The 128,185-nt window shown below is 39.3% G+C and overlaps 1 protein-coding gene across 2 annotated transcripts; it reads left to right on the top strand.

The window, feature by feature from the left end:
• Positions 1-66,651: 66,651 nt before the first annotated feature.
• EDA2R (ectodysplasin A2 receptor) lies at positions 66,652-120,769 on the top strand. Of its 2 annotated transcripts, XM_029240981.1 has the most exons (8): positions 66,656-66,742; positions 113,011-113,189; positions 113,743-113,828; positions 115,472-115,636; positions 116,224-116,225; positions 118,218-118,272; positions 118,445-118,837; positions 120,442-120,575. In XM_029240981.1, the coding sequence occupies exons 1-7, from the start codon at positions 66,656-66,658 to the stop codon at positions 118,834-118,836; spliced, it is 966 nt and encodes a 321-aa protein (XP_029096814.1). In that variant the 3' UTR covers position 118,837; positions 120,442-120,575. The 2 variants fall into 2 exon arrangements, with proteins under 2 accessions (XP_029096815.1, XP_029096814.1); XM_029240982.1 differs by lacking the exons at positions 113,011-113,189; positions 113,743-113,828; positions 116,224-116,225; positions 118,218-118,272 and having other exon boundaries at positions 66,652-66,742; positions 115,472-115,545; positions 118,451-118,837; positions 120,442-120,769.
• The last annotated feature ends 7,416 nt before the right edge of the window (positions 120,770-128,185 follow it).

Below are 128,185 nucleotides of genomic sequence, written 5' to 3'. Positions count from 1 at the left end.
ATATATATATATATATATATATATATATATATATATATATATATATATTCTTTCCCAGAATCTTTCCCTTTATTTTTTTAAACATCTTTATTGGAGTATAATTGCTTTACAATGGTGTGTTAGTTTCTGCTTTATAACAAAGTGAATCAGCTACACACATACATATATCCCTATATCCCCTCCCTCTTGCATCTCCCTTCCACCCTCCCTCTCCCACCCCTCTAGGTGGTCACAAAGCAGTGAGTGGATCTCCCTGTGCTATGTGGCTGCTTCCCACTAGCTATTTATTTTACATTTCCAGAATGTTTCCCTCATAATTTACTACAAATATTGAGTATACTTCCATGTGATACAGTAGGTCCTTGTCAATTATCTACTTTATATATAATAGTGTGTATATGTTAATCCAAAGCTCCTAATTTATCCTTCACCCCATGCATTTCCCCCTTGGTAGCCATGTTCCTTTTCTATGTCTGTGGGTCTATTTCTGTTTCCTACATATGTTCATTTGTATTATTTTTTTAGATTTCACATATAAGTGGTATCATATGATATTTGTCTTTGTCTGGCTTACTTCACTTAATATGATAATCTCTAGGTCTATTCATGGTGCTTCAAATGGCATTATTTCATTCTTTTTTATGGCTGAGTAGTATCCCATTGTATGTGTATACCTCATCTTCTTTATCCATTCATTTGTCGATGGACACTTAGGTTGTTTCCATGTCTTGGCTATTGTAAATAGTGCTGCTATGAACATTGGGGTGCATGTATCTTCTTGAATTATAGTTTTCTCCAGATGTATGCTCAGGAGTGGTATTGCAGGATCATATGGTAACTCTATTTTTAGTTTATAAAGGAACATCTATACTGTTCTACATAGGGGCTGTATCAATTTACATTCCCATCAACGGTGTAGGAGGGTTCCTTATTCTCCACATCCTCTCCCACATTTATTATTGGTAGAATTTTTGATCATGGCCATTCTGACTGATGTAAAGTGATACTGCATTGTAGTTTTGATTTACACTTCACTAATAATTAGCACTGTTGAGCATTTATTCATGTGCCCATTGGCAATCTGTACATCTTATTTAGGGAAATGTCTATTTAGATCTTCTTTTGATTGTGTTGTTTGGGTTTTTTTTGCTATTGAGCTGTATGAGCTGTTTATATATTTTGGAAGTTAATCCCTTGTCAGTCTCATTGTTTGCAAATACTTTCTCGCATTCTGTAGGTTGTCTTTTTGTTTTGTGTATGGTTTCCTTTGTAATGCAAAATCTTTTAAATTTAATTAGGTCCCATTTGTTTATTTTTGTTTTTATTTCCATCATTCTCAGTGATGGATTCAAAAAGATAGTGCTGTGATTTATGTCAAAGAGGATTCTGCCTATATGCTCCTCTAGGAATTTTATAGTATCTGGTCTTACATTTAGTTATTTAATCCAATTTGAGTTTTTGTGTATGGTCTTATAGAATGTTCTAATCTCATTCTTTTACATGTAGCTGTACAGTTATCCCAGCACCATTTATTGAAGAGACAGTCCTTTCTCCATTATATATTCTTGCCTCCTTTGTCATAGATTAATTGACCATTTGTGCATGGGTTTATTTCTGGGCTTTCTATCCTGTTCCATTGATCTGTATATCTGTTTTTGTACAGTACCATACTGTCTTGATTACTGTCAGGAAACGTGATTCCTCCAGCTCCATTCTTCTTTCTCAAGATTGCTTTGGCTATTTGCATTGTTCTCTGTTTCCGTACAATTTTAAAAAGTTTTGTTCCAGTTCTGCAAAAAATGCCATTGGAAATTTGATAGGAATTGCATTGAATCTGTAGGTTGCCGTGGGTAGATTGTTATTATGACAATATTGATTCTTCCAATATAAGAACACGATATATCTTTCCATCTCTTTGGGTCATCTTTGATTTCTTTCCTCAGTGTTATAGGTTTTTTTAGTATAGGTATTTTTTCTCCTTAGGTAGGTTTACTCCTAGGTAATTTATTCTTTTTAAAGTAAGGGTAAATGGGATTGTTTCCTTAATTTCTCTTTGTTATCCTTCATTGTTCCTGTGTATTAATTTTGTATCCTGAAACTTTACCCAATTCATTGATGAGCTCTAGTAGTTTTCTGGTTGCATCTTTGGGATTTTCTCTGTGTAGTGTCATGTCATCTGCAAATAGTGACAGTTTTACTTCTTCTTTTCCAACATAGATTCATTTTATTTCTTTTTCTTCTGTGATTGCTGTGGCTAATACCACCAAAACTATGTTGAATAAAAGTGGTGAGTGTGGGAATCCCTGTCTTGTTCCTGATCTTAGGGGAAATGTTTTCAGCTTTTCACCATTGAGTATGATGTTAGCTGTTTGTCATATATGGCCTTTATTATGTTGAGGCAGGTTTCGTCTGTGCCCACTTTCTGGAGAGTTTTTATCAAAAATGGATATTGAATTTTATCAAAAGATTTTTCTGCATCTATTGAGATGATCATATGGTTTTTATTCTTCAGTTTGTTAATGTGGTGGATTGCACTGTTTCATTTGTGGATATTGAAAAATCCTTGCATCCCCGGGATAAATCCCACTTGATCATGGAGTATAATCTTTTTAATGTATTGTTGGATTTGGTTAGCTAGTATTTTGTTGAGAATTTTTGTACTTATGTTCATCAGTGATACTGGCCTGTGGTTTTATTTTTCTGTGTTTTTCTGGTTTTGGTATCAGGGTGATGTTAGCCTCAGAAAAAGAATTCTGAAGTGTCCCTGCCTTTGTCAATTTTTGGAATAGTTACAGAAGCATAGGTGTTAATTCCTTTCCAAATGTTTGGTAGAATTCGCCTGTAAAGCCATCTGGTCCTGCACTTGTGTTTGTTGTGAGTTTTTAAATCATGGATTCAATTTCAGTACTTGTAATTGTTCTTTTCATATTTTCTCTTTCTTCCTGGTTCAGTTTTGGGCGATTGTACCTTTCTAAGAATTTGTCCATTTCTTCTAGGTTGTCCATTTTATTGGGATATATTTTTTCATAGTAGTCTCTTACGATGCTTTATATTTCTGTAGTGTCAGTTGTAACTTCTCCTTTTTCCTTTCTTTTTTTTTTTTTACATCTTTATTGGAGCATAATTGCTTTACAATGGTGTGTTAGTTTCTGCTTTATAACAAAGTGAATCAGTTATACATATGTTCCCATATCTCTTCCCTCTTGCTTTTCTGATTTTATTGATTGGGGCCCTCTCCTTTTATTCTGGATGAGTCTGGATAAAGTTTTATTAATTTTGCTTATCCTTTCAAAGAACCAGAACTTAGCTTCATTGACCTTTTCTATATTTCAGTTTTAGTCTCTTTCATTTATTTCTGCTCTGATCTTTACAATTTATTTCCTTGTACTAGCTTTGGGTTTTGTTTGTTCTGCTTCCCCTTGTTGCTTTAGGTGTAAGGTTGGGTTGTTTATTGGGATTTTTCTTGCTTCCTGAGGTAGGCTTTTATTGCTATAAACTTCCCTTTTAGAACTGCTTTTGCTACATCCTATAGGTTTTGGTTCAATATGTTTCATTTTCATTTGTCTCTAGGTAATTTTTTATTTCCTCTTTGATTTCTGCAGTGATCCATTGGGGTTTTTTTTAGTAGCATTTGTTTAGTCTCCATGTGTTTATGTTGTTTTGTAGTTTTTTCCTTGTAGTTGATTTCTCATCTTCTAGTGTGGTTGGAAAACAAGCTTGATATAATTTCATTTTTCTTAAATTTACCAAGGCTTGCTTTGTAGACAGTATGTGACCTATCCTGCAGAATGTTCAATGTGCATGTGAAAAGAATGTGTATTGTGATGCTTTTGCATAGAATGCTCTATAAATATCAATTAGGTCCATCTGGTATAATGTGTCATTTAAGACCTGTGTTTCCTTATTGATTCTCTGACTGGACGATCTGTCCTTTGATGTAAGTGGGGTGTTCAAGTCCACCACTATTATCGTATTACTGTCAATTTCTCCTTTTATGTCTGTTAACATTTGTTTTTATATTGATCTGCTCCTATGTTGGGTGCATATAAATTTATAATTGTTTTATATATATATATTTCTTTGATTGATTTCTTGATCACTATGTAGTATTCTTCTTTGTCTCTTGTAACAGTCTTTATTTTAAAGTCTATTTTTTCTGATATGAGTATTGCTACTCTAGCTTTCTGATGATTTTCATTTGCATGGAGTACCTTTTTCCATCCGCTCACTTTCAGTCTGTACATGTCTCTAGATCTGCAGTAAGTCCCTAGTAGACACCATATATAAGGATCTTGTTTTTGTATCCATTCAGCCAGTCTATGCCTTTTGGTTGGAGCATTTATTCTGTTTACATTTAAGGTCATTATAAATATGTATGTTCTTACTTGTTAATTCTTTTGGATTTGTTTCTGTAGGTCTTTTGTTTCCTTTCCTTTTTTGTTCTCTTCTCTTGTGATTCGATGACTATCTTTAGTGTTGTGTTTAGGTTCATTTTGTGTGTGTGTGTGTTTGTATCTATTATAGTTTTTTTATGGTTTTCATGACGTTTTGGTTTAGCAGTCATATATATATATATACATATATATATATATATATGATTGTTTTAAATTTCTGATTTCTTAATTTCAAATGCACTTAAAATATGTTGCATTTGTACTCTCCTCCTCACAAGATTACTGGTTTTGATATATTTTACATCTGATTGTTTTGTGTGTCTCTTAACTGCCTATTGTGGATACAACTGATATTACTACTTTTGTCTTTTAACCTCCCTAATCATTTTGTGTGTGGATGATTTCCTACATTTAGTGTATGTTTGCCTTTACTGGTGAGCTTTCCCATTTTGTAATCTTGTTTCCAATTGTGGCCTTTTCTTTTCCACCTAGGGAAGATCCTTTAGCATTTGTTGTAAAGGTGATTTGGTGATGCTGAATTATTTTAGCTTTTGCTTTTCTGTAAAGCTTTTGACTTGTCCACTGAATCTGAATAAGAGCCTTGTTGGGTAGTGTATTCTTGGTTTTAGGTTTATCCCTTTCATCACTTTAAATATTTCATGCCATGCTCTTTTGACCTGCAGAGTTTCTGCTAAAAAATCAGCTGACAGCCTTATGGGAGTTCCCTTGTGTGTTATTTGTTGCTTTTCCCTTGTTGCTTTTAACATTTTCTCTTTATCTTTTGTCAATTTGATTATTATGTATCTTGGTATGTCCCTCCTTGCATTAATCCTCTATGTATGTTTCTGCACTTCCTGTACTTTGGTGACTGTTTCCTTTTCCATGTTAGGTAACTTTTCAGCTATTATCTCTTCAGATATTTTCTCAGGCCATTTCTCTCTATTTTCTCTTTCTGGGACTGCTATATTGTAAATATTAGTGTGTTGGATGTTGCCCCAGAGGTCTTTTAAACTGCCTTCACTTCGTTTCTTTTCTTTTCTTATTATTCTGTTCTGCAGCAGTGATTTCCACTACTCTGTCTTCCAGCTCATATATTCTTTCTTCTGCTATTGATTACTTCTAGTATATTTTCATTTCAGTTATTGTATTCTTCAATTTTGTTTAGTGGTTGTTTATATTTTCTAACTTTTTGTTAAAAACTTCTTGTAACTTCTTACTCTGTGAATCTGTTCTTTTCCTGAGTTCTTGGACCATCTTTATGATCATTACTCTGAACTCTTTCTCAGATAGATTGTCTATCTCCACTTCACTTAGTTGTTCTGGGGTTTTACCTTGCTCCTTGGTGTAGAACATATTCCTCTGCATCTCATTTTGTCTAAATTTCTGTGTTTGCAGACTCAGTTCCTCAAGTTTTGGGATTGTAAGTTTCTTGCTTCTGTTGTCTGCCTTATGGAGGGTGAGGTTGGCCTAGAGGCTTGTGCAGGCTTCCTGCTCAGAGAGGCTGGTGCCTTCCTACTGGTGGATGGAGCTGTGTCTTGGTCCTCTGGTGGGCAGGGTCATGTCTAGGGGCATATCTAGAGCCCTCTGTGGGTCAGTAAGTCTTTAGGCAGCTGATGGCTGGGGCTGTGTCCCCATCCAGTTAGTTGTTTGGCCCAAGGTGTTCCAGCACTGGAAGCTACAGGCTGTTAGGTGGGGCCAGGTCTTGGCACTAATGATCCACAATGTCAGCCACCAGCAGCAGCAACAGCAATGTTCATGCATTCCCAATTATGTATGCCTCCAGTGTCTATGTCCCCAGGGTGATACACAGCTGCCCCCTGCCTCACTCCAGGATACACTCCAAGACCAGCAGGTAGGTCTGGCCCAGACTCCTATGAAGTTACTGCTTTTTCCCTGGGCCCTGCTGCATGTGAGATTTTGTGTGCACTCTTTAAGAGTGGAATCTATTTTTCCCCCAGTCTTGTGGAGCACCTGCCATTAAGCCCCACTGGCCTTCAAAGCAAATTGCTCTGATGGCTCCTCTTTCTGATGCCCGACCCCCAGGCTAGGAAGTCTGCCATGAGACTCAGAATTTTCACTCCTGTGGGAGGCTTTCTGCAATATAATTATTCTCCAGTTTATGGGTTGCCCACTCAGGTGTCACAGGATTTGATTGCATCAAAAGTGCACCCCTCCTACCATCTCGTTGTGGTTTGTCTTTGGATGTAGAATATAATTTTTGGTAGGTTCCAGTCTTTTTAATAAATGGTTGTTCAGCACTTAGTTGTGATTTTGGTGTGCTCATGAGAGGAGGGGAGCACAGGGTCCTTCTACTCTGCCATCTTGTCTCTTTCCCCACTGTAAGTTTTAATGAGTCTTCATTCCTTCATCAAAGGCAACAGTAAACAAAATTGATACTCCTCAGTGCTCATGACAGTTCCTCAAGTACCTGAAGCTAGCAATCACTTTGTTTCTTATCTCACTTGCCTCTCAATTCTTCACTTCTACAGACTGAATATTACCATTTACTATAGTGATTCCTATTAGGCCATGAATTCAGGTCCCTTCCCCAATTGGGATTTTCATCTTGTAATATACTTTAATTTTTCAATAGAAATATGAAGGTATGGCATTCCATATCTGATGCAATACCCTAATTAGGAAGATAAGGGAAGTTGGGGATGCTTTGGATATATTATTACTAAGCATTGATATTGATTTCTCTTTCTAACATGTTAATTAAGACAGGTGGGTATTACTGTTATCCAAGAGCTCTAGATTGGAGTAAGCACACGGCTGATATAAGGGAATGATGCAGGCAGCAGGGAAACACATCTAATGGGAACAGAGTAGTGAGGGGCTACTATCTGAATGCAGTCAAGTTATTTTTCAGGTGATGAAAATGGGCAACTTCAAAGCCTGTGATGAATTTATCCTCATTACTGGAGGTAATTAAGAAGAGGCTGGATTAATTTGGTGGGATGATGTAGATGGGATTCCAGCATCAGATGGCAAGTGGTATTAGATGGACTTAAAGTTTGCTTCCAGCTTTAACGTTCTGACTTCATGGTTCTAACTATCATTTGCCATTTTAGTACCCCTTCTTTTTCTTCTACTAACTCCCATTGTAAGAAGAACCATATCAGTCAACTTCTGATTATCTGGGTGTTCTCATTTCTTTGACTCCTGCTACTGCCTGACCCCAGTTAGTCAGTGGGCACAGCTTCTAAATCAGTGTGTGCTGAGCCTCTGGGAAATCTGATAAGCACATTAAATTTTAATATTTTCAGGAAGGGTCAAGTAGGACGTGGAGTTCATATCTCTCCACAAATGCATCAAGAATACATCTACAAATGGAATAATTTTCACAGAGCACCAGCTGAACACTAGCAGAAGATCTCAGACACCTAAAAGGCCAAGAAAGATCTTCATGTAACTGGGTAGGATGAAAGAAAGAAGAAGGGAAAAGGAAGAGGAGAGGAAGCAGGATGGGACCTACACCCCTGGGGGGGGGGGAAGCTGAAAGACAGGAGAGGTTCCCGCATCTGGGAAAGACCCCTCACCAGTGGAGAGATCAGTTAGGACAAAAGGGGAGCTTTGGGGTCTATTGGAGGAGAGCACAGCAACTGGTCTGTGGCAGGCAGAACAGACTGAGACCTACAGAGATGGTCTGTGCCAGAGCCCTGTGTTCCCCAGACTGAGACATGTGTCTGCTGGTGCAGACGGGGAATGTGGGGTTTGGAGAGCAAACCCAGGGAGAGGACTGCTGTTGGCTGTGAGGAGACAGCCTGATGGGATGGGAGTGAGGAAATCCACAACCAGGAATGTTTGTAGAGAAAACATGGACTGCCATAGAAGTGAAGCGCCATTGTTGAGTGACACACAAGGGGTGGGGGTGCCATTGCAGCCTCTCTCCCCACACAATGGCCCCTGCCTCCCTGGGCACTAGGAAGGGCTACCGCTGGGGCTGGCTCTCATTCCTATGGCCACCAGCTCCCCTGTGCACCCAGTCCCCACCAGGGCCAGCTCTCTTGCACACATGGATGCTGGCTCCCCTGCATGACCCATCCCCACCAGGACTCCCACGACCTTGGTGGCCACTGCCTTCTCCTCTGCATCCTGTCCCTGCTGCAGTGGGCACTCTCATGACCCTGGCCACCACTCCCTCTGCCCCTCCTCCTCACAGGGCAGACTCATGTGCTCTGGGGTAGCCACAGGAACAGACCCCTGTGTATGGCCCACATGCAGAGGTGGGGTTGAAACAACAGCTTAGCTCCAGGGGCCGTGCAAATAAGGAAAAAAAGCTGAAATCTCTCCTCGCAGCTGCTCAAATGGGGAATTGGCACCACCACCACCAGCTTTGTAAACTCAGCACCTACAGAATATCTGAATGGATAACGAGTGCTCCTTCAGCCAAGATGAGTCTAGCTTTATCAGCTGTAGAAATTGTGAGCACGTATGTGCACATGTTGGGAAAGGACAGAGTCTGAGCTGCCCCCAGAGCACCCATAGTGGGTCCAGATCCATGATTACTGCAGTCCCGGGACTTGACGTCAGTGGATCTACACTGGTGGCCTGGTAAAAACAATGTCTAAGAAACGCCAGGGCTAGTTGCTGGCATACTCACAGTTAAGGTGGGGCCGAGAGCAGTGCCAACAACAGTGTAGTCTGAGAACTCACACGATGAGTGAAAGGTGACACAACACAGCACAACCATAGGTGAACAGCTCTAAAGGAGGAATACTCAGTGACTTCCCTCCCAGTGGGAGTGCCCCAATCCTGCCTATCTCACACCACAGATAAGAAACACAGCTGAAAAACAGATCTGGGGACTTCTACTCCCACAACTAGGGAGCAGATCACAACTCTCACAGAGAGATGACAGCCACAGAGCAAAGGGGAGGTCCTGCTCAATATCCAGTACAGGCTCTGGTTACCACAACACCAGTCACAACTACTATCAAGGGGATAACAGGCAGCACACACTGTGGAAAGAGATGACAGACATCTATACTAAAAACAGCCTTTTCACCAAAAAACATTAAACCCACACAAGCTACCCAGGGACATTCCCACATAAAAATAGCCCTCCAAGGGCATCGAGAAAAGGGAACCCTCCTACACTGTTGGTGGGAATATAAATTGGTATAGCCACTATTGAGAACAGTATGGAGATTCCTTAAAAAACTAAAAATAGAGCTACAGTATGATCCAGCAATCCCACTGCTGGGCATATATCTAGTAATTTGAAAGGATACATGCACCACAATGTTCATAGCAGCACTATTTACCATAGCCAAGACATGGAAGCAACCTAAATGTCCATTGAAAGAGAAATGGATAAAGAATATGTGGTATGGAGACCTTCAAGATGGCAGAGGAGTAAGACCTGGAGATCACCTTCCTCCCCACAAATACATCAGAAATACATCTACATGTAGAACAACTCCTACATAACACCTACTGAACACTGGCAGAAGACCTCAGATTTCCCAAAAGGCAAAAAACTGCCCACATACCTGGGTAGGACAAAAGAAAAAAGAAAAACCAGAGACAAAAGAATAGGGACAGGACCTGCACCTCTGGGAAGAAGCAGTGAAGGAGGAAAAGTTTCCACACACTAGGAAACCCCTTCACTGGCAGAGACTGGGGGTCACGGTGGGGAAGCTTTGGATCCACAGAGGAGAGATCAGCAAAAGTGTTGCAGAGGGTAAACTGGAGAGATTCCCACACAGAAGATTGCTGCAGACCAGAACTGAACAGCCTGAGAGGCTTATATACTCACCCGCCAGTATAGGTGGGGGCTGGGAGCTGAGGTTCTGGCTTTGGAGTTCAGATCCAAGGGAGAGGACTGGAGTTGGCTGTGTGAACACAGCCTGAAGGGGGCTAGTGCACCACAGGTATCTGGGGGGAGTCCAGGATAAAGCCTGGAACTGCCTAAGAGGAAAGAGGACATTTTTGGGGGGTGCGCAAGGAGAGAGGATTCAGAGCACTGCCTAAATGAGCTAAAGAGATGGGCAAAAGCTGCGGCTATCAGCGTGCACACCAGAGAAGGGCCTGAAATGCTAACACTGTTGCTGTAGCCACCAAGAAGCCTGTGTGGAAGCAGGTCACTATCCCACCTCTCCTCCATGGAGCCAGTGCAGCCCACCACTGCCAGGGTCCCGTGATACATGGAAAAATCCCCTGGGAGAACACACGGCACACCTCAGGCTGTTGAAACATCATGCGGTCCTCTACCGCAGTAGCCTCACATCACATTCTGTACCCGTCCATCCCCGCAGCCTTAGTGAGACAGAGCCGCCTAATCAGCTGTTACTTTAACCCTGTCCTGTCTGAGCAAAAACAGACACCCTCAGGTGACCTGCACACAGAGATGGGGCAAAACCGAAGACTGAACCCCAGGAGCTGTGCGAACAGAGAAGAGAAAGGGAAATTTCTCCCAGCAGCCTCAGGATCAGTGGATTAAATCTCCCAATCAACTTTAGGTACACAGCATCTCTGGAATACATGAAGAGACAATGAATCATCCCAAAATTTAGGCAGCTGACTCTGTGTGACTTTGTCTGTGTAGCTTGGCTTTTACCATTTGTCCTAGAGTGCTGTCTGTCCATTTGTTTGTTTTTTCGTATGGTTTTTAGTGCTTATTATCATTGGTGGATTGGGTTTTTTTGCTTTGTTTGTTCTCTTCTTTCTTTCTGTTCTTTTTATAAATTACTTTTTAATTTTATTATTTTTAATTATTTTTTAATATCTTTATTTTATTTTATTGTTTTCTTTCTCTCTTTCTCCCTTTTCTTCTGAGCTGTATGGCTGACAGGGTCTGGTGCTCCAGCTGGGTGTCAGGCGTGTGTCTCTGAGATGGGAGGTCCAAGTTCAGGACATTGGTCAACCAGAGGCCTCCTGGCTCCATGTAATATCAAACAGTGAAAGCTCTTCCAGAGATCACCATCTCAACACAAAGACCCAGCTCCACTCAACGATGAGCAAGCTACAGGGCTGGACACTGTATGCCAAACAACTAGCAAGACAGGAACACAAACCCACCCATTAGCAGAGAGGCTGCCTAAAATCATAATAAGGTCACAGACACCACAAAAAACACCACTGGATGCAGTCCTACCCACCAAAAAGAAAAGATCCAGCCTCATCCACCAGAACACAGGAACCAGTCCCCTCCACCAGGAAGCCTATAAAACCCACTGAACCAACCTTGGGCACTTGGGACAGACACCGAAAACAATGGGAACTACCAACTTGCAGCATGTGAAAAGGAGACCCCAAACACAGTAAGTTCAGCAAAATGATTCGACAGAGAAACACACAGCAGATGAAGGACCAAGGTAAAAACCCATCAGAAAAACAAATGAAGAGGAAATATGCAGTCTACCTGAAAAAGGATTCAGAGTAGGTATAGGAAAGATGATCCAAAATCGTGCATATAGAAAGAAGAAAATACAAGAAACTTTTAACAAGGACATAGAATAACTAAAGAGCAAACAATGATGAACAACACAATAGATGAAATTAAGACTTCTCTAGAAGGAATCAACTGCAGAATAACTGAGGCAGAAGAATGGATAAGTGACCTGGAAGATAAAATAGTGAAAATAACAACTGCACAGCAGAATAAAGAAAATACAATGAAAGAAATGAGGACAGTCTCAGAGACCTCTGGGACAACATTAAACACAACAACATTCAAATGATAAGGGTCCCAGAAGAAGAAGAAAAGGAAAGGGACTGAGAAAATATTAGAAGAGATTATATTTGAAAAATTTCCTAATATGGGAAAGGAAATAGTCAATCAAGTCCAGGAAGCATAGAGAGTTGCATATAGGATAAATCGAAGGAGAAACACGCCAAGACAAATATTAATCAAACTATCAAATATTACATACAAAGAAAAAATATTAAAAGCAGCAAGGGAAAAGCAACAAACAACATAAAAGGGAATCCCCATAAGGTTAACAGCAGATATTTCGGCAGAAACTCTGCAAGCAAGAAGGGAGTGGCAGGACATATTTAAAGTGATGAAAGGGAAAAACCTACAACCAAGACTACTCTACCCAACAAGGATCTCATTCAGATTCGACGGAGAAATTAAAAACTTTACAGACAAGACAAAAGCTAAAGGAATTCAGCACCACTAAACCAGCTTTACAACAAATTCTAAAGGAAATTCTCTAGGCAGGAAACACAAGAGAAAGAAAAGACCTACAGTAACAAACCCAAAACAATTAAGAAAATGGGAATAGGAACATATGTATCAATAACTACCTTAAGTGTAAGTGGATTAAATGCTCCCACCAAAAGACATAGACTGGCTGAATTGGTACAAAACCAAGACCCATATATATGCTGTATCCAAGAGACCCACTTCAGACATAGAGACACATACAGACAGAAAGTGTGGGGATGGAAAAAATATTCCATGCAAATGGAAATCAAAAGAAAGCTGGAGTAGCAATTCTCCTGACAAAATAGAATTTAAAATAAAGACTATTAGAGGAGACAAAGAAGGACACTACATAATGATCAAGGGATCAATCCAAGAAGAAGATAGAAAAATGGTAAAAATTTATGGACCCAACATAGGACCACCACAATACATGAGGCAAATGCTAGCAGCCATAAAAGGGAAATTTGACAGGAACACAATCATAGTAGGGTACTTTAACACATCACTTTCACCAATGGACATATCATCCAAAATGAAAATAAATAAGGAAACACAAGCTTTTAATGATACCTTAAACAAGATGGACTTAAATGATATTTATAGGACACTCCATCCAAAAACAGCAGAATACACTTTCTTCCCAATTGCTCATGGAACATTCTCCAGGATAGATCATATCTTGGGACACAAAACAATCCTTGGTACATTTAAGAAATTTGAACTCTTATCAAGTACCTTTTCTGACCACAACGCTATGAGACTAGATATCAGTTACAGGAAAAATATGTAAAAAACACAAACACATAGAGGCTAAACATTACACTACTCAATAACCAACAGATCACTGAAGAAATCAAAGAGGAAATCAAAAAATACCTAGAAAAGAATGACAATGAAAACACGACTGCCGAAAACCTATGGGATGCAGAAGAGCAGTTCTAAGAGGGAAGTTTATAGCAACACAATCCTACCTCAAGAAACATCTCAAATAATCAACTTAACCTTACACTTAAAGCAATTAGAGAATAAACAACAAAAAATCCCAAGGTTAGCAGACTGAAAGAAATCATAAAGATCCGATTAGAAATAAATGAAAAAGAAATGAAGGAAACCATAGCAAAGATCAATAAAATTAAAGGCTGGTTCTTTGAGAAGGTAAACGAAATTGATAAACCATTAGCCAGACTCATCAAGAATAAAAGGGAGAAGACTCAAATCAATAGAATTAGAAATGAAAAAGAAGTAACAACTGACACTGGAGAAATACAAGGCATCATGAGAGATTACTACAAGCAACTCTATGCCAATAAAATGGACAACCTGGAAGAAATGGACACATTCTTAGAAAAGCATAACCTTCCAAGAATGAACCAGGAAGAAATAGAAAATATGAACAGACCAATCACAAGCACTGAAATTGAAACCCTGATTAAAAATATTCCAACAAACAAAAGCCCACGTGGCCTCAAAGGCAAATTCTATCAAACATTTAGAGAAGAGCTAACACCTATCCTTCTCATACATTTCCAAAATATAGCAGAGGGAGGAACACTCCCAAACTCATTCTAGGAAGCTACCATCACCCTCCGACCAAAACCAGAAAACGATGACCCAAAGAGAGAAAACTAGAAGCCAATATCACTGATGAACATAGATGAAAAATTACTCAACAAATACTTGCAAACAGAATCCAGCAGCACATTAAAGGGATCATACACCATGAACAGGTGGATTTTTTCCCAGGAATGCAAGGTTTCTTCAATATACGCAAATCAAACAATGTGATACACCATATTAACAAATTGAAGGACAAAAACCATATGATTATCTTAATAGATGCAGAAAAAGCTTTCCAAAAAACTCAACACCGATTTATGTTAAAAAACCCTCCAGAAAGTAGGCAGAGAGGGAACTTACCTCAACATAATAAGGGCCATATATGACAAACCTACAGCCAACATTGTTCTCAAAGGCAAAAAACTGAAAACATTTCCACTATGATCAGGAACAAGACAAGGTTGTCCACTCTCACCACTATTATTCAACATAGTTTTGGAAGTTTTAGCCACAGTAATCAGAGAAGAAAAAGAAATAAAGGGAATCCATTTCACAATAGAAGAATTAAAACTGTCACTGTTTGCAGAAAACATGACACTATATATAGAGAATCCTAAAGACGCTACCAGAAAACTACTACAGATAATCAATGAATTTGGTAGAGTAGAAGGATACAAAACTAATGCACAGAAATCTCTTGCATTCCTATACACTAATGTGGTGAAAAATCTGAGAGAGAAATTAAGGAAGCACTCCTATTTACCACTGCAACAAAAAAAATAAAATACCTGGTAATAAACCAACCCAAGGAGACAAAATGTCTGTATACAGAAAACTTTAAGTCACTGATGAAAGAAATTAAAGATGACACAAACAGATGGAGAGATGTACCATGTTCTTGGATTGGAAGATTCAACATTGTGAAAATGACTCTACTACCCAAAGCAATCTACAGATTCAATTCAATCCCTATCAAACTACCTAAGATATTTTTCTGAGAAATAGAACACAAAATATCAAAATTTGTATGGAAACACAAAAGACCCCAAATTGCCAAAGCAATCTTGAGAAAGAAAAATGGAGCAGGAGGAATCAAGGTCCCAGACTTCAGACGATACTACAAAGCTACAGTTATCAAGAGAGTATGGTACTGGCACAAAAACATAAATATAGATCAATGGAACACGATAGAAAGCCCAGCGATAAACCCATGCACATATGGTCAACTTATTTTTGATAAAGCAGGCAAGAGTATACAATGGAGAAAAGACAGCCTCTTCAATAAGTGGTGCAGGGAAAACTGGACAGCTACATGTAAAAGAATGAAATTAAACATTCCCTAACACCATACACAAAAATAAACTAAAGATGGATTAAAGATCTTAATGTAGGGCCAGACACTATGAAATTCTTAGAGGAAAACACATCCAGAACACTCTATGACATAAATCACAGCAAGATACTTTTTCACCCACCTTCTAGAGAAATGGAAATATAAACAAAAGCAAACAAATAGGACTTAATGAAACTTAAAATCTTTTGCACAGCAAAGGAAACCATAAACAAGATGAAAAGACAATCCTCAGAATGGGAGAAAATTTTTGCAAATTAAGCAACTGACAAAGGATTAATATCCAAAATTTGTAAGTAGCTCATACAGCTCAATATCAGAAAAACAAATAACCCAATCCAAAACTGGGCAAATGACCCTAAATAGATATTTCTCCAAAGAAGATATACAGATTGCCAACAAACAGATGAAAGAATGCTCAACATCACTAATCATTAGAGAAATGCAAATCAAAACTACAGTATGGTATCCCCTCACACGAGTCAGAATGGCCATCATCAAAATATCTACAAAGAGTAAATTCTGGAGAGGGTGTGGAGAAAAGGGTACCCTCTTGCACTGTTGGTGGGAATGTAAATTGATAGAGCCACTATGGAGAACAGTATGGAGGTTCCTTAAAAAACTACAAATAAAACTACCATAAGACCCACCGATCCCACTACTGGGCATATATCCTGAGAAAACCATAGTTCACAAAGAGTCATGTACCACAGTGTTCATTGCAGCTCTATTTACAATAGCCAGGACATGGAAGCAAATAAGTTTCCATCAACAGATGAATGGATAAAGAATATATGGTGCATATATACAGTGGAATATTACTCAGCCATAAAAGAAACAAAATTGAGTTTTTTGTAGTGAGGTGAATGGACCTAGAGTCTGTCATACAGAGTGAAGTAAGTCACAAAGAGGAAACATATCGTAAGCTAGCACATATATATGGAATCAAAAAATAAAAAATAAGAAGGTTCTGAAGAACCTATGGGCAAGACAGGGATAAAGACGGAGACGTAAAGAATGGAGTTGAGGACATGGTGAGGGAGAAGTGTAAGCTGGGACAAAGTGTGCGAGTGGCATGGACATATATACACTACTAAACGTAAAATAGATAGCTATTGGGAAGCAGCCACATAGCATTGGAAGATCAGCTCGGTGCTTGTGTCCACCAGAGGGTTGGGATAGGGAGTGTGGGAGAGAGTTGCAAGAGGGAGGAGATATGGGGATATATGTATATGTATAGCTGATTCACTTTGTTATAAATCAGAAACTAACACACCATTTTAAAGCAATTATACTCCAAAAAGGATGTTTAAAAAAAAAGAGAATATGTGCTTCATGTATCCAGTGGAATATTAATCATCCATATAAAAGAACAAAATAATGCCATTTACAGTGACATAGGTGGACCTAGAGATTGTCATACTGAGTATAGTAAGTCAGACAGAGAAAGACAAATGTCATTTGATATCGCTTATATGTGGAATCTTAAATAATTGTACAAATGAACCTATTTACAAAACAGAAATACAGTCACAGGTGTAGAAAACGAACTTATGGTTACCAATGAGGAAGGAAGGGAGAGAGAAACTGGGAGATTGGGATTGACATATACACATTACTATATATAAGATAGATAACTAATAAAAACCTACTGTACAGCACAGGGGACACTATTCAATAGTTTGTAATGACATATGGGAATAGAATCTTAAAAAATTGTGTATATGTATAACTGATTCACTTTGCAGTGCAGCAGAAACAAATATTACATTGTAAATCAAGTATATGCCTATAAAAAATAAATTTAAAAAATAGCCCTCCAAGAGAGTCTGAGGGTCTGGCATTCGGAGGAAGCACCCTCAAAGAATTTAACCTTGAAGGTCAGTGGGGCTTGAGTGCAGGAATTCCACAGGGCTGGGGTAAACAGACACTCCACTCCTGGAGGATGCACACAAGTTTTCACATGCACTGGGACCCAACAGAAAGCGGTACCTCCAAAGGAACCTGGCCTACACCTACCTACGTGTCCTGGAGGGTATCCTGGGGAGGCGAAAGTCTATTATAACTCTCTGTGGAGGCAAGGACACTGGTAGCAAAAGCACCAGGGAATATTGATCAGAGTGAGCTCTCCCAGAGGTCCACATTTTGACCCTGACACCCAGCCCCACCCAACAACCTGTTAAAATGTACTTTACCATAAGAGGTGTTTAGAAAGTGAACATATTCAGAGCAGTATCTATTTCTTAGAAAAACATGGCATACCTCACAACCTAGCTCAGTGCCTGACTTGTGATAAGGACTCTGTGAATATTTGTTGAATTACTAGTTAGAGTTTGCTGATAGGCTTACAGGAGTCTTAATCAAGTTGTAATAAATTTATCCTGTATGTCCAGAAAGGGAAATGTTCTAATAAGTTATATGAAATATTTAAGCATTTAAATGCTAAACTTTATTTTAATATTTTTAATGAGAACCATTGCAAACTTCCTTGCTTTAGTGTATTGAAATATGTGATGTAATTTGATTTTTCTTAATAAACTGGGGGCCATCTCTAAGAATACACATTATTGTGAATTGCCTGAGACAGAGCCAAAGATGTATATATAATTGTGTATGTGTCACAGGACCTATCAAGATAATGAGTCTAAAGTAAATAGCTTGTTTCCTTTTTAATATTTTGCTTTCTTCTTTAAAAGTGGAATGACAAAGGTGTGGTTAAGTACACTCCAGGACAAGGTAATATGATTGCTTTTTTTGAAACATAATGAGTAAATCAAAAGCCAAACCAGTTGCCTACAAAGTATAAAAAAAATAAGTAAAATAAAATTTAAAAAAAAAACTATGATGGCTAGTGAAGATGTTTTGCAGGCATCTTAATTGTAACTAAAAAAATTCAGGTGCCACTGGATAGCATGTAAAAGAAAAAGAATTGATGGTGAAAGAGTAATAGTGGCAAAATTCTAACAAGCAAAATAATTCCACACAAATATCAGATGCAAAGTAGTATAATGAAAAAAACACTAAATTGGAAGTCAAAAGTGTTCCATTTTTATCACAGCTCAACTGCTTGGCTATGTAATTCTTGATTAGTCCCATGCTCCTCTCTGAATGCCAGTTTCCTCATCTGTAAAATGAAGTTTAAAATGCCTACCCCATAAGAGTAGAGTAATTAATGAAAGTGCTTTTGTAAATGCAAAGTGCTTTACAAATTAGAAATAGTATTATAGTAATGTATCATTAGTGCCCTTTCAGGAAGTATTCCTGATGCTATCTGTTATTTTAGTATCAGTAACACAAGACACCATATCTGTCTCATTGTCATCATTAAAGCTACACTTCACTCACACCTGCATTAAGTTGACTGATGAAATGTGAAGGAGCAGTATCCCTCACCACCTCAAGAAATTATGCAGGTGTATGTTTGGGTCTTCTGGTCTCCAAATTCATCTTCATAAAAAAAAAAAGATATGTCTGCAAACAGAGCTGAAATGTTCCCCAAGCCCCCTGTTTTGATGAAAGTCTGGGGCTTTTTGCCTGTCTACTTCACTCCAATATAATAACCTTTTATCAGTTCAGAAATATCCTCTGGTCTAACTCCACCCTAAATAATTTTGACATAGAACTACAAGAATTCAAAACCGAATGCAAAACGAACAAGTGTTTACAAGGAAAGATAACATTAAGATGCAACCACTGTACCACCTGGTGTCCACAATACCCTTCCTTTACTAATTAAAATTAATCTTTTAATTAGCAAGAATTGGAAATTTTGTAAACTTATCTCTGTAATACAAGTAACTAAAAAATACCATTTGAGGGCTTCCCTGGTGGCACAGTGGTTAAAAATGCACTGGCCAATGCAGGGGTCACAGGTTCAAGCCCTAGTCTGGGAAGATCCCACATGCCACACAGCAACTAAGCCCATGTGCCACTACTACTGAGCCTGCACTATAGAGACCGTGAGCCACAGCTACTGAGCCTGTGTGCCACAACTACTGAAGCCCTCACGCCTAGAGCCTGTGCTCTGCAACAAGAGAAGCCACTGCAATGAGAAGCCTGCATACCACAATGAAGAGTAGCCCCCACTCACCAAAACTAGAAAAAGCCTGCTTGCAGCAACAAAGACCCAGTGCAGGCAAAAATAAAATAAATTAAATTAATTAATTAATTAAAAATACCAGTTGAATCCATTTTAACACTGCCAGTGTCTAGAAAAGAATGAACACTTTGGTAAGTTTGCAACTCTGGTTTGCCTTGTATGGGATTCTCCCTCCAGATGGGGATAGTCCTGCAAGACTCCTTGCTTGATGACAGTGGTAAATGAAGGAAATATAAGAGCTAAGATCTGAAGGATGAAGTAAAGAAGTGGACTTGGGAGGAAAGACACTTCAGGCTGATAGATCAGTATATGCAAAGGAAAATTTGCAGCGGAGGGTATTCTCAACAATAAGGTTCCTAGAGGAGAGTGGTGGAATATGAAGTTGAAGTAGAAAGGGACAAAGGCTTAAGTGTCTCATGCATTACACTAAGGATTTTGTATTTTATCTTTATACTAATGGGGAGTCACTGAAGAGTTTTGAGTGATTAATATGCTAAAGACATCACTCTGGATGGTGTGTAGAGATTGGGTTGGAGGGAACTGACAGCAGAGGCAGAGAAAAAAGGTAAGAGGCTGGTGCAGTAGCCCAGGCAAGAGCTGTCAATGGCCTATATTAATAAAGTGGCCAGAGGGATAGTAAAACTGACCAGATTTGCCAACAGTTCATAAATGGGGAAAATTCCCAAGTTTATGATTTCAGTTCTATGTCATTTAGCAAGGTCCACCAGTTTCATGCACATCATCTCTAACTGTGCTTCATATAACTTCACTAAGATAATGGAATGAGCAACATAAATCAGGAGGTGGCACATTAATCACTTGAATATTTCAGATCATTTCTCCATTAAACACACATCAGGCTTTTTTTTTCACTCAGCATAATTTTATCAAAGTTGTTTGTGTATCGTTAGTTCATTACTTAAAGAACAAACAGAGATGAACAATAAAATAACTGAAATGAAAAATACACTGGAAGGAATAAATAGCAAAATAAATTAAGCAGAAAAAACAAATAAGTGAGCTGGAAGACAGAGTGTTGGAAATCACTGCCACAGAATAGAATTAAAAAAAAAAGAATCTATAAAAATGAGGACAGCCTCAGAGAACTCTGAGACAATGTTTAATGTTCCAACATTCACATTATAAGGGTCCCAGAAGGAGAAGCGAAAGAGAAAGGGCCTGAGAAAATATTTGATGAGATTACAGAGAAAAACTTTCCTAACATGGGAAAGGAAACATTCACTCAAGTCCAGGAAGCATGGAGAGTCCCATATAGGATAACACAAGGAGGAGCACACCGAGACACATATTAATCAAACTTACAAAAATTAAAGCCAAAGAGAAAACATTAATAGCAAAAAGGGAAAAGCAGCAAATAACATAAAGATCAGAGGAGAAATAAATGAAATAGAGATAAAGAAGACAATAGCAAAGATCAATGACACTAAAAGCTGGTTCTTTGAAATGATAAGCAAAATTGATAAATCATTAGCCAGACTCATAAAGAAAGGGAGAGGACTCAATTCAATAAAATTAGAAATGAAAAGGAGAAGTTACAATGGATGCCACAAACATACAAAGGATCTTAAAAGACTACTACAAGCAACTATACCTAATAAAATGGAAAACCTAGGAGAAATGGACAAATTCTTAGAAAATGCAATCTCCCAAGAATGAACCAGGAAGAAATAGAAAATATGAACAGACAAATCACAAGTACTAAATTTGAAACTATGATTTAAAAACTTCCAAAACAAAAGTCCAGGATCAGATGGCTTCACAGGTCAATTATATCAAACATTTAGTGAAGAGTTAACATCTACCCTTCTGAAAATCTTCCAAAATTTACAGAGGGGCGGATACTCCCAAGCTTATTATATGAGACCACCCTCACTCTAATACCAAACCAGACAAAGATATCACACACACAAAAAAGAAAATTACAGGCAAATATCACTGATGAACATCGATGCAAATATCCTCAACAAAATACTAGCAAACTTAACCCAACAACACATTAAAAGGATCATACACCATGATCAAGTGTGATTTATCCCAGGGATACAAGGAGTCTTCAATATATGCAAATCAATCAGTGTGATACACCACATCAACAAATTGAAGAATAAAAACCATATGATCATCTCAATAGATGCTGAAAAACTTTTGACAAACTTCAGTACCCATTTATGATAAAAACTCTCCAGAAAGTGAGCATAGAGGAAACATACCTCAACATAATAAAAGCCATATATGTCAAACCCACAGCAAACATTCTGAATGGTAAAAAAGTGAAAGCATTTCCTCTAAGATCAGGAATAAGACAAGGATGTCCACTCTCGCCACTATTATTCCACAATGTTTTGGAAGATCTAGCCACGATCACCAGAGAAGAAAAAGAAGTAAAAGGAATCCGAGTGGGAAAGAAGTAAGGAACTTCCCGGATAGTCTATTGGTTAAGAATCTGCCTTCCAATGCAGGGGACGTGGGTTTGATCCCTGGTCGGGCAACTAAGATCCCACATGCCACAGGGCAACTAAACACATGCACTGCAACTAATGAGCCCATGTGCCACAACTAGAGAGCACAAATGCTGCAACTACTGAGCTCACGTGCTCTAGGGCCACAACTCTAGCATGCCACAACTAGAGAGAAGCCCGTGCACCATAAAGAAGAGCCTGCACACTGCAACAAAATGTCCCAAGTGACAAACCTAAGACCCAACACAGCCAAATAAATAAATAAATATTTTAAAGAAAGGAAAAGAAAGAAGCAAAACTGTCACTATTTGCAGATGACATGATAGTATACATAGAAAACCCTACAATTCCTAGCAGAAAATGATTAGAGCTCATCAATGAATTTGGTAGTTTCAGGATACAAAATTAATACACAAAAACCTATTGCATTCTGATACACCAACAACAAAAGAGAAATTCAGAAAACAACCGCATTTACCACTGCATCAAACAGAATAAAATACCTAGTAATAAACCTACCTAAGGAGGCAAAAGACCTGTACTCAGAAAACCATAAGATACTGATGAACAAAATCAAAGATGACAGAAACAGATGTAGAGATATACCATGTTCTTGGATTGGAAGAATCAATATTGTCAAAATGACTATATACCCAAAGCAGTCTACAGACTCAATCCAATCCCTATCAAATTACCAATAGCATTTTTCACAGAATTAGGACAAAAAACTTTACAATTTGTATGGAAACACAAAAGCCAAAGCAATCTTGTGAAACAAAAATGGACCTGGATCTACACGTAGAACAATTCCCACAGAACACCCACTGAACACTGGCAGAAGACTTCAGACCTCCCAAAAGGCAAGAAACTCCCCAAGAACCTGGATAGGGCAAAAGCAAAAAGGAAAAACAGAGACAAAAGAATAGGGACGGGACCTGCACCAGTGGGAGGGAGCTGTGAAGGAGGAAAGCTTTCCACACACTAGGAAGCCCCTTCACAGGTGGAGATGGCAGGTGGCGGAGGGGAGAAGCTTTGGAGCTGCAGAGGAGAGCACAGCCACAGGGGTGCAGAGGGCAAAGCGGAGAGATTCCCGCACAGAGGATTTGTGCAGACCAGCACTCACCACACGGAGAGGATTGTCTGCTCACCTGACACGGGGTGCGGGGGCTGGGAGCTGAGGCTCAGACTTCAGTCGGATCGCAGGGAGAGGACTGGCGGCGTGAACACAGCCTGAAGATGTTAGTGCAACACGGCTAGCCGGGAGGGAGTCTGGGAAAATCTCTGGACCTGCCGAAGAGGCAAGACTTTTTCTTCCATCTGTTTCCTGATGCGCAAGGAAAGGGAATTAAGAGCACTGCTTAAAGGAGCTCCAGAGATGTGCGTGAACCACGGCTAACAGTGCGAACCACAGAGACAGGTCTGAGACACTAAGGCCGCTGCTGCTGCCAACAAGAAGCCTCTGTGCGAGCACAGTTCACTCTCCACACCTCCCTTCCGGGGAGCCTGTACAGCCCCCCACTGCCAGGGTCCCGGGATCCAGGAACAACTTCCCTGGGAGAACGCATAGCACGACTCAGGCTGGTGTAACGTCACGCCAGCCTCTGCCACCACAGGCTTGCCCCACGCACCATGCCCCTCCCTCGCCCCCTGCCTGAGTGAGCCAGAGCCCCAAAATCAGCTGCTTCTTTAACCCCATCCTGTCTGAGTGAAGAACAGACGCCCTCAGGTCACCTACACACAGAGGCGGGGCCAAATCCAAAGCTGAAACACGGGAGCTGTGCAAACGAAGAAGAGAAAGGGAAATCTCTCCCAGCAGACTCAGGAGCAGCAGATTAAATCTCCACAGTCACCTTAATGTACACGGCATCAGTGGAATACCTGAATAGACAACAAATCATCCAAAATTGAGGAGGTGGACTTTGAGAGCAAGATTTATTATTTTTTCCCCTTTTCCTATTTTTGTGAGTGTGTATGTGTATGCTTCTGTGTGAGATTTTGTTTGTATAGCTTTGTTTTCACCATTTCTCCTAGGGTTCTGTCAGTCCTTTTTTTTAGTTTAAAAATATTTTTTTCTTAATAATTATTTTTTATTTTAATAACTTTAGTTTATTTAACTTTATTTTATTTTATCCTCTTTCTTTCTTTCTTTCTACTTTTTCTCCCTTTTATTCTGAGCCGTGTGGATGAAAGACTCTTGGTGCTGCAGCCAGGACTCAGTGCTGTGCCTCTGAGGTGGGAGAGCCAACTTCAGGACACTGGTCCACAAGAGACCTCAAAGGTCCACGTAATATAAAATGGTGAAAATCTCCCAGAGATCTCCATCTCAACACCAGCACTAAGCTTCACTCAACAACCAGCAAGCTACAGTGCTGGACACCCTATGCCAAAAAACAAGTAAGAGAGGAACACAAATCCACCCATTAGCAGAGAGGCTGCCAAAAATCATAATAAGTCCACAGACACCCCAAAACACACCACCAGATGTGGACCTGCCCACCAGAAAGACAAGATCCAGCCTCATCCACCAGAACACAGGACTAGTCCCCTCCACCAGGAAACTTAAACAACCCACTGAACCAACTTTAGCCACTGGGGACAGACACCAAAAACAACGGGAACTACGAACCTGCAGCCAGCAAAAAGGTGACCTCAAACACAGTAAGATAAGCAAAATGAGAAGACAGAAAAGCACACAGCAGATGAAGCAGCAAGATAAAAACCCACCAGACCTAATAAATGAAGAGGAAATAGGCAGTCTACTGAAAAAGAAATCAGAATAATTATAGTAAAGATGATCCAAAATCTTGGAAATAGAATAGACAAAATGCAAGAAACATTTAACAAGGACCTAGAAGAACTAAAGGTGAAACAAGCAACAATGAACAACATAATAAATGAAATTAAAAATACTCCAGATGGGATCAATAGCAGCATAACTGAGAGAGAAGAACGGATAAGTGACCAGGAAGATAAAATAGTGGAAAAAACTACTGCAGAATAGAATAAAGAAAAAAGAATGAAAAGAACTGAGGACAGTCTCAGAGACCTCTGTGACAACATTAAATGCACCAACATTCGAATTATATGGGTTGCAAAAGAAGAAGAGAAAAAAGAAAGGGACTAACAAAATATTTGAAGAGATTATAGTTGAAAACTTCCCTAATATGGGAAAGGAAATAGTTAATCAAGTCCAGGAAGCACAGAGAGTCCCATACAGGATAAACCAAGGAGAAACACGCCAAGACATGTATTATTCAAACTGTCAAAAATTAAATACAAAGAAAACATATTAAAAGCAGCAAGGGAAAAACAACAAATAACACACAAGGGAATCCCCATAAGGTTAACAGCTGAACTTTCAGCAGAAAATATGCAAGCCAGAAGGAGCTGGCCAGACATATTTAAAGTGATGAAAGAGAAAATCCTACAACCAAGATTACTCTACCCAGCAAGGATCTCATTCAGATTTGATGGAGAAAATAAAAACTTTACAGACAACCAGAAGCTCAGAGAGTTCAGCACCACAGAACCAGCTTTACAACAAATGCTAAAGGAAATTCTCTAGGCAAGAAACACAAGAGTAGGAAAAGACCTACAATAACAAACACAAAGCAAGTAAGAAAATGGGAATAGGAACATTCATACCAATAATTACCTCAAATGCAAATGGAATAAATGCTCCCACCAAAAGACACAGACTGGCTGAATGGATACAAAAACAAGAGCCATATATATGCTGTCTACAAGAGAACCACTTCAGACCTAGGCACACAAAGAGACTGAAAGTGAGGGGATGGAAAAAGATATTCCATGCAAATGGAAACCAAAGGAAAGCTGCAGTAGCAATTCTCATATCAGACAAATATACTTTAAAATAAAGACTATTACAAGCGACAAAGAAGGACACTACATACTCATTAAGGAATCGATCCAAGAAGAAGATATAACAATTGTAAATATTTATGCACCCAACATAGGAACACCTCAATACATAAGGCAAATACTAACAGACATAAAATGGTTTATCGACAGTAAAACATTCATAGTAGGGGACTTTAACACCCCACTTTCACCAATGGACAGATCATCCTAAATGAAAATAAATAAGGAAACACAAGCTTTAAATGATACATTAAACAAGATGGACTTAATTGAAATTTATAGGACATTCCATCCAAACACAACAGAATACACATTTTTCTCAAGTAATCATGGAATATTATCCAGGATAGATCGTATCTTGGGTCACAAATCAAGCCTTGGTAAATTCAAGAAAATTGAAATTGTATGTGATATCTTTTCCGACCACAATGCTATGAGACTAGATATCAATTACAGGGAAATATCTGTAAAAAATACAAACACATGGAGGCTACACAATACACTACCTAATAACGAAGTGATCACTGAAGAAATCAAAGAGGAAATCCAAAAATACCTAGAAACAAATGACAATAGAGACACAACGTCCCAAAACCTATGGGTTTCAGCAAAAGCAGTTCTAAGAGGGAAGTTTATAGCAATACAACCCTACCTTAAGAAACAGGAAACATCTCGAATAAACAACCTAACCTTGCACCTAAAGCAATTAGAGAAAGAAGAACAAAAAACAACCCCAAAGTTAGCAGAAGAAAAGAAATCATAATGATCAGATCAGAAATAAATGAAAAAAAAATAAGGACGAGGGGAAGATGGCGGAAGAGTAAGATGCGGAGATCACCTTCCTCCCCACAGATACACCAGAAATACAGCTACACGTGGAACAACTCCTACAGAACACCTACCGAACGCTGGCAGAAGACCTCAGACTTCCCAAAAGGCAAGAAACTCCCCATGTACCTGGGTAGGGCAAAACAGAAAAGAAAAGACAGAGACAAAAGGATAGGGACGGGACCTGCACCAGTGGGAGGGAGCCGTGAAGGAGGAAAAGTTTCCACACACTAGGAAGCCCCTTCGCGGGCAGAGACTGGGGGTGGTGGAGAGGGAAAGCTTCAGAGCCGCAGATGAGAGAGCAGCCACCAGATGTGCGGAGGGCAAAGCAGAGAGATTCCTGCACAGACGATTGGTGCCGACCAGCACTCACCATCCCAAGAGGCTTGTCTGCTCACCCGCTGGGGTGGGCGGGGCTGGGAGCTGAGGCTCAGGCTTCCATCAGAGCACCAGGAGAGGACTGGGATTGGCGGCGTGAACACAGCCTGTAGGGGCTTAGTGCACCTCGGCTAGCCGGGAGGGAGTCCGGGAAAATGTCTGGACCTGCGGAAGAGGCAAGAAACATTTTCTTCCCTCTTTGTTTCCTGGTGTGAAAGGAGAGGGGATTAAGAGCTCTGATTAAAGGAGCTCCAGAGACGGGCGAGAGCCGCGGCTCAAACTGTGGACCCCAGACACGGGCAGGAGATGCTAAGACTGCTGCTCCTGCCACCAAGAAGCCTGTGTGCGAGCACAGATCACTATCCACACACACCTTCCGGAAGCCTGTGCAGCCTGCCACTGCCAGGGTCCCGGGATCCAGGGACAACTTCCCCGGGAGAACACACGGCACGCCTCAGGCTGGTACAACATCATGCTGGACTCTGCTGCCCCCGGCCCCCCCCGCACTCCGTGCCCCTCCCACACCCCGGCCTCAGTGAGCCAGAGTCCCCGAAGCAGCTGCTTCTTTAACCCCGTCCTGTCTGAGCAAAGAACAGATGCCCTCCGGCGACCTACACACAGAGGAGGGGCCAAATCCAAAGCAGAGCCCTGGGAGCTGTGAGAACAAAGAAGAGAAAGGGAAATATCCCCCAGCAGCCTCAGAAGCAGCGGATTAAAACTCCACAGTCAACTTGATGTACCCTGCATCTGTGGAATTCATGAATAGAGAACAAATCATCCCAAATTGAGGAGGTGGACTTTGAGAGCAAGATTTATGATTTTATCCCCTTTTCCACTTCTTGTGATTGTGTATGTGTATGCTTCTGTGTGAGATTTTGTCTGTATAGCTTTGCTTCCACCATGTCCTAGGGTTCTATCCGTCCATTTATATTTCTTTAATTCTTTTTTCTTAATAATTATTTTCTATTTTAATAACTTTATTATATTTTATCTTACTTTAATTTATTTTACTTTACCTTCTTCCTTTCTCTTTTTCCTTCCTTCACTCCTTCCTTCCTTCCTTCCTCCCTCCATCCCTCCCTCCATCCCTCCCTCCCTCCATTCTTCCTTTCTTTCTTTCTACTTCTACTAATTCCTTCTTTCTAATTTTTCTCCCATTTATTCTGAGCCGTGTGGATGAAAGGCTCTTGGTGCTGCAGCCAGGAGTCAGTGCTGTGCCTCTGAGGTGGGAGAGCCAACTTCCGGACACAGGTCCAAAAGAGACCTCTCAGCTACACATAATATCAAAGGTCAAATATCTCCCAGAGATCTCCATCTCAACACCAGCCACCAGCTTCACTCAACGACCAGCAAGCTACAGTTCTGGACACCCTATGCCAAACAACTAGCAAGACAGGAACACAACCTCACCCATTAGAAGACAGGCTGCCTAAAATCATAATAAATACACAGACACCTGAAAACACACCACCAGACGTGGACCTGCCCACCAGAAAGACAAGATCCAGCCTCATCCACCAGAACACAGGCACTAGTCCCCTCCACCAGGAAGCCTACACAACACACTGAACCAACTTTAGTCAATGGGGACAGACACCAAAAACAATGGGAACTAAGAACCTGCAGCCTGCAAATAGGAGATGCCAAACACAGTAAGATAAGCAAAATAAGAAGACAGAAAATCACACTGCAGAAGAAGGAGCAAGATAAAAACCAACCAGACCTAACAACTGAAGAGGGAAGAGGCAGTCTACCAGAAAAAGAATTCAGAATAATGATAGTAAAGATGATCCAAAATCATGGAAAAAGAACAGACAAAATGCAAGAAACATTTAACAGGGACCTAGAAGAACTAAAGGTGAAACAAGCAACAATGAACAACACAATAAATGAAATGAAAAATACTCTAGATGGGATCAATAGCAGAATAACTGAGGCAGAAGAACAGATAAGTGACCTGGAAGGTAAAATAGTGGAAAAAACTACTGCAGAGCAGAATAAAGAAAAAAGAATGAAAAGAACTGAGGACAGTCTCAGAGACTTCTGGGACAGCAGTAAATGCACCAACATTCGAATTATAGGGATTCCAGAAGAAAAAGAAAGGGACTGAGAAAATATTTGAAGAGATTATAGTTGAAAACTTCCCTAATATGGGAAAGGAAATAGTTAATCAAGTCCAGGAAGCACAGAGTCCCATACAAGATAAATCCAAGCAGAAATACATGAAGACACATGTTAATCAAACTGTAAAAAATTAAATACAAACAAAACACGTTAAAAGCAGCAAGGAAAATAACAACAAATAACACACAAGGGAACCTCCATAAGGTTAACAGTTGATCTTTCAGCAGAAACTCTGCAAGGCAGAAGGGACTGGCAGGACATATTTAAAGTGATCAAGGAGAAAAACCTGCAACCAAGATTACTCTACCCAGCAAGGATCTCATTCAGATTTGATGGAGGAATTAAAACCTTTACAGACAAGCAAAAGCTGAGAGAGTTCAGCGCCACCAAACCGGCTTCACAACAAATGCTAAAGGAACTTCTCTAGGCAAGAAACACAAGAGAAGGAAAAGAACTACAATAACGAACCCAAAACAATTTAGAAAATGGGAATAGGAACATACATATCGATAATTATCTTAAATGTAAATGGACTAAATGCTCCCACCAAAAGACACAGATTGGCTGAATGGATACAAAAAGAAGACCCATAGATATACTGTCTACAAGAGACCCACATAAGACCTAGAGTCACATACAGACTGAAGGTAAGGGAATGGAAAAGGATATTTCATGCAAATGGAAACCAAAAGAGTAGCAATTCTCATATCAGACAAAATAAACTTTAAAATAAAGACTATTAGAATAGAAAAAGAAGGACACTACATAATGATCAAGGGATCGATCCAAGAAGAAAATATAACAATTGTAAACATTTATGCACCCAACATAGGAGCACCTCAATACATAAGGGAAATACTAACAGCCATAAAAGGGGAAATCGACAGTAACACATTCATAGTAGGGGACTTTAACACCCCACTTTCACCAATGGACAGATCATCCAAAATGAAAATAAATAAGGAAACAAGCTTTAAATGATACATTAAGCAAGATGGACTTAATTGATATTTATAGGACACTCCATCCAAAAACAACAGAATACACATTTTTCTTAAGTGCTCATGGAACATTCTCCAGTATAGATCATATCACGTGTCACAAATCAAGTCTTGGTAAATTTAAGAATATTGAAATGTAACAAGTATCTTTTCTGACCACAATGCTATGAGACTAGATATCAATTACAGGAAAATGTCTGTGAAAAATACAAACACATGGAGGCTAAACTATACACTACTTAATAACGAAGTGATCACTGAAGAAATCAAAGAGGAAATCAAAAGATACCTAGAAACAAATGACAATGGAGACACGACAACCCACAACCTATGGAATGCAGCAAAATCAGTTCTAAGAGGGAAGTTTATAGCAATACAATCCTACCTTAAGAAACAGGACACATCTTGAATAAACAACCTAACCTTGCACCTAAAGCAATTAGAGAAAGAAGAACAAAAAAACCCCAAAGCTAGCAGAAGGAAAGAGATCATAATGATCAGATCAGAAATAAATGAAACAGAAATGAAGGAAACAATAGCAAAGATCAATAAAACTAAAAGATGCTTCTTTGAGAAGATAAACAAAATTGATAACCATTAGCCAGACTCATCAAGAAAAAAAGGGAGAAGACTCAAGTCAATATCATTAGAAATGAAAAAGGAGAAGTAACAACTGACACTGCAGAAATACAAAACATCATGAGAGATTACTACAAGCAACTCTATGCTAATAAAATGGACAACCTGGAAGAAATGGACAAATTCTTAGAATTGCACAACCTGCCAAGACTGACTCAGGAAGATATAGGAAATATGAACAGACCAGTCACCAGCACTGAATTTGAAACTTTGATTAAAAATCTTCCAACAAACAAAAGCCCAGGACCGCATGGCTTCACAGGTGAATTCTGTCAAACATTTAGAGAAGAGCTAACACCTATCCTCTCAAACTCTTCCAGAATATAGCAGAGGGAGGAACACTCTCAAACTCATTCTATGAGGCCACCAACACCTTGATACCAAAACCAGACAAGGATGTCACAAAGAAAGAAAACTGCTGGCCAATATCACTGATGAACATAGATGCAAAAATCCTCAAGTAAATACCAGCAAACAGAATCCAACAGCACATTAAAAGGAACATACACCATGATCAAGTGGGGTTTATTCCAGGAATGCAAGGATTCTTCAATATATGCAAACCAATCAATGTGATAAAACATATTAGCAAATTGAAGGAGAAAAACCGTATGATCATCTCAATAGATGCAGAGAAAGCTTTCGACAAAATTCAACACCCATTTATGATAAAAAAAAAAAAACCCTGCAGATAGTAGGCATAGATTGAACTTTCCTCAACATAATAAAGGCCATATGCGACAAACCCACAGCCAGCATCGTCCTCAATGGTGAAAAACTGAAAGCATTTCCACTAAGATCAGGAACAAGACAAGGTTGCCCACTCTCACCACTATTATTCTTTTTTATTTCTTTTGCTGCTTCTTTGAATTTATTTTTGAAATTTATTTTTATTGAAGTATAGTTGAATTACAATGTTGTGTTAATTACTGCTGTACAGCAAAGTGACTCATTTATTCATATATATACATTCTTGGGCTTCCCTGGTGGTGCAGTGGTTGAGAGTCTGCCTGCCGATGCAGGGGACACGGGTTCGTGCCCCGGTCCGGGAGGATCCCACATGCCGCGGAGCGGCTGGGCCCGTGGGCCATCGCCACTGGGCCTGCGCGTCCGGAGCCTGTGCTCCGCAACGGGAGAGGCCACAACAGTGAGAGGCCCGCATACAGCAAAAAAAAAAAAAACTTATATATACATTCTTTTTCATATGCTTTTCCATTATGGCTTATCTCAGGATATTGAATATAGTTCCCTGTGGTATACAGTAGGATCTTGCTGTTTATCCATTCTGTATATACCAGTTCACATCTGCTAATCCCAAACTCCCACTCCAACCCTCTCCCACCTTTCTGTCCCCCTGCCAACCGCCACTTCTTGGGTGACGGAAGCAAAAGCAGGGTACTGCTCATGCCCCCTGCACACAGCACCAGCAAGGGGGTGGGCACACCACCTAAGCCACCCCTCCAGCCCGACCCATGGATCCCCCCCTACCCTCACCCCACTTAAGGGCCCAGCTTGCTCCCCTCTCCCCCGACCTCGGGGAGCCAGAAAGAGCACCTGTTACTTGTTTTCACTCCCTTGTGCTGCATCATGAGTCCCAATAAAGCCTTGCCTGAATTTCTCATCTGGCCTCTTATTAATTTCTATCGATTAAAGAGTCCAAGAACCCAGGTTGGTAACAAACAACAGCAGCTTGAACAAAATGGAAGTTCATTTCTCATGTAAAAGTCTAAACAGGCTGCTGGTACTCTGTGGGTGGCAGCAGCAAGTGTGCCGCATCTGGTCGTTATGGAGGTACTCTGGGGCTCCTGTTTGTTGTTCAGTCGGCATATGTTTGCATTGTGGGTGGTGGCGAGGCTGGACAATGTGCCCAGCACCAACTTCAATTTCAACAGACAGTTAAAGGCAGGAGCTGCAGGAACTGAAGAACTTGAGTGACAGTTGCCAGTCATGGTGGAGCCTGATGAGGGTTCTGGTCTTACACACAATCACAGGGGCCTAGATTCCTTCCACTCCTCACTAGAGGCTCAGGGGCAGGCATTCAGCTCTCTTAGTAGTATGGTCCCTCGTGAAATATTTCCTTAGTGAACGATAGGCATTTCAGATTCTGATCATCTATCTATTTAATGAGTTTGGAATGTTTTGCAAGCCAAATGTCTGTCTAGAAGTTAGCTTTCTGGGGGCAATTATACAAAAGAGCCCTGAGTGGGCAGATGTGGCTCCCCTGCCTAGTCTGAACAAAGGGAAAAGGACTGGACAAGCCTCAAGACACCCCTCCCCCAACCCAAATTGCTTCCAGACATGGCCTTTGTTTCTTTGTTTGTTTGTTTTGTTTTTTTTAACATCTTTATTGGGGTATAATTGCTTTACAATGGTGTGTTAGTTTCTGCTTTATAACAAAGAGAATTAGTTATACATATACATATGTTCCCATATCTCTTCCCTCTTGCATCTCCCTCCCTCCCAACCTCCCTATCCCACCCCTCCAGGCGGTCACAAAACACCAAGCTGATCTCCCGGTGCTATGCAGCTGCTTCCCACTAGCTATCTACCTTACGTAGTGTATATATGGTAGTGTATATATGTCCATGCCTCTCTCGCTTTGTCACAGCTCACCATTCCCCCTCCCCATATCCTCAAGTCCGTTCTCTAGTAGGTCTGTGTCTTTATTCCTGTCTTACCCCTAGGTTCTTCATGACATTATTTTTCTTAAATTCCATATATATGTATTAGCATACGGTATTTCTCTTTCTCTTTCTGACTTACTTCACTCTGTATGACAGACTCTAGGTCTATCCACCTCATTACAAATACCTCAATTTCGTTTCTTTTTATGGCTGAGTAATATTCCATTGTATATATGTGCCACATCTTCTTTATCCATCCATCCAATGATGGACACTTAGGTGGTTTCCATCTCCATGCTATTGTAAATAGAGCTGCAATGAACATTTTGCTACATGACTCTTTTTGAATTTTGGTTTTCTCAGGGTATATGACCAGTAGTGGGATTGCTGGGTAATATGGTAGTTCTATTTGTAGTTTTTAAGGAACCTCCATACTGTTCTCCATAGTGGCTGTACCAATTCACATTCCCACCAGCAGTGAAAGAGTGTTCCCTTTTCTCCACACCCCCTCCAGCTTTTATTATTTCTAGATTTTTTGATGATGGCCATTCTGACTGGTGTGAGATGATATCTCATTGTAGTTTTGATTTGCATTTCTCTAATGATTAATCATGTTGAGCATTCTTTCATGTGTTTGTTGGCAGTCTGTATATCTTCTTTGGAGAAATGTTTATTTAGGTCTTCTGCCAATTTTTGGATTGGGTTGTTTGTTTGTTTGTTTTTGGGTTTGTGGGCCTCTCACTGTTATGGACTCAACCGTTCCAGTGCACAGGCTCCGGACACGCAGGCTCAGCGGCCATGGCTCATGGGCCCAGCCACTCCGCAGCATGTGGGATCTTAACTGACTGGGGCATGAACCTGTGTCCCCTGCATCGGCAGGCGGACTCTCAAACACTGCGCCACCAGGGAAGCCCTGTTTTTTTGTTATTGAGCTCCATGAGCTGCTTGTAAATTTTGGAAATTAATCCTCTGTCAGTTACTTCATTTGCAAATATTTTCTCCCATTCTGAGGGTTTTCTTTTGGTCTTGTTTATGGTTTCCTTTGCTGTGCAAAAGCTTTGAAGTTTCATTAGGTCCCATTTGTTTATTTTCCTTTTTATTTCCATTTCTCTAGGACGTGGGTCAAAAAGGATCTTGATGTGATTTAGGTCATAGGGTGTTCTGCCTATGTTTTCCTCTAAGATTTTGAGAGTTTCTGGCCTTACATTTAGGTCTTTAATCCATTTTGAGCTTATTTTTGTGTATGCTGTTAGGGAGTGATCTAATCTCATACTTTTACATGTACCTGTCCAGTTTTCCCAGCACCACTTATTGAAGACACTGTCCTTCCTCCACTGTACATTCCTGCCACCTGTATCAAAGATAAGGTGACCATATGTGCGTGGGTTTATCTCTGGGCTTTCTATCCTGTTCCATTGATCTGTATTTCTGTTTTTGTGCCAGTACCATACTGTCTTGATTACTGTAGCTTTGTAGTATAGTCTGAAGTCAGGGAGCCTGATTCCTCCAGCTCCATTTTTCGTTCTCAAGATTGCTTTGGCTATACGGGGTCTTTTGTGTTTCCATACAAATTGTGAAATTTTTTGTTCTAGTTCTGTGAAAAATGCCAGTGGTATTTTGATAGGGATGGCATTGAATCTGTAGATTGCTTTCGGTAGTAGAATCATTTTCACAATGTTGATTCCTCCAATCCAAGAACATGGTATATGTCTCCAACTATTTGTATCATCTTTAATTTCTTTCATCAGTATCATAATTTTGTGCATACAGGTCCTTTGTCTCCTTAGGTAGGTTTATTCCTAGATATTTTATTCTTTTTGTTGCAATGGAAAATGGGAGTGTTTTCTTGATTTCCATTTCAGATTTTTCATCATTAGTGTATAGGAATGCCAGAGATTTCTGTGCATTAATTTTGTATCCTGCTACTTTATCAAATTCACTGATTCGCTCTAGTAGTTTTCTCGTACCATCTTTGGGTGGGTTTCTCTATGTATAGTATCATGTCATCTGCAAACAGTGACAGCTTTACTACTTCTTCTCCGATTTGGATTCCTTTTATTTCTTTTTCTTCTCTGATTGCTATGGCTAAAACTTCCAAAACTATGTTGAATAAGAGTGGTAACAGTGGGCAACCTTGTCTTGTTCCTGATCTTACTGGAAATGTTTTCAGTTTTTCACCATTGAGGACGATGTGGGCTGTGGGTTTTTCATATATGGCCTTTATTATGTTGAGGAAAGTTCCCTCTATGCCTACTTTCTGCAGGGTTTTTATCATAAATGGGGGTTAAATTTTATCAAAAGCTTTCTCTGAATATATTGAGATGATCATATGGTTTTTCTCCTTCAATTTGTTAATATGGTGTATCACGTTGATTGATTTGCGTATATTGAAGAATCCTTGCATTCCTGGAATAAACCCCACTTGATCATGGTGTATGATCCTTTTAATGTGCTGTTGAATTCTGTTTGCTAGTATTTACTTGAGGATTTTTGCATCTATGTTCATCAGTGATATTGGCCAGCAGTTTTCTTTCTTTGTGACATCCTTGTCTGGTTTTGGTATCAAGGTGATGGTGGCCTCGTAGAATGAGTTTGGGAGTGTTCCTTCCTCTGCTATATTTTGGAAGAGTTTGAGAAGACAGGTGTTAGCTCTTCTCTAAATGTTTGATAGAATTTGCCTGTGAAGCCATCTGGTCTTGGGCTTTTGCTTGTTGGAAGATTTTTAATCACAGTTTCAATTTCAGTGCTTGTGATTGGTCTGTTCATATTTTCTATTTCTTCCTGATTAAGTCTTGGCAGGTTGTGCATTTCTAAGAATTTGTCCATTTCTTCCAGATTGCCCATTTTATTGACATAGAGTTGCTTGTAGTAATCTCTCATGATCTTTTTTATTTCTGCAGTGTCAGTTGTTACTTCTCCTTTTTCCTTTCTAACTCTATTGATTTGGGTCTTCTCCCTTCTTTTCTTGATGAGTCTGGCTAATGGTTTATCTATTTTGTTTATCTTCTCAAAGAATCAGCTTTTGGTTTTATTTATCTTTGCTATCGTTTCTTTCATTTCTTTTTCATTTATTTCTGATCTGATTTTTATGATTTCTTTCCTTCTGCTAGCTTTGGGGTTTTTTTGTTCTTCTTTCGCTAATTGCTTGAGGTGCAAGGTTAGGTTGTTTATTCGAGATGTTTCCTGTTTCTTAAGGTGGGCTTGTATTGCTATAAACTTCCCTCTTAGAACTGCTTTTGCTGCATCCCATAGGTTTTGGGTCGTCAGGTCTCCATTGTCATTTGTTTCTAGGTATTTTTTAATTTCCTCTTTGATTTCTTCAGTGATCACTTCATTATTAAGTAGTGTATTGTTTAGCCTCCATGTGTTTGTATTTTTTACAGATCTTTTCCTGTAATTAATATCTAGTTTCATGGCGTTGTGTTCAGAAAAGATACTTGATACAATTTCAATTTTCTTAAATTTACCAAGGCTTGATTTGTGACCCAAGATATGATCTATCCTGAAGAATGTTCCATGAGCACTTGAGAAAAATGTGTATTCTGTTGTTTTTGGATGGAGTGTCCTACAATATCAATTAAGTCCATCTTGTTTAATGTATCATTTAAAGCTTCTGTTTCCTTATTTATTTTCATTTTGGATGATCTGTCCATTGGTGAAAGTGGGGTGTTAAAGTCCCCTACTATGAATGTGTTACTGTCGATTTCCCCTTTTATGGCTGTTAGTTTTTGCCTTATGTATTGAGGTGCTCCTATGTTGGGTGCATAAATATTTACAATTGTTATATCTTCTTCTTGGACCAATCCCTTGATCATTATGTAGTGTCCCTCTTTGTCTCTTCTAATAGTCTTTATTTTAAAGTCTATTTTGTCTGATATGAGAATTGCTACTCCAGCTTTCTTCTGGTTTCCATTTGCATGGAATATCTTTTTCCATCCCCTTACTTTCAGTCTGTATGTGTCTCTAGGTCTGAAGTGGGTCTCTTCTAGACAGCATATATAAGGGTCTTCTTTTGGTATCCATTCAGCCAATCTGTGTCTTTTGGTGGGAGCATTTAGTCCATTTACATTTAAGAGAATTACCGATATGTATGTTCCTATTCCCATTTTCTAAATTGTTTTGGGTTCGTAATTGTAGTTCTTTTCCTTCCCTTGTGTTTCTTACCTAGAGAAGTTCCTTTAGCATTTGCTGTAAAGCTGGTTTGGTGGTGCTGAACTCTCTCAGCTTTTGCTTGTCTGTAAAGGTTTTAATTTCTCCATCAAATCTGAATGAGATCCTTGATGGGTAGAGTAGTCTTGGTTGCAGGTTCTTCTCCTTCATCACTTTAAATATGTCCTGCCAGTCCCTTCTGGCTTGCAGAGTTTCTGCTGAGAGATCAGCTGTTAACCTTATGGGGATTCCCTTGTGTGTTATTTGTTGTTTTTCCCTTGCTGATTTTAATGTTTTCTTTGTATTTAATTTTTGACAGTTTGATTAATATGTGTCTTGGCACATTTCTCCTTGGATTTTTGCTGTATGGGACTCTCTGTGCTTCCTGGACTTGATTAACTATTTCCTTTTCCATGTTAGGGAAGTTTTCAACTATAATCTCTTCAAATATTTTCTCAGTCCCTTTCTTTTTCTCTTTTTCTTCTGGAAGCCCTATAATTCGAATGTTGGTGTGTTTAATGTTGTCCCAGAGGTCTCTGAGACTGTCCTCAGTTCTTTTCATTTTTTTTTTATTCTGCTCTGCAGTAGTTATTTCCACTATTTTATCTTACAGGTCACTTATCTGTTCTTCTGCCTCAGTTATTCTGCTATTGATCCCATCTAAAGTATTTTTCCTTTCATTTATTGTGTTGTTCATCACTACTTGTTTCCTCTTTAGTTCTTCTAGGTCCTTGTTAAATGTTTCCCGCATTTTGTCTATTCTATTTCCAAGATATTGGATCGTCTTTACCATCATTATTCTGAATTCTTTTTCAGGTAGACTGCCTATTTCCTCTTCATTTGTTAGGTCTGGTGCGTTTTTATCTTGTTCCTTCATCTGCTGTGTGTATTTCTGTCTTCTGATTTTGCTTATCTTGCTGTGCTTGGGGTCTCCTTTTCACAGCCTGTGGGTTCGTAATTCCCGTTGCTTTTGGTGTCTGTCCCCAGTGGCTAAGGTTGGTTCAGTGGGTTGTGTAGGCTTCCTGGTGGAGGGGACTAGTGCCTGTGTTCTGGTGGATGAGGCTGGTTCTTGTCTTTCTGGTGGGCAGGTTCACGTCTGGTGGTGTGTTTTGGGTTGTCTGTGGACTTATTATGATTTTAGGCAGCCTCTCTGCTAATGGATGGTGTTGTGTTCCTCTTTTGCTAGTTGTTTGGCATAGGGTGTCCAACACTGTAGCTTGCTGGTCACTGACTGAAGCTGGGTGTTCACGTTGAGTTGGAGATCTCTGGGAGATTTTCGCCATTTGATATTATGTGGAGCTGGGAGCTCTCTTGTGGACCAGTGTCCTGAAGTTGTCTCTCCCACCTTAGAGGCACAACACTGACTCCTGGCTTCAGAACCAAGAGCCTTCCATCCACATGGCTCAGAGTAAATGGGAGAAAAAGTAGAGAGAAAGAATTAGTAGAAATAGGGAGAATGAAAGAAAGTAAGAAAAAAAAGAAAGAAAGAAAGAAAGAAAGAAAGGAAGAAAGGAAGGAAGGAAGAAGAAAAGAAGGAAAGAAGGAAAGAAAAAGGAAAGGAGGGAAGAAGGGAGGGAGGGATGTTGGGAGGAAGAAAGGAAGGAAGGGAGGAGGGAAGGAAGGAAGAAAGAAAGAAAGAAAGAAAGAAAGAAAGGAAGAAAGAAAGAAGATAAAGTAAAATAAAATAAAGTAAAATATAATAGTTATTAAATTCAAAAATAATTATTAAGAAAAAAATTAAAAAAAAAACGGACAGATAGAACCTTAGGACAAATGGTGGAAGCAAAGCTATACAGACAAAATCTCATACGGAAGCATACACATACATGCTCATAAAAGGAGGAAACGGGGAAAAAATCATAAATCTTGCTCTCAAAATCCACCTCCTCAATTTGGGATGCTTCGTTGTCTATTCATGTATTCCACAGATGCAGGGTACATCAAGTTGATTGTAGAGCTTTAATACAATGCTTCTGAGGCTGCTGCGAGAGATTTCCCTTTCTCTTCTTTGTTCTCACAGCTCTCAGGGACTCAGCTTTGGATTTGGCCCCGCCTCTGCATGTAGGTTGCCGGAGGACTCTGTTTTTTGCTCAGACAGGGCGGGGTTAAAGAAGCCGCTGATACAGGGGATCTGGCTCACTCAGGCCAGGTGGCAGGAGGGCCATGGAGTGTGTAGCGAGCCTGCGGTGACAGAGGCCACTGTAACGTTGCACCAGCCTGAGGCTCGCCGTGCATTCTCCTGGGGAAGTTGTCCCTGGATCACGGGAATCTGACCTTGGCGGGCTGCACAGCTCCCCATAATGGTGGTGTGGATAGTGACCTGTGCTTGCACACAGGCTTCTTGGTGGTGGCAGCAGCAGCTTTAGTGTCTCCTGCCCGTCTCTGGGGTCCGTGCTTTTAGGCGCAGCTCGCACCCGTCTCTGGAGCTCCTTTAAACAGTGCTGTTGGGCACTTCCCTGGTGGTTCAGTGGTTAAGAATCTGCCTGCCAACGCAGGGGACATGGGTTCAAGCCCTGGCCTGGGAAGATCCCACATGCCGCGGAGCAACTAAGCCTGTGCGCCACAACTACTGAGCTTGTGTGCCCCACAACTACTGAAGCCCGTGCGCCTAGAGCCTGTGCTCCACAAAGAAGAGTAGCCCTTGCTCGTGCAACTAGAGAAAGCCCGCGTGCAGCAATGAAGACCCAACACAGCCAAAATAAATAAATAAAAAAATAAAAGTTAAAAAAAAAAAAAAAACAATGCTCTTAATCCCCTCTCCTCACACACCAGGAAACAAAGAGGGAAGAAAAAGTCTCTTGCCTTTTCGGCACCTCCAGACCTTTTCCTGGACTCCCTCCCAGCTAGCCGTGGTGCACTAACCCCTTCAGGCTGTGTTCACACCTCCAAGCCCAGTCCTCTCCCTGGGATCCAACCAAAGCCCGAGACTCAGCTTGCAGCCCCGCTGGCCCCAGTGGGTGAACAGACAAGCCTCTTGGGCTGGTGAGTGCTGGTTGGCACCGATTCTCTGTGCGGGAATCTCTCCACTTTGCCCTCGGCACCCCTGTTCCTTCGGTCTCCTCTGCGGCTCCAAAGATCCCCACCTCCGCCACCTGCAGTCTCCACCTGTGAAGGGGCTTCCTAGTGTGTGGAAACCTTTCCTCCTTCACAGCTCCCTCCCACTGGTGCAGGTGCCGTCCCTATTCTTTTGTCTCTGTTTTATCTTTTTTTTTTTTTGCCCTACCCAGGTACGTGGGGGAGTTTCTTACGTTTTGGGAGGTCTGAGTTCTTCTGCCAGCGTTCAGTAGGTGTTCTGTAGGAGTTGTTCCACGTGTAGATGTATTTCTGGTGTACCTGTGGGGAGGAAGATGATCTCTGTGTCTTACTCTTGCACCATCTTCCCCTCCTCCCTCACCACTATTATTCAACATAGTTTTGGAAGTTTTAGCCACAGCAATCAGAGAAGAAAAGGAAATAAAATGAATCCAAGTCGGAAAAGAAGTAAAGCTGTCACTGTTTGCAGATGACATGATACTATATATGGAGAATCCTAAAGAGGCTACCTAAAAACTACTAGAGCTAATCAATGAATTGGTAAAGTAGCAGAATACAAAATTAATGCGCAGAAATCTCTGGCATTCCTATACACTAATGATGAAAAATCTGAAAATGAAACAAAGAAAATACTCCCGTTTACCACTGCAACATAAAGAATAAAATATCTAGGAATAAACCTACCTAAGGAGACAAAAGACCTGTATGCAGAAAGTTATAAGACACTGATGAGAGAAATTAAAGATGATATAAATAGATGGGAGATATGCCATTTTCTTGGATTGGAAGAATCAACATTGTGAAAATGACTCTACTACCCAAAGCGATCTACAGATTTAAAGGAATCCCTATCAAATTACCACTGGCATTTTTCACAGAACCAGAACAAACAATTTCACAATTTGTATGGAAACACAAAAGACCCTGAATATCCAAAGCAATCTTGAGAATGAAAAATGGAGCTGGAGGAATAGAGCTCCGTGAGTTCAGTCTATACTACAAAGCTACAGTAATCAAGACAGTATGGTCCTGGCACAAAAACAGAACAATAGCCCAATGGAACAGGATAGAAAGCCCAGAGATAAACCCACGCACATATGGTCACCTTACCTTTGATAAAGTAGGCAGGAATGTACAGTGGAGAAAGGACATCCTCTTCAATAACTGGTGCTGGAAAAACTGGACAGGTACATGTAAAAGTATGAGATTAGATCACTCCCTAACATCATACACAAAAATAAGCTCAAAATGGATTAAAGACCTAAATATAAGGCCAGAACCTATCAAACTCTTAAAAGAAAACATAGGCAGAAAACTATATGACATAAATCAGAGCAAGATCCTTTTTGACCCACCTCCAAGAGAAATGGAAATAAAATCAAAAATAAACAAATGGGACCTAATGAAACTTAAAAGCTTATGCACAGAGAAGGAAACCATAAACAAGAGCAAAAGACAATCCTCAATGGGAGAAAATATTTGCAAATGAAGCAACTGACAAAGGATTAATCCCCATAATTTTTAAGCAGCTCATGCAGGTCAATAACAAAAACACAAACAACCCAATCCAAAAATGGGCAGAAGACCTAAATAAACATTTCTCCAAAGAAGATATGCAGATTGCCAACAAACACATGAAAGAATGTTCAACATCATTAAGCATTAGAGAAATGCAAATCAAAACTACAATGAGATATCATCTGACACCAGTCATAATGGCCATCATCAAAAAATCTAGAAAAAATAAATGCTGGAGAGGTTGTGGAGAAAAGGGAACGCTCTTGCACTGCTGGTGGGAATGTGAATTGGTACAGCTACTATGGAGAACAGTATGGAGGTTCCTTAAAAAACTACAAATAGATCTACCAAATGACCCAGCAATCCCACTACTGGGTATATACCGTGATAAAGCCACAATTGAAAAGAGTCATGTAGTAAAATATTCATTGCAGCTCATTTACAATAGCCAAGTGATGGAAGCAACCTACGTGTCCATCATCAGATCAATGGATAAAGATTTGGCACATATATACAATGGAATATTACTCAACCATAAAAAGATACAAAATTTAGTTATTTGTAGTGTGGTGGATGGACCTAGATTCTGTCATACAGAGTGAAGTAAGTCAGAAATAGAAAGACAAGTACCGTATGCTAACACATATATATGGAATCTAAGGAAAAAAATGTCATGAAGAACCTAAGGGTAAGGTGGGAATAAAGACACAGACCTACTAGAGAATGGACTTGAGGATATGCGGAGGGGTAAGGGTAAGCTCTGACAAAGTGAGAGTGTGGCATGGACATATATACACTACAAAACGTAGAATAGATAGCTGGTGGGAAGCAGCCACATAGCACAGGGAGATCTGCTCTGTACTTCGTGACCACCTAGATGTGTGGGATAGGGAGGTTGGGAGGGAGGGAGACGCAAGAGGGAAGAGATATTGGAACATATGTATATGTATAACTGATTCACTTTGTTGTAAAGTGGAAACTAACACACCATTGTAAAGCAATTATATTCCAATAAAGATGTAAAAAAATAATTTAAAAAAATGGAATATGAAAGAAAAGCAATGGAGATAAAAGTAAAACGGACCTGGAGGAATCACACTCCCTGGTTTCATACTATACTACAAAGCTACAGTCATTAAAGCAGCATGGTACTGGCACAAGAACAGAAATATAGATCAATGGAACAGGATAGAAAGTCCAGAGATAAACCCACACACCTATGGTCACCTTATCTATGACAAAGGAGACAATAATATACAATAGAGAAAGACAGCCTCTTCACTAAGTGGTGCTGGGAAAACTGGACAGCTACGTATAAAACAATGAAATTAGAACACTCCCTAACACCATACACAAAAATAAACTCAAAATGGGTTAAAGACCTAAATGTAAGGCCAGACACTATAAAACTCTTAGAGGAAATTGTAGGCAGAACACCCTTTGACATAAAGCAGAGCAAGATCTTTTTCCATCCATTTCCTAAAGTAATTAAAACAAAAATAAACAAATCGGACCTAAGTAATCTTAAATGCTTTTGCACAACAAAGGAAAGCATAAAACAAAACACAACCCTCAGAATGAGAGAAAGTACTGCAAACAAAACAACCAACAAGGATTAATCTCCAAATATAAAAACAGATCATGAAGCTCAATATCAAAAAAACAAACAACCCAGTCAAAAAGTGGGTGGAAGATGTAAATAGACGTTCTCCAAAGAAGACATACAGATGGCTAAAAGGCACCTGAAAAGATGCTCAACGTCGCTAATTATTAGAGAAATGAAAATCAAAACTACAATGATGTATCACCTCACACCAGTCAGAATGGCCATCATCAAAAAATCTACAAACGTCTAATGCTGGAAAGGGTGTGGAGAAAAGGGAACCCTCCTACTTTGCTGGTGGGAATGTAAACTGGTACAGCCAGTATGGAGAACAGTATGGAGGTACCTTAAAAAACTAAAAATAGAGCTACCATATGATCCAGCAATCCCACTCCTGGGCATATATCTGGAGAAAACCGTTATTCAAAAACATACATGCACCCCAATGTTCATTGCAGCACTATTTATAATAGCCAGGACATGGAAACAACCGAAGTGTCCTTTGATGGAGGAATGGGTAAAGAAGATGTAGCACATACATACAATGAAATATTACTCAGCCAGAAAAAAAACAAAATAATGCCACTTGCAGTGACATGGATGAACCTAGAGATTGTCATACTGAGTGAAGTAAGTCAGAGAAATGCAAACTGATATTGTTTATATGTGGAATCTTAAAAAATGGCACAAATGAACCTATTAACAAAACAGAAATAGAGTCACAGGTGTAGAAAACAAACTTATGGTTACCAAGGGGGAAGCGGGGGGAGAGATAAATTAGGAGATTGGGATTGACATATACACATTATGTCATATACACGTCATATATAAACATGACATATACACGTTTGCAGTATATATAACATAGGTAACTAATAAGAACCTACTGTATAGCACAGGGAACTCTACTCAATGGTCTGTAATATCCTACATGTGGAAAGAATCTAAAAAAGAGTGGATATATGTATATGTATAACTGATTCACTTTGCTGTACAGCAGAAGCTAACACAACACTGTAAATCAACTATACTCCAAAAAAAATTAATTGAAAAAACAAGAAAAAATATCAGTTGCAATCATCACTATTTTGAAAAAAAAAAGTTAATATGTCCAAAACCACACACTTGATTTCCTAGCCCCATAAAACTTGCTTCTCCCCCAGTCTTCTCATCTGAATAAATGTCATCACCATTCATCCACTTGCTTGGGCCTAAACCTAGGAATCATCATTGATTCCAATTTTTTCACACTGCCCAATCATGTAGAAAATCATCTAAATCTTAACTCCAAAGCAAATACAGAATCCAACTGTTTCTTAACACTTTCATCCAAGTCCAAATCAACATTATTTGTTGCCTTGGCTACTTCTGCAGCCACTTAACATATCTCCTCATATCCACTCTTGCCCCATAAGGTCCATTGTCCACAGTTAAACCACAGTCATCCTCTTGAAATAGAATTCAAATAATATTTCTCAGACCAAAACCCTCCAGTGACATCTCATCACACTTAAAATAAAATCCAAACTCCTTACCATGGTCTACAAGGCCCTTCATTATTTGCCAGTTTCTGACCTCTAAGACTGGCATTTTTGTTATTCTTTGAGCATCCCATCTCTAAGACTTTGCCTTTGCTTTTCACTCATCTTGGAACACTCTTTCCCCAGACCTTTTCATGCTTTGATTCCCCACATCATTCAGGTCACTGCTCAGATAGCACTGACTCAGAGAGGCCTTCCCTGACAATCCTATCCGAAATAGCTACTCCCCATCATACACTCCCTTTCCATATTTTATTTTTCTTCCTAGTGTTTATCAATATTTAAAATTATATTGTATGTTTGTCATTTGTTTATTTTTGCCTCTATTCACAATAATGTTATGTACCCCTTGTTCACTCTCTCCTCTGTCATAGATATATGACAGATCTCAAGATGAGATTAGGCCCCACTCTCTTCTCTTCTATTAAGGAAAAGATGTGGAGACCAGAAAAAAATCTACTTGAAGCCAATGTCACACATGAAGGTGTCTGAAATATAGATTTCCATACCTCTTGTAATGTAAGCTAAGCTCAGAAAGCATAACAATTACAAGACTATTATTTCCCAAAACTATCAGGGACAAAACAATGTCAACAAGGAATACATACTTTCCTCATGTGGGACTAAACTCTGTCCTAGGAAAAATTAATGCTCTGTTTGGTAAGGTGTGCTTCCTTCTTAGGTAACTAATGATGAAATTATCCATGGCTTTCACTGGTGGTGTGTATGAATTGGAATCAGAACACCCACCACTCACACAAAGGACCAGAGCCCACTCCTTTTCTTTTATGGTAGGCACAAGGCAGAAAATTTTTATTATCAATTATTCTGAGGTACTAGAATTTGCAAAACCAAAACAAGGGAATGAGATATAGAAAGGGTGGGACATCAGAACCAAAGATACAGTAAGTCCCCTACATACAAACGAGTTCCAGTCTGAGAGTGCATTTGTAAGTCCAATTTGTTTTTAAGTCCAACAAAGTTAGCCTAAGTACCCAAGTAACACAATCGGCTATATAGTAATATACTGTACTATAATAGGTTTATCATACTTTCCACACAAATAATACATAAAAAACAAACACAAAAAATAAAGGAAACATTTTTAATCTTACAGTACAGTACCTTGAAAAGTACAGTAGTACAGTACAACAGCTGGTATACAGAGGCTGGCATCAAGTGAACAGGCAAAAAGAGTTACTGACTGGAGGAGGGAGGGGAGGTGGGAGATGGCAGAGCTGAAGGATCATCAGCACTAGGAGATGAAGGGCAAGCTGCAATTTCACTCACGCCTGACATTGATGGAACGCACGTTAGCATCTTTGAAAGTTCACAACTTGAAGGTTCGTATGTAGGGGACTTACTGTATTCCTAACATATTTCACATGAAGAAACTTGATCAAAGTCACAACTCAGGGTTTGAACTCAGAACTGTCCTCACTAAAGCTCATGCCCTTTCTACTGCATTTTAATCCCATTTCATTATTGATTGATAAGAGCCAAGATGCTTTAGTTGAAAGAACAAAGAATTTTCAGTCAAAAGCACCTTGTTCCAAACCCAGTTTTTTGTGCCTTCTATCTTAATGACCTTAGACTTATCACTTTTTAAGTCTTAGTTGCATCATCCAAGAGGCAAAAATATCAGCTCTGTCTCATGGTGCCATTGTATTAAATGAAATAATGTATGAAATGAAAGGGGTTAACGTAGCACAGGGCACATATTAGGTCCTTGATAAATGGACTACTACTAGTCTTACTACTATTTTCAAAATATACCTGGCATAATACATAGTATATATTATACAGTGATTTAATGGTAGTTAATGTTATTAAGGTGTTTGTTGTCAGAACAGAGGCTATGTTTAAATCTTGATGTTGCTATTGCCTAACTGCATATCCTTACATAAGTCATTTAACCTCTCAGAGCCTGGAGATAGTTGTACCTCAAGATTCCTTTGAGGCTTAGGTAATTCAGACAAAGTACTTAACATAGTTCTAGACACTTGATGCTCAAAATTATAGCTATTACTGTTATCAGAATAATGCATCAAAAGGCTTCAAAGTTTATGCCATACACAGTGGGAAGCTGTCATGCAGGTTCTTGGGAATAGTAGTGATAAAGGAAGTGGGTGAATTCTTCTTCTCAATTCTTAAGTGTAGGGGCTCCCCAACAGGGCTGACCTAACAACAAATGGTGTCTTGGCGTTGAAGATTTGTTTCTAGGCGGATCAGGTTGGGGGGACCTCTGAGCTTAATGAGGCTAGTTTTCCATAGGTGGAAGGCTGGGATGAGGCAGTGAGGTTGTTAGAAGGAAGTTGTTGGGTGCAGGTATGCATGGGGTTATGGCTGGAGAATCTTGAAGTCTTTTGAAATAAAGAGAGGCATAGTAATTCATTAAGGAGTCAAGAGGGAAGGGTCTCTCCACCAGTGGGAGGAATTCAAATATGTTTGTGGGTAGAGTGGCTGGATACAGAGGAAAGGTGAATAATAAAGATACCTGTGAGAGAGGGGTTAAAAATAAAGCATGGTCCATAGGGAACAGGGGAGGGAGAAGAGGCTCATGTTCTCCTCCTCTCCACCAAGAGGAAAGACCAGGATGGATGGAGAGAGAAACTTACTGGCATAAGGGAAAGTGGTGGAAGGACTTCATACCTAATAGCATCTGTTTCTTGATGATAAGGATAGGGGTTCATTTTTCTGGACTGATAACTAGGTGCCAAAGTAGGGACTTCAGGGAAAATGTAGAAGTTTAGAATAGCTGTGCAGGGAAGATGGGAGGACCCTCTAATTGGGAAGGAGAGAAATTGTTTCACTTAGTGCTTTAGAACAGTGGTATTCAAACTTGAGTTGGAATCAGAATCACCCTAGAGAGCTTGTTAAAACACAGATTTCTGGGCCTAACACTGGAAATTTCTGATTCATTAGATCTGGGCTGGGACTAGAGAATTTGCATTGAAAATATGTTTCCAGGTAATGATGATTCTGCTGCCAGAGACCTGAGTGAGAGTTCTTGAATCCATTGAGTTTTCTGGCTGTATTACCATGAACAAACCCCTTAGCCACTCTATCTTGATTTCTCATCTGAAAGTTAAGGATGATAATCATAGTACCTATCTAATAAAGCTGTTATGAAAATTAAATTAGAACAGGGCCTGATAGTAACTTGGGAGAAATATGGAGTACTCAAGAATAGTTGGAAATCCAAGAAGACTGGGAAGTTATTTTTTCTGGCAACTTCTTCTCTTTGCCCTACCCCTATCTCTAAGTCCAGGCCCTAAAATTGCCTTCACCTCCATCCTAGGTGCTGATTGGTTTCTAGGGATATATCTGGAGAGACTTGCTTCCTGAGCCTCAGTAGTAACTCTGCCTGTAGATTCTACACTTAAGCCTACATTCACTACCTCCTCTAGCCTTCCTGGTTTGCCTTGAGCTTTCTGAGCTTTCCCATAAGAGGCCAACTTGCATCTCACTCTGAGTGGAAGCACAGCCAAAGTCCACAAAGCCCTGCTAGGGAGAGGTCTTGAGAGATGGCTGGAAAGGAATCTTAGGTCTAAACTCTCCCCTAGAGGAATCACTCTGAATCCAGGCAGGCTGGAGGCACACACTGAGGAAAATGACCTTAGCTGCCGACTCCAGGCTGGTAACATTATATTAGTGAAGATAAATGGGAAAGACTGTTATCTGGAGCCCTGGAGACTGACCTGACTCTTCACTGTGATTATTAGAAAACAATTCCTTATACTGAGTATAAATCTGTCTGCCTGTACATTCTACCCATATGGGCTCATTTTCCCCCCTTAAGATACAAATCTCATCAGTTCCTTCTACCCTGTGACAGCCCTTCAGATGTTGGTAGAAAGTGACCAAGTCCTCTTGAGTCTTCTCAAACCAAACATAGTGGTGGGTGATGGCAATGCAATGAGTATCTGGATGTCTCACAAAGGCTAAGAAGAATAAGAATTTTAGAACCTGCCCTCTGTGCACTAGATATATCTCTTGTATGATTATGAATCTTTTATACAATTGTGTACCCCTTAGTGTTGCCATTCTTTCTCCTATTATGTATTTATTAATTTATTTATTTATTTATTTTTGTGCCAGGCATATCATGCTGTGAATTGCTTTTGAAATTGAACTGACCTAAACAATCCTAATATTTTGCAGAAATGCTGCTTCAAAGCCCTATGGCCCTCAACCCATAAGTAGAGTTTTAGAATGAAGTATCTAAATCTTTTTCTGCATCCACAGTGATAGTTTTCTGCCCCCACAAGGCTGTCTGTAGGTGAGAAATAGCATGGTATACTAAAAAGAACTTCAGGGTTGGACTTAGAAAATTCGAGTTCAAATCTCAACAACTCTGCTTAGCAATTCTGTGCTCATTTGGATGTCACATAATGTTTTATATATCCAATTTATTTTTTTTTATTTTTAAAATGGATGTAATAATCACCAGATCATGGAAGTGCTCTTGAAGGGTTAGTGAGATAACATATAAATTGCCTATCTCAGTGCCCGCATATAGTACACATCCAAGAGATGGTAATTCTGCCCTTTCCAATTAGTAAATTGACATGGTAATGGTAATGGCACCTTCCCGTGGTTATAAGGATTGAATGAGATACCTGTGTAAAGAACTCTAGAGGACTATGCTACCTATTGTTTTAAAGTAATATTATTAGCAAATACATGTGTAGAAGAGTCAGAGTTGCACAGCCTTCTGGTTGGTGTGTGCTGAATTTCCAATCCTACGCCTGAGAAGGTAGGGTGTAGAGAAAACACAGGAGTTTGGCTAATTGCCTCAGTCGAAATTACATTCTCTCAGAGGAGGACTGAGTCAGGCAAAAACAAATAAAATTAGGAACTAGTGACAAGAAAATAGACTAATAAGGTTAGACTAATAATAAAAGGTAGGAAAATTAGTTAGGGGGAAAAGGTTGATAATTATAGTCCTCATTACCACTATCATTCTAACAGATCTCAGTTATTGTGTCTGGAACTGGGTTCGGAAGTCTATATATATATTCCTCTCAAATCTTCCCAGCAAGCTTGTTTCTTTCCACATTTTATAGATAGGGAAACTGAATCTCTGAGAGGTTAAAGTACTTGTCTAAGATCACACAGCATGCAAATTTTAAGTGACAGATCTGGGATCCCAATTCAGACTCCAAAGCCACTCTATTGCTATACCATGTCCTTACTCACTGGAACAAGACAGCATGATCTAACATGCTTAGAGTCAGGTACTAGTTATAGTTCTGGATTAAGCTTGTACTTGCTGTGTACCTTTGCACAATTCAGTTAACTTGTCTGATCCAGAGTTGCCACATGTATAAAATAAGGAAAATAATACTTATGAGTTGTTCTGTGGGATAAATGACATTGTATGTATAAAGTGTTGTGAGGGCCCCAGCATCACCAACATTATAGAATGAGATACTGGAGAATATCCAGTGACACAATCTGAGAAAGAAGGGTTAGAGAAACAGAGGGAAACCAGGAGCCGAGTAGTGTTTTCCAACACAAGAAAGAATGTTTCCCAAAGAAAAGAGTGGCTAGCACTGGAAAAATAACTGCAGATAAATACGAAAATGAGTGAAAATGTTCCCTAAAATCTGGCAGTAAAAAAGGTCACTTGTGATCTCAGGGAAAGAACATTGGGCTGGAAGCCAGGGTGCAATAAATTGGGAAGCTAATGGAAAGTAAAGACATGGAAACAGTGAGTGGAGACTACTCTGGCCAGAAATTTGGCTGAGGAAGGAAGAGAGATGAGGCTATTATTTTAGGAGGAGGCAGTGGGGGAGATTTTATTTTGCAGTGGGAAGAATTCAAATATGTTTGTGGGGTAGAAGGGTTGGACATAAGGTGGAAGGTAAATAATAAAGATACCAGTGAGAGAGGAGTTTTAAAATGAGGCATGGTTCTATTGAGTGAAGTAAGTCATAAAGAGGAAGAGAAATATCATATGATATCGCTTATATGTGGAACCTAAAAAAAAGTATACAAATGAACTTATCTACAAAATGGAAACAGAGTTACAGATGTAGAAAACCAATTTATGGTTACCTGGGGGAAAGGGGGGGAGGGATAAATTGGGAGATGGGATTGACATATATACACTACTATATATAAAACAGATAACTAATAAGGTTATAATAATAAGGTATAGCACAGGGAACTGTACTCAACACTTTCTAATGGCTTATATGGGAAAATAATCTAAAAAAGGGTGGATATATGTATAACTGATTCACTTTGCTGTATAGCAGTAACTAATACAACATTGTAAATCCACTATACTCCAATAAACTGTGTGTGTGTGTGTGTGTGTGTGTGTGTGTGTGTGTGTGTGTGTGTGGTACGCAGGCCTCTCACTGTTGTGGCCTCTCCCGTTGTGGAGCACAGGCTCCAGACGCGCAGGCTCAGCGGTCATGGCTCACGGGCCCAGCCACTCCGCGGCATGTGGGATCTTCCCGGACTGGGGCATGAACCCGTGTCCCCTGCATCAGCAGGCAGACTCTCAACCACTGCGCCACCAGGGAAGCCCCAATGAACATTTTTTAAAAATAAAAAATAAAGTTAAAAAAAAAAGAGAGAGAGAGATGGCTCATAGGGAGCAAGAGAGGGGGAGCTCTTGAACTCTTGAGGCTAGGGTTGTTGAAAGGCCCCTAATCCTGACCTTGAAGAATGTTCCCAACTTAGCTGGAAAGGACTTGTGTTGAAAAACTAATAGGCAAAATAAATAAATAGTAAAAGGCAGCAGGGTTGTGTCAGGTGGGAGAGTACACTCAGGCTAAAGGGTCCTCTTGCTGCCAGCTCACATTTCTTCATCTGTAGGGCTCTTTGGCTAAGTTCAACATATTCAAAGTCTTTCTGACCTCTCCCATTTTGTCGTTTACACTTGGTTCTCTAGTTAATTTATTTATTCCTCTGCTGTGTACCAGACTCCTTCCCAGCCCTGTCACTTACTAGCTGTTTGACAATTGGGCAATCATTCTATGCCTTAGTTTTCTTATCTCTAAATTGTGAATAAAACTAGGGTAGTTATAAGGATTAAATGAGCTAATATATGTAAAATATTGAGAAGAGTGACTGGCAGATAGCAAGTGTTGCATAAGTGTTAGTTATTAAGTATTAGCTCATGATGCTTACCAATTAGTGGAAGGGAAAGGACAGACATTAAACAATCAAGGAATTTAATCAATAATTATTACAGATTACAATTCAGTGCCAGTAAGAAAATAAACAGAGTGCAGTAAACAGGGCAGGACTTTGATGAGTGAGGCTTATATGAGGAAGTGACACTCTGCCATGAAGACACCAATCCTCCCTTGACACCACAGATCTTAACTTCAGCTCCACAATCTCTCCTGCTTCCATTACCTCTCTCCCTGCTTCAGTCCCTGAAGCTTTTCAGTTCCTGCCAAAGGCGTGGCTTGGTCACTATTCACCCACTCTTCCCCAACTCCTCCCCCACTCTCACTGTCAGGGGTGAAACTTCTTTGTGTAGCCACACCTAGACACTCAAGTTGTCCAATAGCTGCTTCATGGGGGCGGAGAAGTAGGCGTAGCATGAAAGGAAAAGAGAATAGGTTCTGGCTGTTGTTGCTACATGTGGATGTGAAATGAGTCAGAGCAGAGCTTTGATTGTAACGAATTTCATTTACTGTGAGTGTAGTATGGAGACTGGCAGCTGAGAAGTGGGGGCTTGGTGGGATGTCTGGCCTGCGCTGAGGTACGTTTGTCCAGGAATTCCGTCACTGGAGCAAGATCCATCCATACATTTATTTACAGGGTAAGTGTGGGAACACCCTCTGGCATGGCAAGGTGGCTTGGACCTGTGGAGCCTAGAGATGGGAGTTCAGGATCAGGTTAGGATGACCCTGCTAAGGTGCTACAAAGTCAGAATGGCTGGGAAGGTGTCCTGTGGCTGTCTGTCTGCCCATCCATCTGTATCTAGAGAGTGCTGTGTAGGGTGCCATGGACCTGAGCTAATACCCTGATGGCCTTGGTGAGCCAGTTCCCCGGGAGTAGGCTCGTACTGGACCATTATGGCCTCTGGGAACATGTGTGGACCTGCCCAAACACCCTGAGTATCTCCAGTTAGGAGATAAGGAAGAGAAAAGAGAAGGAGGCTAGGAGCTTAGGGGAGGGAGGGAGGAGTTGGATCAGATTTGTGAAGCATCCCGAGGGACGTTGAGTGGCTGGCCTACCCACGTGGCCCCTGGGCGAGTCGGGGCTTGTGTAAAGAGTTTGCAAGCTCTATTTGGGGGCTTTCAGTCTCACCCGCCCGGCTGGGTTTCACTTGATCCCTCACTCCTGGAAACTGAGCCCAAGGCAGTGATATTTTGATCCTGCTTTACATCAAACATTGGCCAAAAGGCCGAGGCAGCTGTGAGAACTGGGGGACAAGTAGAGACCCGCCAGAAACTAGGCTGGGGAAGCAGAGACTGCAAGGTCTTGTTTGGACAGGTGTTGGCAGTGCTGACCAGTATGAAACCATTGCAGGGTGGCTAAGGCAGGGGAGTATGGGCATCTTCCCCTACATAACTCTCCTGTCCCCTCTTTCACCCCAACATGCCTTCAATTCAACATAACAGACTCACTGAGCACCTACTCTGTGCCACCACTGTGTGAGACAGACAGATGCCTAAGACATAGTCTATGCCCACTGGGACCTCATCATGGGTATAAGAATAAATAAATATAACACAAAATAGCTTTAAAGGTCCAGTTAAAGTATGCTTTGGTATTGTCAGGTAAGGATCACATCTAGTTGAGCCAGAGTAAATCAGAAAGTGTTTTTTGATTGTTTGTGTTTTGACATTGTATCATCTTTTAGGGCTCCAGAGCCAAACTACTTGAGTTCAAATCCCATCCTACCATTTATTAACTTGTGTGACATTGAACAAGCATAATTACTTTCCCCTGTCTGAATTTTGTTTTAATCTAGTCTAAAATGGATATAAAAATAGAGCTTATTTTATCAAGTTTTTGTGAGGATTAAATTAGATAATCCATGTGAAATACTTGCACACACTTAGCACAGTGGCTTGACCAAAATAAGCACTCAATAAATGTTAAATATTATTATTATTTAAGATGAGCCATGAAACACAGATAGGATTTCAACAGGTGGAGGCAGGAGAGAAGGCAGTCCAAGCCAGGAAAAAAACAGGAACAACTGTTTGGAGGCAGGGAAACTCAGGGCATGTGAAAGGAACACCAGCTGAACTGGATTTTAGAGTACAATTACGTGGAAAGTGAAAGTTAAAGTTGACATGGTAGATTGATGAAAAACTGTGGAAGACTTTTGGATGCTAGATTTTCTGTTCAATTCGTCACACTGTGGAAAATCATTGAAAGTTTCTGAGCTAAAGAAAAAAGATAAATCTGTGTTTCAGGAAGAATAATCTGGTAAACATGAGTTAACTGAATTGGAATAGGAAAACATGAGATGTGGATAAGCTAGATGCAGAAAGGGAATGAGACCCTGAACTGAGGTGGTGACTATGGGAATAGAAAGGAGGCAATGAATTTAACAATACATCACAGAAGTTGGATCTGCAGAACTTAGAAGTTGATAAATTATACGAGATTGAAAAGAGAGGAATATGAGAGAATCACTATCTCTTGGGATTGGTTTAGACTTTAAAAGATTGTGTATTCCAATCCCAATTCCATCCATTTCTGTGGATGGTACAAATAGAAAGGGCATCTACTTTCTGAGTTAGACACAGCTTATTCAAGTCCTGGGTCTGCTACTTACCTGCTGTCTGTGATACTAAGCATATTATTTATCCATCATTCCCAACCAGGATCAATACGATATCCATAGGGCATTTAGAGATACGTGTTGAGAGTGGGATTTTTTTGCACAAAGAATGAAGTACTACTGAATTTAGTACCAACCAGGTTGAGACAGCAAACTATTGTTCTTCCCACCCACTTATTTTTTTTTAATTTTTTTAACATCTGTATTGGAGTATAATTGCTTTGCAATGGTGTGTTAGTTTCTGCTTTACAACATAGTGAATCAGCGATACATTTACATATATCCCCATATCTCCTCCCTCTTGCGTCTCCCTCCCACCCTCCCTATCCCACCATTCTAGGTGGTCACAAAGCACCGAGCTGATCTCCCTGTGCTATGTGGCTGCTTCCCACTATCTATCTATTTTACATTTGGTAGTGTATATATGTCCATGCCACTCACTCACTTTGTCCCAGCTTACCCTTCCCCCTCTCCATGCCCTCAAGTTCATTCTCTATGTCGGAGTCTTTATTCCTGTCCTGTCCCTAGGTTCTTCATAACCTTTTTTTTAGATTCCGTATATATGTCTTAGCATATGGTATTTGTTTTTCTCTTTCTGACTTAATTCAATCTGTATGACAGACTCTAGGTCCATCCACCTCACTACAAATAACTCAGTTTTGTTTCTTTTTATGGTTGAGTAATATTCCATTGTATATATGTGCCATATCTTCTTTATTCATTCATCTGTCGATGGACACTTAGGTTGCTTGCATGTCCTGGATATTGTAAATTGAGCTGCAATGAACATTGTGGTACATGACTCTTTTTGAATTATGGTTTTCTCAGGATATATGCCCAGTAGTGGGATTTCTGTGTCTTATGGTAGTTCTATTTTTAGTTTTTTAAGGAACCTCCGTACTGTTCTCCATAGTGGCTGTATCAAGTTACATTCCCACCAACAGTGCAAGAGGGTTCCCTTTTCTCCACACCCTCTCCAGCATTTATTGTTTGTAGATTTTTTGATGATGGCCATTCTGACTGGTGTGAGGTGATACCTCATTGTAGTTTTGATTTGCATTTCTCTAATGATTAGTGATGTTGAGCACCACCCGCTTATAATACCAGTAGTAACCCCAGTGAGAAATACTGAACCTCTCCAAAACTCAGTCTGAAGGGAGACTAGTAGACATGTCATAGTTTTGTTGGAAGGATTAAAAGAAATAATCCCTGTGAATTATCTAGCACAGTATCTGATGCATAGTAGGTAGAAAATTCATAGTAGAAAGTTCATGAATCATAATTTTCTTTCACCCCAATTGACTTCACCTTATAACATCTTTGCTAGTCTCTGCCTGAATACTTTCAAAGGGAGTGTACTTACTGATCTCTGAGAGAGTCCATTCCCTTCATAGAAAGCCTTGACTCTGCAAAAGTTCTTCCTTTTGTTAAACTGAACTCAGTCTCCCTTTGGCTTCCAGAGGTTCTAGTCATTCTCCCTGGGGCCACTCAGAGAAATCTGCTCATTCTCTTCCATGATAGTTCCTCAGAGATCTGAAAACCATAAAACAGATCCCCATTCATCTTTCATTCCCAAGTCAAACAGCCCAGCTCTTTCGTCATTTCTCTTATAGCATGCTGTCAAGTCAAATAAGACTCTGAGGCTTTGAGCTATATAAGTTGGGGTGATGGTGGTACCTTCAAAGTGATCAGAAACACTGTAAAAGGAACAGGATGGGTGAATGTGACAAGTTCCTTTGTAAATTATTTCTTAAGTTCCCACTGTGTGCCAGGTACTTTCAAATCCATAATCCCACTGACCCCTCACCCCAGCTAGGGAAGGTCCAGGTCCTCTTGTCTTAATTGTACAGGTAGCCAAATAGTCTCAAAGAAAATGAAACTTGCTAGAGATCATTTAGTTAGTAAGTGTCTGAACAAAACTAGAAACCAGATTTTTGTTACTCCAATGTCAGTATTGTTTTGTTTTGTTTTGTTTTTTAATTTTGGCACTGGGCCCTAAATTTGGAGACTTTAGATTCTAGTCCTGGCTCTGTGCTGACCAACTATGTGAATTGGGGGAAATTTTATCCCTTCTAGAGGGGCCTCAGTCTCCCCATATGGAGCATCAAGGGAATGAGGTTAGGTTGTCTTGAAGAATCCTTTTGGGATTCCATGAGAATATGTTTTCAATTATCTGATGGTTTGAAGTTTTAGTCAGTTACCAAAGAGGAGAAAAAAAATAAACCATAATGAAATGTGCTGTCGTATGAGTACTGAGGTGTCTGTTACTCTACTTGAGGTGAGTTCAAGTAGATATGGATGATATTTCTTTATTGGGCAACAGGCAGCTGGGACTAAGATGAGTTTTAAGCTCCCATCTAAGATTGTACAATTCTGAACATTGTTTTATAGAATGTGCATTTACATATGCAATCATAGGCTTCTTGTTGTATCAGTTTCATCTTTTCCCCACTACCCCGCCGCCTTTCTTTTTCTTAGGAAGCCTAAAAAATAAAAGGCAAGAAATATTTTGGCATCAATATCTCATCCTGTACAGACAGGCTTCATTCTATGGACTGATTCTCCCATTCAGATTGGAAGGATAAGTAGCCCTGAGCTGTGCTTGCAAATGCTCATCAGTTTGTATGTCTGTTTCTTTAGGATATTTCTGGCCTATGAGGAAGGGATAGTGTACATGATAGAAGTTACATTGCTGTGGGAGAAAAGGCACTGTTCTTATTGACATCTTCAGAGAGATACAACTATTCCAGATAGTTGGTAAACTGGACAGGGTGGAGAGAATGTGGGGCAAGACCAAAGAACATTAATAAAAATCAGAAATGAGGGCACTTGACTGAGTTTTATCCAGCTCCTAGCCCTGTAAAGAAATCATACCATTAATCCAGTTTTCAGCTGGGAGAACTCAGTCAAAAGCATATCCTCTGTGGAAAGTCACCTAGTACTGCTGGCGATGTAACTAATTTTTGATGATACCACTAATTTCATTGTATCTTGTGGTGGTCAGTACGTGAATGTGACTCACTTTGGCTAGGGACACTGTGGAACAATAGCAGGGGTTTTGGGTATTGGTTGTTTGGCCTGTAGCCTCTCTCCAGTGTCCTTTGCTCCCAAACTCTGGGTGGAATAGAAACAACACTCACAGCAACCCCTCACATGTGTAGCACAATTTGGAGTTTCCAGAGCACTCTCACTTACATTATCTCATTTTTCCCTTGAACATCATCCAGCGTAGTTTCCGTACCTTTGCTCCCACTTGGGAAGACTGTTTCAGCAATCATTAAAGTGATATTTTCCTCTCATATTCAGCCCAAAGATTGCTGGTCTTAATTATATCACCATATTCTTGGCTACACAGCTCTTTTCTCCCCTCCCTTTAACAATTTTTTTCAGCAGTTCCAGACACTAACTAAATATTTATATATTTTTTAGCTTTTTTTCCACCTCAATTTACAGTCTTTTAAGTTATGTTTGTCTTTTCTAGATTTGTGCTTTTTTGTTGTGGATGTGTGTGCTTCCACATGTTTTGAAGGAGAAAGATTTTAACTCACATGGTTAACATTTGCTTTTGGCTGAATTGAAATTGTCCAACTGGATATTAATTCTATCTGTACAGTGACAATTGTTTATAATAAAATTTTCTTTACTTTTCTACTCCAGCATCTTTATTCTTGCTGAGCCATTATCTGTTGCTCTGTACACCAGAATAAAGAACAAGGTAAATAGGTGTGACTTCCTTAATTTTGCACAGCTTCCTTCATTCTCCTCTGTTGATATACTAATCCTGACATTACTGGACCAAATGTTGCTATCACTAACAGTTATATTTCTTCAGCCACTTTGGAAATGGAAAGAGAAGCTTGTTAAAAACTGTAACAACCACCTGTGGTCTCTGAATTATTTCTATTCCATGCACATATTGTGATATACTTGAATATTAAGACAATTTATTTTTGTCATATACCAACAAAATAATATATTTCCAGTCCTGATGCTCCTTCACCTCCCTGCACCAACAGCTGACACTGCTGCTCATCTTTTACTTCTTAAAACTTTGTCCTGTACTGTCCCATCTGAGTTCTATTCTTTCTTCCCTGGATTCCCCTTCTTGGTTGCTGCTGGCTAATCTTCCTCTACCAGCTTCACATATGGATGTCCCTTAGTGTTTTGTTCTTAGCATTTTTCTTTGCTCATCTAAGCCTCTGCCATGATTTACCTAGGCCAATGGTGCTCTACCTTCTGAAGATTTTATTTAATTGGTCTAGGGAATAGGTATGTTTTAAAGTACTCCAGACGATTCTGATGTGCGTCCACGAGCTGGTATTTTTATGCATTTGACTTATCTCTAGCCCCAACCTATGTTCTACATATTTTAATTGCCTGCTAGGCACCACAACTGACATGGTCCTTTGTCCCCTCAAACTTTTCATACTTAAAACAGTTTGAAAAACTGAGTGCATTGTCTCTTTTTTTCCTAACAAGCAACTCCCCTTCCACACTTTTTGCACCCTGAGTTTCTCCTGGTTTCTCAGGCAGAAACCCTCAGAATCTTCTCTGACTTATGTCTTTCTCTTAGCTCTCACATCCATGTAATTGTAAGGTCCTGTGAACTTACTTTGTAAGATCTGTATCTCCCACCATCACTTCCTTCCTGTTCCTACTGCTACCATCTTTGTCCTGGCCCTTGTATCCTAGGGCTTGAGCAGAAACCCTGTCTAGCCATTCTTTAAAGCACATATTAGTATTGAAAAAATACCTTTGTCCCAACCAAAAAGATTGCTGATGAAATAGTAAATTTAAGTGACAGCCTGGGAGGACCTCCATTCCCTATTTTAGAGTTCAATACTGCCTTGGAAAGCATGCCAAACTCATGAGTCTTAAATCACCTGTGAGTTCTGGCTTTATTTAATGCTAGTTAAGTAAATTTAGAGGCATTTTTTTCTTTAAGCCACAGTTTTTAAAATCTATGAATTGGTGATAATAATCCATGGCTTATTCTCAGGGTTACTGGAAGGACATATTGAGCTAACTGATATTAAACCCTTTAAAACTGTGAAACCTTTCACTCGGACAGAAGATTGTTACCGTTATTTTGTAAATTTTTACCATTCACTCATCCAACAAATATTTATTTAGTGCCCATTGTATGCCAGGCACTGTTCTAAGCATGGGGGATGAAGTAGTGACCACAACAGGGCCATGATCTCATGGTGCTTACATTCTAGTTGGGGTAGAAATAGGCAATAAAGAAGTAAATAAGATAAAGTGTGTCAGATGGTCACAAGTGCTACTGAGAAGAATGAAACAGGAGAAGGGATAGGGAATATGGAGGGAACTTGCAGTTTTGAAACAGTGGTCAAGAAGCCTCACTAAGAAGATAGTTTATGATCAAAGAACTGAAGAAGATGAGGAAGGTAGCCATGTGGATATCTGGGGGAAAACATGCCTGAATAAGGGAACAGCGAGTGTTAAGGCCTTAAGGTGGAAGCATTTCCTGATTAGTTTGAGGAAGAGCAAGGAGGTTGGCATGGCTGGAGTTAAGGGAATAATAGGAAGAATAGTAGATCATGGAGTCAAAGAGGTGATGGGGTGGTAAGCAGATCATCTAAAACCTCATTGACCATTATAAGGACTTTAGTTTATTGAGTGAGGTGGAGAGGCATCGATGGATTTTGAGGTTGGAAATGACATGATCTAACATGTTTTAAAAGAACCATTCCACCCTCAGCCCTTTTAACTCTATCACCTATTATCTCCAGAAAAATATGGGTAGGCCCCAGGTTACTCCCTCACCAAGTTCCCTCTGAATATGGGGGAACAGAAAGACTTTTTTCTGACTGCACCTTATATTCAGGTGAAACATACAAGAGCCAAAAAGAGCCCTTAAAAGAATGATTTTCAAAGTTGGCTGCACATGAGAATCACCTGGTGAATTTTTAAAATACATCAGAATCTCAGGAATGTGACCCAGGTATAAGTGTTTTTTTGAAGCTCCCAAGGTGCAGCCTATACTGAGAACCACTAATCAAAGAGATTGACCAAATCCTCATGATATGATTGGGACCTTGAGTTTGGAAGTGGGGAGGATCATGATTCTGATGGCAGAGCTGGACCTGGGACCACTCACCATTCTGAGGAATGCAGAATTCACAAATACTTGGAGAGGAGGAAGATAAGATGTTTCATAGTTTGGAAGCAGATTATGGGCAAGAGAAAGCTGAGATAGGAGTATCCCTGGGCCAGGCCAGGAAGGAGAAGGCTGAAAGCCAGCACCAAATGATAAAGCAACATCTGAATTATAGGCCAAACATCTGGAAATGATGAGGGCACTGCACAGATTAGAAGCTTGATTTTCAAAGAAAGTACTGTTCTCACGGCCAGACTGAGCAACTACTTTGATTTTTGCCAGTCCTCTGCACGTGGGTGACTGGGTAGGCTCACAAGGAGAGGAATGGGCAGGGCATGGACCAGCTGCTGTCTTCCTCATCCTCTTTAATCCCACACCTCCTGCACTGCCCAGGAAAAGCAAATATCTTCCATGAAGTCCTGAGTTCTTAATTTAGACCTGTCATCTTGTTCTGCCCACCCGTCCTAGAGACAGAATGTTTCATCCCACAGGCATGTGCAAGTTGAGACGAGCAGCAATCGTAAGCTGTGGCCAGAGGCAGCTGCACTGGCAGTAGTCTGAGTACCTAACATCCAGGAGAAACTTATCCAACATCAATTTTTAAGGCACAGTGAGCTCATGTGGGAATTATTATTAATGTCAGCCTCATTACTTCTCCTTTTCCCTGTCAGGTTGCATTCTTATTTTTCTAGTTTATTTTTTTTAGTGGGGGAGTGGATCAGGACAGGGGGATGGACAGAGTGAGCAGTCACATGACAGAGACAGACGAAATAAAGAGATATTCTAGTCATCTTGCCACTTGTCAACACCTCTGGTTAAACCCAATCAATATACCCAAATAGCACTTAGTAGATAAATTTGGGGAAAAAAATCATTTGGAGGCATATATAAGAATATTCATAGTAGCTTTTTAAAATTTTAATTTGGGGAATAAATTAAACAATGTCTATTAGAATGATACAGGGCAATTCACAGTATTAAAGAAAAAGCTGAAGAACTAGGTTTTTTAAAAAAATTGAAACATAATTCACATACAATAAAATTCACTTTTTAAAGTGTATAATTCACTGTTTTTTAACATATTCACCAAGTTGTACAACCATCACTACTATCTAGTTCCAAACCATTTCATCACCCCAAAATGAAACTCATATCCATTAAGTAGCTATTTCCTATTCTCTCCTTTCCCCAGCCCCTGGCAACTACTGGCCTACTTTCTGTCTCTATGAATTGCCTATTCTGAACATTTCATATAAGTGGAATCATATAGTTTTCCTTTTGTGTGGCTTCTTTCACTTAGCATAATATTTTCAAGTTTCAACCATGTTGTAGTCCTCATCGAGTACTTCATTCCTTTTTCTGGCTGAATAATATTTAATTGTATTGGTAGACCACATTTTGTTTATCCACTTCGTTAATTTACATTTGAGTTGTTTCTACATTTTTGACTATTATGTATAATGCTGCTAGGAACATTCATGTACAAATTTTTGTGTGGATATATATTTTCAGTACTTTTGGGTATATACTAAATATTGGAATTGCTGGATCACGTGGTAACTTTATGTTTAATATTTTGAGGAACTGAAAAACCATTTTCCAAAGGGACTGCACCACTTTACATTCTCACCAGCAATATATGAGGGTTGCAATTTATCCACATCCTTGCCAACACTTAATCATCCCCTTTTTTATTATAGCCACCTTAGTGGGTATGACGTGGGATTTCATGGTGATTTTGATTTGCATTCCCCTAATTGCTAATGACGTTGAGCATCTTTTAATATCCTTATTGGCCATTTTTTATATCTTCTTGGGGCAATGTATATTCAAGTACTTTGCCCATATTTAATTAGGTTATTTGCATTTTTATTGTTGAGTTGTAAGATTTCTCTATTTTATGTATATATATATATATATATATATATATATAATCAGTTCTCTATAATTTATAGGTTTTTTTCTCCCATTATGTGGGTTGTCTTTTTATTTTCCTGATATTGTCCTTGAAGCACAAAAGTTTTAAATTTTGATTAAGTAAAATTTATCATTGTTTTCTGTCTTGTTGCTTTCCTTTTGGTGTTGTATCTAAGAAACCATAGCCTAATCAAAGGTCACAAATATTTATACCTATATTTTCTTATAAGAAAGAAATATTTAATTATAAACATTTTTATGTTTTCTTATAAAGCTCTTTTAAGAGTTTTATGGGTTTATGTCTTTCATTTAGAGGTTTGGTCCATTTTGAGTTAATTTTATATATGGTGTGAGGTAAGGGTCCAATTTGATTCTGTTTTATGTGGATACCCAGTTGTCACAATGCCTTTTTTTGAAAAGCCTGTTCCTTTCCCATTGAACTGTCTTGGCACTCTTTTTGAAAATCAATTGACCATAGTATAGCAACTTTATTGTAAATGGTTACAAATTAGAAACAGTTCAATGTCCATTAACCAAAGAAATGCATAAATAAATTGTGGCATATCCATATAATGGGGTACTACACAGCAATGGTAAGGAATGAATATTGCTACATACAGTGTAATGGATAAATCTCACAGACATTACATTGAGCAAAGAAAGCCAGAAACAAAAAAGGGCTCTTTTTTTGAAATATTTATTTATTTATTTATTTGGCTGTGCAGGGTCTTAGTTGTGGCACGTGGGATCTTCTTTTTTTTTTTTTAACATCTTTATTGGGGTATAATCGTGGGATCTTCTTTTGCCACGTGCGGGATCTTTTAGTTGCAGCATGTGGGATCTAGTTCCATGACCAGGGATCAAAACTGGGCCCCCTGCATTGGGAGCATAGAGTCTTAGCCACTGGACCACCAGGGAAGTCCCAAGAGTGCTCTTATATGAATCCAATTTATATGAAGTTCAAGGACAGGTTAAACTAATGATTGTGACAGAAGCCAGAATAGAAATTACCTGGGAGACGGGGATGGCATTGACTGGGAAGGGGCGTGAAAGGGTCTACTGAGGTAATGGAAAGGTTTTTGTATTTGTATCTTTATCTGGATAGCATTTGTATGAGTATATACATATGTCAGAATCTTATAGGTCTGTCTATATTGCTGACTTATACAGCAGTTTGGAAGATTCAGACATCTTCTGTGACATTTTAGAAGAGTGTTAGCTGCAGTTATAGGATGCTTCAGAGTAGCTCTGATTTTCTCAAAACCTAATTATTCTCTCTCACCTTCTCTTAAAATAAAAAGGCAGTACATCTACCACAGGACACTGCTGACCACAGGGAAGAACTTTACATAAGGTCTGAGTTTGTGCCTGGGTAATAATTTAACCATTCTTAGACAATTTTACCCATATGCCCTGACTTCTTCAAAACAGATGAGAGTTTATGTGGCTTTTTTCTCTTTTAAAAAGGCAATTTGTTAAACTTATAATGAAAGACAGTTTAATTTGTATGCTTTGGATAAACAGTTTGACAAAAGAGGGGGGAAAAGTCCTTTGTTCATCCCCTGGGACCTGATATGGGGATTTGGCAATATGCCCAACTTGCCTAGACACAGGTCTCAAAGCCAAAGTTACAGGGACATGTTAAAATTCATGCCACATGATGTTTATTACATGGGAGGGGCTCTGGATACCAAACAGAATAGGCTGTCTCAGACACCCAAAGGCCAGAAACAGCTGCTATGGAGATTTCAGATGCCTATATAAGGAGTTTATCTCAAGGGCAGGACTGCTCTTTGGCTCCTGACAATGTTTTTCTGTTTCTGTGAGCAAGAGAAGGATACAGGGGAGTTGTCCAGACCAATATGCTGGCCCTGTGCCCATGACACTTAATTCCCTTGTCATGAGGGCTGTGAGACCACTGATGGTTTTTGTTCTTAATGAGAAGATGGGGTAGGGAGGGGACCGTGCGTACTGAGGGTGACACTATGGGCCAGTAATCGAAACAACATAGGAGGTAACATCTTCAGCTTGTGCAAAAATGGATTTTGTAGTCCACTTTCTTCTGAATGAATGCATGGGAAAGAATGGCCCAGTTGATGGTGGGAAAAGGTGCATTCAAGCAAAAATGCCAGACAGGATGACTTATCCCATCGCTATTGGGGACTTTTGAAGGGAGGAGTGATGGTCTCTCAAGGTGCACATTCACACTCTCCTCTCTTCTGACTGGAAGTACATACTTAGGACTTTCAGTACTTTGAGAAGCCACCTGAAGTTCACCTTGGCATGAAGTTAAGGAGTGCACAAAAGAATCTCACCCCACCTTTCTCTTTGAGTAGTGCAAGCCCCATGTATCAGTTACTTACATTAAAATTCACCTTTGTATAAAATTCTCTGTCTACATACTTAACTCTGTCTTATTTTGTATAGCTTTTCAAATCCTTCAGAATGCTTTTATGGACCTTAGCTCATTTAATCATCCCAAGACCTATATAAGGTAGGTGAGGAATATACTTCCCCCTTTCTTCAAATTAAGTAACTAAGGCCAGAAAAAATAAAGTGAATCATCCAGGATCATAGGTTGAACGAAGAAGAGCCAAGTAAGTTGACCAACCATCCCAATTTACCTGAGACTGTCCCAGTTTTAACACTGAAAGTCTCATGTCCTGAGGAAGCTTCTTAGTCCTAAGCGAAACTGGATGATTGGTTACCCTATATCCAGGATAGAACCCATATCTCCCAACACTCTGACCAATGCTAGTGCCACTGCCCTATGCCATTTGTATTATGAGAACTGTTATGTGACTAGTGTTTCCTTTTATCTACACCTTAGTGTACCAGCACATTTCTTCATGCTGCGTCATTCTCCCCTCCTACCCAGACAAGGACAGAAGCAATGACAGCTAGTTCTCCTCAAACTTAAAGACAGTTTTGGCAAAAGTGAACCATGTTTCAGCTTTCTCATCAACAAAGGAAGGATGATAATCTCTATATTGCTTACCTCACATGGATGTTGTATGGATCAAATATAATGGGTATTAAAGTGCTTTCTAAACTGTTAATAGCTGGTAACATGTGAGAGATTGTGGTTATTCTCTACTCCCTAGGCAGAAGCCAGCTCCTTGTCTTATTCTCTTTCCAGTTCAGCAAGTGTTATAGCCACTAACTGTGTGAACTTTGGTGAATCCCTTGGTCTCTGTGCTTCATTTTCCTCATATGCAAAATTAGGCTAATAATAATTATTTATATGGTTGTTTTAAAGGTTGAATTATTACTTGTAAACCATTTAAGAGTTCTTGGCACATGGTCAGTGCTATATATGCATTAGCTGTTTTGGGTTGGCTTTCTCAACCCTTATAACCCAGGACCAGAGAATAGATTAAGAGGCCCATAAACCAATTGACATGGAAGCCACTACTTACTTTGAAATCCCTTTCCACTAGTTCCCTAATTGTTGTGTTGTGTACCCATAGCATTCCTACCATGGATTGCCAAGAAAATGAGTACTGGGACCAATGGGGACGGTGTGTCGCTTGCCAACTCTGTGGGCCTGGACAAGAGCTCTCCAAGGTAAGTCCCCCTGGTCAGGATACTTATTTCTGTCACATCTTAAGAACCAGATTGGCAACCAAGAGAGTCCAAGATTAGCAGAATCATCCCCATCTGTGTCTAATCAGTTTAGTAGATAAAACAAACCAAAGATTATGACAGGGGACTTCTCTGGTGGTCCAGTGGTTAAGACTTCACCTTCCAATGCAGGGGGTGCGGATTCCATCCCTGGTCAGGGAGCTAAGATCCCACATGCCTCAGGGCCAAAAAAAATAAAACATAAATCAGAAGCAATATTGTAACAAATTCAGTAGACTTTTTAAAAAAATGGTCCACATCAAAAAAACCAAAAAACAAAGATTGTGACAATAGCAGTCACAACTCCATTAAGAAGTCAACCTGGCAACATCAGGGGCAGGGGAGGATTCCATGAGATAGTGGGGTATTTCAAGAGTAAATGTGTAATGCAAAGGCCTAGGAAGGCTGTTTGGTATTAGGGACATATGTCAACTAAAGAAGGGCCCACTCATTTGTGGTTCAGGAGCCAGATATCAGGTCTTGGGAATTGGAAAGAGAGAAGAACTGAGTAGTCTGAAATGTGGCCTCTGTCTAGAGGGACTGGGCCACTGAGGAAACTGCAAGAGAGGCTTCATTGATGGGGAACTAGGGAGGGTCTAGAATCCCAATTAGTGGTAAGGGTCAGAACAAAACCACCCACAAAGCAGGGATTTTATACACAGCCCTGGCTTGCAGAGCTGGAGCTGCTTAATTGTTCCTGCTTCAGGTCCCTATTGGTCCCAAAACCTGGGGGTGGTATTAAATTTAGGCTGCAGCTGGGAACACAAAGCCTGGGAACAGACAGTCAGCAGATTTTTTTTTCACACTCACATATTTTATGCAGTTGTTCATTAATTCAGCAATTACTTATTGAACACCTACAAAGTGGCAGGCATGATTGTAGCCACTGTGGGTATGGTAAAACAGACAAAATTCTTTGCCTTCATGAACCTTACCTTTTAATTAGTGGAGCAAACAATGAACAAGATACATACATAGATATGGAAGTATGACAAGAATTATTTACAGTGACCTGATACAGAGTGACTGGGTGGCTGCTTAGATCAGGTAGCAAGGGAAGGCCTCTCTAAGGAGGTGTCTTCTGGGGAGAGAATACAGCTAGTGCACAGTTCCAAGGTGAGAATGACTAGGCATGTTCAAGAAAGAGGAAGAAGGTAAGTGCAGCTGATGATTGGTGAGTGAGAGGTAGACTAGTACATAATGAGGTCACAGAGGGAAGTATCGGCCAAACCATGGGAATCTTTAAGTTTATGATGAGAAATTTTAATTTTTTAAAAAGCACACCAGGAACCCTTTGGATGGTTTTAGTTAGGAGAGTGACATGATACTCTGACTGAAACAAAATGTATCAATTATTTAGCCAGCCTCCTTCCTACCTCCCTATTTCACAAATGAAGAGACTAAGGCCCAGGGATATTAACAGACAAGCACTGACTCTAATTTTAACTCTTTACACATAGCATTCTATACCACAGTGGGGTGCCCACATGGTTAATAAGGGATCCCAAGTCTTCAGAAGTTAGGTCATCCTAGACATTAGGATGGACCAGATGGAATAAGCTACTTAGCTTGACAAAATCTGTTTTGAATATCACATTCATCTTCATGATCAAAAGGCTCGGCACTCCTATAAGAACAAGCTCTGAGAAATGTTCCTGTCATGTACATGGCCATTACCTTTAAAACCATCCATATTTACAAACCTGAACTTCTCCAAGGGAGAAAAATAGGCCTTTCTGTTAAACTGCTGTTACCAAATTCTCAAAAAGTGGCCCATGATGAAATGTGCATTTGTCTAAGCACCTCTTTGGTTGTCATTTATTTCAGCACCACTAGAAAGCTCAGAAAAAATGAATGAACTGCAGTATTGTGTTCCTGCAACTGCTTTATGTAAAAACAACTTGTACTTGTATAGCAGTCTGTACTTTGTAAAAAGCTTTCATGTGCATTATCTCATTTGGCTCTCGAGTCTCACCAAGAAGGTATTATAAGCCCCATTTTAGATGTTGAAACTGAGACTCAGAGAGCGTATGTGACTTGCTCAAAGTCACAGTGGTTCAGTAAAAATTGAATACACATGGGTTTGAGTCCCAGCTTTGCAGTGGGCAAATTAATCTTTGATTAAATTAAGATGTACTAAGTTAAAAGTAACATAAAACTTACCAGTGACTTGAACCATAAACAAATTTATTTATGTAATGAAATTTGGAAGCAGGGATCCTTGTGGTTGGGTGGGCAGATCAACAATATTGTCAAGGACCCAGGCTCTTTTTATCCTACATCCTGGGCACCTTGCTATTTTTTCCTCATGCTTGTGGCCTCTTGGTTACCATAACTCAAAGCATTACATCTTCACATCAGAGTCAAAGTCAGGAAGAAGGGGCAGAGACAAAGTAGCGTGACATTGTTAGTGAAGAAGTATTTTCCTAGAAGCTCCACAACAGATTTCCCTTTGTATGTTATGGGCCAGAGTTGGGCATTATAAGTATCTCAAAACTGCTGGGAGTGCTAGGACATGAGTACCTGGCAAACAAAAATGGGATTTCCATAATGGACTAAGACCAATCAAGAATCACTTCTTGGACTTCCCTGGTGGCGCAGTGGTTAAGAATCCGCCTGCCAATGCAGAGGACATGGGTTCGAGCCCTGGTCCAGGAAGATCCCACATGTCACAGAGCAACCAAGCCTGTGTGCCACAACTACTGAGCCTGCGCTCTAGAAGCCACAACTACTGAAGCCCGTGTGCCTAGAGCTCATGCTCTGCAACAACAGAAGCCACCGCAATGAGAAGCCCACACACCACAATGAAGAGGAGCCCCGCTTCGAGGCAAATAGAGAAAGCCCTCGCACAGCAACAAAGACCCAATGCAGCCAGAAAGGAGGGAGGAAGGAAGGGAGGGAGGGAGGGAGGGAGGGAGGGAGGGAGGGAGGAAGGAAGGAAGGGAGAGTCAGTTCTTGAGGCTGGTCACTTTGCCACCCAGAATGAAATCAGTGTTCTGTTAGTAAGGAAGAAAATGGGCAATGACTTTTGGATAAGGAATTAACAGCATCTGACACAGGCTTGTTTTTATAATTTCTTTTATTTAGTTTTAAAGTTCACTCATATGAACCATAAACATCACTGTAAATAAAACTTTAGAGAAAATCAGCACTCTTTCCTCAGGACACATTTTTAGAAGTATAATTGTCAAGCTAGATAATGCATACAGTTTTAAGATTCCTGTAATATATTAGCAGATAACACTTGTGATATTTTTTACTAATTTCTACTATAATTACATTTATTTTCAACATTTCATGGAATTCTTATATCCCAGAAGCCTAACCACACATAAATAATGTGTGTTTCTATCATCTATTAATTTTGTCTTCCTTTGTAACATTAAATTACTAACATATGAGGACTTCACATTCATTTTTTTTTTTTACTTTTATCACCTTTTGGTGTTTATTTGCAGTTTTGTGAACCGTTTCTGTTTGCTTGTTTTTTCTGTTCTATTCATTGTTTATTGTTCATTCTTCACTCATGTAAGGCACCTGAGTAGAAAAACAGAAGAATATGGGGTATTTTAAAAATCATTTATATAATGTGTAATACTTTTAAAAATCAGAAATGGTCTTGAATTTTATTTCATTTTATCATTCATTATCTCTTGACTATTTTATGTATGTCCCTTTGATATATTAATTTGATGACATATATTAATAAATTCCAAAATTAAAGTATCTTGCATCCCAAGGATAATTTTATTCTGATTTTGGATTAAATGCCCTCTTATGTTTTATAACTTAATATTTTATTTATAATAAATAAGTACTCAGCGCTATCAGCATCAAAACTTATTTAAGAACTGTGCTAGCTTGGTAAAATTAATTAAGAAGATCAATGTTTTTCTGGTTATAAAACTGGTTAGTAGCAAAAGAGTTTTGGGGGAATTGATCATTTGAACAAATTTTCTTTGCTTCCTCATTAGGAAAGGAAAATTTCAATATAAATTTTTCATGATAATTTCTTCCTTTTTAATTTCTTAAGAAATGAAATATCTATTTATTCAAGGAACTCTTGTTGAGGACAATTTGATAGTGTTTATCCACTATGCCAATCTCTGCTCTTAATTGGTGTACTTAAACCATTTATATTTAAGGTAATTGTTGATATGTTAGACCATTTTATCATTTTATTTTTTTGTTTCTTATTCTTCCGTTTGTCTTTTCTTGCCCCCCTGTGGGTTACTTGAACATTTTTTTTTAGGATTCCATCTTGATTTATTTGTAGGGTTTTGGTACAGTTTCCTTGAAATCATTCTGGGTACAGTAAGTCCCCTACAAAGTTCAAGTTGCGAACTTTCAAAGATGTGAAAATGCATTCCATCAACATCAGGCGTGAGTGAACTTGAAGCTTGCCTTCCGTCTCCTATTGCTGATGATCCTTCAGCTCTACCATCTCCCACCTCCTCTCCCTCCTCCAGTCAGTAACTCTTCTTGCCTGTTCACTCAATGCCAGCCCCTGTATGCCAGCTGTTGTACTGTACTACTATACTTTTCAAGGTACTATACTGTAAGATTCAAATATTTTCTTTACTTATGTGTTTGTTTGTTATGTATTATTTGTGTGAAAAGTATTATAAACCTATCACAGCACAGTACTATGTAGTCGATTGTATTTGTTGGGTACCTAGGCTAACTTTGTTGGACTTACGAACAAATTGGACTTAATGAACACGCTCTAAGAATGGAACTCCTTTGTATGTAGGGGACTTACTGTATTACAATATACACATGTGACTTAACACTCTCCACTGTTATCAACATTTTACCATTTTTTACCATTTTTAGTACAGTATGGAAACATTACTTCTACTTAGGTTCCTATACTTTCCTCACTTTCAAATATCATTGCTTTGACTATCAGGTAATTTTATGATTTTTTTTTTTTTTTTTTTTGCGGTATGCAGACCTTTCACTGTTGTGGCCTCTCCCGTTGTGGAGCACAGGCTCCAGATGCGCAGACTCAGTGGCCATGGCTCATGGGCCTAGCCGCTCCGTGGCATGTGGGATCTTCCCGGACTGGGGCACAAACCCATGTCCCCTGCATCGGCAGGCAGACTCTCAACCACTGCGCCACCAGAGAAGCCCTTTTTCTTTTCTTTTTTTAAATGTTTATTTCTTTATTTCTTATTAGTCATCCATTTTATACACATCAGTGCATACATGTCAATCCCAATCTCTCAATTCATCACACCACAACCCCCACCCCCCGCTGCTTTCCCCTCTTTGTGTCCATACGTTTGTTCTCTACTTCTATGTCTCAATTTCTGCTCTGCAAACCGGTTCATCTGTACCATTTTCTAGGTTCTACATATATGCTCTAATATACTATATTTATTTTTCTCTTTCTGACTTATTTCACTCTGTATGACAGTCTTTAGATGCATACACGTCTCTACAAATGACCCAATTTCATTCCTTTTTATGGCTGAGTAATATTCCATTGTATATATGTACCACATCTTCTTTATCCATTCCTCTGTTGATGAATGTTTAGGTTGCTTCCATGTCCTGACTATTGTAAATAGTGCTGCAGTGAACACTGTGGTACATTGCTCTTTTTGAATTATGGCTTTCTCAGGTTATATGCCCAGTAGTGGGATTGCTGGGTCATATGGTAGTTCTATTTTTAGTCTTTAAGGAACCTCCATACTGTTCTCTATAGTTACTGTACCAATTTACATTCCTAACAACAGTGTAGGAGTGTTCCCTTTTCTTTACATCCTCTTCAGTATTTATTGTTTATAGATTTTCTGATGATGTACATTCTGACCAGTGTGAGGTGATACTTCATTGCAGTTTTGATTCGCATTTCTCTAATAATTACTGATGTTGAGCAGCTTCTCATGTGTTTGTTGGCCATCTGTATGTTTCCTTGGGAAAAATGTCATTTTAGGCATTCTGCCCATTTTTGGATTGGGTTCTTTGTTTTTATGATATTGAGCTGCATGACCTATTTGTATACTTTGGCAATTAATCCATTGTCAATTCTTTCATTTGCAAATATTTGGTTGGCCAAGAAGTTCATTCGTGTTTTTCTGTACCATCTTATGGAAATCCCCAAACTGACATTTTGGCCAACCCAATATTTTTTGTCCCATTCTGAGGGTTGTCTTTTCATTTTGTTTATGGCTACCTTTGGGGTGCAAAAACTTTTAAGTTTAATTAGGTCCCATTTGTTTTTGTCCTTATTTTCATTACCTTGTGTGGTACGTCAAAAAAGATCCTGCTGTGATTTACAACAAGCAGTGTTCTGCCTATGTTTTCCTCTAAGAGTTTTACAGGGTCTGGCCTTACATTCAGGTCTTTAATCCATTTTGAGTTTATTTTTGTGTATGGTGTTAGGGAGTGTTCTAATTTTATTCTTTTACATGTAGCTATTCAGTTTTCTCAGCACCACTCTTTGAAGAGACTCTCTTCTCTCCATTGAATATTCTTGCTGCTTTGTCATCTATTAGGTGACCATAGGTGTGTGGGTTAAACTCTGGGCTGTCTATCCTGCTCCACTCATCTATAGTTTTGTTTTTGTGCCAGAACCATACTGTCTTGATGACCATAGCTTTATAGCACAGTCTGAAGTCAGGGAACCTGTTTCCTCCAACTTCGTTTTTCCTTCTCAAGATTGATTTGGCTCTTTGGTATCTTTTGTGTTTCCATACAAATTGTAAAATTTTTGAGCTAATTCAGTAAAAAATGCCATTGGTTATTTGATAGGAATTGTGCTGAATGTGTAGATTGCTTTGTGTAGTATAGTTATATTCACAGTATTGATTCTTCCAATTCAGGAACGTGGTATATCTCTCCATCTGTTTGTGTTGTCTTGGATTACTTTCATCAGTATCTTATAGATTTCTGAGTACAGGTCTTTTGCCTCCTTAGGTAGGTTTATTCCTAGTTACTTTATTATCTTTGTTGTGACTGTAAATGAGATTGTTTCCCTTATTCCTCTTTCTGATCTTTTGTTGTTAGTGTATAGGAAAGCAAGAGATTTCTGTGTATTAATTTTGTATCCTGCAACTTTACCAAATTCATTGATGAGCTCTAGTAGTTTTCCTGTAGAATATTTATGAGGTTCAATGCATAGTATCATGTCATCAGCAAACAGGGACAGTTTTAATTCTTCTTTTCCAATTTGGATTCCTTTTACTTCTTCTCTGATTGCCATGGTTAGGATTTCTCAAACTATGTTGAATAATAGTGGCATAAGTGGACATCTCTGTCTTGTTCCTGATCCTGGAGGAAATGTTACAGTTTTTCACCACTGAAAAATGGTGTTTGCTGTGGGTTTTTTTGTATATGGCCTTTATTATGTTGAATGAGTTTCCCTCTTTGCCAACTTTCTGGAGAGTTTTTATATAAATGGGTGTTGAGGGGGACCTTCAAGATGGCGGAGGAGTAAGAAGTGGAGATCACCTTCCTCCCAACAAATACATCAAAAATACATCTACATGTGGAAAAACTCCTACAGAACACCTACTGGACGCTGGCAGAAGTCCTCAGACTTCCCAAAAGGCAAGAAACTCCCCAGGTGCCTGGGTAGGGCAAAAGAAAAAAGGAAAAACAGAGACAAAAGAATAGGGATGGGACCTGCACTTCTGGGAGGGAGTTGTAAAGGAGGAAAAGTTTCCACACACAAGGAGGCCCCTTCACTGGTAGAGACAAGGGGTGGAGGGGGGTGAGCCTTGAGGCGCACAGGAGAACACAGCAACAGGGGTGCACAGGGCAAAGCAGAGAGATTCCCGCACAGAAGATTGGAACTGACCAGCACTCACCAGCCTGCAAGGCTTGTCTGCACACCCAGCGGGGCTGGTGGGGGCTGGGAGGTGAGGCACAGTGTTCGGAGTTCAGACCCCAGGGAGAGGACTGGGGTTGGCTGCATGAACACAGCCTGAAGGGGGCTAGTGCACCACAGCTAGCTGGGAGGGAGTTCAGGAAAAAGTCTGGAACTGCCTAAGAGGCAAGAGACCATTGCTTTTGGGTGTGCAAGGAGAGGGGATTCAGAGCACATCCTAAAAGAGCTCCGGAGACAGGCGTGAGTCGTGGCTATCAGCACAAACACCAGAGAAGGGCATGAAATGCTAAGGCTGCTATTGCAGCCACCAGTTAGCCTGTGTGCAAGCACAGGTCACTATCCACAACTCCATTCCCGGGAGCCTGTGCAGCCCGACATGCCAGGCTCCCATGATCCAGGGACAACTTCCCTGGGAGAACACATGGCGTGCCTCAGGCTGTTGCAACATCATACTGGCCTCTTCTGCCCCAGGCTCATACCGCATTCCATACCCCTCCCTCCACCCTGCCCAAGTGAGCCAGAGCCCCCTAATCAGCTGCTACTTTAACCCCTTCCTGTCTCGGGGGAGAACAAACACCCTCAGGTGACCTTCACACAGAGGTGCGGAGAAATCCAAAGCTGAAACCCAGGATATGAGCAAACAAAGAAGAGAAAGGGAAATTACTCCTAGAAGCTTCAGGAACACCAGAATAAATCTCCACAATCAACTTCATGTACCCAGTATCTCTGGAATACCTGAATAGACAATGAAGCAACCCAAAATTCAAGGGGTGGACTTTGGGAGCGAATGTAGACTGGGGGTTTGCATTCTGCATCTAATTTGTTTCTGGTTTTATGTTTATCTTAGTTTAATACTTAGAGCTTATTTTTACTTGTAGGTTTGTTTATTGATTTCTTTGCTCTCTACCTTTATATATATAAACATATATTATTTTTCTTTTTCTCTTTTGGTGAGTGTGAATGTGCATGCTTCTTTGTATGATTTTGTCTGTACAGCTTTACTTTTGCCATTTCTCCTAGGGTTCTCTCTTTCCTTTTGTTTGGTATTTTTTGTTCGTATAATCTTTAGCGCTTGTTGTCACTGGTGGATTTGCTTTTTGGTTGGGTTGCTCTGTTTTTCTTTAATTAGTTTTTTAATTTTTGTTTTTAATAATTTTTAAATTTTAATAATTTTTTTTCTTTTCTTTCTTTCCTTCTTTCTTTTTTCTTCTCCATTTTCTTCTGAGCCATGTGGCTGACAGGGTCTTGGTGGTCCAAATGGTTGTCAGGGCTGAGCTTCAGAGGTTGGAGAGCTGAGTTCAGGATACTGGTCCACAAGTGACCTCTTGGCCCCATGTAATATCAAACGGTGAAAGCTTTCCCAGAGATCTCCATCTCAATGATAAAACCCAGTTCCAGTCAATGACCAGCAAACTACAGTGATGGAAACCCTACACCAAACAACTAGCAAGACAAGAACACAACACCACCCAATAGCAGAGAGGATGCCTAAAATCACAGTGCACAGACACCCCAAAACACACCACCAGACGTGGTCATGCCCACCAGAAAGAAAAGATCCAGCCTCATCCACCAGAACACAGGCACCTGTCCCCTCCACCAGGAAGGCTACACAACACACTGAACCAACATTAGCCACTGGGGACAGAAACCAAGACCAAAGGGTACTACAAACATGCAGCCTATGAAAAGGAGACCCCAAACACAGTAAGTTAAATAAAAGGAGAAGATAAATATGCAGCAGATGAAGGAGCAAGGTAAAAACCCATCTGAACAAATGAATAGGAAATAGGCAGGCTACCTGAAACAGAATTCAGAGTAATGATAGTAAAGATGATCCAAAATCTTGGAAATAGATGGAGAAAATACAAGAAACATATAACAAGGACCTAGAAGAACAAAAGAGCAAACAAACAATAAAGAATGACACAATAAATGAAATTAAAAATTCTCCTGGGCTTCCCTGGTGGCGCAGTGGTTGGGAGTCTGCCTGCCGATGCAGGGGACGCAAGTTCGTGCCCCGGTCTGGGAAGATCCCACATGCCGTGGAGCGGCTGAGTCAACGGGCCATGGCCACTGGGCCTGCATGTCTGGAGCCTGTGCTCCGCAGCGAGAGAGGCCACAGCAGTCAGCGGCCCGCGTACCATGAAAAAAAAGAAATTCTCCAGAAGGAATCAATAGAAGAATAACTGAGGCAGAAGAACAGATAAGTGACCTGGAAGATAAAATAGTGGAAATAACTACTGCAGAGCAGAATAAAGGAAAAACAATGAAAATAATTGAGGAAAGTCTCAGAGACTGCTGGGACAAGATTAAACACAAAAACATTTGAATTATAGGGGTCCCAGAAGAAGAAGAGGAGAAAAACGGGACTGAGAAAATATTTGAAGAGATTATAGTTGAAACCTTCCCTAATATGGGAAAGGAAATAGTCAAGTCCAGGAAATGCAGAGAGTCCCATACAGGATAAATCCAAGGAGAAACATGCCAAGACACATATTAATCAAACTATCAAAAATTAAATATAAAGAAAAAATATTTAAAGCAGCAAGGAAAAAGCAAAAATTAACTTACAAGGGAATCCCAATAAGGTTAACAGCTGATCTTTCACCAGAAACTCTGCAAGCCGGAAGGGAGTGGCAGGACATATTTAAAGTGATGTAAGGGAAATGCCTACAACCAAGATTACTCTAACCAGCAAGGATCTCACTCAGATTTGAAGGAGAAATTAAAAGCTTTACAGACAAGTCAAAGCTAAGGGAATTCAACATCACCTATCCAGCCTTACATCAAATGCTAAAGGAAATTCTCTAGGCAGAAAACACAAGTAAAGGAAAAGATTTACAATAACAAACCTAAAATAATTTAAAAAATTGTAATAGCATATGTATATGTATAACTGATTCACTTTGTTATAAAGCAGAAATTAACACACCATTGTAAAGCTTCAATAAAGATGTTTAAAAAAAAGAAAATGGTAATAGGAATATATATTGATAATTACCTTAAATGTAAATGGATTAAATGCTCCAACCAAAAGACCTAGACTGGCTGAATGGATACAAAAACAGACCTGTACCTATGCTATCTACAAGAGACCCACTTTTGTCCTAGGGACACATACAGACTGAAAGTGAGAGGATGGAAAAAGATATTCCATGAAAATGGAAATCAAAAGACAGGTGGAGGAGCAATTCTCATATCAGACAAAATAGACTTTAAAATAAAGACTATTACAAGAGACAAAGAAGGACACTACATAATAATCAAGGGATCAATCCAAGAAGAAGACATAACAATTGTAAATATTTATGCACCCAACACAGGAGCACTTCAATACATAAGGCAAATGCTAACAGCCATAAAAGGGGAAATCAAATGTAACACAATGATAGTAGGGGACTTTAAGTCCCCACTTTCACCAATAGACAGCTCATCCTAAATGAAAATAAATAAGGAAACACAAGCTTTAAATGATACATTAAACAATATGGACTTAATTGATGATTATAGGACATTCCATCCAAAAACAGGAGATTACACTTTATTCTCAAGTGCTCATGGAACATTCTCCAGGATAGATCATATCATGGATCACAAATCAAGCCTTGGTAAATTTAAGAAAATCAAAATCGTATCAAGTATCCTTTCTGAGCCACAACTCTATGAGACTAGATACCAATAACAGGAAAAAAGGTGTAAAAGATACAAACACGTGGAGGCTAAACATTACACTACTTAATAACCAAGAGGTCACTGAAGAAATCAAAGAGGAAATCAAAAAAATAACTACAAACAAATGATAATGAAAACACGAAGACCCAAAACCTATGGGGTGCACCAAAAGCAGTTCTAAGAGGGAAGTTTACAGCATTAAAAACCTACCTCAAGAAACAAGAAACATCTCAAATAAACAAGTTGACTTTACACCTAAAACAATTAGAGAAAGAAGAACAAAGAAACCCCCATGTTAGCAGAAGGAAAGATATCATAAATATCAGATCAGAAATAAATGATAAAGAAATGAAGGAAATGATAGCAAATATCAATAAAACTAAAAGCTGGTTCTTTGAGAAGATAAACAAAATTGTTAAACCCTTACCCAGACTCATCAAGATAAAAAGGGAGAAGACTCAAATCAATAGAATTATAAAAGAAAAAGGAGAAGTAACAACTGACACTGCAGAAATAAAAAGGATCATGAGAGATTACTACAAGCACCTCTATGCCAATAAAATGGGCAACTGGGAAGAAATGGACAAATGCTTAGAAAAGCACAACCTTCCAAGACTGAACCAGGAAGAAATAGAAAATATAAAAAGACCAATCACAAGCACTGAAATTGAAACTGTGATTAAAAATCTTCCAACAAACAAAAGCCCAGGATCAGATGGCTTCACAGGTGAATTCTATCAAACATTAAGAGAAGAGCTAACACCGATCCTTCTCAAACTCTTCCAAAATATAGAAGAGGGAGGAACACTCCAAAACTCATTCTGTGAGATCACCATCACCCTGATAACAAAACCAGACAATGATGCCACAAAAAAAGAAAACTACAGGCCAATATCACTGATGAACATAGATGCAAAAATCCTCAACAAAATACTAGCAAACAGAATCCAACAGCACATTAATGGATCATACACCATGATCAAGTGGGGTTTATCCCAGGAATGCTAGGATTCTTCAATATACACAAATCAGTCAATGTGATAAACCATATTAACAAATTGAAGGAGAAAAACCCTATTATCCTCTCAATAGATGCAGAAAAAGCTTTTGACAAAATTCAACACCTATGTATGATAAAGACCTTCCAGAAAGTAGGCAGAGAGGGAACTTACCTCAACAAAATAAAGGCCATATATGACAAAACCACAGCCACCATTCTTCTCAATGGTGAAAAACTGAAACCCTTTCCACTAACGCTCCCATTCTGAGGGTTGTCTTTTCGTCTTGTTTATGGTATCCTATGCTGCACAAAACTTTTAAGTTTCCTTATGTCCCATTTATTTATTTTTGTTATTCCCATTTCTCTAGGAGGTGGGTCAAAAAGTATCTTGCTGTGATTTATGTCATAGCGTGTTCTGCCTATGTTTTCCTCTAAGAGTTTTATAGTGTGTGTCCTTACATTTAGGTCTTTAATACATTTTGAGTTTATTTTTGCGTACGGTGTTAGGGAATGTTCTAATTTCATACTTTTACATGTACCTGTCCTGTTTTCCCAGCACCACTTATTGAAGAGGCTGTCTTTTCTCCATTGTATATTCTTGCCTCCTTTATCAAAGATAAGGTGACCATATGTGTGTGGGTTTAACTCTGGGATTTCTTTCCTGTTCCATTTTTGTTTTTCTGCCAGTACTAAACTGTCTTCATTACTATAGCTTTGTACTATAGCCTGAAGCCCAGGTGCCTGATTTCTCCAGCTCCGTTTTGCTTTCTCAACTTTGCTTTGGCTATTCGGGATCTTTTTGTTTCCATACAAATTGTGAACTTTTTTGTTCTAGTTCTGTGAAAAATGGCATTGGTAGTTTGATAGGCATTGCATTGAATCTGTAGATTGCTTTAGGTAGTATAGTCATTTTCACAATGTTGATTCTTCCAATCAAAGAACATGGTATGTCTCTCCATCTGTTTGTATCATCTTATTTCTTTCATCCATGTCTTATAGTTTTCTGCATACAGGTCTTTTGTCTCCTTGGGTAGGTTTATTCCTACGTGTTTTATTCTTTTTTGTTGCAATGGTAAATGGGAGCGTTTCCTTAATTTCTATTTCAGATTTTTCATCACATTAGTGTTTATGAATGCAAGAGATTTATGTGCATTAATTTTGTATCCTGCTACTCTACCAAATTCACTGATTACCTCTAGTAGTTTTCTGGTAGCGTCTTTCGGATTCTCTATGTATAATGTCATGTCATCTGCAAACAGTTTGTTTTTCTTCTTTTTGGAATTGGATTCCTTTTATTTCTTTTTCTTCTCTGATTTCTGTGACTAAAACTCCCAAAACTGTGTTGAATAATAGTGGTGAGAGTGGACAACCTTGTCTTGTTCCTGTTCTCAGTGGAAATGGTTTCAATTTTTCACCATTGACATCGATGTTGGCTTTGGGTTTGTCATATATGGCCTTTATTATGGTGAGCTAAGTTCCCTCTCTGCCTACTTCTTGGAGTGTTTTTATAAAAATTGAGTGTTGAATTTTGTGGAAGGATTCTTCTGCATCTACTGAAATGATCTTGTGGTTTTTCTCTTTCAATTTGTTAATATGGTTAATCACATTGATTGATTTGGTATATTGCAGAATCCTTGCATTCCTGGGATAAACCCCACTTGATCATGGTGTATGATCCTTTTAATGTGCTGTTGGACTCTGTTTGCTAGTATTTAGTTGAGGATTTTTGCTTCTATGTTCATCAGTGATATTGGCCTGTAGTTTCTTTTTGGGTCATCTTTGTCTGGTTTTGGTATTAGGGTGATGGTGGCCTCGTAGAATGAGTTTGGGAGTGTTCCTCACTCTGCTATATTTTGGAAGAGTTTGAGAATTATAGGTGTGAGCTCTTCTCTAAGTGTTTGATAGAATTCACCTGTCAAGTCAACTGGTGCTGGGCTTTTGTTTGTTGGAATATTTTTAAGCAGTTTCAATTTCAGTGCTTGTGATTGGTCTTTTTATATTTTCTATTTCTTGCTGGTTCAGTCTCGGAAGTTTGTGCTTTTTAAAAAATTAGTCCATTTTTTCCAGGTCGTCTATTTTATTGGCATATAGTTGCTAGTAATAATCTCTCATGATCATTTGTATTTCTGCAATGACAGTTGTTACCTCTCCTTTTTCATTTCTACTTCTATTGATTTGAGTCTTCTCACTTTTATTCATAATGAGTCTGGCTAACGGTTTATCAGTTTTGTTTATCTTCTCAAAGAACCAGCTTTTAGTTTTATTGGTCTTTGCTATCCTTTCCTCCATTTCTTTTTCATTTATTTCTGATCTGATCTTTATGATTTATTTCCTTCTGCTAACTTTGGGTATTTTTTTGTTCTTCTTTCTCTAATTCATTTATGTGTATGGTTAGGTTGTTTATTTGAGATGTTTCTTGTTTCTTGAGGTAGGATTGTATTGTATAACCTTCCCTCTTAGAACTACTTTTGCTGCATCTCATGGGTTTGGGATTGTTGTGTTTTCATTGCCATTTGTTGCTAGGTATTTTCTGATTTCCTCTTTGATTTTTTCAGTGAACATTTGGTTATTTAGTAATGTATCATTTAGCCTCCATGTGTTTGTATTTTTTACATATTTTTTTCCTGTAATTGATATCTCAGCTCATAGCATTGTGGTCAGAAAAGATACTTGATATGATTTCAAATTTCCTAAAATTACCAAGGCTTCTTTTGTGACCCAGGTTATAATCTGTCCTGGAGAATGTTCCATGAGCCCTTGACAATAAAGTATAATCTGCTGTTTTTGGTTGGAATGTCTTATAAATATCAACTAAGTCCATTTTTTTAATGTATCATTTAAGGCTTATGTTTCCTTGTTTATTCTCCTTTTGGATGATCTGTCCATTGGTGAAAGTGGGGTGTTAATGTCCCCTACTATTATTGTGTTACTGTCATTTTCCCCTTTTATGGCTGTTATCATTTGCCTTATGTATTGAGGTGCTCCTATATTTGGTGCATAAATATTTACAATCGTTATATCTTTTTCTTGGACTGATCCCTTGATCATTATATAGTTTCCTTCTTTACCTCTTGTAATAGTCTTTATTTTAAAGTCTATTTTGTCTGATATGAGAATTGCTACTCCAGCTGTCTTTTGATTTCCATTTTCATGGAATATCTTTTTCTATCCCCTCACTTTCAGTCTGTATGTGTCCCTAGGACTAATGTGGGTATCTTGTAGACAGCATATGTACAGGTCTTGTTTTTGTTTCCATTCAGCCAGTCTATGTATTTTGGTGGGAGCATTTAATCTATTTATATTTACAGTAGTTATTGATATATATGTTCCTATTACCATTTTCTTAATTGTTTTGTTTGTTATTGTAATTCTTTTTCTTGTCTTATGTTTCCTGTCTAGAGAAGTTCCTTTAGCATTTGTTGTAGAGCTTGTTTGGTGTTGCTGAATTGTCTTAGCTTTTGCTTGTCTCTGCATTTTTAAATTTCTCCTTCAAATCTGAACGATATCCTTGCTGTGTTGAGAAATCTTGGCTGTATGTTGTTCTCTTTCATCTCTTTAAATATGTCCTACCACTCCTCTCTAGCTTTCATAGTTTTTGCTGAAAGTTTCGCTGTTTACCTTATGGGAATTCCCTTGTATGTTAATTGTTGCTTTTCCCTTGCTGCTATTAATATTTTTTCTTTGTAGTTAATTTTTCATAGTTTGATTAATATGTGTCTTTGTGTGGTTCTCCTTGGATTTATCCTGTATGGACTCTCTCCACTTCCTGGACTTGACTGACTATTTCCTTACCTATATTCAGGAATTTTTCAAGTATAATCCCCTCAAATATTTTCTCAGTCCCTTTTTTTTTCTCTTCTTTTTCTGGGACTCCTATAATTCGAATATTGGCATATTTAATGTTGTCACAAAGGTCTCTGAGCTTGTCCTCAATTCTTTTCATTTTTTTTCTTTATTCTGCTCTGCAGTAGTTATTTCCACTATTTTATCTTCCAAGTCACTTATTCGTTCTTTTACCTCAGTTATTCTGCTACTGATTCCTTCTAGAGAATTTTTAATTTCATTTATTTTGCTGTTCACCTTTGTTTGTTTGCTCTTTAGTTCTTCTCGGTCCTTGTTAAATGTTTCCGTATTTTCTCCATTCTATTTACAAGAGTTTGGATCATCTTTCCTACCATTATTCTGAATTCTTTTTCAGGTAGACTGCGTATTTCCTATTTATTTGTTTAGTCTGGTGAGTTTTCACCTTGCTCCTTCATCTGCTGTGAATTTCTCTGTCTTCTCATTTTGCGTAACTTACTGCGTTTGGGGTCTCCGTTTTGCAGGCTGCAGGTTCATTACTTCCCATTGTTTTTGGTGTCTGTCCCCAGTGGCTAAGGTTGGTTCAGTGGGTTGTGTAGGCTTTCTGGTGGAGGGGAGTGGTGCCTGTGTTTTGGTGGATGAGTCTGGATCTTTTCTTTCTGGTGGTCAGGAACACGTCCTGTGGTGTGTTTTGGGGTGTTTGTGAACTTTTTATGATTTTAAGCAGCCTCTCTTTTAATGGGTGGGTTTGTGTTCCTGTCTTGCTAGTTGTTTGGAATAGGGTGTCCTGCACTGTAGCTTGCTGGTCATTGAGTGGAGCTGGGTCTTAGCCTTGAGAAGGAGATCTCTGAGAGAGCTTTCACCATTTTATATTACGTGGGGCCAGGAGGTCTCTGGTGGACCAGTGTCCTGATCTCACCTCTTCCTCCTCAGAGGCTCAGGCCTGACCCCCTACCAGAGCACCAAGATCCTGTCAGCCACACGGGTCAGAAGAAAAGGGAGAGAAAAAGAAAGTAAGAAAGAAAGAACGAAAGAAAGAAAGAAAGAAAGAAAGAAAGAAAGAAAGAAAGAAAGAAAGAAAGAAAGAGAAAGAAAGAAAGAAAAGAAAAGTTATTAAAATAGAAAATAATTATTAAAAATAATAATAAAAAAGAAAGAGAAAGAAAGAAGAGAGCAACCACACCAAAGAAACAAACCCTCCAATGAAAACAAGTGCTAAAAACTATACTAAAAAGAAAAATAAACAAATAAAAATAATGGACAGTCAGAACCCTAGTACAAATGGCAAAAGAAAAGATTTTGGGAAGTCTGAGGTCTTCTGCCAGTATTCATTCGGTGTTATATAGGTGTTGTTCCACATGTAGTTGTAATTTTTATGTATTTGTGGGGAGGAAGGTGATCTCCACGTCTTACTCCTCTGCCATCTTGAAGGATCCTTCTTCAAATCCAAACACAGCCTCTCTGCACATTCTGAGTTTGTATACTGCAGGGAGGCATTCCCTGTTCCTGGTATCTGTGCCCCTTTTCAGGTTTTCTCTTTTTTAATAAAGCATATAAATGCTGGGTGTTAAGAAAAAAATTTGGAACTCAACTTTGACAGTAGCCTGCTAACCCAATAAAACCTCATAATTGACACTTAGTTTTAGGTTTTGGGAACCTCAGGTTTCCATAAAGCCTACATAGATCCAAATGTAGTCCTTGTTCAGAGATCAGGTGCCCTAAACATCCAACCTGAGTTTGAGAAAAGTGCAATTGTTCTTTGGAGACTTTATGGTTCCTATAAGGCCAAAAGTTTTAACAGATGGATGCTGCCTTCGTGTGAAGAGGTTTGAGCAGGAGAGCATAGAAGCAAATTATCTATATATTGTAACAACTTCAAACCTGTAGAAAACTTTGTATCATCCACATCAGCTTTCAGGATTTGTGAAAATTAAGAGGGACTTACTGGGAATTCCCTGGTTGTCCAGTGGTTAGGACTCCATGCTTTCACTGCTGAGGGCATGGGTTCAATCACTGGTCCAGGAAATAAGATTCCACAAGCCACATGGTGTGGTCAAATAAAGAAAAAAAAAAAAGGAAACCCTGACACATTACTGTCCAGATGTATTGTCATCCTTCCCAGGTGAAGGCAGAAACATATTGGCTAGCCTTAACAACTGGAATACTGAAAAATGTACTGCATAGATCAATTATGGTGAAAAATTTGCCTTCTGTTAGAATGGATGTTAGTAATGTATGGGGGTAGGAACAGCAGTGTATTGAGCGATAATGTTGTTTATTGCTCAGAGATCCTGGACATACCTCCTTAGGTTTTCTCAAAGGTAAAATATGAGTATTACAGAAACTAGTACAAGGGATAATGAGGCCCTGAGCCTTGCAATCTTCTTTTATGGGCTTTATACCTTGAAGTGCTTCTTTACTTATAGGGTATTAATTAATTCTGGGGAGAGGTGTTGAGGGATCTATGTGAGTCTTGATGGGAGGTGCACTGTGTATTTTGGCAATATCAGTTGGATATTTTACCCATAAGAAGGGTTGGAATTGGCTCAATAACGACAAATTATCAGTGTCTCCAGAACCAGCTCAAGTACCACCAGAGACAGAGAAAATGAAAGATGTTGAAGGGTCATTTAATTTATCTGGTTGGGTATTTTCATTGCTACTGTCAAATTCTAGAATTATTTCCCCCTTCTGGTAGAAAGAAATTCCAGCATGATACTTTTTTAAGAAGTCTCACCTGATAAATGGATAGGGGTGGAGGGACTAAGGAGAAAACAGTGGTTATCTCTCAAGGGGCCTAATCAAGATGGAATGGGTTCAGAGACAGGAACCTTTTGTGGTTCACTAGAAATCTTCCTTATTTGAACTATTTTAGTATTCTGAGGCAGGAGCTGCTTTATAGCAGTGGGGTTGAACACTGACAGCGTGACTCCAGTGTCAATAAGGACAGTAAAAGATTCATTCCCAGTGTGGAGAGTTGTTTATCTGAGCCAATTAAGAGGAAGGATTGGGAGGAACCCCTGTAGATCCTTGGAGCCCCAATTTTTCAGAAATGGGAGGGCACTGGAAATTCTGGTTGGGGGGCTGAAGGCACCTAAAGTGCTTCAGTTTGTGATTATCTTTTTGCCAATGTCCTGGCTCTTTGCAGTAATAGCTGAAACTAAGAGGTTTTTTTGTTTGTTTGTTTTGTTTAGGGCCCTTCATTTGTCAGAGTTGAAAATTAAGAATTGTAGCAGTTTTTCATTTAGTGACACATCTAGGGTGCAAGCAAGCTGATTTTCCAGATTAACCTAATCTAAGGTAGACATAGTTTCCCATTCCACCCTGCTCCTTTTAACTAAAAGAGAAAGATCCTGCTTCAGCCCTTAGTAAACACACAGTTAAAGCCTACCCAATTATATTTAACACCTGAAAGAAGCCCAGAATTTCCTTTGAAAATAGCCTTAAATAAATTGTAATAGTCGTGAACAGGTTCACTAGATTTTTGTCTGCAACCCTGAATTTTGTTTTAGTCAATAGGCTTAGGAAAAGCTACTGTAATTGCTCACTGGAGTTCTCCAGCAAATGTTTTAGCCTCTTGCCAAAAGTTAGGGGCTTACTTTTCTAAATCCCTTTCAAGAGTTTACCATCTGGCAAGTTTATCCAGTGTTTGGCTTGACCCTCACCAACAAGCATGTGGACTAACTGATACAAATCTGAAAAACCAGGTTACTAAGTTTGAATAACTATGTTAAATTCATCAGCAAACCTTGGGGGTTTGTTTGGATCAGAAGACTTAACTTTAAAGGGGCAGGTTCTAATAGGTTCAGGGGAGGAAGGAGCAGGGAGAGGTTTAAGAAAAACGGGAAGTTCAGTGAGAGAATTAGAAAGAGGAATCTAAGGATATAGAGGAAATGGAGGCAGTCCATAAGGGAAGGAGGAAGATGGCACCAGAGGTAGGATTTGAGCATAAGATGGCTGCTGCACGTCCAGGGATGGAAAATGGAGGAGGGGAAAGAGAGGTCTTAAAAGCCATTTTGTCGTTCTTCAATAGTTTGTTTGCCTCAGTTATTTTAAAAATTTTATTTTGCAGTGAGGCAGTTTTAGACTCCTATGATCACATTTGGAAGCTTCAAAATGCCAGTTAAAATAGGTGTGCTATTCATTTTTGACAATTTTAGAGCCATGGCTTTCAATTCCATTTTAAGAAAAGTATGTTTGGGGAGTTCAAAAGTCCCCCATAATGGCCATCGGTGTTCTCAATTAAGTTGATCCATTTAGTTAGAAATGCACATGAGGAGGGACTGCAGTTTTTAAACATTAAACTGGCTAGGATCCCTGAAGTAGGGGCATACTCAAAGCATTATATTACTGAGATCCCATTTCATAGATATTTTTTTTCTCTAAAGCAAAGGGGAAAAAATCCTAAACAGCACAGTTCTAGTAGGAAAAACAGCCCAGTTCCAAAGGAACTGGACCAAAGGCTTAGCCACACAGTTCCAATAGGAACAGCCTGGTTCCAAAAGGAATTAGAGCAAAAGCTAGCACAGTTCTATTAGGGACAGCCTGATTGCAAAGAGTCAGCCCAAAGTGCCAAACAAGTACTAACAGAAAGGCCAAAGCCTTTAACAGAAAAATCAAAGCTTTCAACAAATATTTCTGTATAGTAATTTTGTATCCTGCAACTTTACTGAATTTATTGGTGAGCTCTAATAGTTTTTTGGTGGCATATTTAAGATTTTATATATATATATATGTTATCACGTCATTCGTATACAGTGACAGTTTTACTTCTTCCTTTCCAGTTTTATTTCTTTTTCTTTTCTGATTGCTGTGTATAGGACTTCCAATACTATGTTGAATAAAAGGAGTGAGAGTGGGGCTTCCCTGGTGGCGCAGTGGTTGAGAGTCCGCCTGCCGATGCAGGGGACACGGGTTCGTGCCCCGGTCCGCGAAGGTCCCACATGCCGCGGAGCGGGTGGGCCCGTGAGCCATGGCTGCTGAGCCTGCGCGTCCGGAACCTGTGCTCCGCAACGGGAGAGGCCACAACAGTGAGAGGCCCCCGTACCGCAAAAAAAAAAAAAAAAAAAAAAAAAAGGAGTGAGAGTGAGCATCCTTGTGTTGTTCCTGATCTTAGAGGAAAAGTTTTCAGTTTTCACCACTGAGTATGATGTTAGCTGTGGGCTTATCATATATCACCTTAATTGTGTTGAGGTATGTTCCCTCTCTACCCATCTTGTTAATTTTTTTTTATAAATGGATGTTTAATTTGTCAGAATGTTCTTCTGCATCTATTGAGATGATCATATGATTTTTATTCTTCAATTTGTTACAGTGTTGTATCACAGTGATTGATTTGTGGATACTGAACAATCCTTGCATCTTGAAATAAATCTCACTTTATCACAGAGTATGATCCTTTGAATTTATTATTGGATTCAGCTTACTAATATTTTGTTGATGATTTTTGCATCTATGTTCATCAGTGATATTGGCCTGTAATTTTCTTATTTTGTGTGATATCTTTGTCAAGTTTTTGTATCAGGGTGAGTTTGGCAGCTTTCCTTCTTCTGCAGTTTTTTTTATAGTTTAAGGACGATACGTGTTAACTCTAAATGTTTGGTAGAATTCACCTGTGAAGACTTCTAGTTCTGTACTTTTGTTTGTTGAGTTTTTTTTTTTTTTTTACTACCGATTAAATTTCATTACTGGTAATTGGTCTGCTCATATTTTCTATTTCTTCCTGGTTCAGTCTTGGGGGATTGTAAATTTCTAAGAATTTGTCCATTTCTACTAGGTTGTCCATTTTATTGGAGTATAGTTTTTCATAGTCATCTCTTATGATTCTTTATATTTTTATAGTGTGGGTTGTAACTTCTGCTACTCCATTTCTGATTTTATTAATTTAGATCCTTTCTCTTTTTTCTTGATGAGTCTGGTTTATCAATTTTATCTTTTCAAACAACCATCTTTTAGTATCATTGATCTTGTCTAATTGTTTAGTCCCTATTTCATTTATTTCTGCTCTGATCTTTGTGATTTCTTTCCTTCTACTAACCCTGGGTTTTTTTAAATTAATTAATTAATTAATTTTATTTTTGGCTGCATTGGGTCTTCGTTGCTGTGCACGGGCTTTCTCTAGTTGCGGTGAGCAGGGGCTACTCTTCATTGTGATGCAGAAGCTTCTCATTGTGGTGGTTTCTCTTTGTTGTGGAGCACAGGCTCTAGGCACATGGGCTTCAGTAGTTGTGGCTCACAGGCTCTAGAGAAGAGGCTCAGTACTTGTGGTGCACGGGCTTAGTTGCTCCGCAACATGTGGGATCTTCCCAGACCAGGGCTGAAACCCCTGTCGCCTGCATTGGCAGACAGATTCTTAACCACTGTGCCACCAGGGAAGTCCCAACATTGGGTTTTGCTTTTTTTTCTTTTTCTAGTTCCTTTAGGTGTAAGGTTAAGTTGTTTCCTTGAGATTTTTCTTGTTCCCTGAGGTAAGCTTGTATCATTATAAATTTCCTCCTGAGAACTGATTTTGCCACATCCTGTAGATTTTGGATCATTGTGTTTCTGTTTTTATTTGTCTCCAGGTATTTTTTTATTTCCTCTGATTTCTTCAGTGACCCATTGGTTGTTTAGTAACATATTGTTTAGCCTCCATGTGTTTGGTTTTTGCAGTTTTTATCTTGTAGTTGTTTTCTAGTCTCATAGTGTTGTGGTTGGAAAAGTTGCTTGATATGATTTTAATTTTCTTAAATTTACCAAGGCTTGTTTAGTAGCCTAGAATGTGATCAGTCCTGGAGAATGTTCCATACGCACTTGAAAAGGATGTGTACTCTCTTGCTTTTGGATGGAATGTTCTATATAGATTTATTACATTCGTTTGGTGTAATGTGTTGTTTAGGGCCAGTGTTTCCTTATTGATTTTCCATCTGGATGATATGTCCATATATGTATGTTGGGTGTTAAAGTGCCCTACTCTTTCTCTGTTACTGTCGATTTTTCTCTGTACTTCTGTTAATATTTCCATTATGTATTTAGGGGCTTCTATGTTAGGTTCATATATATTTTCGTTATATCTCTTGGATTGATCCCTTAATCATTTTGTAATGTCCTTCTTCATCTTTGCTATAGTCTTTGTTTTAAAGTCTATTTTGTGTGATATAAGTATTGCTACCCTGGTTTTCTTTTCATTTCCCTTTTCATGGAATATTTTTTCCATCCCCTCACTTACAGTTTCTGTGTGTCTTTAGATCTGAAGTGAGTCTTGTGAAACAAGCATATATATGGGTCTTTTTGTATTCATTCAGCCACTCTATGTCTTTCGACTAGAGCATTTAGTCCATTTAAATTTGAAGGGTAAGATGTGACAAAGTGAGAGAGTGACATGGACATATATACACTAACAAAGGTAAAATAGTTAGCTAGTGGGAAGCAGCCACATAGCAAAGGGAGATCAGCTCAATTGTTTGTGACCACCTAGAGGGGTGGGATAGGGAGGGTGGGAGGGAGGGGGATACAAGAGGGAAGAGATATGGGAACATATGTATATGTATAACTGATTCACTTTGTTATAAAGCAGAAACTAGCACACCATTGTAAGCAATTATACTCCAATAAAGATATTAAAAAATAAATAAATAAATTTGAAGTAACTACTGACAAGTGTGTAATTATTTTCATTTTGTTAATTGATTTGGTGTTCTTTTCATATTTCTTTTTTTTTTCCTTTCTTCTTCTTTTGCACTCTTCCCTTGTGATTTGATGACTATCTTTCATGTTATGTTTGGATTCCTTTCTCTCTTTTTCTGTCTGTGTTCTATTATAGATTTTTGGTTTGTGGTTACCATGAGGTTAACAGATAGAATTTGCTATATATACATGATTATTTTAAGCTACTGATCTCTTAATTTCAAATGTTTTTAAACAACATTGCATTTTTACTACCCTCCTCCCACATCAACTGTTTTTCACATATTTTACATCTTCTTTTTGTTTGTGTCTCTTAATTACTCATTGGGAATATAGTTGATTTTACTCTTTAATCTTTCTACTAGCATTTTGTGTTGTTGATTTACTACTACATGTACAGTATATTTGCCTTTACCAATGAGATTTTTCTGTTCCTGCTTTTAATATTTCTAGTTGTGGCCTTTTTTGTTTAAAATTAGAGAATGCCCTTTAACATTTCTTGTAAATCTGGCTTGCTGTGATGAACTTTTAGCTTTTGCTTGTCTGTAAAACTTTTGGTAACCCTATTAAATTTGAATTAAATCCTTACCAGGTATAACATTCTTAGTTATAGTTTTTTTCCTTTCATCATTTTAAATATATTGTGCCACTTCCTTCTGGCCTGCAGTTTCTGCTTAAAAGGCAGCTGATAGCCTTGTGGGATTTCCCTTGTACAAAACTTGTTGATTTCCATCTCTGCTTTTAATATTCTCTCTGTACATTGAATTTTTGCTCCTTTAATTGCAGAGTGTCTTGGTGTGGTCCTCTTTGGATTGAACTTCTTGGGAGCTCTCTGTGCTTCATGGACCTAGATGTCTGTTATACATTACCTCTTCATATTTTCTCAGGTCCTTTCTCTCTTGCTCTCTTTTCCTTCTGGGACCTGTATAATGAGAATGTTTGTGCATTTAATATCATCCCAGAGGTCTCTTAGACTGTCCTCATTTCTTTTCATTCTTCTTTATTCTTTTCCATGGCAGTGGTTTCCACCATCTGTCTTCCAGGTCACTTATCCATTCTGTTCTTCTGCCTCAGTTACTCTACTATTGATTCCTTCTAGTGTATTTTTTATTTCAGTTATTGTATTGTTTATCTCTGTTTATTTGTTCTTTAGTTCTTCTAGGTCTTTCTTAAACACGTCTTGCATCTTCTCAATCCTTCCTGCCATTCTTTTTCTGAGGTCTTTGATCATCTTCACTACCATTATTCTGAACTCTTTTTCTGGCAGGTTGCCTATCTCCACTTCACTTAGTGGTTCTTCTGGAGTTTTATCTATTTCCTTCATCTGGGAAACATTCATCTGCAATCTCATTTTGCCTGACTTTCTGTGATTGTGGTTTCTGTTCTATAGGCTGCAAGATTGTAATTATTCTTGCTTCTGCTGTTTGCCCTCTGATGGATGAGGCAGTGGAGGGACTCCACTAGTGGGTGGAGCTGGGTTTTCTCCCTCTGGTGGGCAGGGCCATGCTCAGGAGAACTTTAAGCAGCTTATGCTGATAGGTGCAGCTGTCTTCCCACCTTGTTGGTTGTTTGGCCTAAGGCGTCCCAGTACTGGAGCCAACAGGCTGTTGGGTGGAACTAATGGCAGCCTCTGGGAGGGCTCACACCAATGAGTACTTGCTAGGACTGCTGCTGTCATTTTCTTTGTCCCCACAGTGAGCCACAGCCACCCCCCACCTCTGCAGGAGGCCCTCTAATGCTAGAAGGTAGGTCTTGCCCAGTTTCTTATGAGGTCACTGCTTTTTTCCTCTGGGTTCTGGTGCACATGGGACCTTGTGTGCACCCTCCAAGAGTGGGTCTCTGTTTTCCCCAGTCCCATGGATTTCCTGTGATCAAACACTGCTGGCTTTAAAGCCAGATTCTCTGGGGGCTTCTCCTCCCAATGCTGGACCCCTGGCTGGGAAGCCTGACATGGGGCTCATGACCTTCACTCCTTTGTGAGGGTCTCTGTGGTACAATTGCTCTCCAGTCCATGGGTTGCCTTCCTGGCAGGTATGGGGTTTGATCTTATCATGATTGCACCCCTCTTACTGTCTCATTTTGGCTTCTTCTTTAGGGTATCTTTTTTTGATAGGTTTCAGTGTTTTTCTGTCATTGTTTGTTCAGCATTTAGTTGTGATTTTTTTTCTGTAAGAAGGGGTGAGCCTACGTCCTTCTACTCCACCATATTGAGCTCAAGCTTGTCTTCTTTTTTTTTTTAAATGTTGAGCCTTCTTTTAATTAATTAATTTATTTTTTATTTATGGCTGTGTTGGGTCTTCATTTGTGTGCAAGGGCTTTCTGCAGTTGTGGCAAGTGGGGGCCACTCTTCATCGTGGTGCACAGGCCTCTCACTGTCGTGACCTCTCTTGTTGCGGAGCACAGGCTCCAGATGCGCAGGCTCAGTAATTGTGGCTCACGGGCCTAGTTGTTCCACGGCATGTGGGATCTTCCCAGACCAGGGCTCAAACCCGTGTCCCCTGCATGAGCAGGCAGATTCTCAACCACTGTGCCACCAGGGAAGCCCCCCCTTTTTTTTTTCTTTTTTTTTCTTTTTTCTGTTCAGCTTCAGTGATTTCCACTGCTTTGTCTTCCAGGTCACTGATCTGTTCTTCTGTGTCATGTAATCTACTGTTCATCCCTTCTGTTGTATTCCTCACTTCTGTTGTGTCATTTTTCATCTCCTTTGTTGTTCTTTATATTTTCTAACTCTCTGTTAAAAACTTCTTAACTTCTCACTCTGTTTATACCATCTCCTCCTGAGTTCTTTGAGCATCTTTATGAACATTATCTCAAACCCTTTATTAGGTAGATTGTCTATGTCTACTTCACTTAGTTTTTCTGTAGTTTTATCTTGTTCCTTCATTTGGAACATATTCATTTTGCCTAATTTTCTCTTTTCATTTCTATGTGTTTTGTAGGTTGGTTATGTTGGAGAAGTGACCTTTTGTGGGAAATGTCCTATGCACCCCAGCATTGCACTCCTTTCTGGTTATCAGAGCTAGGGTTGTACCCCATGTGGGTTTGGTGGGTCCTTCTATAGTGTCAAGATGACTACTGTGGGTGGTCTGGTGGGTGTGTCTCACCCCCATTCCAGTTGGTGGCTAGGCCCTTCCTTGTAAAGAGGCTGCCTGTCACTGATTGGTAAGGCCAGGTCCCCAGGTAGCTGGCTGCAGAGCCCCCTGTTTTCCCAGGGCTAGTGCTGGCCCCCTGGTGGGTGGAGTCAGGTTCTGCATTGGGTGACTGCAGGTCCAGGGTTCAAGATCTATTTTTGTTCTGCTGCCAGGCCAGGCCAGATCCTGACATAACTGGGTGTTGTGTCTAGGGTGTCCGAAAGCTGGTGCTGGCCCACTGGTGAGTAGATCTACATCATGGGTCACCTGGCTAAGGGCCCAAGGTATCTCTGGGCAGTTGCCCACCCACTGGTGGGTAAACTCATGTCCTGAGGCTAGTGGTGGCCCACTGGTGGACAGAACTGTGTCCTGAGGCCTCTGGCTACAGGGCCCAGCCATCCCAGAGCTTGTGTTGGCCTTCTGGTGGGCAGGGCTGAGGCTCAGGAGTTCTCAAGACTATTGCCAGCGCAATGGTGGTGGAGCTGGGCACTAGGTTCTCTGGCTGCAGGACACTAGGGATCTAGTGTTGGTGATTCAGATTGCTGGTGGGCAGGACTGGGACTCAGTGGGTCCTGGGACTGGTTTCTCTCAACTAGTGGGTGAAGCTGATCTCAGAGCTAATGCCAGTCCAGTGGTGAACATAGCCAGATTCCAGCATCTCTGTCTTCAAGGCCCTTGGGTTCCCAGGTCTAATGCTGGTGCACTGGTGTGCAGGCCAGAGTCCTAGGCCCTCTGGTGGACTGAGTTGGGTTTCAGGTTGTCTGTGGGCTCAAGGGATCTTACGGCAGCCATCCTGATCATCAGTGGGTTTGTGTCTCTCCCTGGTGGCTAGTTGCTTGGCTGTAGGTGTCCCAATACTGGTGCTGACAGCCTGACAGGCAGGGCTGGCTCCCTGCACTAATAAGCTAGAAGGAGGATTCCAAAATGGCACTTACCAGCACCAGAATCTTCATGGTAGAAGCAGCTCACAAAAAAATTACTGCAACTAGTGTCTATATCCCCAGGGTGAGTTCCAGTTGCCTGTGGTCTCTCCAGGAGATTATCCAAGACCAGCAGGTGGGTCTGACCCAGGCTCCTATCAAATTACTGCTTCTTCCCTGGGTCCTGGAGTGTGTAAGATTTTGTGTGCACCCTTTAAGAGTGGTGTCTTTATTTTTCACAACCATCTGGCTCTCCTGAAATTAAGCCCTGCTGGCCTTCAAAGCCAAACGTTCTGGGGACACATGTTCCCAGTTTAGGACCCCCAGGCTGGAGACCCCATCGTGGGGCTCTGTCCCGTCGCTCCTTGGGGAGAACCTCTGCAATTGTAATCATCCTCCCATTTGTCGGTCACCCACTTTGGGGTATGGGTCTTGATGATACCCATTTCAGCCCCTCCTACCTGTTGTGGTTCCTTCTTTATCTTTAGCTGTTGAAGATCTTTTCTTCTAATCTTCCAGCCTTTCTCATCTATAGTTGCTCTGTAAATAATTGTAATATTGATGTGCCCATGGCAGAAGATGAGCTCATATTCTTCTTATTCTACCATTTTGGGCACTCCTCTCTTCAGTTAAATTTATTTCCAGATATTTTATGCATTTATGTATTATGAAATATAATTGCTTTTTAATCTCCTTTTTGGATTGTTTCTTGCTGGTATATGGAAACACACCAGACTTTTGTGTGTTTACCTTGTATCCTGAAACTTTTCTGACTTTGTATATGTATTACTTTGCTAGGGCTGCTAGGCTGCTATAACTATAACTACAGCTATAGCTATATATATATAGATATAGATATAGATATAGATATGCAGTGAAATTTTACTTTCTAACAGTTCTTGAGGTTAGAATACTGAGATCAAGGTGTAGACTGTCTTTTGTTCCTTCTGAGGCCCTCTTTGGCTTGCATATGTCTGCCTTCTTGCTGTGTGTTCACATGGTTGTCTCGCTATGTATATATAAGCACGTGTTTGGTCTTCCCCTTTCTCTATGTCCTAATCTCTTCTTCTTGTAAGGATACTAGTCATATTGGATTAGGACCCACCTTAACTATCCCATTTTAATTTAATTATATTTGTAAAGGTCCCATCTCTGAAATACAGCCACTTTCTGAGGTACCAAGAGTTATGGCTTCAACATATGATTTAGGGGTGGGAGATAATTCAGCCCATAAAAATTTATTTCCTCTACTAGCTTTCATGTGGAGTAATTAGGATATTTTCTACATAGGAATATGTTATCTATGAATATAGTTTTACTTATTTATTTTTTGGCCATACTTTGCAGCATGTGAGATCTTAGTTCCCCAACCAGGGATCAAACCTGCACCCACTGTATTGGAAGTGTAGAGTCTTAACTACTGATCTGCCAGGGAATTCCCTAGTTTTACTTCTTTACTTCCAATTTGTATCCGTTTTATTTCTTTGCCTTCTGTAATAGCTCTGGCTAGGATTTCCAGTAAGATGTTGAATTGCAGTGGTGAAAGTGGCCATGTATTTTTTGTTTCTAATCATAGGGGGAAAGGTGTCAGTCTTTTACCATTGAGTATGATTTTAGCTGTGGATTTTTCATATATGTTTTTTACCATGTCGAAGAAGTTCCCTTTTATTCCTAGATTTCTTTGACAATTGATATAAGCATGTGTTTTTTTCCCCTTTATTCTATTAGTGAGCTATATTAACATTGATTTTCTTATGTTAAATCATCCTTCCATTCTTATGATAAACTCCTCTTGGTGTAAAATCCTTTTAATATGCTATAGGATTCATTATGTTTGTATTTTGTTGAAGACTTTTACATGAATATACATGAGGGATATTGGTGTGTAATTTTCTTTTCTTGTGATGTATTTTTAATCAGGTTATTGCTGGCCTCATAACATGAGTTAGGTATTGAATTAAATTTATTTTTTTGGTAAATTTTGAAAACATTAAGAGTAATTATTTTAAGGTTTGGTAGAATTCACCAGAGAAGCCATCTCTTCCTGGGTTTTTCTTCATTGAGAGATTTATGATTACTGATTCAATCTCTTTACTTGGTATAAATCTGCTGATACTGTCTATTTCTTCTTGACTCAGGTTAGGTAATTTGTGGATTTATAGGAATTTATCCATTTCATCTAGATTATCTAATTTGTTGCTATATAACTGTTAAAACATTCTTTTATAATTTTATTTAATTTCTGTAAGGTTGTTAGTAATATCCCCACATTCATTTCTTTTTTATTAATATTTATTTTATATTGGAGTATAGTTGATTTACAATGTTGTGTTAGTTTCATGTGTACAGCAAAGTGGTTCAGTTATACATATACATATATCTATTCTTTTCTAGATAATTTTCCCAAATAGGTTATTACAGATTACTGAGTAGAGTTCCCTGTGCTATACAGTAGGTCCTTGTTGATTATCTATTTTATATATACTGGGGTGTATCTGTTAATCCCAACCTCCTAATTTATCCCTCCACCCACCATCCCCCTTTGTTAACCATAAGTTTGTTTTCTAAGTCTGTGAGTCTCTTTCTGTTTTGTGAATAAGTTCATTTATATCATTTTTTAGATTCCACATATAAATGATATCATATGATATTTGTCTTTGTCTGATTTACTTCACTTAGTATGATAATCTCTAGGTCCATTCATGTTGCTGCAAATGGCATTATTTCAATCTTTTTATGGCTGAGCAATATTTCATTATATATATGTACCACATCTTCTTTATACTTTCATCTGTCAGTGGACATTTAGGTTGCTTCCATGTCTTGGCAATTGTAAATAGTGCTGCAGTGAATATTGGGGTGCAAGTATCTTTCCAAAGTATGGTTTTCTCCAGATATATGCCCGGTATTGGGATTGCTGGATCATATGTTAGCTGTATTTTTAGTTTTTTTAAAGAACCTCCATAGTGTTCTGTACTAATTTACATATCCACCAATAGTGTAGGAAGGTTCCCTTATCTCCACATCCTCTCCAGCATTTATTGTTTCTAAAATTTTTGATGATGGCCATTCTGACTGCTGTGGGGTGATACCTCATTGTAGTTTTGACTTGCAATTCTGTAATAAATAGTGATGTTGAGCTAATGTGCTTTATGGCCATCTGTATGTCTTCTTTGGAGAAATGTCTACTTTGATTGGGTTGCTAGGGTTTTTTTGATACTGAGCTATTTGTATATTTTGGAGATAATCCCTTGTCCACTGCATCATTTGCAAATATTTTCTCCCATTCTGTGGGTTGCCTTTTCTTTTTGTTTATAGTTTCCATTGCTGTGCAAAAGCTTTTACGTTTGATTAGGTCCCATTTGTTTATATTTGTTTCTATTTTATTACTCTAGGATGTGGATCTAAAAAGATATCGCTGCAATTTATGTCAAACTGTATTCTGCTTATGTTTTCCTCTAAGTTTTATATTATCTGATCTTACATTTAGCTCCTTAATCCATTTTGAGTTTATTTTTGTGTATGGTGTAAGAGAAGGTTCTAATTCTATTTTTTTACATGTAGTTGGCCAGTTTTCCCAGCACCATTTATTGAAGAGACTGTCTTTTCTCCATTGTATATTTTTGCCTCATTTGTCATAGATTAATTGACCACACATGCATGGTTTTATTTCTAAGCTTTCTATCCTGTTCCATTAATCTATAAGTCTATCTTTGTGCCAGTACCATATGCTTTTGATTACTGTAGCTTTGTAATATAGTCTGAAGTCAGAGAACTTGACTCCTCCCGCTCCATTTTTCTTTCTCAAGATTGCTTTGACTATTCAGGGACTTTTGTGTTTCCATACAAATTTTAAGATTTTGGTTCTAGATCTGAAAAAAAATAGCCATTGGCAATTTGATAGGGATTGCATTGAATCTGTATATCACCTTGGGTAGTATAGTCATTTTGACAATATTTTTTCTTCCAATCCAAGAACATGGTATATCTTTCCATTTGTTTGTGTCATCTTTGATTTCTTTCATCACCATCTTATAATTTTCAAAATACATGTCATTTGTCTTCTTAGGTAGATTTATTGCTAGGTATTTTATTCTTTTTGATGCAATGGTAAATGTTATTGTTTCCTTAATTCCTCTTTCTGATCTTTCTTTGTTAGCATATTGAGATGCAACAAATTTCTGCATATTAATTTTGTATCCTGTAACTTCACCAAATTCATTGGTGACCTGTAATAGTTTTCTGGTGGCATCTTTAGGACTTTCTATGTATAGTGTCATGTCATCTGCAGACATTGACTGTTTTACTTCTTCTTTTCCATTTTGGATTCCTTTTATTTCTTTTTCTTCTCTGATTTCCATAGCTAGGACTTCCAAAACTATGTTGAGTAAAAATATTGAGAGTGGACATCCTTGTCTTTTTCCTGATCTTAGAGAAAATTATTTCAGCTTTTCACTGTTGAGTATGATGTTAGCTGTGGGATTGTCATATATGGCCTTCATTATGTCAAGCTAGGTTCCCTCTATGCCCGCCTTCTGGAGAGCTTTTATCCTAAGTACGTGTTGAATTTTATCAAAAGCTTTTTCTGCATCTATTGAGATGATCATATGGTTTTATTCTTCAATTTGCTAATGTGATGTATCACACTGATTGATTTGTGGATATTGAAAACTCTTTGCATCCCTGGAATAAATCCCACTTGATCATGTATGTATGATTTTTTAATATATTATTTGATTTGGTTGCTAGTATTTTGTTGTGGATTTTTGTCCCTATATTCATCAGTGACATTGGCCTGTAATTTTCTTTTTTGTGTGATATCTTTGTCTGGTTTTGGTATCAGGATGATGGTGACCTCATAGAATGAATTTTGAAGTGTTCCTGCCTCTGCAATTTTTTGGAAGAGTTTCAGAATGATAGTTGTTAACTCTTCTCTAAATGTTTGATAGAATTCACCTGTGAAGTCATCTGGTCCTGGACTTTTGTTTGTTGGGTGTTTCTTTAATCACACTTTCAATTTCAGTACTCATGATTGGTCTGTTCATATTTTATTTTTCTTCCTGGTTCAGTCTTGGGAGATTGTACCTTTCTAAGAATTTGTCCATTTCTTCTTTGTTGTCCACTTTTTGGCATATAGTTGCTTGTAGTAGTCTCTTATGATCTTTTGTATTTCTGTGGCATCAGTCTTAACTTCTTTTTCATTTCTAATTTCATTGACTTGGGCCCTCTTCCTTTTTATCTTGATGTGTCTGGTTAAAGGTTTATCAATTTTGCTTATCTTTCAAATAACCAGCTTTTATCTTCATTGACCTTTGTCTGTTGTTTTTTTAGTCTTTTGCATTTATTACTGCTCTGATCATTATTTCTTTCCTTCTGCTAACTTTGGGGTTTGTTTGTTCTTCTTTCTCTAGTTGCTTTAGGTGTAAAAGCACCTAGGTTGTTTACTTTAGGTTGTTTACTTGTGATTTTAATTGTTTCCTGAGGTACGATTGCATTGCTGTAAACTTCCCTCTTAGAACTGCATATGCTGCATCCCATAATTTTTGGATCGTCATGTTTTCATTTTCATTTGTCTCTAGGTACTTTTTGATTTGCTTGTTGACTTCTTCAGTGATACATTGTTTAGTACCATGTTGTTTAGCCTCCAATTTTTTTTTACAACTTTTTTTTCTTGTAGTTGATTTCTAATTTCACAGCATTGTGGTAGGAAAATATGCTTGATATGATTTCAGTTTTCTGAAATTTATACTGAGGTTTCCTTTATGGCCCAGTATGCTATCTATCCTGGAAAATATTCCATGTGCACTTGAGAAGAATGTGTGTTCTGCTACTTTTTGTTGGAATGCCCTATAAATATCACTTAAGTCCATATAGTCTAATGTGTCATTTAAAGCCTGTGTTTCCTTATTGATTTTCTCACTGATGTAATTGGGGTGTTAAAGTCCACCACTATTATTGTGTTACTATTTCTCCTTTTATGGCTGTTAGCATACACTTTATATATACGGGTGTTCCTATGTTGGGTGCATATATATTTACAATTGTTATATCTTCTTGGATTGATACCTTTTTTAAATTTTTATTTTATTTTTAACATCTTTATTGGAGTATAATTGCTTTACAATGGTGTGTTAGTTTCTGCTTTATAAAATAGTGAATCAGCTATACATATACATACATATATATATATCTCCCCATATCTCCTCCCTCTTGCATCTTCCTCCCACCCTCCCTATCCCACCTATCTAGGTGGTCACAAAGCACCATGCTGATCTCCCCGTGCTATGTGGCTGCTTCCCACTAGCTATCTATTTTACATTTGGTAGTATATATAAGTCCATGTCACTCTCTCACTTCGTCCCAGTTTACCCTTCCCCCTCCCCGTGTCCTCAAGTCCATTCTCTACATCTGCATCTTTATTCCTGTCCTGCCCTGAGGTTCATAATAACCTTTTTTTTTTAGATTCCATATATATGTGTTAGCATACGGTATTTTTTTTTCTTTTTCTGACTCACTTCGCTCTGTATGACAGACTATTGGTCCATCCACCTCAATACAAATAACTCAATTTCGTTTCTTTTTATGGCTGAGTAATATTCCATTGTATATATGTGCCACATCTTCTTTATCCATTCATCTGTCAGTGGACACTTAGGTTGCTTCCATGTCCTGGCTATTGTAAATAGAGCTGCAATGAACATTGTGGTACATGACTCGTTTTGAATTATGGTTTTCTCAGGGTATATGCCCAGTAGTGAGATTGCTGGGTCACATGGCAGTTCTATTTTTGTTTTTATAAGGAACCTCCATACTGTTCTCCATAGTGGCTGTATCAATTTACATTCCCACCAACAGTGCAAGAGGGTTCCCTTTTGTCCACACCCTCTCCAGCAGTTCTAAGAGGGAAGTTCATAGCAATACAATCCTACCTCAAGAAACAAGAAACATCTCAAATAAACCACCTAACCTTACACCTAAAGCAAGTAGAGAAAGAAGAACAAAAAACCCCAAAGTTAGCAGAAGGAAAGAAATCATAAAGATCAGATCAGAAATAAGTGAAAAAGAAATGAAGGAAACAGTAGCAATGATCAATAAAACTAAAAGCTGGGGGCTTCCCTGGTGGGGCAGTGGTTGAGAGTCCGCGTGCCGATGCAGGGGACGTGGGTTCGTGCCCTGGTCCGGGAAGATCCCACATGCCGCGGAGCGGCTGGGCCTGTGAGCCATGGCCGCTGGGCCTGCGTGTCCGGAGCCTGTGCTCCGCAGTGGGAGAGGCCACAATAGTGAGAGGCCCGCATACCGCAAAAAAAATCCTAAAAGCTGGTTCTTTGAGAAGATAAACAAAATTGATAAACCATTAGCCAGACTCATCAAGAAAAAAATGGAGAAAACTCAAATCAATAGAATTAGAAATGGATTGATGTAGTGTCCTTCTTTGTCTCTTGTAACAGTCTTTATTTTAAAATATATTTTTTCTGATGTAAGTATTGCTACTCCAAGTTTCTTTTGATTTCCATTGGCATAGAATACTTTTTTCTATCCCCTCACTTTCTGTATGTGTCCCTAGATTTGAAGTGGGTCTCTTGTAGACAGCATATATATAGGTCTTGTTTTTGTATCCATTCAGCCAGTCTATGTCTTTTGCTTGGAGCATTTATTCCTTTTACATTTAACATACTCACTGATACTTATGTATTAATACTATTTTGTTAATTTTTTGGATTTGTTTTTTAGGTCTTTTTTCTTTCCTTCCACTTTTGTTCTCTTCTCTAGGTATTTGATGTGTATCTTTAGAGTTCTCTTTGGATTCCTTTTTCTCTTTTTTTTTTTTGTATATCTATTGCAGATTTTTGTTTTGTGGTTCCCATGAAGTGTTGGCATGCAACCTATATATATACAAGATTGTTGTAAGTTGCTGGTCTATTAATTTCAAATGCATTTCCAATATCCTATATTTGTATTCTCCTCTTCTCATCATTGCTGGATTTGATAATATGTTTGTGTGTGGATGATTTCCTACCTTTGCTGTATGTTTACATTTACCATTGAGCTTTCCCATTTCATAATTTTCTTGTTTCTAATTGTGGCCTCTTATTTTCTGCCTATAGAAGCTCCTTCAGCATGCGTTGTAAAGCTCATTTGGTGGTGTTGAATTCTCTTAGCCTTTGCTTCTCTGTCAGGCTTTTGATTTCTCCCTCAAATCTGAATGAGAGCCTTGGTGTGTAGAGTATTCTTTGTTGTAGGTTTTTCCCTTTCATCACTTTAAATATACAGTATAATGCTACTCCTTTCTGGCCTGCAGAGTTTCTGGTGAAAACTCAACTGATAACCTTACCGGGATTTACTTGTATGTTATTTGCTGCTTTTTCCTTGTTGCTTTTAATTTTTTTTATCATCTTTATTGGGGTATAATTGCTTTACAATGGTGTGTTAGTTTCTGCTTTATAACAAAGTGAATCAGTTATACATATACATATGTTCCCATATCTCTTCCCTCTTGCGTCTCCCTCCCTCCCACCCTCCCTATCCCACCCCTCCAGGCAGTCACAAAGCACCGAGCCAATATCCCTGTGCCATGCAGCTGCTTCCCACTAGCTATCTACCTTACATTTGGTAGTGTATATATGTCCATGCCTCTCTCTCGCCCTGTCACAGCTCACCTTTCCCCCTCCCCATATTTTCAAGTCCGTTCTCTAGTAGGTCTGTGTCTTTATTCCTGTCTTACCCCTAGGTTCTTCATGACATTTATTTTTCTTAAATTCCATATATATGTGTTAGCATACGGTATTTGTCTTTCTCTTTCTGACTTACTTCACTCTGTATGACAGACTCTAGTTCTATCCACCTCATTACAAATAGCTCAATTTCTTTTCTTTTTATGGCTGAGTAATATTCCATTGTATATATGTGCCACATCTTCTTTATCCATTCATCCGATGATGGGCGCTTAGGTTGTTTCCATCTCCGGGCTATTGTAAATAGAGCTGCAATGAACATTTTGGTACATGACTCTTTTTGAATTTTGGTTTTCTCAGGGTATATGCCCAGTAGTGGGATTGCTGGGTGATATGGTAGTTCTATTTGTCGTTTTCTAAGGAACCTCCATACTGTTCTCCATAGTGGCTGAACCAATTCACATTCCCACCAGCAGTGCAAGAGTGTTCCCTTTTCTCCACACCCTCTCCAGCATTTATTGTTTGTAGATTTTTTGATGATGGCCATTCTGACTGGTGTGAGATGATATCTCATTGTAGTTTTGATTTGCATTTCTCTAATGAATAATGATGTCGAGCATTCTTTCATGTGTTTGTTGGCAGTCTGTATATCTTCTTTGGAGAAATGTCTATTTAGGTCTTCTGCCCATTTTTTGGGAAAACTGGACAGGTACATGTAAAAGTATGAGATTAGGTCACTCCCTAACACCATACACAAGAATAAGCTCAAAATGGATTAAAGACCTAAATGTAAGGCCAGAAACTATCAAACTCTTAGAGGAAAACATAGGCAGAACACTCTATGACATAAATCACAGCAAGATCCTTTTTGACCCACCTCCTAGAGAAATGGAAATAAAAACAAAAATAAACAAATGGGACCTAATGAAACTTCAAAGCTTTTGCACAGCAAAGGAAACCATAAACAAGACCAAAAGACAACCCTCAGAATGGGAGAAAATATTTGCAAATGAAGCAACTGACAAAGGATTAATTTCCAAAATTTACAAGCAGCTCATGCAGCTCAATAACAAAAAAACAAACAATCCTTGTTGCTTTTAATATTTTCTCTGTCTGTGATTTTTGTCAATTTTATTTTTGTGTGTTTCAGTGTGTTCCTCCTTGGGTTTATCATGTATGAGACTCTCTGTGATTCCTGGACTTGGGTGATTGTTTCCTTTCCCCTGTTAGGGTAGGGAATTTTTCAGCTATTATGTCTTCAAATATTTTCTCATGTCTTTTATCTCTCTCTTCTCTTTCTGGGATCCCTATAATGTGAATGTTTGTGTGTCTCAGAGGTCTCTGAGATTGTCCTCACTTCTTTTCATTCTTTTTTCTTTATTCTGTTTCTCGGCAGTAATTTCTACCATCCTTTCTTCAGCTCACTTATCCATTCTTCTGCCTCATTTATTCTGCTATTGGTTCCTTCTAGTGTATTTTTCATTTTCACTATTTTATTCTTCAACTCTGTTTGGTTATTCTTTGTATTTTCTAACCTTTTGTTAAAAACTTCTTGTAATTTCTAGCTCTGTGCATCCATTCTTTTCATACCTTCTTGGATCATCTTTACAGTCATTACTCTGAACTCTTTGTTGGGTAGATTGCCTATCTCCACTTCACTTAGTTGTTCTGGGGTTTTATCTTGTTTCTTCATCTGGAACATATTCCTCTGCTATCTCATTTTGCCTAACTTTTGGTGTTTGTGATCCCAGAGGCTGCAGGATTGTAGTTCCTCTTGTTTCTGGTGTCTGCCCTCTGTTGGGTGAGGCTGGTCTAAGAGGCTTGTGCAGGCTTCCTTGTGAGAGTGACTGGTGCCTGCCCACTGGTGCGTAGAGCTGGGTCATGTCCCACTGGCTGGCAGGGCTGTGTCAAGAGGTGTGTTTAAAGGTGACTGTGTTCTCAGGAAAACTTTAAGCAGTCTGTCTTCTGATGGTTGGTGCTGTGTTCCCATCCTGTTTGTTGTTTGGCCTTAGGCATGCTAGCACTGGAGCCTAAGGGCTATTGTGTGGGACCAAGCCTTGGTGTCAAAATGGCAACCTCAGACAGCTCAAACCAATGAGTACTCCCTAGTACCTCTGCCACCAGTGTCCTTGTCCCTGAAGTGAGCCACAGCCGCCCCCCTCCCCAGGAGACCCTCTAGGACCAGCAGGTAGTCTGACCCAGGCTGCTATGAAGTCACTGCTTTTCCCCCTAGGTCCCAGTTCGTACAAACCTTGTGTGTGTCCTCTAAGAATATTCCTTCTATTTCCCCAAGTCTTGTGGAGTTCCTGCCATCAAGCCCCACTGGCCTTCAAAGCCAAATGCTCTGAAGGCTCCTCCTCCTGATACCAGACCAGGAGACTAGGGAGCCTGATGTGAGGCTCAGAAATCTCACTCCTGTGAGAGAACCTCTGCAATATAATTATTTTAAAGTTTGTTGGTTGCCCACCTGGTGGGTACAGGATCCTATCATCTCATTGTGACTTCTTCTTTGTCTTTGGATGTAAAATATGTTTTTTGGTTGTTTCCAGTCCTTTTTTGTCAATGGTTGTTCAGCAGATGCTCGTGATTTTGGTGTTTTTGTGAGAAGAGGTGAGCTCAGGTCCTCCTACTCTGCCATTCTGTCAGAAATCCTCCACTTTCCTTTCTGATTTTAGTCATCTTCATCTTCTCTCTTTTTTCTTTGTAAGTATAGCTGAAGGATTGGAAGGATTGCCAATTTTGTTCATCTTTTCAAAGAATCTACTTTTCATTGATTCTATTGTTTTTCTACTCTATTTATCTCCACTCTAATCTATTATTTCCTTCCTTCTGCTAGCTTTGGGCTTACTTTGTTATGTTTTTTCTAGTTCCTCATGGTATAAATTTAGATTATTTATTTGAAATCTCTTTTCTTTTTTAATATAGGCACTTACAGGTATAAATTTTCCTCAGACTACTACTGCCTTGCTGTATCCCATACATTTTGGTATGTGGTGTTTTTTATTTTCATTCAGCTTTAAGTAATTTACAGTTTCACTTAAGACTTTTTCTTTGACCCACTAGTTTTTTAAGAATGTGGTATTTAATTACACATGTTTGTGTATTTTCCAATTTTCTTTCTGTTATGGATTTATATCATCATTGTCTTGTGGTCAGAAAAGACACTTTGTATAATTTCAGTCTTTTAAAATTCATTGAAACTTGTTTCATAACCTAACATATGTGGTCTACTTACAGAATGTTTCATGTGCAATGGAGAAGAATGTATATTCTTCTTTTGTTAGGTGTAGTGTTCTATAAATGTCAGTTATGTCTAGTTGTTTTATAGTGTTGTTAAAGCCCTCTACATTGTTATTGCTATTCTGTCTAGATATGCAATCTTTTATTGAAGTTGGTGTTCAAGTCTCCAACTATTTTTTAGAACCACTATTACTCACTTAAATTTTGTCAATGCTGCATAGATTTGGGGGGATTTGTTATTTGGTGTATGTATGTTCAGAGTTGTTATATCTTCTTGATGTATTGACCATTTATAAATATATAACGTCCTTCCCTTTCTCTTGTAAAAGTTTTAACTTAAAGTCTATTTTGTCTGATATCAGTGTAGACATCCCAATTCGCTTCTCAGTCTATTTGCATGGAATATGTTTCCTTTCTTTTACTTTCAACCCATTTGTGTCTTTGGATCTAAATGAATCTCTTCATATAGTATATAAATGGATTATGTTCTTTTTATCCAATCCATCAATCTGTACCTTTGGAGGGTTTAATCCATATACATAAAGATTAGTACTGATAAGAGAGTACTTCTGACATTTTATTATTAGTTTTATGTATTTCTTATGCCATTTTTATTCATCATTTTCTTCCTCATTGCCATTTTTGTGCTAGTTGATCTTTTGCAGTGAAAAGTTTTAATTCCCTTATCATTTCTTTTGTGTGGTGTTTTCTTTTTAAATATATTTTCTTTGTGGTTACCATGTAGATTCCCTTTAACATACTAAATTTTATTTATTTTTTTAAAAAATTTATTGGAGCATAGTTGATTTACAATGTTGTGCTAGTTTCAGGTGTACAGGAAAATGAATCAGTTATACACACACACACACATATATATTTACATACACATATATATATACACACTCTTTTTTAGATTCTTTTCCCACATAGGCCATTACAGAGTATTGAGTAGAGTCCCCTGTGCTATAGCGTAGGTCCTTATGAATTATCTATTTTATATATTACATGCTAAATTTTAACAATATATTTTGCATTAATACCAAGTTAATTTCAATAACATACATAAGCTCGACACATACAGGTTTTTTTTTGTTTTCTTTGTTTTTTTGTGGTACGCAGGCCTCTTACTGTTGTGGCCTCTCCTGTTGCAGAGCACAGGCTCTGGACGTGCAGGCTCAGTGGCCATGGCACACGGGTCCAGCCACTCCGTGGCATGTGGGATCTTCCCAGACTGGGACATGAACCCGTGTCCCCTGCATCGGCAGGCGGACCCTCAACCACTGCGCCACCAGGGAAGCCCACTTATACAGTTTGATATCACCTTCCTCTATGTTATTTTTGTCACTTTTGTTTTTATCTTAATCATTGTATGTGCAATAACATAGATTTATTATTATTGTTGTTACTATTTTATTAATTTTTCTTTTAAATAATATAGGAAATAAAAGGAAGAGTTCCAAACCAAATATTCAATAATGCTGCCTTCTGTATTTGCCCGTGTATTTAACTTTACCAGAGATATTGACTTCTTTTTATGGCTTTGAGTTACTATCTAGGGTCTTTTCATTTTAACCTGAAGAACTCCCTTTAACATTTATTGAAGTACAAGTCTAGTAGTATCAAACTCCTTTAGCTTCTTTTATTTATCTAGGAATATTTTAATTTCTCCCTCATTTTTGAAGGATTTTTTGCTGGGTATAAAATTGGTTAATAGTTTATTTCTTTTGACACTTAAATATGTTATCTTATTGCCTTCCAACTTCCAGGTTCTGAAGAGAAATCGACTTTGCATCTTATTGAGGATCCCTTGTATTTGACAGATTGTTTCTCTCCTTCTGCTTCAAGATTTTCATTTTGTCTTTGGCTATCCACATCTTGTTTATGTCTCATATGGGTCTTTTTGAGTTTTCCCAAATCGAAGTTTGTTGAGCATCGTGGATGTGTTATTCATGTCTTTTGTCAATTTTGAGAAATTTCAGCCATTATTTATTCAAATTTCTTTCTGCTTCTTTATCTTTCTCTCTCTTTTACTTTTGGGACTCCCATAATGTGTATATTGGTCCATTTGATGGTGTCTCTTAGGTTTTGTTTACTTACTTCATCCTTTTTAAATTTCTGCTCCTCAGACTTAATAATTTCAACAATTTCAACTGTCACGTTTCAGGTTTCATCATTTGTTCTTCTACTTGTTCAGATCTGCTGTTGAACTCTTCTAGTGAATTTTTAATTTCAGTTATTTTACTTTTCAATTCTAGTATTTCTGTTTGGTTACTTTTTACAATTTTTCTTTTTTGATATTACCATATTTTTCATACATTTATTTTCTTATATTCTTTAGTTCTTTGTCTATGTTTTACTTTGAACATATTTAAGACAGTACTTTTTTGTCTTTGTCTAGTAGGTCTGATGTCTGAACTTCCTCAGGAACAGTTTGTCAATTTTATTTGTTACTGTAAGTGGGCCATACATTCCTGTTTCTTTTTATGCCTTGTGTTTTTGTTGTTGTTGTTTTTGAAAACTGTTTTAATTATAATGTGGTAACTTAAAATCAGATTCTCCCCCTTCCCCATATTTAGCTGTTTTCTGTTGTTGTTACTTTATTTGATGATGGCTATAGTAGTCCATTTGTTTAGTTGTTTTAACCAAACTATTTGTGCAAAGACTGTATTCTTTGTCATATGTGATCACTGAAGTCTGTGTGGATCTTGTTCAGCTAATATTTTGACAGGAATTTCCTTGAGTGCCAGCAGTTAAAAGTAAATAACAACAGTAGCAACCAAAAAACCCACATACCTCTCCCAATCTTTGAACATTGGCTCTGTGCTGAAGCACTCCTTCAACACTTAGCCAAACTGGCACTTAGCCCATGTATCAGTCCAGTGTGCAAGCTTTGGGTCTTCTCCATATTTTTCTAGTCATGTGTCTTTCCCTGGACATACATGGGCCTTTCTAAACTGCCCCCATATATATTGGTGCTTTTGAATGTCCTAATTTCCCGAAGAATCTTCTCCAGCTTTTGCTCCAGACTTAAGCAGTCTATTATATGTCTCCACCCATAATTTCTTGTCCGAGGCATCTCTGTTTTATTAGTTTGCTTTGCAAAACATTTTAACAAATGCCCACCCATTTTCCAGGCTGCATTTTGAATTGAGTGAAACAGAGATGAGCACCTTGTATCTGTCCTTCAGATAACAGGTTAAAATAGACATACACAATAATTTTTGAATAAGTTTTGCTTAGCTCACTCTGGACCTAGGTGTGAGGGTTTCACACTAGGAACTCAGGCTGCTGCTACTTTAAGACTGCCTTCACTTTAGGACTGTTGCTGGGGAGAGGGGTGCAGTAAGGGCAAGTAAAAATGGCACAAATCTTTCCTATCATTTTCAAGATGCCTTTTTCTTGGTTCAGCACTTGCTTCATTGTTGTAAATGTTTGACTATTTCCCAGAGTTCTGACAACATTGATTCCAACAGTTTCTGTTTGTGTTGCTACACTTCTGTGAGGGAATGAAAGCTCAGAGCTGCTGCCTCCTCCATATCCCTGATGTCCTCTGTCGTTTTTAATATATTGATTCCAACATCTCCCTGGGTGTCCCTGTGTGCCAGAAGATCAAAGCATAAAGAAAATTAAGGATATTTTAATTATAAAATAAGTATAAAGAAAAAAGACAGTTTTTTGTTGAGCCAGGCCTGAGAGATGCATACATCATTTAAACCATATTCCATTGGCTAGAAATTAGGCACATGTCCCTACAGACTTGTGTGGGGTTAGAAAATGTTGACAAGTGGTATTCCCAGGAAGAAAAGTGAATGAGTTTAGTGAACAACCAGCCAACTTCTCCCACAACAAACAAATAACTAATATCCATTGTTAAGTAGAGTTGTGTCTTTGACAAAGAGCTATGATATAACCGGCAGGAGCCTTGTTCCTAGGTTAGAATGCCAGAGCTGGAAGAATATTTAGAGACCATTTATTTTAATATCCTCAGGTGTTGGGGGCTCTGATGCTTGGAAATGGAGAGAGGCTAGCCAAAGTTACACTGAGTCAATACCAGACCTGAGACAATATCCAACTGGATCACTCATCTCTCCTCTATACCACCTTTATTCAAACATGTTTGAGCATTTCCGAGAGTAAGATTCAATCTTAAAAGATTATATATTTCTAGAAATGTATCCATTTTTTCTTGGTTGTCCAATTTGTTAGCATATAATTGTTCATAGTATTCTCATGATTATTTGTATTTCTGTGATATTGTCTGTAACTTGCACAGCAAAGCACATCGACAAAACAAAAAGACATCTTACTGAATAGAAGAATATATTTGCAAATAAAATATCCAGTAAGAGGTTAATATCCAAAATATACAAATAACTCATAACAGTCAACATCAAAAACACACAAACAACCGAATTAAAAATGGGCAGAGGACCAGAATAGACATTTTTCCAAAGAAGACATATAGATGGCCAACAGACACATGAAAAGATTTTCAACATCACTAATCATCAGGGAAATGCAAATCAAAATCACAATGAGGTATCACCTCACACCTGTCAGAATGGCTATCATCAAAAAGACAAGAAATAACAAATGTTGGAGAGGATGTGGAGAAAAGGGACCCCTCATGCACTGTTTGTAGGAATATAAATTGGTACAACCATTATGGAAAACAATATAAAGGTTCCTCAAAAAATTAAAAATATTACTACCATTTGATCCAGCAATTCCACTCTTGGGTATTTATCTGAAGAAAATGTAATCACTAATTCAAAAAGTTATATGCATCCCAGTGTTCATTGAAGCATTATTTTTAATAGCCAAGATGTAGAAGCAACCTAAGTGTCCATCAACAGATGAATGGGTAAAGAAGATGTGGTATATGTATGTGTATATATATATATATATATATATATATATATATATATATATACACACACACACATGTATATATGTGTATATATATATATACACACAATGAAATATTACTTGGCCATAAACAATAATGAAATCTTGTCATTTACAACAACATGGATGGATCTAGATGGTATTATGCTAGGTGAAATAAGTCAGAGAGAAAGACAAATACAGTATGTCTTCACTTATATGTGGAATCTAAAAATACAAAACAAACAAATAAATGTAACAAAACAGAGACAATCACAGATGTAGAGACCAAACTAGTAGTTGCCAGAGAGGAGAGGGGTGGAGTAATAGGTGAAATCAGACAGGGAAAAACAAATACTATATGTTTTCATTTATATGTGGAATCTGAAAAACAAATAAACAAATATAACCAAACAGAAACAGGCTCACAGATACAGAGAAAAAACTAGCCATTGGCAGAGGAGAGGAGTGTAGGGGTAAGGGCAAAATATTAGCTTGGCCAAAACGTTCGTTCAGGTTGTTCCTAACATCCTGCAGAAAAACCCAAATGAACTTTTTGGCCAGCCCAATAGGTGAAGGGAATTAAGAGGTACAAACTACCAGTTATAAACTGAATACACCACAGAGATGCAATGTACATCACAGGGATTACAGTCAATAATATAATAACTTTGTATGATGTGTAATCTATAAAAATATTGAATCACTGTGTTGTACTCCTGAAACGAATATAATGTTGTGAGTCAACTATAGTTCAGTAAAATGTAAGAAATAAAATTTTCATCACAACCCAACACATACTTACGTATTTCATCTGTAAACCTTCTATAAAACAATACTAAGATAGGTAGTTATTAGCATTCATTGTCAAATATTTCCAGTTCCCCAGCTCTGGCACACTATAGAATTATACTTTCTTTTACTTTTGTAGTTACTAATGATCAGGTGATGTGTGTGGTGAAGGACGTGAGCAAAATGAAATGAGTTATTTCTGGGGGAAGATTTAAGAGCCAGTGCACAGATCACAATATTCTCTTTTCTCTGATGCTCCAATCATGGTAGCACAAAGATGAAGCCTCCATCACTCTGGGTAACCCAGTAAGTATAATGTAAAACAGAGCCCCCAGGAAATCTCTGGTAAGCAAAATGGTGTGAGTGAGAAATAAATTTTTGTTCTTTTAAGACACTGAGGTTTGGAGTTTACTTTTTTACCATAGCATAACCTAACCTATGCTGACTGTAAATTGATGCCATGACTCAGTAATGGGTTGCAACTTGCAGTTTGTAAAATGCTACTCCGTACAATGTCCACTTGTCCCATAGCTAATCCTCTCTCCAAGTTTCTGTAGAGTAATGTTAGTGACTCCCATTTCACTGAAGGATTGTGGTTATGGAGAAGGTGGAGATGCATACTGCGCAGCCTGCCCTCCCCGCAGATATAAAAGCAGCTGGGGCCACCATAGATGTCAGACTTGCATCACCTGTGCTGTCATCAATCGTATCCAGAAGGAGAACTGTACAGCTACCTCTAATGCCGTCTGTGGGGACTGTCTGCCCAGGTGAGCCTGCTACATAAGGCCAAGCTCTTCTGGGCATTCTCTAGCCCTTGGAGGTCTCCCTCATCCTTACCTCTCAGGGCCTAGTTGAAGTATTCTAACTGTCCATATCATGATGAGTTTAAGCTCCCCTGAGGGAGAAGCATTATTTTTTCAAGATACCCTTATAAAGTACTTAGCACGCAGTCAATTACAGATGAGTACTAAACAGCTGTTTTATCATGCTGGCATGCTTAGCTCAGGCCCAAGTTTCAAGGTAAATCTCACTGTAGACCTAGAAGAGATTAGGAAGCAGTTGGTGTCAAAGCAGTGTTTCCTTCTCTTGTGAGACTAGTTCCCATTTTGGTTATAGGGTTTGGTGAATGGGGGAAGAGGTGGAGCGTCTGGGACTCTGAGTCAGAATCAGACATAGAGGCAGAGAACTCACGAGGGGTCAGAGTGAGTGATGGCTTCCTGGAGGACAAGACTCTTAGAAGCTGCCTATGGTTCAAGAAGGACCAATCCAAGTACATTGCTTGTTTGATCATCTTGCCATTTTTTATTGCTCTGACTACAGATTCTACCAAAAGACACGTATTGGAGGCCTGCAGGATCAAGAATGTATCCCATGCACGAAGCAGACCCCCACCTCTGAGGTTCAGTGTGTGTATCCAGTTCTCTTCTCCCCTTTCCCCCCCAATCCATTGAGTGACAGCAAGACAGCATAGTAAAGACTTCCCCTACCCCCTCATACTCCTTCCTATAGGGTAGATTGGCAAGGGAATTGGTTAGATTTGAGTAATAGTTTTGCAATATATTATCTGTGTAACCTTCTATAAATTATTGAATCTCATTGAACCTCATTTCCCTCACCTGAAAAAAATGTAAGTCATGAAAATCATTGTTCTTCATACTTTATGGGATGCTGCCTAGTTCTAGTGAAATAAGAGGTTAGAAAGCATTTTGTAAATTATAATATTTGTACACTTGTGTATTATTTATTTGAAGTTTATAGGAGTCCCTAATGCTTAGGACTAGTAAAAGGCTGAATGAAGCACTAAGATCTAGTCTGTGCCCATATCACTATCCATTTATCTGTCTATTATTTTTGTCTATCTACCAACTATATGTCTACTCACTTATTTTTTTAATTTATTGATATCTTTTTAAAACATGAAGTATTTCAAATATGTAGAAATATTTTAAATGCAGAAAAATATAAAAAGAAAAATGCTCAGTTACACAGCATCAATGATTAATAAATCTTAAAATTTTGCATATTTGCTTCAAATTTTTTTTTAAATGAAGATTCCACAAGTTTAATGGAATCTGTGTTTTGATCCTTTCTGAGTTCCATTCTCTCCTTACCTCCCCAGAGGCAACCACTATCATGAAATTGTGTGTATCTTGTTGGTAGGCTATGCTACAGTAACAAACCCCCAAAGCTCAGTGATTTCATGCAATAAAAGTTTATTTTTCATATGCAAAGATCTTAGTCTATCTTGTAACTATACCATCAAACCATGTGGTTTCCAGGTTGATGGGACAGGTTAAGAGATAGAGGAGACATACTGGCTTTTAACTACTTCAGTCTGCAAGTGACACACATTACTTCCACTCACAGTCCATTGGCCAGAAGTACTCTTATGGCCTTACTACAAGGGTGTATGGGAAATGCAGAGAAGCATGTGGATAACTTGTGAGCACTATGACTCTGCCAAACTCTCCACCCATGTTTTGATACTTGTATTCATTTTATATATATATATATATATATATATATATATATATATATATATTCATAAGCAATGTATTCTATATGCTATTTTTTATATTTTATAATGTTTTATATAAATGATATCAAGTTATATACTCTCTCTCCAATTTGCTTTTCCTCTCTGGATTATTTAAATTGATCCATACAGGTCTTTTATTTTAAATGCTATATAATAATATTACATCATAGAATTATATCATGATTTATTTATCCTGTGCCCTACTGATGAACATTTTGGTTTGTTTCTATTTGTCTAGGTTATATAACTGAATGTGACACGGAAAGACCACAGGATATGTGCATCTTCAAATAACTATACTAATTTATACCATACCAGCAGTATATGCTAGTTCTTCCACTTTGTTCTTCATACTTTTCCCTGCTCTACAAAGAAGTAGAACCAGTTTAGCAGCCCTAGTTGAGGAAGACCCTGGGGAGAGGGTGCTGGCCTGAGGAAGTCCAGGCCCAGTGTCAGGGTGACTATTGACTACCTACAGTGACTGACCTCCCCCACTTTCTTGTCTCACAGGTGCCTTCCAGTTGAGCTTAGTGAAGGCAGATGTACCCACAGTATCCCCTCAGGAGGTCACACTTGTTGCACTGGTGAGCAGTCTGCTCATGGTGTTTACCCTGGCCTTCCTGGGGCTCTTCTTCCTCTACTGCAAGCAGTTCTTCAACAGAAATTGCCAGCGTGGTAAGGGTAGCTGCTTCACGTATTACATGAATCAGGAACAAGGTTCTAACTAGCAGAAGAGAGGAATTTCCTGGGGTTGAGAGTTAATGGACCTTCCCTACAGTGCTGAAATATCTGGGGTGGCAATAGAATGCACAGAACTTCAGAGATGATTGAGGCTGACCCTATGAGTTTATAGGACCTGGTTCTTTAAGGTGTGGTGATTCATAAAGGGCTACAACATTATGGGAAAACCCTTGGGAAAGGCACCTGAAGTCCTAGTCCAATCTACCTCTAAATCACTGTGTAACTTTAGATAAGTCATCTAGCTTCTTTGGACCTCTTTCTCCTTAATCTTTAAAATGAGAGATGAAGTTGATTTCTAAGTTCTTTTCCAATTAATTATATCTACTAATAGGTATAGATTCTGGAGCATGTCAGGAAAAGAGGAAGGCTGGCTGGAATGAGACATGACTATAATAAAAGTGGGTGAGGTCTCAGGCAATGGTTATCAGTATAGTAGTATACCAAATGTGGTAACTGAGAGCCCAATGTTCAGAGGAATTGGCAAACTTAGACATTTTTCCTCAGACAATAATGATAACCAGAGGTCTGGCCCAGCCCATAGGAGATGGCCATGTGAAATTTTAGATGGAATGTCATATTTAAAATCAGGAGTAACATCATGATCTATTTTCAGCACAAGTCCAGCCATTATCCAAGAATATGAGACAAGAATGCCAGGTCACTGAGGGAAGATATAGGGGAGGTGGGATGGTGGCTGGCCAAGACCAGAGAAGGGTTTAGATCTTTAGTCAATAGTACTGAGGTTCAGTGCAGCTTCAGTGCCAACAAGGGAGCTGAGAGCTGGACAGAGACACCAAAATAGGAACCCAGGCTAGTAAGCGGAGTTGATTTAGTAAGGAAAGAGGAGGACACATTCTACTAGATACACAGGTGCTAAGGACTCCTCCTCAGCCCACTGGATATTGGGTCCAAAGCAACACAACTTTTTTCAACCTCTCTGTTTGTGTGGAAAGATTCTGCTTATATAGGTCTACCTTGGTCACTTTGGATCTAGGGTCTGCCAGATGATCTTCAAAAAGCTTAGAAGATATGTTTGGCTCTACCTCTCACTTAAGTGGAGGTGAATCTAGGATTTCAGGGGATGCAGGGCACAAGGGCAACACTGTTATCCCTTTATGACCCTTCTCAAACTCTAATTCTCTCTCCTCTACTCTCTGGTGTCTCCTGGAACATTGTGGCTCAGGGTGGATCATCCTGTCTCTGACTTTGGAGGCCAGTTTCTCAGATAAGAGCTGTTGCCCAGTCCCTGGGCACGGGCATGAAACATGGGAAATGAAGCATTTGGGCCCCAGGGCCCGGAAAGAAGAAGATGAGGCAACATCTGAGAGCTGCCTGTCTCCCTCCTCCTGCCTCAGGAGAAGAGAAATGGGTAACGCTTCTCTGCTCCTCCTCTGTCCTCAAGATAATAATGCAGTATCCTTTTCTGGGGATACGAGGGCAGGCAGCTCCCTCAGGGTCTCCACAGGGGAAATAAGATTAGACATTTTCTCATTTATCAGGAGGTGTTTTTCAGGAGTCACTGACTTACATGAATACTAGGGTTGTATAAGGGAGATTAATATGTGAATTGGATCCAATATAAGGTTCATTAGAGAGGAGTAGAGACTGTGGCAAACTGAATAGTTCATCCCCTGTCTAAAGAGGAATCTACTACTCAGTTTCAGCTGTTTGTTACCATGTAGGAATATTCAATGTTTCAAGATCTTCTGAATTTTCAAGAGAAGCCAAAACTCTGGATTTTTATATGAAATAGTTTTAAGTTATGGCAATGAGTTATAATTAAAAAGTACCACAACCACAATGCAGGGGTCAAACAAACACACATCCCATAGGCTCTCAGTTTGTAACCTGATGTTGAATCAGACTTATGCATGAAAGGTGTTTTAATTTTCTATCACTGCCAGAACAAACTACGACAAATTCAATGGCTTAAAACAACACCCATTTATTATCTCACCATTTCCATAGATCAGAAGCTTTGTAAGCTTGGCTGGATCTCGACTCAGAGTCTCACTAGGCTGAAATCAAGGTGTTGCCGAGGCTGCATTCATTTCTGGAAGATCAAGAGGTTAATCCATTTCCTTGATCATTCAGAAAGGTGGAAGAATTCAGTTCCTTGCAGTTATAAGGTTGAGGTTCTACTTCCTTGCTGACTGTCTGCTGAGGACCATTCCCAGTTTCTAGACACCACCCACTCTTTGACTTATGACCCATTTCCGTTTTCAAAACTAGCAATGGTGGTCAAGTCCTTTTCCTTTCACATATCTGATACTCTCTCTGACTCTTCTGCCTCCATCTTCCCCTTTTAAGGACACATGTCATTACATTGGGCCCACCTTGGTAATCCAGGATAATCTACCTATTTTAAGGTCCATAATCTTAAATCCACCTGCAAAGTGCCTTTTGCCATATAACACAACATATACACTGGCATAACACCAGGGAATAAAGATCATGTCTGGTGTGGGTGTTGTTAAAATCCTGCTTGCTGCAAAGGATTTCTCTTTCTCTGGAGAAATTGACAATTTTCCCTGATCCACCACCAGGTAGCCTTAATCTGATACCCCAATGTAAATATGTTTCTCAACTGTGTCACCTCAACCTGGTGCTAGGTGCTCTGGTCCCCAGGGATGGGAGGGGGAGCACTAGTTCCCAGATCTTTCCTGATTTTGTGCTCACGACCAGGTGCCCCACTAAGAAGAGCCCCTGCCTTTGGGTGACTCAGTGGCTTTCTGCTTCAAGTTTCAGGAGGTTCGCTGCAGTATGAGGCTGACGAGGCAGCAGAAGAGGAATCTCTCTTCCCCATGCCACCTGGCCAGGAGACCAGTTCTGAGTCCCCACTGAGTGAAAGCATCTTTGAGACCCAGGCACTTAACCCCATCCTGGATGACGACTGCAGCTCGACTCGTGGCTTCCCCACACAGGAGTCTTTTACCTTGGCCTCCTGTGCCTCAGAGAGCCACTCCCACTGGGTCCACACTCCCATCGAATGCACAGAGCTGGACCTGCGAAAGATTTCCAGTTCTGCTTCCTATACTGGAGCTGAGACCTTGAGGGGGAACACAGCTGAACGCTCTGGAGACAGACTGGAGCTCACTGTACCCTTTGAAGTACCCAGCCTTTCACTCTACTGAGGTGAGCTGGAAAGGTAGGGTAGAAAGACCAGAAATTGGGGACCACCCCCAAAAGGAATTATCCCTTGGAGTACTGTTGTTCAGTAGGGCTAGTGTCAGAGGAACAGCAAGCTAGGAACACTGGTGGATGGAGGGACAACTGTGATAATGTTAATCTTTTAAGCCAGTCAGTCATACATCATATATCTGGGCCTACAGTTGTCAAGGAACTGGCCAGGTTGACATGACACCAGTTTTTCTATCCTGGCCTTTTGCAATCTCTCTCAGGGCCCCACTGTCTAATAGTTATATTCAGTTATCTCCCATCATGTATTCAAGCACCAAGGTACAGTGGGAAAATATACAAACCTTGGCATCTGGAAGCCTTATATTTCAAATCTACCTCCATTCCTTAATATTTGTGTGAAGCTTGTGTAAATCCCTTCACCTCTCTGAGTCTCAGGTCCTTAATCTGTGAAAAGTAGGAAATACTATTCACCTTATATTGTGAGAGTTGAATGAGAAATGCATGTGCAAGTGCCTTTTACAGTGTCTAATGCATTAGAGGTGTTTAAACCATGTTAGTTTGTCTTTGCCCCCAGTCACAATTTATATTGGGTTGGCCAAAAAGTTTGTTCGGGTTTTTCCATAACGTCTTATGGGAAAACCCAAATGAACTTTTTGACCAACCCAATACATCCATACATATACACTACACTCGTCTGGTCTTCATAACATAGCTTTATGGTAAGAAGGTTACACTTTATAGAGGCAGGAACTGAGACACAGAGAGGGAAAGTGATTTGCTTAAAGTCACAGAGCATTTCAGTGGCAGAACTGGGTTAGAGCCCAGGTTTTGGAGCTCCATGTAAGTAACAAGGGGCAGTATGAAGCATGAGGGTGGATTCCTATTTTTCAACTAACCAATTACTTTCACCACCCATTTCCATATTTCTCCAGCTATGATATTGTCCAGGTCCCCTAATGACTCCCGCTCCCTATATCTTACCTAAGAAAATATAAACAATATGTAGGTGAAAGCCAAGACTCCTATTAAACCAGTCATCCTAGATACCTTCAAGGTCATCTAGGCCAACCTCCCTTCCAACTCCTCCAATCCATGCTTGAGTCCCTTTTATAATATCCCCAAGAAGTGTTTGTGTCATCCTTGCTCACATACTTACAGCATCAGAGAGCTCACTACTGCCCAGCATGTATTGCAGCTATGACTGGTGGATTTGAGCTCAATGTAAAGAAAACCTTTCTGTCTTCTTATAGTAACCACCCTTGGGTCCTGCTCTGCTCCTCAGGCCACACAGACCTCATCTGCTTCCTGTGTCTTTTGATAGCCCTGAAGAAGTCTAAAGATAGCATCTCCTCTCTGGAAAGTACCATTTTGGGTTCCGTTAAAGTATGGGGGGCTTAAAACTGAACCCAGTTTCATGAGGAATTGTCTCACCAACATAGAGTAGGGTAGAACTGTCATCATGTCCACCCCACACAAGTGATGGTTTTCTGCTATTATACCTTAACCACTGGCCTAAAACCATTTTTTGAGGGATGGGAAGAGGAAGGAGCTAGTGAGATTGTCCCATAGGTTTCTAACTTGCTCTGCTCCCTCCCTAGGTCTCTTGGGCTCCTGGCAGCCCAGTCGTTCTCCCTGGACTCTCCTGCCTTGTTCCTATACCACGACAGCAGCAGGGGCATAGGATGTGGTATCCACAACAGCCTATACTCTACAGACGGGGCACATCCTATCCCATCCCACCAAAGGATTGATCCTTCATCATTTTCCCAAGACTGACCAGCAGCATTTTTTGCTTTCCTATCCTAGATAGCCTGCAGAACCAGATTCCCCAGTCATGGGACTACCGGACATGTTCCTAGCTCAGCTTGATTGTAGAGAGGAGGGGAGGGGATGGCAATGAATGGGGTAGAGTTTTACTGCCTGCATCTTTGGTCAGGTGAACCTGAAGGAGGAGCCTCTCAGTACCCTATTGATACATCTACCTAGCACTTTAGGGACAAAATCAAACTCTTCCCTCTTTCACTCCTCTGCACTGCCCCCCCCCTCCCCAGTACACACACACACACACACCTACACACATCTTAGGAGAGGCCTGAAACCTTGATTCCCCACACATCTCTTAGACTTCTGTGGCTGTGACAATCACGGAGCTAACCCCTTTGCCCCCTGGGGTCTTCCTCTCCACTTATAGGTTTCTTACCTTCTTTAGTGGGGATACAACTAAGCATCTTTTTGTATCTTAAAATGGTACTTCCTAAAGTTCCTTTTATCTTATTTCTCTTCTTTTATTGCCTCTTTTGTCCCTTCCTGGTACCTTGTCTTCTTAAGCCCAAGGCTGAGCCTCTAGATCCCAAGGGCCAAATTTAGAGCTCAGAGCTTTCATCTTTGGGGTGACCATGAAATCCCTGAGATCTAGTGGGGGACACTTAGGAGCTAAGGTTTTCAATGAAGGCTGCCCTAGGGCTGCTCAGGGACCATTGGTGCTTTCTTGGTTTAGAGAAAAACAATCAATTGCTGAGCCCTCACCACCAGTTTCACATGCTTCTCAGAATAAAGTGGAACTTCTCTCTCCATGGCTGATGCCACAAGGCAGATGAGAACATCAAGGCTCAGATGTGGGCACCATGGATTGTTTTTAAGTCTCCCTTATGTCCATAATGGGCTACTTGGGCTGATACCCACTTCCTCACTGTGGGTCATATTTTGAAAGAAAAATTGCCCAGATGAGTAGAGCAACTATCTCCTTTGTTTGGGAGCAACCTATATACTTCAGAATGTTGGATGTGACTTAATTTGTGAAAACCAAGACTGTATCTTAGGGTGGGAATGCTGGAATTTACTACGTGTATGTGCTACACTTTACAGTTTGCAGTGTGTATTCACAGCAATCATCTCATTGGATCTTTATACACACCCTGAGGTGGGCAGGGCAAGAATTACCATCTCCAGGTTGCAGATGATGAAACTGAGGCTCAGAAATGGAAGGTGACTGCACTCAGTAATGTATGGGGTAATTATCAAGGCTAGGGTCCTCTCCAATATCTTGAAATCTTCATTTTCTAGAAGACAGTGTTTTAAAGTAATAGCTTTTCTGGCATATCTGTTCCAGAAAACAACTCTTTTTGGAAGCAAAAGGGGTGGAGGGACAAATAAGGCCTTTATGCCTGAATGTGAATGAGGTAATATCCTTGCCTACAATACCAAACCTATTCTCTCCCCCTCCCATCAGCTCCCGTATTCCCACCCTGTAGCCAGCCTGGATGTATATTCTCTGCCAGATCTGACCCCAGTGGAAAGGTAAGAGACTTTCCATTCAGCACTGTCTCTCAAGAGATCAAAAAGTGAGAAGAGCTGCAAGGTCAGACAAAACCTTTCTATCTGTCTATCTTATCTCCTTTTGCCACTGGGGGTAAGAAAGAAGGTATAAAGGTTGGAGCCAGTAGGAGTATCCATCCTACTTGTCCTCCCTCCTATATTCCTCTGTTCAACTTAAGAGTCTCTGATCTTAGTTTGGGCAATGACTTGAGACTTTAACTTTAGAGGTGGGAGGGGGACAAATATCCCATCTTTAAAAGCCTCTCCCAGGTAGATTACAGATATTTGAGCAAATCTGTCAATTATAACACTTTAGTGTTTTACATTCTAAAAAAGTTCATTCATACATGCCTAATTTAAAGATGAGGAACCTGAGCCCTAGACAGGAGTAGTAACTTACCCAAAGCAATTCATATTTTGGAAAGGCAGTGTGCTCCACACTCCCAACCCCAGACTGAAGTGTGGATTCCATGGCTGAGGATAGAGCCAGGGAAGGACAGTTTGAGCAGAAACTGCTCTTGGCTATGGCAGAAGGACAGGCAGAGGTGTTGGAGGGCACTAGTTATTTCTATCCACTAGACACTGCCTAAATAACCCTTAAAATATCATTAAGGAACATAGGGAAGAGCAGGAGATTGAATAAGGCAATTCATCTCCACCACCAGAAAAAACAGCTGGCCCCATAGTCTAAGTGCTACGGAGGCAGCAGTGTAGTCTTCCACTGAAAAATAGCACATGACTTCATCCACATCCAGGATGGAGAGGGTTTCTTTGTTTTTTTGTTTTTAGGGGTTTTTTTTGGCTTTTACTCTCCCCTATAGCTCTTACCTCCTATGGCCTACAAGTTTTCCCCTCCCTTCTTCCAGGTCCCTCTGGACTCACCACACTCCCTGGGTTAGCTGGAAGATCTTATGCATGTTTGAAGAGTGATGTTCCTGTGATGCAGCATAGGCCAGAGCAAATAATTTCCCTGTGGATCTCCTGGGCCTCACCCTTTATTTGAAGTGCTATAACTCTCCACCTCCGGCAGGGAGCCAGGCTGGAATTTGCCTTATTGGAACCTTACGGAAAATTTCTGAGCCAAGGTGACCTTCCCTCTGGGGCCTGATTTCCCCAAATTACCTCCCAGCAGTCCTCCAAAGATACCCTCTAATATACTTAGGAGTAGCTGAGTGGGGAGAGGAAGGGAGCCCCACTGCCACTTTCTACTAACATGTCAGTTGGATCCCAGATTTCCCACCACCCCTTCCCATTTGATTCTTTCCGAAGTTTGTTTTTGCTTTAATTCCTACCTATACATCTCATGACCAGGAAGGAACAAGCAACTTGGAGGCTGTATTCTTCTTTATTATCTGGCTATCTTTCTGAGGACTGTACAGCTAGTTCTGTCCCACAAGTACTTGGTGGTTAATTAAGTACATTAAATTGCATGTGCACTTCATTAGGACCTAGCCCTGGCAAATGAATGCTCTCTACCACAAAACCTCTGCTTTCAGGATTTTATTAAATGCATCTTTGGGGACAGTTCATCTACAAATATTGATTAAGGGCTCCTGGGACAGCCCATTGGTCAGGGTGCTAAAAGCACCTGGGAAAAAGTAAACAGGCCCCATTGTACTGGACTGGGGATTAGAAGCAATTGAATTACTAGACTGCACCAAGCAGCCTGACTTAACACAGGTATTGGCAAATATGTGTGAGCCAAGTATTTAGGCCTTGATCTTTAGGTTCTCTGTTCTTTTCTTTCTGGGACAGTTTATTCTTATCTCACTGGCTCTAATTAGTCATGTCTGCAGCTTCTGGTAGGGCAAGAACTAGTATCCAAACAGAAGATGATTCAGCTTGGGCAGGCCTTAGGTGTTCAAAGGTCACCATGTGCCTGGCAGTGGTTCAAGCCCAAGTCTAACATTGCTGTATCTATGGCAAAGGTAATGATTTTGTCACAGTCATAATGACAATAATATTATGATAAAATGTTACATCCAGCTTTATTCATTGTGCCTGCTCTAGACTTTATAATTTACAAAGCTCTTTTATGTTTATGGTCTCATTTCATCCTCACAAACCCCTGAATAAGGTGTTATTATATCCCTTTTGAAGAAAAGTAAAACAGCTCATATTAGATATGTGGCTTGTCAGGCCAGAGATCAGTCTGACCCAAGTCTCCTGATCCCCAGACCAGGGCTTTCTCCACTGTTTCCCCTTAACAACTGCTTTAAGATGGTACAGTTACTATAGTGGCACTGAGGGCAACATTGCAGAAAAAAACAGCAACAATGTAGCAAAATTCCCCAATGGTATATCCAAAAACACAATTACTGCAAAGCTCATTGTGAGCCCCATCCAAGACAAGAAACTTCCTGGCTAGAATACCCAGCCCAGAATAACTTCTTAGCAATGATATTTTCTGTAGCAATTAAGACAAAATCCTTGGTTGCTGGGGCTACCCCAGTGCACAGGTGTGCCAACCAGGAGCAAGGTCCTCATGGTATGAACATTGTGTGACCATTCCAAGTCATACTCAGCATCACCTTGGTTCTAACTTTCATTCTGAAGTTAAAAAATTGTAGTTAGCAATTGGACTAAGGAAATGTTTTACTTTGCTTTTTAAGATATCTTGGGTAGAGCTGAGGTGAAGCATGCTTGTTTTCCTTATAATTGCTGCTTTGCCATGGCAAATGTCACACTCAAGCATTTGTTCCTGGGGAGTGTTTTTAAATATTTCATTGCTTTTAAAGTATGGGCATCTTTGAGTGCCTTGCTTTCATGTATTTTTTCTATTTGGGGGTTATTGGTCAGTGGAAGCACAAAGGACATGTGACAGAAAAGTTTTCAACATGTCCCTAAGACTAGAAAATAGTGGAGTTGTCTATATTTGAACTAGCAAAAGAAAGTTGTTCTTGCTTGTAAGGGAGGGGAGGTATTTACTGAGGACGAGTTTAGTTTTTCAGTTTTGTATTTTCTTCTCTGTATATCTGGATTTGGATTTTGACAGGGGGAAGCCTAGGAGAGCAACTTTCTCCACCAAGGTTCTCAGATCCAGGCTTGGTAACAGTGTCAATACTGTAGCACTCTCTCCACAACACAAACCCTACTATACTGGGAAGATAATCTCTTATGCACCTAATCCCCTGCTCGCCTCACTAAGAAGGTCTCTGGTGTTTTACATTGAATGTAGGTAAATTTTAATTACTTTTCCCTCCTAAATTGGTTATTTATAGAGATTTTGTTCAATCTTGAGCCATATGCATATGTGGCTACTGGCAGAGTTATGTTTTATTTCTGATGGTCTGGAAATATTTCATATTAGCCAATAAAGAAAAATACATCCAAACACCTTGTTTATTCCTCTACTTTCAAATAGCAAGGTGCCTCATTTGGCTGGTGTGTCTTTGCTCAGTGAGTACAGCAAGGAAGTGTGTTTCTTCTCAATGGATCCATCACCAGGGATAGTAGGATCCACTGACTTGCCACCCAAGAGGTCTGGGTTATAGTCCAAGCTCTCCTTCTATATTTTTGAATTGCTTATGACATTTATCTTTTATTCTGGGCTACAGATCTACTAGAACTTCTTGTGTTCTAAACTAATACTTCTTAAAACAGGTTCCATGCCCTAAGAGGACTGTGCACATGTCTTGTGAGGTCTGCAAAATCTCTCAGAGATTGTGTGTATTTTCATTTTGATTATAATATTCTTTTAAAAAAATACAAGCATATTCTCTTTAGACCATCTGGATTATTATCTCTTAAAAGTACTACCTGGCCATTTCAGAGTCTGTGTTTACAATCTCATTCGATTTAATGAAGCACCTAAGTAGATAATATTTAACTTTGAATGCTGTGCTTTACTATAATCTTATTTAAGAGCTAGAGAAATCAAGTTCCTCCCATCTTTAATATGCTATGATCCTGACAACAAAACATATTGGCAAGGATGTGGAGAATGGGACCTCTCATACCTTGCTGGTGGGATTGTAAAATGGTACACCCACTTTTGAAAACAGCCTGGTAATTCCTCTAAAAGTTAAAGTTAGAATTACTATATAATCCAATAACTCCACTATGTATGTACCCCAAGATAATTAAAAATATATGTACACACAAAACTTTTACACAAATATTCATAGAAACATTTATATTATCCAAAAAGTAGAAAAAACCTAAATGTCTATCAACTGATGAATGCCTAAACAAATTTTCAAGTATACATATAATAGAATATTCAGTAATTAAAAAGATTGAACCGATGCACAATATGTCATAAATTAACCTCAAAGCAAGCTAAGTGAAAAAGCCAGACACAGGAGACCACTTATTGTATGATTCCATTTATATAAAATTTCCATATAAGAAAGCTAATAGAGACAGAAGGTGGATTAATGGTTGCCTCAGGCTGGGGGGTGAGAAAAGGGATTAAAAATGGTCCCCAATTTATGATGATTTAATTTACAACTTTTTGACTTTATGGTGGTGTGAAAGTGATAAGCATTCAGTAGGAAACATACTTCAAATTTTGAATTTTGATCTTTTCCTGGGCTAGCAATATGTGCTCTAATACTCTCTTGTAATGCTGGGAGCCACAGCTCCCAGTCAGCCATGCAATCACAAAGGTAACCAACTGATACACTTATAACCATTCTCTACCCATACAACCATTCTGTTGTTCACTTTCAGTGCAGTATTCAGTAAATTACATGAGATATTCAATACTTTATTATAAAATAAGCTTTGTGTTTGATGATTTTTCCCAACTGTAGGTTAATGTAAGTGTTCTGAGCACATTTAAGGCAGGCTGTGCTAAGCTGTAGTGTTTGGTAGGTTAAGAGTATTAAATGCATTTTACACTTAGGATATTTTCAAATATGATGAATTTATCAGGATGTAACCCGGTTGTAAGTCAAGGAAAATCTGTAAATGTAAATAGGCATGAGGGATCTTATTTGGGGATGAAAATGTTCTAAAATTGAGCTATGATGATTGCTGCATCACTCAGTACATAAAAATTGTTGAAATGCACACTTGAAATGGATGAATTTATCATATGTAAAATACACCTCAATAAAACTGTTTTAAAAAATATTCTGTGATCATCGATCTGAGTAGACTGGTGTTGGTTTAACAATTTGATTACTTTCCAAACACCTGCATTGCCAGAAATAATCTCTCTCTCTCAGACAGACAGACACACATACACACACACACACACACACACACACACACACACACGACCCAATTACTCAATTAGAACAAAAGAAAGAAACAGAACTAGAGTCCTATTTGGTTCTTTTCATTTTGAACTCTCTACATAGCCTCAAGGAAAGAGAAAGGATGCATCTAGAAGGAACTTACAGGAGGTATCATTCAAAACAAAAGGAGGAAGAACAAAGGAAACTATTATAGATTCAGGGGTGGATATAGGAAAAGAGATATTGGGAGATACCATCACAGGCTACAGAGGAGTTTTTTGAGGGAACCATCACAGAATAAAGGAGGAGTAACTGGGAATTACTTGGCAGGTAAGAGGCCAGGACTTGTGGTGAGTCTGTCCTGCCTTTGTGTCAGAAAAGAACTTTTTGCCCAACCAGGCCTCCCATTCTTACTCGAAATTTTGAATGCTAGTACAGTGGGAGAGATTTAACCCTCTAATTTATGGATGGTGATTAAGGCACAGTAAGTGTTAGCACTTATCTGTTGGAGTCGATGTCAGTGTGTGCTTGTACCAGTCATAGGGCAGTGAAGTCCTACTCCTTACCCAAGAAGGACATGGGAAAATCAGAGCTCTGTAAATAGATGGATTAAAGCACAAACAAGTCATCAGACTATCAAATAGGGGATTATTAGGTGATTGTTAATAACCCTTTTATTAGGGGCTAGGAACACTTGCTATTTCTGCTGGTATGATGATCTTTCACTTTATGTTCACAACATGATTGGCAAGTTTCTGTATGCCCAACAGTTAGTCCGTTAAGGCCTTAGAAACTGTGTGTGTGTGTGTGTGTGTGTGTGTGTGTGTGTGTGTGTGTGTGT

The sequence above is a fragment of the Monodon monoceros genome, unplaced genomic scaffold (genome assembly GCF_005190385.1).
Source record: "Monodon monoceros isolate NGI ecotype Baffin Bay Population unplaced genomic scaffold, NGI_Narwhal_1 Super_Scaffold_22, whole genome shotgun sequence".
NCBI lineage: Eukaryota > Metazoa > Chordata > Mammalia > Artiodactyla > Monodontidae > Monodon > Monodon monoceros.
Note: the sequence above shows the minus strand (reverse complement) of the source record. Positions and strands in the feature narration are given on the sequence as shown.

What these genes read in the sequence shown, in the direction of transcription:
- EDA2R (XM_029240981.1), top strand. Translation starts at nt 66,656, where the DNA reads ATGGATTGCCAAGAAAATGAGTACTGGGACCAATGGGGACGGTGTGTC. An exon ending in CTGGACAAGAGCTCTCCAAG is followed by an intron (nt 66,743 to 113,010) that starts GTAAGTCCCCCT and finishes ATTTCACTGAAG; the next exon opens with GATTGTGGTTATGGAGAAGG. An exon ending in CCCCACCTCTGAGGTTCAGT is followed by an intron (nt 113,829 to 115,471) that starts GTGTGTATCCAG and finishes CTTGTCTCACAG; the next exon opens with GTGCCTTCCAGTTGAGCTTA.